At 37.3% G+C, this 144,179-nt stretch overlaps 1 protein-coding gene across 1 annotated transcript; it reads right to left on the minus strand.

Moving 5' to 3' along the window:
• Positions 1-33,838: 33,838 nt before the first annotated feature.
• Positions 33,839-120,421, minus strand: insyn1 (inhibitory synaptic factor 1). Its single transcript, XM_067388913.1, has 2 exons — positions 120,158-120,421; positions 33,839-34,645 (listed from the first exon to the last, which is right to left on the minus strand). Exons 1-2 carry the CDS (start codon positions 120,299-120,301, stop codon positions 33,839-33,841), a joined length of 951 nt encoding a protein of 316 aa, XP_067245014.1. The 5' UTR covers positions 120,302-120,421.
• Between the last annotated feature and the right edge of the window lie 23,758 nt (positions 120,422-144,179).

Below are 144,179 nucleotides of genomic sequence, written 5' to 3' on the forward strand. Positions count from 1 at the left end.
AAACTATACGATTTTAAGAGAAAAAGTGAGCATGAATGTCCACCCCTAAACCTAACCAACAGTGGTGCATAATCAGATCGATACAAAGTTCTGTCACGAAACTCTAGATGGTGCAATCCTTAATTCAATCTGCTTGTATTCACATCATTCTCTACAAGGCACAGCTGATTGGTTTGCTGCTGTATCAGTAGCCAATGAGCTTGCTGCTCAACTTTCAAATACCTGAAAGTACAACCCGATCTCACGGCAATTCGTACGTATTTTACGAGGTGGCTAAATCGTATGAATTCATACGACCTCACTCTTACTAATTCATACGTTTTTTGCTAAATCGTATGTATTTTACGAGTTGACAAATTCGTATGAATTCATACGAATGACCTACCCCAAACCCCGCCCCTAAACCTAACCGTCACTGGGGTTTAGACAAATCGTACGAATTCGCACGAATGAGGTCCTATGAATTTATACGAAATAACCACCTCGTAGAATAAGTACGAATTGGTCGTGAGATAGCGTTGGAAAGTATATAGCAGCAATAACAGCAGTATCAGCAGTGTAACAGATCTATTCTGCCAAGACCAAACATATCAGCAGTGCCATAGCCATTACCATGCCAAACACTCCTAAACTTGTCATGACAAAAATGAGATTGTACAAATTCATTCGAATTGGCCACCAAAAAGTGAAATAGTTGCCACAAGATTGTGTTAAAACTTTAGGTACAAATAAGATCGTCCTCCAATTCCAGCTTCCGTGTTTGGCTTATTTGAAGGCAGTATATTTTTATCTAGCGGCAGCAGACTTTCTATGTTAAATTGATTTGATTAGACCATCTCTGTTCCAGGAAGAGCATTGTTTGCTGTGGCTAATTCTCTCCACTTAATGCCTGTCTCTTTTGCCGGCATCAGATCTCTAGCTCTCTAATACGTGAGTTTCCCTGTTGGGTTTTCTCATCATATTTGGTAGAGCACTCAATATGTTGTATTGACCTTCTGCTCAGCACAAATGGATCAGATCGCGCTGGCTAAAAGCAAGCTAATTCCAAACACCATTGCATGCGTTAAAGTTTAATGAACCTACTGAACCGTACAATGAGAGAATAATATGAAGCTCTCAGTGAATGGAGCGCTTTTGACACGCAACGATAGCGTGGAGTGTGACGCAAAAGTTTGAGCGCACTGTTTGGATAAGCGTCTTGGTAAAGGGGGTCTCGGAGTAGACCTGTGTTTGCTAATGAATAAACCATAAACTCCAGTCATACATCATCTTGTAAGACACGATCAATGCTGTCTTTTGCATGGGCCTGGCTTCTGAATATTTTATACCTATCAAAGTAGCCTGGAAAAAAGTGATGACAGTGAGGAAAATCAAAGTATCTGACATCACAGTAATTTACTGTTAGAAATTAATATGTGGTGATGATGAGAATAGCACTGAGACTTTAAAGGATGATCTCATTCACATTTGTAAGGTAAAGTGAACAGCGTTTTTGTAGACAATTAATTGTATAATATCAATATATTTATAAGTGGCTTTACATTTATATTTAAATATTTCTCTATTTGCACGTGAAGTTGCACTTAAAGTTCTACCAGAAAGACTCGGGGAGGTAAGATAACGTGAGGACCATGTTTATTATCAATCAGCAAGCAAAATATTGTAAGAAAGTTCTTTGGTATAGGCTCCGTCTGTAGCTCAGATCCTAAAGGGTTGCGGACTCTGCATTTCCTGCCTGAAGATGAAGGCAGGGGCATAGCCGACCCCTGGGAGGTATGGACAGGGACCATCCTGGTTGTGGTGGGGAGGATGGAGGTGAAGGTTTGCGTCAGCATCTGTGGACTCAAACACGTGTCAGCAATCTTATATACTCCAAGTGCAAGATAATGATTGGTTAGCTCTAAACTAATAAACTAATTGGTGACGTAACATTGAGTCTTCCTGGCAGAACGTATGCTAGAGCTTTCATTTCCTATGCATTTGGATTAAATCGTTTTAACATAAACAAACTAATAAACTTAATGTGATGCAATTTTTTTTCAGTCCTGCATAATTGAAACTGGTAAGAAAAACTCATCATGCACTCATAAAATCATGGCAATTTTATTTAAATTATATTTATAAATGCATTCATTTAAATCGCAATAGCAGAATCAGCAGCAATAATAGCATCATCAGCAATAGCAGCAGAAATAACAGCATCAGCAATAATAGCAGTAGCAGCAGCAATGACAGCAGCATCAGCAATGGCAGCAGAAATAACAGCAGCAGCAATAATGACAGTAACAGCAGCAATAAAAGCAGCAGCAGCAATAAAAGTAGCTGCAATAAAAGCAGCAGCTGCAATAGCAGCAGCAATAATGGCAGTAGCAGCAATAATGGCAGTAGCAGCAGCAGCAGCAGCACCACCACTAGCAATACAAGCAGCAGCAGCAGCAGTAGCATAAATAATAACAGCAGTAGCAGGGGAAAAGCAGCAGCAGCAATAATAACAGCAGCAGCAGCAGCAGCAATAAAAGTTGCTGCAATAAAAGCAGCAGCAATAATGGCAGTAGCAGCAGCAGCACCACCAGCAATAAAAGCAGCAGCAGCAACAGTATCAGTAGCATGAATAATAACAGCAGTAGCAGGGGAAAAAAGCAGCAGCAGCAATAATAACAGCATCAGCAGCAATAATAACCGCAGCAGCAGCAGCAGCACCACCACCAGCAATGAAAGCAGCAGCAGCAGCAGCAGTAGCAGTAGCATAAATAATAACAGCAGTAGCAGGGGAAAAAAGCAGCCGTAGCAATAATAACAGCAGCAGCAGCAGCAGCAATAAAAGCAGCAGCAACAGTAGCATAAATAATAACAGCAGTAGCAGGGGAAAAAAGCAGCAGTAGCAATAATAACAGCATCAGCAGCAATAATAACAGCAGCAGCAGCAGTAGTAGCAATAAAAGCAGCAGCTATAATGGCAGTAGCAGCAGCAATAACAGCAGCAGCAGCAGTAGCAATAAAAGCAGCAGCAATAAAAGCAGCAGCAATAATGGCAGTAGCAGCAGCAATAACAGCAGCAGCAGCAGCAGTAGCAATAAAAGCAGCAGCAGCAGCAATAATAACAGCAGCAGCAGCAGTAGCAATAAAAGCAGCAGCAATAATGGCAGTAGCAGCAGCAATAACAGCAGCAGCAGCAGTAGCAATAAAAGCAGCAGCAGCAGCAGCAGCAATAATAACAGCAGCAGCAGCAGCAATAATAACAGCAGCAGCAGCAGCAATAATAACAGCAGCAGCAGCAGTAGCAATAAAAGCAGCAGCAGCAGCAGCAGCAGCAATAAAAGCAGCAGCAGCAGCAGCAATAATAACAGCAGCAGCAGCAGCAATAATAACAGCAGCAGCAGCAGCAGCAATAAAAGCAGCAGCAATAATAGCAGTAGCAGCAGCAATGACAGCCGCATCAGCAATAGCAGCAGAAATAACAGCAGCAGCAATAATGACAGCAGCAACAACAATAACATCAGCAGCAGCAATAATGACAGTAACAGCAGCAAGGGGAAAAAGCAGCAGCAGCAATAATAACAGCAGCAACAGCAGCAGCAATAAAAGCAGCAGCAATAAAATCAGCAGCAATAATGGCAGTAGCAATAGCAGCAGCAGCAGCAGCAGCAATAACAGCAGCAGCAGTAGCATAAATAATAACAGCAGTAGCAGGGGAAAGCAGCAGCAGCAATAAAAGCAGCAGCAACAGCAATAAAAGCAGCAGCAGCAGTAGCATAAATAATAACAGCAGTAGCAGGGAAAAAAAAAACAGCAGTAGAAATAATAACAGCAGCAGCAGCAATAAAAGCAGCAGCAATAATGGCAGTAGCAGCAACAGTAGCAATAAAAGCAGCAGCAACAGTAGCATAAATAATAACAGCAGTAGCAGGGGAAAAAAGCAGCAGCAGCAATAATAACAGCATCAGCAGCAATAATAACAGCAGCAGCAGCAGCACCACCAGCAGCAATAAAAGCAGCAGCAGCAGTAGCAGTAGCATAAATAATAACAGCAGTAGCAGGGGAAAAAAACAGCAGTAGAAATAATAACAGCAGCAGTAGCAATAAAAGCAGCAGCAACAGTAGCATAAATAATAACAGCAGTAGCAAGGGAAAAAAGCAGCAGCAGCAATAATAACAGCATCAGCAGCAGCAATAAAAGCAGCAGCAATAATGGCAGTAGCAGCAGCAGTAGCAATAAAAGCAGCAGTAGCATAAATAATAACAGCAGTAGCAGGGGGAAAAGCAGCAGCAGCAATAATGGCAGTAGCAGCAGCAATAACAGCAGCAGCAGCAGCAGCAGCAATAATGGCAGTAGCAGCAGCAATAACAGCAGCAGCAGCAGCAGCAATAATGGCAGTAGCAGCAGCAATAACAGCAGCAGCAGCAGCAGCAGTAGCAGTAGCAGTAGCAGTAGCATAAATAATAACAGCAGTAGCAGTAGCAATAAAAGCAGCAGCAGCAATAAAAGCAGCAGCAATAACGGCAGTGGCAGTAGCAGCAGTAGCATCAATAACAGCAGTAGAAGCAATAGCAGCACTAGTAGCAATAACCTTTGTAAGTGAAGGATTAGAAATTGAATAGTCTCATTTGTCAAAAAAATTATGGACCTTTTTAAAATCCAGATGGGACTAATCAAAAAAGTAATTTGCATCGCATGTCTGGATATAATTATCATCAAATAAATGAAATATATTTAATTATTCTCTTGTATTATAAATATGATCAAATCAACCTATGAATTTCAATGAATATATGAGCCTCAAAGGATTTGTAGACATATCTATCTCTAAAGTTGTACATATGCAGTATGCTTTAGAAGCTGTCAATCATATTGTACACATCAGTGTCTAATCTAATGTACAAAGTGTATGCGTGCTCGAACCCCACTTTACATATGAATACATATGATTATTAATGAGATCCTGTTGACATGGCAGTGGATTCAAATAGTTTAGGCTATTTATTTATTCTGTAATTATACGTTTCCAAAGCTTTCTATTTTCTTTTAAATCATGCTTTTATTCCAAATTGTCATCTGGAAACTAAATTTTCCATCTCTTTTGGAACGGTTTCATGTGACCGTTCAAAGTGACATAATGTTTGATCCTGCTTGTTTCCTTGCAGCAAAACACAGTAAATGACACGAAAGCTCTCGTCAATTATGAATGAATGACACTGTTTGATTGGCAACATCGTCACGAGAGGGTGTGATGAATTCTGTGTGCTGAGCCTTTTAAAAACGTGTCATAAAATCCTCCATTAGGAACATAGTTACTGTCCACAGGGAAATCACTTACGGAGCGACGATGCTTTTAACCATATTGATGCACCAGTGGAGGCACAATTAACATGATATCGTGTTACCAGATTAATGCTGCATTTTAGACCCCGATGCAAAGCCACTTCTGGTCACAGCATGCCAATATCATTACCATAAACAGATCAGAGAACGGAGACCTCACTTGGTTGGCGTGGGACGCGACTCTTGAATGCTTGTATGATATAAGCATCCTCTTTCATGACAGTCTGTCTCAAGGTCATTGCAGCATTGTGTACAGTCCTGTCTCTTTCCAAGGCTGAGGGAAATTGAAAGCATTAGGAAACCATTCCTCACTCTGGAGGAAATAGGCTTAGGCTGCCGGCTGTCATCGCAGGCAAGCGCAGATTGACATTTGGGTTTATTTTGGAATGGAGCGAGTCTGAGGTTATCACAGAGAATCCATTTAGTGCTTCTACAGCTCACTCCGGTCTAAAACGGCAGCGCCGAGCAATATACTTCAGAGTAAAGAGAAGCAAAACAGCCTGCAATTGTCTCAGATTTATTCTGGCCTGCTAGTAAAAATTTCAAATGAGCAGTGTTGATGTTTTTTCTTTTCTTTTTTTTTTTCTTCTTCTCTGAATGGTATACCTACACAATGTATGTGCATATACTGTAAACACTGAAAGAAAAAAAAAAATTCTGAGGTTGTAAATGAAACATTGGAGTATGTTTTACCTGAAAAAAAGATTGACCTCTATGGCCTTTTTCACCTTAAAGTAGTTTGAGTACACTTTTAAGTACACTAAAGTGTAAAAGTAGTATACTTTGAGTACACAACTAGTTTACAACTGTTTCCCTGAAAAGTACATAATGTATAGACTGAATGTATATGTTCTTAGTTTTGGTTTAAAAGAAGTGTACAAACAGCACACTTGAATATTTTTTTTTAAGGGAATTATAAGAAATTTTTATTTGCAAGTTATAAAGTCACATTGTGACATATGATGACACAGTTGAAAGAAAAAAAGAGATATAAAGTGACACTTCAGACTTCAGATGATAGACTTTACACTAAGAAAAAAGTTTACTGAAATACAATTCAGCTTAAAGCATGTGCTATTTACTGTTCAAACAATTAGGATTAGTAACATTTATTTTATAGGAATTAATACTTTTGTTCTGCAGGGATGCATTAAATCTATTTCTATTTCAAATAAACGTTGTTCTTTTGAACTTTCTGTCCATCAAATAATAATCCTGATAATAATCAAATAAAATGCATCACGGTTTCCACAAAAATACTGGGTAACACTTTAGATTACAGCCCGGAAAGTACTGCGTAATTACAACAAATTTACAGCGTAACTTTCAATAATTATAGTTTAACTATACGGTAAGTATGTGTAAGTATAGGGGAACAATATGTGAAGTATTGGGAATAAAGGGGTAACAACCAGGAAAATAACAAATTATTCATACTTTTAATATTTTATAACTAAGGGGTATGTATGACATAACTAAGGGGTAAATATGACATCACGGGCCGTAAATTAAAGTGGAGCTTGTTACCCTCTTATTTCATGTAGTTATAGGGTAAGTAATTAATAAAAATAAATAAATAAATATATAAATAAAAATGCAAACAGTCATATCACTTGGAAAACTTTATTTGAAAAACAGCTTATTTCAAAACAGATTTAAAGTTGCAACACTTCTTATTCGTTTCTCTTGCTTGGCTTCCTCCTCCTCTTGTTCCTCTTCTTCTTTTTTTTCCACTGATGAATCTTAAGAGGGAATCCCATTTGCTATTCTGTATTTAAAAAATACAGAACACCCGGAAAAGTGCTCACCGTTTACTCATCTTTTACCCTCATGCCATCTGAGATGTATACGACTTTCCTTCTTAAGATGAACACAAAAAGGATTTTAGGAAAAAAAAAAAAAATCATCTGGGAACGCTTTATAATGCAAACTCACGTGTTCCTAAAAGTCGAAGCATCAAACAGCACAAACAGCAATAACTACAGTAATCCATACGACCCCAATGGATGAATCGATGTCTTCTGAAGTGAAACGATACGTATTTGTAAGAAAAATACCAAATATTTGAATATTTTTAAAACTTTCGACCAGCTGTCTTCTGCGCGTGCATGCGAGGGTTGAGAGTTCATGCTTGACGTAACTTGAAGCGTGACGTATGCGTGCCGAGAAACTCACACAGATGTTGGATGCCGTCAGTTTTTTTTATTATTATTATTTTAGTAATGCTCACAACAAAATACACAGAATAACAGATAATGAGAATGAGAAACAAACAAGACAGAACAACAGAGACGGCAGTTCTCGCGCGAGTTTCACACGAATCTCCCGCGAGAACGTGATGAAAGCTTCACGTTGCTCATTTCAATGTGCTTCGTCGAACGCGAAGTCGACTCACATGCAGGCGCTGGTGACAGCTGGTCGGAAGCGAAAAGATGAATAGCCTAAACCATGAGAACATTTTGGGGTGTACTGTATTTTCTTATAATACAGAATAGCAACGGGATTCATTCTTAAGATTCATCAGCTGAGAAACAAGAGGAGGTGGAAGCCAAGCGAGAAACAACAACAACCAAAAAACTGACAAAACTTGTTACTTTCTGTCAGGACTTTAGAGTTTGAAATGAAAAGTTGATTTAAAAAAATGAATAATAAGTGTTGTAGACCTGTTTTTAATAAAGTTGTTTTTCAAATAAAGGTTTCGAAGTCAGTGATATCAGATTGATTGCATTTTATTAATTACTTACCCTGTAACTACATGAAATAAGAGGGTAACAAGCTCCACTTTAATTTACGGCCCGTAATGTCATACTTACCCCTTAGTTATATGTCATAAGTACCCTTTAGATATAAAATATTTACAGTATAAATCATTTGTTATTTTCCTGGTTGTTACCACTTTATTCCCAATACTTTACATATTGTTCCCCTATACTTACACATACTTACTGTATAGTTACACTATAATTATTGAAAGTTACGCTGTAAATTTGTTGTAATTACGCAGTACTTTCCGGGCTGTAATCTAAAGCGTTACCAAATACTGTTTTCAACATTGATAATAATCATAAATGTTTCATATCAGAATGATTTCTGAAGGATCATGGGACACTGAAGACTGGAGTAATGATGCTGAAAATTCAGCTTTGATCACAGAAATAAATTATATTTTACTATATATTCACATAGAAAACAGCTATTTTAAATTGTAAAAATATTTCACTGTTTTTACTGTATTTTTGATCAAATAAATGCAGACTTAGTGAGCAGAAGAGACTTCAACCCCAAACTTTTGAACGGCAGTGTAATGTTGCAAGTAACTTGCCAGTAGCAGTTTTATATATTCGTCAAATCCATTTCTTACTCACATTTACACGTGTGAAAGACCCATGGTATCAGTATTGTGTCTCGGTGTGAGTTATAGTAAGCTCCAACTCTATTAACCGCTCCTCTTTTAGTTAATGAATTCCATTAGTATGCACTAAGGAAGAAAACAACAAGGCAATGTTTAATCAATTATAATCGCTTCATCACGTCAGCCTTGGCGGCGGCTCTTGTTTGTGCGGGTGCGCGTCCGTTTGTGCTACGAACCCATTTAGCTCTTAACACACTCCATAGTTTCTCAGATGCACCGTTTGCAACTTTCTGTGCTCATACTGAAAAAAAAATGAGGCCATGCATCAGCAGCTGTGATGAATAGACTTGTGAAATTACAGCACAGCAATAAACTGGATTATCTTCACAATATGCACATGTTGTGTGACTGTATGCATGGGAAAATATACAGCACTAAAGGGGTCATATCATGAGGAACCTCATTTTCCTTTTCAGTTAAAAGAGTATCAGCTCTAAACATACTGTAACTTGATGGTTTTGATGTAAGCCCGGCTGGAAGATGTTGTAACTAAACTGCATTCAGCTTTCTCCATCGACGTCCATTCAAAAGTAGCCATGTTTATTTATTTATTTTTTTCTATTTTATCATATTATTGCAGGTGTTTTAACAACGACAGACTATTTTTGGAGGACTCTTTTGATGACATTGTGATTAGTCTCATGACATGGACACTTAGAGATCATATTTAGCCCCAAATTTAAGATTAGGCATAACTAAATTTAGTTGACTCTTTTCGATTGTCTCAGAATCGAGCATAGATAGCAGATTTGTAACTTTCACAAATTTTCAGCAATAAACTCTCATGCCAAAGCAAACACAAAAAATAACTTCTTACAGTACATAGCCGTGTAATGACTGTAATTGTTTCTCTCTTGAGATCGTCATCTTCATGCTAAATGCTGTTTGCACACATTTCTTTATTTTGCGGTTGTATTTCCTTAATTTGTTGACAAGATTTCCCCTTGTGCTCATATTCTGTGACTTGTGTAATGTACCAACAGGCCACCGTACCCCTACTGACTTTAATTATTTGCTTATTTAGCTGCAGCTGATGTAGAACAAAAGCGAGATGACACCAAACATCACAACCCATTTCCTTAAAATTATACACGCTTCTCTGCAACTAAAGGGATTTGCCTCACAATGGCAGAGATAAAAAGGACCTATTAATGATTTTTTTGCTAAGTTAATTAAAATCAAGAGGATTAAGCACAAGAAACACTTGTTGAGCTATAAACAGCAATCATTTTCCAAAAGGCTGACTTATGGAGAGGCTTTACGATGAGCGTGCATATAGAACACTCTTAAAAATAAAGCTTCCAAAAGAGAGGGGTTTTCGTAGTGATGCAACAGAAGAACTACTTTTGGTTCCCTACAGTGAACAGATCTTAAAAGAATCGTTTTGTTCTTAGGCCATGTGTCCACCAAAGATGTCCACCATGTTTTTAAAATGAATGTTCAACTTTTGGTTAAACGCTGCACTCATCACCAGCCATCCAATCACAGTGGAGGAGGGGCGGGACAAACACCACACCGACCAACCGCCACATTCTGCTTGTACAAAGAAAACAAACAACAAAAACAAGCACATCTTTTCATCCAAAACTAGTGCCAGAGCAAGTGTGTTACAAACTATTTGCATGATGATACACTCTAAAAAATGCTGGGTTAAAAACAACCCAAGTTGGGTTGAAAATGGACAAACCCAGCGATTGGGTTGTTTTAACCCAGCGGTAGGGTTAAATGTTTGACCCAACCTGCTGGGTAGTTTTATTTAACTCAGCTATTGTTTAAAAATTACTGTATTGCTTAATTAAAATTAACCCAAAAGTATGTTGGAAATGAACATTTATTAATGTTCAATGAATAATTATTAAACAGTAAAGATTTATTAAATTGCTTATTAATACATTTATATTAATAAACTATTAAACTATTAAATTTATATTAATAAAATATTAAAGCTTATTAATAAACATTCACCTTTTGTCTATTATTGTTGCCTCTAATTGCATCTGGTTTTTAATTTCCCAACTATTTTGGGTTCATTTTAAGCTAGCCATATAGCAATTTTTAAACAATAATTGGTTTAAATAAAACTACCCAGCAGGTTGGGCAAACAATTAACCCAACCGCTGAGTTAAAACAACCCAATCGCTGGGTTTGTCCATTTTCAACCCAACTTGGGTTGTTTTTAACCCAGCATTTTTTAGAGTGTAGTTCCATGAATATTCCATATCAGCACATAAAGCGTCTCAACTGAAAAAAGCTGTTTTCAGAACAGCGCAGGCACTTTTAACTGGCTAAAAACACTTTGGTTGACACTTGACCTTAGTGTGATGAAATGTTCAGAACCTTTTTTTTGATAAGAACTTCCTGATAAACTGGTGCTAAATATCACTAAGAAAAATGGAAGTTGCTGCAGCAGAAGCCATTGATATGATAATTTTCGTACATAATAAATTACATATATAAACGCTGTCATGTTATCTTGCTTCTGGGAGGGAATTATACCGAACCACTTTGATAACAGACGTTGCTCAGGCATTACAGAATGACCAAAACAGCATTTCAGATGCTGGTCCGCCGGTTGGTCCAGTTATGTCTTTCTTGATGTGCATCAAGGAATTTATTCTGTAAAAGTGTTTCCATCGTAGTTTATGCGTATGTTTTCGTATCGCATAAAACGACTCATTTGAGCACATACGTTTTTTTATGCGCATTTTTAGAATATATGCACATCTTGGCATTTCCATCTATCATTTTTTTATGAAGTTCCAAACGTACGTTCGGGAGGAGCCTGAACATTCAGTCCTGTCAATCATCATTACGTGTATAAACTGCAAACACTGCGTCATCTCATTGACAAATTTTAAGAGCTGTGCATGTAAACCTCGCTCCCCTGAACTCAAGAGGGGATAGAAACTGCGTTCTTTAGGATCCTTGTTAGAGCGCCCGACTCCCATGCAGCGGACCTGGATTCGAGTCCTGCTTAGGACAAACACAGAAAAATGGACTTAAACGCAGACCACGTTTTATCGCCATGATTAAATCATATAGGCCTGGTTTCACAGACAGGGCTTAGACTAAGCCAGGATTAGGCCTTAATTCAATAAGGGTATTTAAGTAGCTTTTATAAACATACACTAGAGAAAACATTACAAGAGACAAAAGTGACATATTTTAAGATATGTCAGTACAAGTTGCTTTCAGTTAAAACAGCTCAAATATTTTACCCCTAAACCTAACCATATATAAAATAAAACAACAGGCAGATACAACCACAGTCACAATTTATTACAAAAGTAGAAATATTCCAAGTGTTCTGGGGTCAAACAATTGATTTGTATGTGGAACAGACCCAAAAACTTTCCATCCGCCATGAGGCTCGGATTCTGTTACATCAGCTTTGATTGTGAAATTCTATTGGCTCTCGTGTGTCTCATGACCATTTCCATCATGCTAATGTTTGTGTGTATCTTTTAAATTAGTTATGACTGTGTGTGTTCACGAAGCGGGATCATTTTCAGCGATTAAAATCTTCAGTTTCTTCTCACAAGGATATCGTATGGCTTCAGAAGACTTGGAATGCAACACGAGTAATACTTTTTTAACACCATTTTTTGGTCCGTTTTTGCAAAAAATACTTTTATGCATTTTATATTGCTCAGAATTGGGTAGGTTTAGGGTAGGGGTGGCGTTAAGTGTTCCAAAATATCTAAGGAAGTATGAATATTTATAAAATAATTTCTACTTTTACAAATGCATGCAAAAAAAAAATAAATGCGTTTTGATGTAATGCATTGTGTAAACCCTGCATGTTAAAAAGTGGCACCAAGTAGTCCAAGCGTCCATATGTGTCGAAATGGGAGTGAGAACATGCTGGATGTGAACATGTGGTTTTCTTATCATTGTGAGGTATTGTAGTGCAAGTGACTGGGCTGCAGTGGAAGATGTTCACATCGATCTGCTCTTTTCTCAAAGACGAGGGCAGTACGCTGACGTGGCTGTGCATCATCATCCTCCGTGACTCCACAGTTTGACTCAGAGTCTACAGCCCGTCAGGAGAAAGCGTGTGGGTGCGCGGCTGTGCGTCACTGCCAGGGTGTGAGGAATGCCTCGAAAATGCTGTGCATTAATAACAACATATGTAAGCAGGAGGAGACAGGGAGAAAGAATTTGCCAGGGATAGATAGGGAAGCTCGTACCTGCAAAGGTTAGATAAGGTCTGAAGGATGCTGAATGGAAATTGCTGTGTGTGTTTCATGGGAACTCATCTATTCCGGTCGAAGAAAACAGATATCTACTTTATCACATTCTAGCATATGTCAAGTCAAGTCATATTTATTTATATAGTGCTGTATACAGATTGTTTCAAAGCAGCTTCACAGTAATGAAGAGGAAAATAACAGAATCACACAAATATGAGACAAATTCAGCTGTAAAGCAGCTCTAGTGTGATTCACCTCAATTTAGTTCAATGCTGATTCAGTTCAGTTCAATAAAGGTCATCAATTATGACATTTTGTACAAAATCTAACAACTTTCCTTAAGATAAGGTGGACAAAACATGAATAATTACATTTATCCTTTTTACTAATTATTATGCATGTTTATTCTTGATATGTGAAAGCCATTTTTCTCAACTGTTTTTGATATATTTAAATATTTTATTTGACATAGTTTAAGCATAATTTTGTAAATTATAATAATGTATTTATAAATTGAATGCACATTTCTAATTGGCATTTCAAATATTAATTGGTAATATCAAATGTTTTCTTTTGGAGATACTTCATATGTTGTGTGTATGATAAAATGTTTCTGACTAATTTGTGCTAAAATGAAATGGTTTAAAACTAGGACTTTCTATGCACTATGTACTTTAATTTACATTGTACTGACTCAAATTCATTCCTGAATGGCACACAGTCTTCAATCGGAGGAGCAAAGCAAACTTGCTCACTTATTCTTCCTATAAACATTCTGAGTGTTTTGAATTTGATTGATGGCTATTGTTTCTCAGATTACTTTATTATTTTGTCCACTTGTCAAGGCACATTTTACATTTCTCTAACGGTAGAACATCATTCAGATGTCATATCCCATCTGGTGCATGAAAGCAAAGCCAAGGGTTAAAAGCATCATGTGTGACGGTGCCGTTGGGGACGAACCAGCTCCTGCTGAATGACACACTCAAATGATTCTGCATTTGTTAACACAATGAGACAGACCCATGATGATCACTGCCTTTACTGGCATTCGTGCGACGGCACAGAGAGACTTCAAACACTTTGATCTTTCTATTTATAGCTCTATCTGTCCTTCCTTCCCTCCATCCCTCATCCATCCATCTATCTATCTATCTATCTATCTATCTATCTATCTATCTATCTATCTATCTATCTATCTATCTATCTATCTATCTATCTATCTATCTATCTATCTATCTATCTATCTATCTATCTATCTATCTATCTATCTATCTATCTATCTATCTATCTATCTATCTATCTATCTATCTATCTATCTATCTATCTATCTATCTATCTATCTATCATCTATCTATCTATCTAATCTTGTTCACTCTGTCCAATCCATCCATCTTTCTACCATTCTATCCATCCATCCATTCATCAATCCATTGTTATTTGTATTGTTCTATTGTTCTCTCTGTCCAATCCATCCATTCATCCATCCATGCATCCATCCATTGTTCTTTCTATCATTCTCTGTCCAATCCATCCATCCATCCATCCATCCACCCATCCATCCATCCATTGTTCTCTCTATTGTTCTCTCTGTCCAAACATCCATCCATCCATCCATCCATCCATCCATCCATCCATCATCCATTGATCCATCCATCCATTGCTCTCTCTATTGTTCTATTGTTCTCTCTGTCCAATCCATCCATCCATCCATCCATCCATCCATCCATCCATCCATCCATCCATCCATCCATCCATCCATCCATCCATCCATCCATCCATCCATTGATCCATCCATCCATCCATTGATCCTTCCATACATTGCTCTCTCTGTTGTTCTATTGTTTTCTCTCTCCAATCCATCCATCCATCCATTGTTCTCTCTATTGTTCTCTCTGTCCAAACATCCATCCATCCATCCATCCATCCATCCATCCATTGTTCTTTCTATCGTTCTCTGTCCAATCCATCCATCCATCCATCCATCCATCCATCCATCCATCCATCCATCCATCCATCCATCCATCCATCCATCCATCCATCCATCCATTGTTCTTTCTATCGTTCTCTGTCCAATCCATCCATCCATGCATCCATCCATCCATCCATCCATCCATCCATCATCTATCTATCTAATCTTGTTCTCTCTCTCCAATCCATCCACCTTTCTATCATTCTCTCTGTCCAATCAATCCATCCATCCATCCATCCATCCATCCATCCATCCATCGTTCTTTCTATTGTTCTATTGTTCTCTCTGTCCAAACATCCATCCATCCATCCATCCATTGTTCTTTCTATCGTTCTCTGTCCAATCCATCCATCCATCCATCCATCCATCCATCCATCCATCCATCCATCCATCCATCCATCCATCCATCCATCCATCCATCCATCCATCCATCCATCCATCCATCCATCCATCCATCCATCCATTGTTCTATCTGGTCTCTCATTCTATCAATCCACCAATCCATATCTTTGAAAGAAAAAAAGGTTTAAAAGAATAGAAACGTACATGTGAAAGGATGTCAGGTCAAGCCAGTGAGAAGAGTCGGTCATGAGATGAGTACATGGGGAATTAGAGTCACCCATTCAAACTAATTGCAAGTTAGCGAAGGACAAAAGAGGCATCTGTAAAACTTTTGGCAAATGCTGGAGTTTTAGATTAGACAAAGGAACGAACAAAACAGCACATTATACCAGCAAAGATTATTAATGGTGTTTTGCATGGGTGCCTCTGAATACAGGATATTTAGCAGATTGTTATTTCACAGATGGATTTTACAATTGCCTCTATAAGACTTGCAGTTGTGTTAAATTTATACTATTTGTAGTCTCCGCTCTACGGGTAGGTGCTGGAATATATTAGCGCCACAACAAAGTTCATCATTATGTGCGTTATACTCCATTACTTTCAAGTCAACGCTAGTTGCCATGTGGGCCAGGAAAACACAGCTAGTAATCTGACACTGGGGTCTTATGAGTAATTCAGGGCTTGTGTTTGATCTGTAGGATGTGATTCAGAACAAACAGCAGCATGCATGTTCGTATCCATCCAGTCCTGGCCAAAGCTGCTAAAATAAACAGCATGTTAATAAAATTCAAATCACACTTGTGTAGTAGGTGTTGCTCTCCACCAAAGTGGGCTTCATTTTCTGCCTATTTGAATACAAAGCAGAAGTTTTTTGTTCTCAGGCTCTCAAACTGTCTGCAAACAGACACTAATAAATAGTTATTTTGTGTTGACCAGTCCTCTCCTCGCTCCTCAGCGCGTCCACATCACATCACAATAACAGACGAACCTCATCAGAGAAAGCTGTTGTGCAACACTCGAGACTATCATGAGCGAATGAAACACTCTTCAGCAACACTACTCTTGACAATACTTCTCAAAACTTTTAATTAATATCCTGACCACACACTTTGATGCATGTGTCTCTTAGTGATAGAAAGCAGGGGCCTCATTTATAAAGCGTGCATATGCACAGATTTGATCTTAGAGTGTGTGTACGCTTAAATCCACACCAATGCTCATATTTATAAAAAAAAAAAATGTCTTTGACGTGGAAAAGTGCTTAGAGCCATGTCAGGGTCTGAGCAGACGTACACACCTCTCCTGGTCAGATTACTGCAGGTTTTTGGAAATCTAAGCTATTCTTGCAGCTCACTAACGATTTAAACAATGACTGGTGATCTTAATGGCATTGATTAGGTGTCGTTTACAACGCGGAGAACTGAAACCATTCAGCTGTGTGCAAGTTCAAGATCATTTGCGATTTATAGATTTCACAGCTGAAAGAGAGGCGTACGCTCGTTTTCTATGTGTGTACGTTCATTCTATGAATCACAGATACGCACATCTGAGAAATGATCGTAAGATCAAATTTAGGACGGTTTCTGCGCAACATTTTATAAATGAGGCCCCGGGTCACTCACACAGGCCACAATGACAAAGTCTGGGTTAATCGAATCAAGCAGAATGATAGTTTCTTTAATCTCTGCAGCTTGTTTCCCAAAACACCACAAACTCTTGTATTTAACAAGAGCCTCTGAACACTTGCAAACCCATTGCGTGAAACATAAACAGATCTTTGTCCTTGCTTTCAGTTTAATACAGACAAAAGACACTTAATAAAAGTATATTAATGCATTTTCATCATTGCAAACCTTTGTGAAAAGGAAGTGTGCTACTGAATTTTTTTTAAACTTGAAAAAATAATCTTTAAAAAAATGTACAAAAAAATATATTAATGAAATAAAAGGCCACTTAAAGAGAATAGACTTTCTTTCTTAAAATACTTTTAAAAAGTGCACTTATTTATAAAAATGTCAAATTAAATGTATTACTTTTAAAGTACATTTTACAAATCCTTGTAATCATGAATGTGTGTCAGTAAATTTGGCAGTAACATTCTGAATATAGAATATTAGCATATTCTAACATATTCCGAAGACAATAGAAGTAATTATGAAATTACATATAAAGATGTACTTGAGTCCTATTTAAGTGGGTAAAACAGCACACCTAAATGGTTAGTTCACCCAAAAATGAAAATTCTGTCATTAATTACTCACCCTCATGTTGTTCCACACCCGTAAGACCTTCATTCATCTTCAGAACACAAATTAAGATATTTTGATGATTTTATCCTCTATTGAAAGCAACAAAATTACCACATTCATTGTCCAGAAAAGTAGTAAATAAATCGTTAAAATAGTCAACGTGACGAGAATACTTTTTGTGCGCAAAAACAAAACAAAAATAATGATTTTACGTTGACTGTTTTAACAATGTTTTTACTACTTTTCTTGACATTGAATGTGGTACTTTTGTTGCTTTCAATAGAGGTTAAAATCATCAAAATATCTTAATTAGTGTTCTGGAGATGTACTAAGGTCTTACGTGTGTGACACGAGGGTGAGTAATTAATGACAGAAATTTAATTTTTTTGGGGAACTAACACTTTAAATTATTGCATTTAATATAAATTTAAACTAAAACATTTTCATTTTGCTCTAAAAAAAAAAAAAAAAAAAAAATATTGAAATTATGTGTCCAAAAACATTAAATCCGGTTTGCACTTAATTATATTCTTTTAAAATTTATATTTTTTCCATAATAATTACTAAAGTGCATGCTAAAGTGTACTTCTTTTTCATAATAAAAGCCATTGTACAGTATATTTGAGAAAAAGTGTTTCTTAAAATAAATCTGTCAAAACATGATGAGGAAACATTTTTGTAAGACTGTTTTTCAGTTAAATTCAATTCACATTTATTTGTACAGCTTTTCACAATCTGTTTCATGTCAAGTAACTGTCAAGTTTCCAACCAAAAAAGTTTCCAACCTTCCATCGCGTGCACGTGTTAATCTTTCATCATTTTCATTAATCTCTATGAAGGTGAGTATCGGGATTTCTGAATCCATATCTTATCAAAACCATCATTTCTTTTATTAAATTCAGAATGTTTAATAACTTTCAGCACCTCAAGATGAGTATTTTCCATTACCGACTGCATTTTTATGGGGAGACAAACCTTTAGACATATTGGAGAAGGTTCTGGCCTGTAGTTGCGGTCACACTCACCTTTGAGCATACAGAATTACTTCACACCCTGTAACACTGCAAACCAGGCAGCTTTTTTTAAAGACAGCTTTATTTAAACTCTGCCAAGAGGTCAAACGTGTTGCAGGTCAGAGTTCCACATGAGCTTGCGTTTCTGGTCTCCAGCGTTCATTTGTGTGCATAACAATAACAATGCATGTGCTTCATAACAAGTGATATCATGTGCTGATTTGTGAAACGAACGGTACTCTGATGTAAAATAGCATACGAGGTGAAGTTAAGATGGTCATACAGTAAGAGCATGGATTGCAACATTATCACATCTCTTTGAAGCGACTGATAGCATCTCTCAGGCTTGTTTCTCACACCTAGAGAATGTTAATGATGAGGAATGGCGTAATACCATGGGGAGACGGGCCGGCGGGTGGGCTGCTGTAAAAATGGACCCCTTGAGAGCTCTAGTGCGTTCTGGACATATCCATAAAACGTATGAAAAATGATTTGGCTGTGACTAATTGCCTGTTTAGTGTCGTAGAAAGTTGTGAAACAGACCATTGGCTTTTAAAACCTAAGTGAGGAACGGGATTAATTATGCAGAAATATATTCCATAGCCAAGTTCCATACATTCTGTTATAAAATAAGAAGAATACTATGGGACAAAAGACAGCGGGATGGATGGAGGTTTATAGAAAGATTATGCACCACCTTTGTGAAAAGATACTTTAAAAAGAATACTTAGTGTTTTCAGACCCATAACTGCATACTATTTACAATGAAAATGTACTATAGTTTACATTTACATAATTAGTTAAACTTTAGAGTGCTTTTTGACTCACTTAAGTAGGACTTCAGTACATCTTTATGTCGGTTTCATAATTCTGTTGTCACTGAAATATGGTTAAAGTGTATTGATGAATATTTATGGTAAACCAGGATATACTTTGACGTCATCTCTAATGAATATTGTATGTCATGTACTTGGATAATTACACATTTGTAATGATGACATTGCAATTTAGAAGATTTAAAATATATTAACTTTAATAATGTACTACAGTTAAAATTATAATCAAGTACTTTACATGTGTTTTAGTATGTTAGTCGACACATCAAAATAAGTGTACTTCTTTAAAACATGACAAAAGAGTATTAAAATGATTATTTAATATGTGCTAAGAAATAGTTGTGAAAATAAGCTTAAGTGGCCTTTTATTTCATTAATATTATATTATCTGCAAGTACAGTATTTTATACAAATATTAAGATTAAATAAATAAGATACTATAAGTGCACATTCAATTCATTTTTTCATTTCACTGCATATTTATGTGTATTTTTCTACAAAGCATTTACACAATATTGGTTTATAATATTTAGATATTGATACAAAAAGCTCATATAAAAGCTATATAGCTCAAGGAATAAGCAGCACTGGGCCATTGTGAGCGATCAATTGAATAAAACAGTCCCTCCTCTCTATTAAGAGCGGACAGATTTGTGGACCTGTGGACTTTTTTAAAGGACTGCTAGTAGTCCTGCACTAAAGTTCATTTTTAGCTCTCCACTTCTTCACGATGACAGGATCTTGGCACGTCCTTTTATGAATAGAACTGAAGTACTTTCGAACCGGCCAATAAACCAAGATCCCAAGCATGGCATTAGAGAAAAACTCAGCAGCAATTCCACAGACACTCGAATGGATGCTCTCGAGCGCCTTAGGAGTGATTGAACAACAGGAAGTCCAGAGAATCATTATTGCCTGATTTTTGAGAGAAATAATATTGATTGAGTCTACTCAAAATGTGGCCTTGATACAGACAGTGAGAGGACTTGCCTTGCTGTGATGGTGGGAGGCTGGCGACTCTCGAGTCGAGTTATCAGGACTCAGTCGGGCGGTGATGAGTCTTCATACTGACACTTCCACCTTCAGTTTTCAGCTCATCGTAAATATAAACCAACAAAACATGACGAAAAATGCCATTCTGGTTACATTATTGGTGCCAATGAAATCTGTTTAGTTTGTTCCCAAATTCCATTTTATTTTTCCCAGACTTTGTTTAATTTTTTTAAAAAGCAAAAAAAAGCATGTCTAATTAATTGAATTCATTAAGCCTTAACAATTTAATGCATAATTTTAAATTTTAACAATAATAGGAAATGTGTTTCTCTGTTTAATTTTTTTTGTGGATCCTGTGCTTTATGGTTTAATACTTTTTTTAATACTGCTTTTATGGTTTTAAGTTTATTATCAAAAACGGTGGTGATCAAATAAATACATAAGTTGTATTATTATTAGTATCACTTTGAGTACATTCTACTTTATGATACTGTAATATATTTCTGTAATAATTTCTTCAAGTTAAACCAAACTTTTATTTTGGCCTTTTTTATAACTATATTCTGTGATTCCATCCACATTTTCTGCACTGTGGAAATCATAAGGCCCTACATTATTCAGAAAATAAACCTCTGCTGTCCATAAAGGTTTAACCCCTGTGAAGACTGAACTGCATACTGGATGACAGAGTGCTAGTATGCTATTAGACAGCATGCACAATAACAGTTATCAACAACATTTTACAATATACTACATAGGCAAAACTAATTTGTTCGCATGCAAAACAAGAGAATGGTGCACTAGAATAAAATAAAAACTGCAAAAGGATTTCAGCAAATAAAACATTAAAGTAATGTGAACTAGATCAGCTTCAAAATGATTTGCTCCTGTGGTCCTGAAAATTCACCTCAGGAAACATGTGGGTGGATTTTGCTGATTAAACAAATTCATAGTATGGTCCACCACATACTTTCTAGCTCATAATTAACCTGTGCTAGCGTTCACCGCCCTTCATTATCCCAGCTTTTTCTTTTAGTCAGATACCAGAAGAAAAAATAAATAAATTACACAAAATTTCTCACAGCCCCATTGACATACCCTAGACATACTATACACCAATCAGGCATAATATTATAACCACCTTCCTAATGTTGTTTTAGTCCCAATTTTCTGCCAAAACAGTCCTGACCCGTGGAGGCATGGACTCCTCTAGACCCCTGAAGGTGTGCTGTGGTATCTGGACCAAGATGCTAGCAGCAGATCCTTTAAGTCCTGTAAGTTGTGAGGTGGTTCCTCCATGGATCGGACTTGTTTGTTCAGCACATCCCACAAATGCTCGATTGGATTGAGATCTGGGGAATCAAACTTGTTGTTGTGCTCTTCAAACCATTCCTGAACCATTTTTGCTTTGTGTCAGGAGCATTATCCTGCTGAAAGAGGCCACAGCCACCAGGGAATACCATTTCCATGAAAGGTTGTACATGGTCTGCAACAATGCTTAGGTGTCAAATTAACATCCACATGGATGTCAAGACACAAGGTTTCCCAGCAGAACATTGCCCAAAGCATCACACTGCCTCTGCCGGCTTGCCTTCTTCCCATAGTGCATCCTGATGCAACGCGCACGCACCTACCTACCTACCTACCTACCTACCTACCTACCTACCTACCTACCTACCTACCTACCTACCTATCTATCTATCTATCTATCTATCTATCTATCTATCTATCTATCTATCTATCTATCTATCTATCTATCTATCTATCTATCTATCTATCTATCTATCTATCTATCTATCTATCTATCTATCTATCTATCTATCTATCTATCTATCTATCTATCTATCTATCGTCTGTCTTTGTGTGCAGTACATTAACCAATAAATATCAATATACTTTATATATATATATATATATATATATACACACACACACACACATCTTTGTCCAATCCACCCATCCATCCATAAAATATGTTTCTGGCTCTTTTCTGCATCAACTTTTTATATTGCAGACATTTTGATCTGTTTAGCTTTCATTTACATGCTGAACTCACTGTCAGCAGATTTGTGCCCTGCTGACCCTAACCTGTGATTGCCACTGAAGTGCTGACAAGCTGACAATGTTGTATACACTTAAAAGGAAAATAATAACGTTGTGTTTTCTTTCAACCTTATTGTGTTCTGTCAGAAAAGTGGTTGCAAGACACATCAAGCATTAGATTTTTCCCAAACCAACATCTTTCCAAGCAAAAAGTGTTTCTGTTCAGACGCTGTGCTTCAAGTGACCTCAATTCCCAGAAGCGAAGAGCATGAAATGACTCGGCCATTGTGTTTGGAGTCTTATTTTTTATCTTTGCAGCTAAATTTAGGTAGAGATTTAAGATAGGTATGGAGATTAACTTACCTGAGCTCATCTTCCACATGTTCTGACAGTCTTATTAGACATTTATCTACTTATCATCAGTCACACAAAATCATGCTAGTGTTTGAGTGAAGCTGTATTTGACCTTGTGTCCCTCTGTAAGTGTTGGCAGTCATACTGTATACATCAAACCAAGCACACAGAGGAGTACCTTGAATCTTGTTACCTCTTTGTCTGGTTCAGGACCTCAAATGCTTTGCTGCAAATCAATCACTTTCTCCAGAGAATCACATCCCACATCTCAGTTTTCTAGCAGGTGCACAATTAAAACGTTTAGTGAATGTTATCACAAACTGTATCATAATTGCCTTGGTCTCAACACACACTGGTCTCAGTCTTGTCTTGGTCTAAACACATGCTGGTCTTGATCTTGTTTTGGCCTAAACAAACACTGATCTCTGTCTTGTCTTGGTCTAAACACATGCTGGTGTTGGTTTTGTCTTGGTCTAAACACATGCTGGTGTTGGTTTTGTCTTGGTCTCAACACGCGCTGGTCTCAGTCTTGTCTTGGTCTAAACACATGCTGGTGTTGGTCTTGTCTTGGTCTCAACACGCGCTGGTCTCAGTCTTGTCTTGGTCTAAACACATGCTGGTGTTGGTCTTGTCTTGGTCTCAACACATGTTGGTCTCAGTCTTGTCTTGGTCTAAACACATGCTGGTGTTGGTCTTGTCTTGGTCTCAACACATGTTGGTCTCAGTCTTGTCTTGGTCTAAACACATGCTGGTGTTGGTCTTGTCTTGGTCTCAACACGCGCTGGTCTCAGTCTTGTCTTGGTCTAAACACATGCTGGTGTTGGTCTTGTCTTGGTCTCAACACATGTTGGTCTCAGTCTTGTCTTGGTCTAAACACATGCTGGTCTTGATCTTGTTTTGGCCTAAACAAACACTGATCTCAGTCTTGTCTTGGTCTAAACACATGCTGGTGTTGGTCTTGTCTTGGTCTCAACACATGTTGGTCTTGATCTTGTTTTGGCCTAAACAAACACTGATCTCTGTCTTGTCTTGGTCTAAACACATGCTGGTCTTGATCTTGTTTTGGCCTAAACAAACACTGATCTCAGTCTTGTCTTGGTCTAAACACATGCTGGTGTTGGTCTTGTCTTGGTCTCAACACATGTTGGTCTCAGTCTTGTCTTGGTCTAAACACATGCTGGTCTTGATCTTGTTTTGGCCTAAACAAACACTGATCTCAGTCTTGTCTTGGTCTAAACACATGCTGGTGTTGGTCTTGTCTTGGTCTCAACACATGTTGGTCTTGATCTTGTTTTGGCCTAAACAAACACTGATCTCTGTCTTGTCTTGGTCTAAACACATGCTGGTCTTGATCTTGTTTTGGCCTAAACAAACACTGATCTCAGTCTTGTCTTGGTCTAAACACATGCTGGTGTTGGTCTTGTCTTGGTCTAAACACATGTTGGTCTTGATCTTGTTTTGGCCTAAACAAACACTGATCTCTGTCTTGTCTTGGTCTAAACACATGCTGGTGTTGGTCTTGTCTTGGTCTCAACACATGTTGGTCTTGATCTTGTTTTGGCCTAAACAAACACTGATCTCAGTCTTGTCTTGGTCTAAACACATGCTGGTGTTGGTCTTGTCTTGGTCTCAACACATGTTGGTCTTGATCTTGTTTTGGCCTAAACAAACACTGATCTCAGTCTTGTCTTGGTCTAAACACATGCTGGTGTTGGTCTTGTCTTGGTCTCAACACATGTTGGTCTTGATCTTGTTTTGGCCTAAACAAACACTGATCTCAGTCTTGTCTTGGTCTAAACACATGCTGGTGTTGGTCTTGTCTTGGTCTAAACACATGCTGGTCTTGATCTTGTCTTGGACTAAACACATGCTGGCCTTGTCTTGGTCTTGTCTTCGTCTCAATACACGCTGGTCTTGGATTCAACTTGATCTCTACACATGCTAGACTTGGTCATGTTTTGGTCTCAACACACACTGGTTTCAGTCTTGACTTTTCGGTATCGGTTTAGGTGGTCTTGACTACAAAACTAATGTGCACATAAGCTCTCAGAATACATTCTTAGTATTAAATTATTTAAACATTTCATGAAAAACCTCTACTTTAATACATATTTTCTAATCATAATGATTGCATATGGTACTGTAATATAGATTTAGTATAAAATACAAATTTAAATAGTGTTTGCCAAAGCCATGTTTTACATGTTGGTAGACCTAATTATAATACATCAATGTATCTCAGGTTTTTGTAGATATGATTACTGATATGATATGCCACAGATGAAATCCCCCCTTGGTTTGATGAAATCCCCCTTGGTTATTTCTTATCATATAATCTTTTTTTCCCTGTTTAAATGTGATGTTTAATGCACCTGCAGTAGGCATAGTAACTACTTTTACAAATAGGAGCGACAAGATGTTAGTCAGGGGTCAGTGCTACATTGTCTATTTAGTCGCCTTCACTGGAACATCAAAGATGTTTCCACAGACAAAAATCACACATGAATAAAAATCACACCAACCACTTTGGAGAGAGAAAATATTAGAAAGGTTTAGGGAAGAGAAATAGTTTGTTCTGGTTGCGGCTGGAAGTAAATGACAGAGATGAAACAAATCAAGTCTGAGTAGCTTCCCCGAGTGAGCCAATTCTTAGTAATCAGTGTGACTGTATTGAGCTTTCTTCCTTATGGACCCTTATTTGCCACCAGAATATACATCTGTCTCCATTCACTAAAACACTGTGGAGGAGTGAGCGCCCTTGTTTTGTCATATTTCTTGCATTTAAAAACAGAGAGTATAAAAATAAGCACAAAAGAGTGAAGTGATTTTGGGTAACGAGATGATGAGCGAATATTAGATTGTCAAAATGCAAGGTCTGGCCGCCTTTAATATGTACATCTACACAAGTAATATATACCACAGAGGTTGTGCTACAAGCAATTATCCATCACATAGATGAGGTGTAATTTTTCCATCTTTAATCATGCTTTATTTTTTTTTTTTGTATCATTATTAATGTGACATCCATACAGTATCATACGAAGTTCTGTGGCAAGAGCTCTTTTAGTCTCCCAAAGTGCTGTGCATTTTCTGCGTATTTATTTTAATGAAATGAAAAATGAACAGATAGTGTGGTTTAGCAATCTGGTCACCCTATTTTTTAATTAATATTCCATGAATTTTCCCGCTTAACAGCTTTTAAAATATGTACTTCCTCGATCATATCGCTCACATTTTATTTCATCCCTTTTACAATCCTTTACTGTTTCTTAACCTATAAAGCTACTGTATTATGTTTGATAGATGCAATTATAAGGCCTCTGAATTATCAACATGATCAAAACTTTGCTGATAAACCTGTTGCACACATGCCTTCTGTTGTCTAATTGATAGTTTAGACATTTTTAGCAAGTATACCTTTTAGGATAATTGTACAAACGCTCACCTTCAGCTCATGCTTCTTAAGTCTTTTTGCTGTGAAATCTTTACTGATTTAAATGTTAGAATATCTTTTATATTGTTAGTAACATTTCAAGATGAACACTTACTGGACTGAAGGAACTAAGGTTTACTTGATAATAAAAAAAAATCATGTTAAAATGTGAATATCAAATATGATCATCAGGCTTTTGAGAAAAGTTTATTTGTTCATCTCTTAATCATCATTGTATTGCATTGCATTATAAACATTTTAAAACTACAGGCAATCAGAATTTTTTTGGCCATATAAATATCAGCATCATTTTTTTTTATAAAATGAGCTTCTTGTTCATATAGTTCTTCTAAAGGTTCAGTAAACTGTTCCATTAAAAAAAAAGAAGAACGACTTTTCTGACTATTAGTTTATATGTCAGGCTGTACAGGGTTAAGTAGGGATGACTTATTTTATTTTTTATCTGTGCAAATGACAGAAACCATGTTAAATTATTCATCAAAGCTTTTAAAATCCAGTAAATGACCAAAAATGTTTAATTATCGCTAACCTCTGACTATACAGAGACCGTCCAGAGCGCATGTAGACGTCGGGTGCAGGAGTGTTTTCCCCTGACGCACCCAGAAATAAACATTTAACAAAAGTCTTAAACTAATGAAATGTCCCTGTTCAGTTTAGGGACAATGTAATGATGGCCTGGAGGCAGTACAATGCTCAAGTTTGAGATGCTGTCTTCTAGTAGTTAAAAATGTTCTCCACTCTTCTTCCTCCCTCTCAGATTGAAGGCTTATTAGTTCCCGTCTCTTGGACTGCAGTCTCCAATAAGACTGTATCAGCAAATCCACTTCATTATCCTCTTTAATTGGCTAAATAATCCCCCTAGCTCCCCACTGAACTTGTTTGTTGGTGGGCAGACTGGCGCTCTACTGGAGAAGATCTAGTCAGTTTTTACACACACATGCACACACAATAATTGAAAAAATCATACAGCCCAGTTTAAAACAAACTCATCCATGTGCTTCACTTCAGGGAGCAAAAGCTCCATAGTCAGATCGGCTCTGTACTGGATCGCTTCAATTACCAACATGAGCTTGTTCATTAAAAGACAAAGCTGTCGATGCCGATCTGATCAGCTAATGGCATGTTAGTAAAAACCGAGAGGAAGCTTCACTCGCAGCGTTTCAGCCCTTTGAGTGCCATACAAGAGAACAAGACTAGGCAGAAAAAAGGAAAGAGAGATCAGCTGTAAAGGTTTGTTTTTCTCCTGATAGATAGCTTTTTCTCGCAGCCGTGCTTTGCTTGTTTATGTTAATGTGTCTGATGACCTGTTGGTCTTCAATCTAACTGGAGGAAATGGCAGATGGAGCAGCGGGGTGTGATCCTTTGATTGTTATTCAATGCGTCCTTCACCACAAAGCCTCACCAACATTAAACACACAAGATGAATGAAAATGTGCACAAAATGTCGAGCTCAGTTTGCCAGCATGAGCCCAGACGTGAGCCGTGTCTGTTTACTGCCATTGCTTGAAGATTATTTCATGATTGTCTTCAGTTTCTCCACTGCAATACAAAAAAAAAAAAAAAAAAACTATACTGATTCCTTCATAATAATGTTTTACAATAATTGAAATCCAAAATTCACCAAAATACCATAGTTAATACAAATTAAACACAGCTATATATATATATATATAATGATCAAAGTTTTTTTTTTTTTTTTAAGAAGTCTGTTCTGCTCACCAAGGATACATTTATTTGATCAAAATACAGTAAAAACTTTAACAATATTGTGAAAAATAGCTGTTTTCTATTGTAATATATTTTAAAATTAAACATTAATAATTTGTGATTTTTTTTTTCATGATTATTTAATGATTAGATTCAAGATCAAAAGAACGGCATTTACTTGAAAGAAATCTATTTAAAACTTATAAATGTCTACTGTAACTTTTGATCAAATATCATATTTATATATATGTGTGTGTGCGTGTGCGCGTGTGTGTGTGTGTGTGTGTGTGTGTGTGTGTGTGTGTCAGTGGTGGCAAATGCCAAGTTACTGAATTTTTTGTTAACACTTTACTTAAAGTCTTTATATATGATACATAATAAAAGTATATTTAATGCATTAATAATGCCTTGTAATGCACCTTATAATGCATTGTATGATCTCACAAATAATTGTAACCACAGTTATAATATTTATCTATTCATTATTACACCTTTATAAAGTTTAATGCAAAAAAATTACATGACAAACAACCGATTTCAGGTGTCACGAGGAATCTGCAAATGTTATAATGCATTTTAACTTTGGTTACAATTATTTATGAAAAGACATAATAACTTATTATAACATAATAATAACCTTTCGTTCTCTTTAGCTCTCGGCAGAAACTTTCCTCTGGACACAGTTCATCTGCCTCTGTAACATTAAAGAAGAAGTTTTTGAGTGACACAGAATGACATTTGAGCATAACAGCCTATAGCAGTGGTTCCCAAACATTTTAGAGTGACTTCTGTTAGTAAATATTTTTTTGGTTAGTTTTTTTACCTTTATAAAGGCAATTTTTTTTTTAACCCTATTACATGTGTCACCCTATTATATGAGTTTTATGTCATTTTTAAAAAAATACATTAATTTAATTATTCATATAATGAATAAAGTAAAAAAATTAACTAAATCGATAATGTAATGGCATAAATAATGAGATAATGTTTTAAATAAGAAAACAAAAGATCAGTAGGGAAATATGAAATGATGCTAATAATTAAGTGACATTTTTAAATATTAAACAAAAACCGCCAATATGTGGTGGCAAGTAACGAGTAATGAGTCATCGAGTCATTCATTCATTCATTCATTCATTCATTCATTCATTCATTCATTCATTCATTCATTCATTCATTCATTCATTCAATAAGGAATCAAGTGGCTGTATTAATGAGTCATTGGATAATTGACTCTCCCGATACTTTCAAAGCCACAGATTCGTTTATTAACGAAACACCGCTGTGTGTTGCAGTTCTGCTGTGGCTTTCATTGGAACTAGTGTTGAAGTACTCGAGGCCAGACAAGACCACAACTGCTGGGATATCACTAAATAATCAGTGCATTGTCTGATTTATTGATTAATATCACTAATGTGATTGGATGTAAAACTTAATGCTTCAGTTGCAATCAATAACTTATTTCAAATTTGATTTATTCATTGTGCCGGTTCAGAAATTAATGAGAAATTGTGTCAAAAATGTCACCAAAATTAATAGAAATGCTCACAAAATTCAGGGTATTGTTGCAAAAAAAGTACTGGATTTTTATATGATATCATGTGATATAATTAAGCAATATCACAACATCGAGCATGATTGCAAACATGATAATGCTTTTATACAAACAAGATGAATTTTGTTTGAATTTTGTCTAAATTGGTAACAGATATAGTGTCTTATCCTAATTATATGTATTTATTAAAACTAAGGAATTTCTCAGGCGGTTATGTGGATTTTTATGAATTTAAGGAGGGCTGGTCTCGGTCTTGATTTGGTCTCAGATTAGGTGGTCTTGACTACAACACTATTTGAAACTATTATTTAGTTGCAAAATAGAGCAAAAAATACTGTTTAAGATGTACATCACTTAATATTACCTTTTTGTTTGTTGAACTGTTGTGTAAAATCAATGTCACATTTGCAATCGTGTGGCTATTCGGTAAAAAAATTGCATTCTTGCTTGCATAATATATTATCAACATTAAAACAAGAACTCACACAGGGTATGTTTCTGTATTGATGAGAGTTTGAGTTTTAATCTCTATGCACAGTCTGCATTTGTTCTTCATGCTGTTAAGTGCTAAAACCCCACTTTTACAAAGGTTTGTCGTTGAGAACGGCAGTAATGTATCGTGAGGCTCTACACAACCTGTCATATGCAATCAGTTTTGACCGCAAAAAGATGAGGTAATTTGATTGGATGTCATGCATTTGACCTTTTACGGCACTACCATTTTCCTGTTTTTACACTAGAAGTGGCATTTTGCCTGTTAGAAATACATGCTCAGTTTTAATGCTATTTTAAGGTGGGGTAGAATTAAATGAACAGCAAAACTCAGCATTTTGCTCACGTTCCCCAGTTTGGGAACCACTAGCTTATAGAATCCTCTCTGATTTACACCAATTGTCATCAGTCAGTGTGCTTGATTTTATTCCACAATCTGACCTCATGACCCACCTTCAGGTTTCACAAGATGAACGTCTTGTCTTGAAAATGGAAGAAGTGTGTTTGGAAGGCCATTAGACGGAAGTTTGCAGAGCGAGCCGGTCGTTCGGTATCTATCGGTCTGACCGTCTCTACTCCCACGGGAGATGAATCCGAGTAAATGATTACGCTGAGGGGGTAATTAAGAACAATCTGTCTTCAAACACTCATTTTGCTGGGCTACTTTGCCCTTCATTTGCCTTTCCATTTTCTCTAATGTATAATTTCTCTCTCTCTCTCTCTCTGTTCCTCCCACTCACACATTTTTTCCCACCACAGGATTGTTTTTGCACTGTAGAGTAAATACCAAAAGCTCTAACAGAGAGGCAGGTTTTTGTTAAAGACCCTCAAAGCCGGGAGACGAGGACTGAGCACGGACGCCCTCCTCGCCGAGGATCGATCAGCTGTGCTATTGGCAACATCTCTTTGAATAAAACACAGCACTATTGAGTTCACAATCCCCACTGGGCACAAGAATGGGGAGACATAACCTTTCGCATCTCGGCTTTGTGCGCCGAGTTTCAAGTCGTCACCCCCAACGACCCCGACCTCCCCGCCGAGAGGAAAGAGGCAAGAGAAGCAGTGTAAATGTCAGAGAGGAAAGCAGGCACTTCAAAATATGGCTGTTTTTATCGCTTCCCTCATCCGTCCAAACCAAAGGCTCTGAACTGTGGGTATGATCCTCAAATACAGGTTTAGCTGACTACCATCTGTAGAGACAAACGCACCTACACTTCCATTCAAATAATTAAGATTAAGATTTTTTTTTTTTTTTTTTTAATAAATGTAAGAAATCTCTTCTGCTCACCAAGACTGCATTTATTTGATCAAAAATCATTCCTGTTTTGAATTAAGGGTGGTTTGGGGAACTTCCATTCAAAAAGAGTGAAACTACTAATAAAGCCTATAGGTCAGTTTGACTGACTGAGCCGTCGGTTTTCCTTCATGTTTTATTTTTAGACATCATGAGAATAACACATGTTATAACAAGAATATCTATGGCAAGAGCTCTTTTCAGTCGCTGCGTTCTTTTCCTCGTGATTATTTTCTTTTGCATTTTTCTGTAATAGTAGGAAAAAGGACAACATATGCTGCATATTTGTGGTCTGTTCTCCTGATTTAATTTACAATATATCCTATTAATAATTCACTGGAATGCATGAAGAATCTTTTGTTTTTCTCCTCAAATCCTCACGTCTCTTTCCAGGTTTGTTTTCACAGTAAATACAATTTATTACCTGTCAAAATGACGGAAATCACTTTGAAATAGTATCACGCAATGCTGAAGTTAATGAACATTTTTGATTAAGGCAACGTATAACACATATTTTTGTGGAAACCGTGATACATTGTTTACAGGATTCTTTGATGAATAGAAAGTTCAAAAGAACAGCGTTTATTTGAAATAGAAATCTTCACATTGTAACATTATAAATGTCTTTACTTTTGATCAATTTAATGCATCCTTGCTGAATAAAAGAATAAAATCATTTTTTATTGCTATTTTCTTATTTCCTAACCTAAGAATAAAGTTAAGAATATTTTGTATTCCCAAAACGTTTTTTTAAAAAAATGTTTTAATCTTTTTTCTTTCTAAAGAGAAAAGCTGGATCATTCCATGTCAAATTAACCAAATTTTGGAAAATTCTATTTTTTTCTGTAGAAAGACAAACATGAATAGTGATGAAAGACAAAATATTAAATGTCATAGATGTATATTTATAGAGGTAAACAAGATACATTTCTAGTTTAAATCCAATAAGTATCAGCTGTGTGCAAAGTGAACTAAATTTGGTTTTCGGTCACTGGAAATGGGTAGAATTCAACGATTTGAACATGGAGCTGCTTTCTACTGAACTATATAGGGTATTGAAAATAAAAATTACAAAAATAAACTTTATCAAGAAGGAGAATCTAGAAGAATATTAAGATATCTTGAATACTTCTTGAGTGACAGGGATGGAAACTTTGGAAAAGGAATATTTATGCACTCAATTGAAATGATAGAAAAAATTACAGTTATAGTTTTATAGTTTACATTATTTGTTCTTCAGATATTCCTCTTTAAAAGAAAAAGTATCAGCTGTATGCAAAGTGACCCACATTTGGTTTTTGACCAATGAAAAAGTGCACAATTTACCAATTTACTCATAGAGCCACATTGAGATCTCCATATCTCTGGGATTGAACAATTGAGGGCCTTTAAAATGAAGATACCAAATGGAAAGTTTGTTAAGAACCAGAATCTAAAAGAATATTAAGATATCCTTAATACTTCTTGAGTTACAGGCATGCAAACTTGATGCAAAAAACACAAGAAGTGCTTTTTGCCCATTTTTGAACTGCCACCGTTGGCATATAATGAAACAAAGATACCAAAAGACAACAGATTTTACTAATAGACCTATCAATCTCTGTGTAAAAATAAAATAATGATGCTGCCATCTTTCTGGAGGCATTTTTACACCCCTGTAAATTGGCTCCAAATCTCAGGTGAAAATGGTCATTTTGACCCCCTCTACAAAACAGTGGATTACTAAGAAAATATACATCTGTGACATTTAATATTTTGGCTTTCATCACTATTTACGTTTGTCTTTCTACAGAAACAAATTGAACAAAATCAAAAATTTGAGCAGGGGACCTCTGGTTGATTTGACACAGAATGACCCAGCTGTCCTTTTCTTCTTAAGGACAAAATAAGATGTTTTTTTTTTTTTTTTTTTTTTTTTTAAAGAAACTATTTGAGAACTTTTTATGAACTTTATAGATTTTCATGAGTCCGGCCCCAGATCAGGATGTGCTTTAATTATATTAAACAAAACATCTCATTTTGTGTTACACAAAAGTCAGTCATTTATTTTTGGAAATACTCGATGGTGTTTTTTGTTGTTGTTGCTGTTTTAAATCCTACTCACCCCAATCATTTGAATAGTAATGTATGATGGTTTCAACAATATGAAAAAAAAATATTCAACTTTGCCTCACGGGAATAAACTTTGGATGTATTTTTGATCAAATAAATGCAGCTTTGATGAGCAGAAGAGACTTTAGAAAAAAGAGATTTCAAAAACATTAAAAAAAATCACTAATGCTTAAAACTTTCCTAACTACTATAGTTGTCGTATGAACTCTTGATGTTAATAAATCGTATTAATAAACAAAGCTCTGATAATGTATGAAGGGACGAGAGTGATTCATGCATGACAAACCTCTTTGAATATGAGCAATAGTCATAAAATGACTTTAGCAAGTCTTGAAATTTTCCCATATATAATTTATTTAGTAATTCATTTATTTTTTTTTTTTTTTTTTTTTTTTTTTTTAATCTATTATCTATGTATTTAATATTAAATAGTATATAGTTCTTTGTAATCCTGTCTCAGTTCTTGTTTTGTATATGCAAAGTCGTCCGTTCTCTCAGAGGTCCTTGCTTTTCTGTTTGGCGGAGACGTATGGCAGGACAGTCTGAGTGCTCTTATCCGAAACCGTTTGTGTGCTGCTATTCCGTAACAGTTTTTTCCGGCAGCCCGGGTTGAGAAGACCTTTCCTGGGTAGTGTGTGAGAGCCCGTTACCGGCACCTTCACGGGCGAGGGGTCCGCAGACGCCGTTTCCCGACAGTTGTAGAGTCCCGGCGGGTGATCGGAGGAGGACAGCGGCGGGATCGGCGAACAAGCCAGCGGACTGGGCTCACTATCCGTGTCCGGGGTCCCGCAGTCGCCTTTATCGTCCTCCTCGCCGCCGTCGTCCACCTCGTCTTCGTCGTCATCGCAGCACAAGGCGTGGTAGAGGATCTTGTCGCTGAAGCGGACCCGCTCTCTGGTCCCGGACGTGCGGGAGGTTTTCTGGCTGTGCGTGGAGCTGGACGCCTCTTCGCTGGAGGAGTCTGGCGTGATGATTAAAGGTCCGTTGGGGACGGGGAGACCCCCGTTCATCTGCGAGTAGACGCTGGCGGTGGCGGGTGTAGGCGTGGACGATGACGGCCTCCCCTGGCCCTCGTCCGTCTCCTCCCTGTGTGCTTTCCGGTTCGCTGCGTTGGACGCCTCCAAGAAGTTGCAGAAGTCCCAGCTGTCTGAGAGCATGTCCTGGCCGAGGAAGTCCAATCTGAAGGCCTCACCCAGGCCACGCTCGCTGCTCGAAGTGCTGCTCGCCGTCGCCACCGTCCAGTCGTCCGGCTCCAGGTCGAAGTCGAAATCAGATGTGAGTTTGTCGATCTGACCCACCACCTGCAAGAGAGAGACAGACGATGATGAAATAATGGGTTTGTGTTCCTTGATCATCAAAGATGCATTAGCATCACCTTGAAGGTCAGTCTAATTTAACTTTGGTCAACTTCAGTTCCTCTTTGAGAGCGCTGAAGTGATCCTAGGATTATAATTCATTTCATTAAACTGTTTGAACAAAAATGGAATTGAGTTGACTCACAGGGCCCTCGTTGTCCAACACAATATTCGATGGAAGTGTCAGTATATGAAATTAATCTCCACAATTATTTTGTGATTCCCAGCGGGGGCTCGCTCTATCTATCTATCTATCTATCTATCTATCTATCTATCTATCTATCTATCTATCTATCTATCTATCTATCTATCTATCTATCTATCTATCTATCTATCTATCTATCTATCTATCTATCTATCTATCTATCTATCATTCCATCCATCCATCCATCCATCCATCCATCCATCCATCCATCCATCCATCCATCCATCCATCCATCCATCGTTCTCTCATTCTATCATTCTATTGATCAATCAATCAATTATCTATCTATCTATTGTTCTATCATTCTATTGTTCTATTTATCTATCATTCTATCATTTTGTCTATCACTCTGTCATTCCATCCATCCATCCATCCATCCATCCATCCATCCATCCATCCATCCATCCATCCATCCATCCATCCATCCATCCATCCATCCATCCATCATCCATCGTTCTATCATTCTATCATTCTATTGATCAATCTGTCTGTCTATCTGTCTATCTTTCATTCTATCTTTCTGTCTATCACTCTATCATTCCATCCATCCATCCATCATCCATCGTTCTCTCATTCTATCATTCTATTGATCAATCAATCATCTATCTATCTATTGTTCTATCATTCTGTCTATCACTCTATCATTCCATCCATCCATCCATCCATCCATCCATCCATCCATCCATCCATCCATCCATCCATCCATCCATCCATCATCCATCCATCCATCCATCCATCCATCCATCCATCCATCCATCCATCCATCCATCCATCCATCCATCCATCCATCCATCCATCCATCCATCCATCCATCATCCATCCATCATTGTCTTTATTAAAAAACACTGCTCGACTAAAAAAAATAAAAAAGGTTTTTAAATTGACCTGAGATAAAATTATTGCCGATACCAACAAGGCAATAATTATTGTTATGTCATGGCAGATAACCAATAATTGTTTTTTTAGACCACAAAATAAAATAAAATAATGAAATAAAATACAATAAAATAAAATACAAGTGATTTCAGGCATCACATAAGTATTTAGACATGCTCAGTATGAAACATGGATATTCATTTTGAGATTTGCAAAAGATTCTAATATTATGAAATCGTTAACTTAAGGTAAGCACGCACAATGAAATTGGGATGTTTTATATATATATATATATATATATATATATATATATATATATATATATATATATATATATATATATATATATATATATATTAATTTAAAGAAAAAAAACTAAATAAACTTTACATTTCTTTCCCAGCATGAGACCAATGTTATTTTCCTCAGCTGTTAGTCTAGTTAACATCTAAATAAGCGCTACTCCTGTGGCCTTAAGAATAAGCATTCTTCTGTGTTCTTCAGTAACATGGTTTCTTGGTTGAGGTGTGTTTTCTTGTCACTTTGTGGCATAAACACAGAAGGATCAGATGAAAATGCCCTGCTGGCATGAGGGATTAAAAATCTAATTCATTTATCCGGCACAATGACTCCAAAGGAGCAATTAGGAGCTCTAAATCCCTGATTACACCGCAGTGAAAGCCAGAGGAGGGCCTGTGTTTCCGTGATCCGCTCACTGATTTAACAGATGAGTTGCCTGAGACACTTTTTCTCATCTCTATCTGTAATCACTGACTGAACGGCTGATACTATATTTAAGCATGTGCTGCAAAAGCCGGTTGTTGAGTTTGCTCAGACGCTTATGGGATATGACTGCTTGACTCCGTGTAATTGCCTGTATGTTATTTGTATTATATATGTTATATGTCAGATAGAGTTAATTTATGACATCGTTTGAAGATATTTTTCCACCCACATTGTGGATGAGTGGCACTACTTCATCAAATAACAGGAGGTTGAGAAACATGAATGAAACCCCTCACAGAACCTCTGTAGTGAGAGATGGCAAATGTATTAGGCCAATCAAATGATAAATTAGCTCAGAAATAACTTATAATAGGTAAAGGGCATTGAGTATTGAGTGACAGGTTATTAATAATGTTCCCATCATCCTACCCTGTCTGTCTTTGTCCACTTAAATTATAGAACATACATATACAGTTTATATAAAGCCACAGCTGTTTTCAGCATTGATAATAATCAGAAATGTTTCAGCATATCATGTGACATTAATGACTGCTAGGCTTTCTACCTCTTTTATTATACCTCCTTGTTTTTCAGTCTATGCATCTAATTTCTGGTTCGTAATAATCATGTGATTGCCTGAGCAGTGTGACTTATGTTATGGTGTCTCTGGATGAAGGGTAGGAATCTTAATAACACACGCTGAGGCGCTGAGGATGTGAGATGAATTGCTGGCCCAAGGCTGAATGAGATAGCTTTGTTTACTAGATTACTCGTCCCGCAAAAGCAGGATTTAATTCAATCAATGTTTTCCGGATAGTCTGGCACTGTTAGACACATTTCACGAACCCCTGTCATCCAAGAGAGGAGCATAATTTTATCAATATTAGGTCCGTTATGACTCATGCCATTTTTAATATTAATTGGAACTGCAGCACATCCTCACAGGAACAAGCGCGCTGTCAGTAAAAGTTATTTCCAATTCCAATTGAAAGGTGAAGTGTGTAATTTCTGAGCCACTAGAGGCACCAGACGTACGCTCTTAAAATATAAAGTTTCTAAAAGAGAGTTTTTGTTTTTTTTCGCAGTGATGCAATAGAAGAACTCATTTGGTTCCAGAAAGAACCTTTTACTTTTCTTTAGTGTGTAATGTTGCTGTTTGAGCATGAAAAAGGCATATATATCAGTTTCAGTGTTTCTGAAACGCCTCCATCTTCCTCATTTAAATAATTCATATGCAGAATAAAGGGGTGAGGCCTGGTTGTGTTGCGGTTCCTGGCAGTTAAGGGGCGGGACATTTCCCAAACACCAATCACAACACACTGCTCCAGCCGACCAATGAGAGCACATTGTGCTTTTCAGAAGGAGGGGCTTCATAGAGACAAGAACTAAACAGAGACGTAATTCGCTGCTTCACCACCATAGTACGATGCATCGTTGATCAAATCAACTATGTTTCCCGAAACCGTATTGTCGCAAACGTGTCGTTCCATTTAAGATCAAATTAATTCAAGATTTGTTGCTATAAATTACAGACATGGCATCTGAGGACTAATTCTCATTTTCCTCAGTTATTTTCCTTTATTTCCAGATTCAATCATAGACTCGTTCTTACGTACCAGGGCTCGTACACACATGCACACTCTTCAAAAACAGTGCTTAAAATCTGACTAAAATATGTAAATGACATTTGTATATATATGAAATAAAAGATATACATTGTACTTGATGTCAGCTTTCTTATTTTGCTCACGATAAGGATTTATTAAGTCCACATGTCACAAAAACAAGAAACTCTTCTTCTAACTACAGCTCGTTTCAACCACACAAGTTTGCAATGCAGTTTGCGAATGTTTATTTGAACAGTGGTTTTGGGGAAACGGTGGATTATGTTGGTAAAGATGGAGATTGCGTTGTTAGTTGGCTAATGATGCTTTTGGGAAACCACCGAAGTGCAGGGAAGAGAGGATCCGCAATAATGGAGAATATATAATATGAGATATGAGAAAAATAATCAACATTCAGTAGAGCACTAAAACAACATCAAGACTTTTAATAATCTTAAGCACCTTTTTTTCCCCACTATTAAGCATCTTTTGTTCATTAAAAAAGGTTCCATAGATGTTGCAGGTTCTTCATAGAAGCGTAATGCCAATAAAGAACTTTTATTTTTTTATTTTTTTAAGTGTACATGTAAACATAAAAAGGGTTCTTGAACACTCCCCATCTGCTATTGGTCATCAAACAGATAAAACAAACAAGCAGTGATTCTTGTGATAACTTCTAAATTAACTGCTTTAAAAATGGAGCCTAAGTCATTAGAACTGATCTGGTAAAAATCAAATCTTAATTCATTGGTCCCATGCTGGGAAATGAACAGTTTATTTTAGTAGTAGTTTTCTGCATGCATGTCAACACTGTATTAGTTATTGGCCGATATTACAGATTGTTTTGGCTCATATTTGATTTATATGCATGCATATTGTTATGTGTGCTTATTTCACTTTTTTTTACAGCTTTAATTTCAATGTATTTTTGTCTTTCATGAGTTTTTAACTCTCCTGCCAGACTGTTGTTGAACATAAGAACTTGTTCGTAAGTGACTTGTGTGGTTAAATAAAGGTTAATAATAATAATAATACAGCATAGTCCCATTTTTAAATCATCTAAATCCATTGTTTGAGCCCACTTGCTGTCAGGCCGTCTATCCACATATAACACAGGCAGAAGAAAGTATTTTTACGTTGCACAAATTACACACTTCACCTTTCCACCTTCCCCCTCCAAGTACAACACAAACTGCTAACAGAAACAGAAAACGGCTAATTTCGCTGATAATGTCCGTTGTGCGGCGTAATCATCGAAGCAGCCGCCTCCGTTCCCGCGGCTCGCTCTTACAACGGCGCAGGCATTCCTTGGGGTAAACAAAATCATTCAAATGAGCTTGCCTAGGCGATGCCCTCACCCCACAACAGCTCCTGAAGCAATTTAACTAGATAGCAGCGCAAGCTTAAAGGGTCTGCAGAACCTTTCTAGGTCACAGATGGGCTCGACGCAGCTACAATGAACAGTAATCCCTGTGCCTTTCTCAGAGATGCAGAGAGAGTGAGTGGGCTATGGAGTAAATTATTGGGTAAACAGATTGCCTAAGTGTAAAGGATGAATGAACACATCAGGAAGAAGTCATTAGCGTTGGGACACATTGCGTTTTAACTGGAAGGAGCACAATGAGAACCTGCAATAGTAATTACAGTCTATAGGGTAAAAATCACATCCTTTTGTCGGCCTCGGCCCTCATAATGGCAGAGATTGCAGCTGGATTATTCAACTCAGAAAAGATTCCTCTTCCCACTCCGGTGCTTTCAGCTGACGCTCGTCTCACTGTAGCTAAATTATACACCAGCACCGGCTCCAGAAAAACAGCACATTGTAGGTTGAAAGACCTGCATTTTGGAACAATTATATCTGGTAGCAAATGACACCAAACTGGCCTTTGGAATCTACATTTCTGAAAATGTGTGAAAACAATTAGTTTCTAATAAGCAAGTTAATATTGAGTTACATTTTAGATATAGTACAGACAGTAACAAAAATAAGCTGTTTCTGCAGTTACATTGTAACTGTCTTTACAAGTGAATCATGGAATCATTCATTCATCCGATTCCTTTTGATTCAATTCACTCAGGATCAAAACAAGTGACCGTCTTTATGAGTGAGTCATTGAATCATCCATTCATCCGATTCCTCTTGATCAAGTTAAGCACACAGATTCACTCAGGAACATAACAAGTGGCTCTCTTTATGAGTGAGTCATTGAATCATTCATTCATACGATTCCTTTTGATTCAGTTCACTCAGGATCATAACAAGTGACCCTTTTTATGAGTGAGTCATTGAATCATTCATTCATCCGATTCATTTTGATCCAGTTAAGCACACAGATTCACTCAGGATCATAACAAGTGACCGTCTTTATGAGTGAGTCATTGAATCATTCATTCATCCGATTCCTTTTGATTCAGTTCACTCATGAACATAACAAGTGGCTCTCTTTATGAGTGAGTCATTGAATCATTCATTCATCCGATACCTTTTGATCCAGTTAAGCACACAGATTCACTCAGGATCATAACAAGTGACCGTCTTTATGAGTGAGTCATTGAATCATTCATTCATCCGATTCCTTTTGATCCAGTTCAGCACACAGATTCACTCAGGATCATAACAAGTGACCGTCTTTATGAGTGATTCATTGAATCATCCATTCATCCGATTCCTCTTGATCAAGTTAAGCACACAGATTCACTCAGGAACATAACAAGTGGCTCTCTTTATGAGTGAGTCATTGAATCATTCATTCATCCGATTCATTTTGATTCAGTTCACTCAGGATCATAACAAGTGACCCTTCTTATGAGTGAGTCATTGAATCATTCATTCATCCGATACCTTTTGATCCAGTTAAGCACACAGATTCACTCAGGATCATAACAAGTGACCCTTTTTATGAGTGAGTAATTGAATCATTCATTCATACGATTCCTTTTGATTCAGTTCACTCAGGATCATAACAAGTGACCGTCTTTATGAGTGAGTCATTGAATCATCCATTCATCCGATTCCTTTTGATCAAGTTAAGCACACAGATTCACTCAGGATCATAAAAAGTGACTCTCTTTATGAGTGAGTCATTGAATCATTCATTCATACGATTCCTTTTGATTCAGTTCACTCAGGATCATAACAAGTGACCCTTTTTATGAGTGAGTCATTGAATCATTCATTCATCCGATTCATTTTGATCCAGTTAAGCACACAGATTCACTCAGGATCATAACAAGTGACCGTCTTTATGAGTGAGTCATTGAATCATTCATTCATCCGATTCCTTTTGATTCAGTTAAGCACACAGATTCACTCAGGATCATAACAAGTGACCATCTTTATAAGTGAGTCATTGAATCATTCATTCATCCGATTCCTTTTGATCTAGTTAAACACACAGATTCACTCAGGATCATAACAAGTGACCGTCTTTATGAGTGAGTCATTGAATCATCCATTCATCCGATTCCTTTTGATCCAGTTAAGCACACAGATACACTCAGGATCATAACAAGTGACCGTCTTTATGAGTGAGTCATTGAGTCATTCATTCATCCGATTCCTTTTGATCCAGTTAAGCACACAGATTCACTCATGATCATAACAAGTGACCGTCTTTATGAGTGAGTCATTGAATCATCCATTCATCCGATTCCTTTTGATCAAGTTAAGCACACAGATACACTCAGGATCATAACAAGTGACCGTCTTTATGAGTGAGTCATTGAGTCATTCATTCATCCGATTCCTTTTGATCCAGTTAAGCACACAGATACACTCAGGATCATAACAAGTGACCGTCTTTATGAGTGAGTCATTGAGTCATTCATTCATCCGATTCCTTTTGATCCAGTTAAGCACACAGATTCACTCAGGATCATAACAAGTGACCGTCTTTATGAGTGAGTCATTGAGTCATTCATTCATCCGATTCCTTTTGATCCAGTTAAGCACACAGATACACTCAGGATCATAACAAGTGACCGTCTTTATGAGTGAGTCATTGAGTCATTCATTCATCCGATTCCTTTTGATCCAGTTAAGCACACAGATACACTCAGGATCATAACAAGTGACCGTCTTTATGAGTGAGTCATTGAATCATTCATTCATCCGATTCCTTTTGATCAAGTTAAGCACACAGATACACTCAGGATCATAACAAGTGACCGTCTTTATGAGTGAGTCATTGAGTCATTCATTCATCCGATTCCTTTTGATCCAGTTAAGCACACAGATACACTCAGGATCATAACAAGTGACCGTCTTTATGAGTGAGTCATTGAATCATTCATTCATTCGATTCCTTTTGATCCAGTTAAGCACACAGATACACTCAGGATCATAACAAGTGACCCTCTTTAAGAGTGATTCATTGAATCATTCATTCATCCGATTCCTTTTGATTCAATACACTCAGGATCATAACAAGTGACCGTCTTTACAAGTGAGTCATTGAATCATTTATTTATCCGATTCCTTTTGATCAAGTTAAGCACACAGATTCACTCAGAATCATAACAAGTGACTCTCTTTATGAGTGAGTCATTGAATCATTCATTCATCCGATTCCTTTTGATCAAGTTAAGCACACAGATTCACTCAGAATCATAACAAGTGACTCTCTTTATGAGTGAGTCATTGAATCATTCATTCATCTGATTCCTTTTGATCAAGTTAAGCACACAGATTCACTCAGAATCATAACAAGTGACTCTCTTTATGAGTGAGTCATTGAATCATTCATTCATCCGATTCCTTTTGATCCACTTAAACACAGATTCACTCAGGATCATAACAAGTGACCGTCTTTATGAGTGAGTCATTGAATCATTCATTCATCCGATTCCTTTTGATCCACTTAAGCACACAGATTCACTCAGAATCAAAACAAGTGACCCGTCTTTATGAGTGAGTCATTGAATCATTCATTCATCCGATTCATTTTGATTCAATACACTCAGGATCATAACAAGTGACCGTCTTTATGAGTGAGTCATTGAATCATTCATTCATCCGATTCCTTTTGATCCAGTTAAGCAGACAGATTCACTCAGGATCATAACAAGTGACCGTCTTTATGAGTGAGTCATTGAATCATTCATTCATCCGATTCCTTTTGATCCATTTAAGCACACAGATTCACTCAGGATCAAAACAAGTGACCGTCTTTATGAGTGAGTCATTGAATCATTCATTCATCCGATTCCTTTTGATCCATTTAAGCACACAGATACACTCAGGATCATAACAAGTGACTCTCTTTATGAGTGAGTCATTGAATCATTCATTCATCCGATTCCTTTTGATTCAATACACTCAGGATCATAACAAGTGACCGTCTTTATGAGTGAGTCATTGAATCTTTCATTCATCTGATTCCTTTTGATCCAGTTTAGAACAAAGATTCACTCAGGATCATAACAAGTGACTCTCTTTATGAGTGAGTCATTGAATCATTCATTCATCCGATTTCCTTTTGATCCAGTTAAGCACACAGATTCACTCAGGATCATAACAAGTGACCCTCTTTATGAGTGAGTCATTGAATCATTCATTCATCCGATTCCTTTTGATTCAATTCACTCAGGATCATAACAAGTGACCGTCTTTATGAGTGAGTCATTGAATCATTCACTCATCCAATTCCATTTGATCCAGTTAAGCACACAGATTCACTCAGGATCATAACAAGTGACCGTCTTTATGAGTGAGTCATTGAATCATTCATTCAAGCATCTATTATAAAGTGTTTCTAATAGATTATACCAAAACATATTGGCATACAAAAAAAAAAAATTAAATAATGGCACAATCACAAATGGATCATTGAAAACAAATCACAGAAAAAATAATCTAGATGTTCTGTTTCTTATAAACAGTGTGTGTTTACTGCAAAATTGTACACTATACAAAAATGTTGGTTTAAAAACAAGTTAGGTTGAAAATGGACAAACCCAGCGATTGGGTTAAACGTAAAAAAAAAAAAAAAAAAACAAAAAAAAAAAAACAACTATATGGCTGGCTTAAAATTAACCCAAAATAGGTTGAAACAACCCAATCAATGGGTTTGTCCATTTTCAACCCAACTTGGGTTGTTTTTAACCTAGTATTTTTAATTTTTTTTTTAGATTGTAACATATATCTAGAAACTCTGTTCTACAAATTCTATCTTTTTAAATTAACTGTTGAGTGATGACAAATGTTGATGTGAACATTAAAGGCATTCAGAAGAGCATAATAAAATGTTGAACAAATTGTTGAGATGGGATTTAGTGACCTCTATGGTGAGGAGAAAAATTAAATGTTCCTTGTATATAAACACACCTGCTGATATTCATAACACATATTGCTTAAATATCTTGTCTAAAAATAACACATTCAGCATGACATCCTTTGGATGTGTTTAGCATAGATTAAAGCTTGGAACGTTATTTCTATTCAAGCACTCATGTTCTAGACATCTTTTGTTCGGTTTCCTCTGAGAGAGCTGTGAGGTATAAGCGATTGACTGCATGAGCAGGGTTAGCAGAGCTCCATCTGCAGTGATTTGGACGGGTAACTGCAGGTCACTTCTCTCTCCTGTATGTGAGGAAGTGCAGTGCAGGTACAGCGGGCAGACGGAGAGGTCAGCATTCCTAAGAGTGACAGCTGACTCTCTGCCAGAGCCTCCTGCAAAATGTCATCTGTGGCACTGGTCCGTGAATAACACACACTGGAAAGGCGATGCAAAGGCAACTCCTTGCGGAGTACACGCATAAAAACACGTGCTGCTGTTGTTTTGTGTGTTTTAGCTGAACTCTGTCCTGCTTTGGGGTCACTTTCATTTGTATTGAATATTTTCACTGCGGCAAATTCCCTTGCTGCATTCATACAAAACTAAATAGATCAATTTAATTGTAAATAACAAACATCTGAATTAAATCATATATAATAAATATATAATGTAACAAACTGTTTAGCATTTAAATTATCATTAAAGGTGCCCAAGAATGCTTTTTCACAAGATGTAATATAAGTCTAAGGTGTCTCCTGAATGTGTCTGTGAAGTTTCAGCTCAAAATTCAGCTTTTTTTTAATTAATTTTTTTAACTGCCTATTTTGGGGCATCATTAACTATGCATTGATTTTTTCAGCGCGCCGCCCCTTTAATTCACGTGCTCCCTGCCACACGAGCTCTCGACTATATTACAGCACATTTGCAAAGTTCACACAGCTAATATAACCCTCAAATGGATCTTTACAAGATGTTTGTCATGCATACTGTATGCATGCTTCAAATTATGTGAGTAAAGTATTTATTTTGATGTTTATATTTGATTCTGAATGAGTTTGAGGCTGTGCTCCGTGGCTAAAGCTAACATTACACACTGTTGGAGAGATTTATAAAGAATGAAGTTGTGTTTATGAATTATACAGACTGCAAGTGTTTAATAATGAAAATAGCGACGGCTCTTGTCTCCGTGAATACAGTAATAAACTATGGTAACTTTAACCACATTTAACAGTACATTAGCAACATGCTAACGAAACATTTAGAAAGACAATTTACAAATATCACTAAAAATATCATGATATCATGGATCATGTCAGTTATTATTGCTCCATCTGCCATTTTTCGCTGTTGTTCTTGCTTGCTTACCTAGTCTGATGATTCAGCTGTGCACAGATCCAGACGTTAATACTGGCTGCCCTTGTGTAATGCCTTGAACATGGGCTGGCATATGCAAATATTGGGGCGTACACCCCGACTGTTACGTAACAGTCGGTGTTATGTTGAGATCCGCGTGTTTTCTGGAAGTCTTTTAAACAAATGAGATTTACATAAGAAAGAGAAAGCAATGGAGTTTGAAACTCAATGTATGTCTTTTCCATATACTGAACTCTTATTATTCAACTATGCCAAAGTAAATTTTGAATCTAGGGCACCTTTAACTTAAATTCACAATTGATCAGGTTGAAGTGAAACAAAATTGATTGACTACATAGTACGACTGATCTGAACAGCCTCTGAACATTTACACAGTCACTGTCATAACTTGTTTTCATGACAAATTTATTTAAACATATTAAATAATTAAGACATAACAGGTAAAGTAAATATAATGAATATATAAGCTAATATAGTGCATATATTTAGTGAAATACTCCCTGTGGAGTTCATTTCTCTAGTGAATTAACATGCTGTGGACACTAAATGACTTGCCTGAGGTGAATGTAATGCTACGTCAGATATTACTCTCAAGCTGTTTTATTGATGTCTTGCCGCGGTCGAAACACTGATTGAGAGATTACACGTAAACATTCTATGCATAGATCGCCTGTTCTCTTTCTTCTGCGTATTTTACTGTTGTGGTGGTTGCATTGCTGCACGCGCCCCCTTCTGGAGTCTGAATTGCCTGCCATTGACTCAATTCATCATCTGACTTTGTGCACTGTGCTGCGATGTCTGTACCGTGACCGTTCGGGACGTATACATGCACAACCCTAATATATATATATATATATATATATATATATATATATATATATATATATATATATATATATATATATATATATATATATATATATACACACACACACACACAAACAAAATATTTACTTCATATTTTTAAATGTTATATCGAACTTGTAGGGTCATTAAAAACAAATATCCCCTCCGGGCTACTTTTGGCCACTACTGTATATATAAAATATAAAAATACATTTTTAAATGCATATGATTTTGATTGACTTGATCTCAAAACTGTTCACAGATTAATTTTTCACAAATGTTGATGTGTAGTACAATCCCCTATGGTGATTATATTAGTATTTCACCTGCAAAGCCTCTGAAATAAAGCCAAATGTCGGTTGTGTTTGCTATCACTGAATGTGTTTTTCCAATAATGGCCTGCTGAGAGATGCAGTGTTTACCTCCACAGTAATACTGCTGTCCTATTTAAACTTGCTGAATCCTGAAATCCTGCACATTGATAATTGTGTGCATTTATAAACTTCTTCAATACAAAGACTAAACAAGTATTTGCGTGTTGTTTTCATGCTGTCTTTGTATCAAACAACCAGCACAATCAGTGCACTTTATGTAACAGTATACAGACCAAAAAAAGGAATCTTTTCCATCAGCTCCAAATAGCTACTGGAAAAAAAGTTTGTCAGGCAAAACTTTTCAGGCCTCTGAATGATCCGTTATATAATATTAAGCCTCTGGCATGAATTTCCCCAAGAATCTGATTGAAATGTGAGCACTAGGGTAACAGAGAGCTATTAAAACCGCCTCTCCATAGTTAGAGGCCGAATGTGATGATTAGGAACTGCAAACAATTACTGCAACAGCGTCACATGCTGATTTCAAAGTGAACCGTTGGTAAATATTTCCTTAATGTATTTCGCTCATGCAGCGATTCAGATTTTCAAGCATAGAGAAATCTATTCTTCCTCCTCTCCGTTTAGTTCACTTTGGTCTGCATGCGGGATGTGTTATCCTGCCCCGTCCTTTTTATTACATTCTGCTGGCGGATTCATCATCATCCTTATCATTATGAAATTTGCTTAAGAAAAAAAATTCATTTCAGCAAAAGCTTCAGATACTCAGTTCAGCTGATACTTTGAATGAATATTCAAGGTGATGTCACAGAACAAGAAAAGGTAGTGTCAAGGAGGAAATAATCACAGCTGTCCTGCTGTGCTCGCTCCGAGACATTGGTTTTACAGGTTATCTGGAGTCTCGTGTAGTCAGAATCTCTACTTGCTACAAAAAGTGGCAAAGTCCGCATTGCAGCTTTTATCTAATAAATATATATATATATATATATCATATAAAAAATGAAAAAAAAAAAAAAAAATCAATAAGACCATAAGAACATAACCAAAGCATGAATGGTTCATCAAAATAAAAAATAAAAAAACGCAGCAATTATCGGTGTTCAAGTGCTTTAAAGCACTAATTTTTGTGTGTTGTAAATATAATTTATTCTGAAACAAGCACCATTCTCATCAGTGTTTTATCAGCAGTGACATATTTAAATCTGCATATTTATGTTATTTACCCTGGGGGTAGGTTTTATTAACCTCTATAAAGGGCATTCCCCCCCAATGTATTTAAATTCATGTTTAATCTTTTATTTCAAATTCTTACATTTGATAAATTAAAATAGTAAGACACTATAGGGCTGTTTCAAAATTAATTAATTTACACTGCAAAAAAGTACAACTGCATTCAATAATGTTATGAGATTCTTTAAATATTTTTTTTAATATACAAATAAGGGACAGAAAGTTGATGTGAAATTTATACTTTTAAACACGAAATTAAACCGCCAGTAGATGGCGGCAAGTGACCGTCTTATTGAGTGAACCACTGAGTCATTTATTCAAATGATTCATTCATTTAAAAGGCTGAATCAAGAATGAAGCAGTTGTTTATGATTAGGCCATTGAATCTTCACTCAACCGATTCGTTCAAAACGCTGAATCATTGGAAACGGCTGAGCGATATGCGCTGGTTCTGCTTTGTTTGGAACTATTTACGCTGCTACAATAGAACAAAAAACAGGCAATATTGCACATAAAATGTAAGTGATTAATATTAACTACTTGTTTATTGAACTGTTGTATGAAATTAGTGTCAATTTCAATCGAGGTGATATTCATGAATCAGCACTTTCGGTCATGTGATTCATAACTTTATTATATGTCGTAAATAGCTAGCTATAAAAACCCCACATATCGAATTTTTATTGCAACATGATAACTGAGTTTCTTTGTGTGAGCAGAGCTCATTTGTTTTGAATTCTCCTCAAGAGGTTACATGTGCCTCAACAGCGCAATAGCTATCACAGCCAAATACATTAACGTTACTGGTATCCACTATCAATCGCCACTTAAGCTAAATTAATCATTTTCGCGTTTTGGTTGTTATTGACATTTTAATCAAGCTACTTATCTGGTCAGCCAAGTAAAATTCTCTTTCACATCAAAAAATCCACTTGTCCCGCAGTCCCGGACAAGCGTATGTCGAGCCCTGGTAAGCCTATGTGCCGGGACTCAGCCCCGGACGGCCCTGGCCCAATTTAACGCAAAACGCAAAGGCGCCCCCCGGTGTCCGATTTCTTTCGACTTTCTCACAGGCCTCTAGGGCCTCAAGATCTTCAACGTCTTCATCATTTTTTCTTACACACCGCTTGCCAATTTTCAAGTCAATCCAACTAATAGTTATAGACGTTTTCATGTTATAGCGCCACCAAGTGGCCAGTTGCCGCATTCTTTTTCACACGACCACAGAATGAGCTCTTACATAGGTGTGCTGAGTTTGGTCAAAATTCCGTTCACGAGTTACAGCGATTTTAGTAAAAGTAGCTCTACTTAGAGACCGTGAATCGAAATTTCAACTTTTTTTGATAATTATTGACAATCAGACTCCAGAGAATCTCGCTGCACTGGTTTGATTCCGATCGAGCCAAAAACCTAGAACTAGATTGCAAAAGTAGGTTTTGAGTCTACGCCTAACGGTTAAGGAGTTATAAGCGATTTCATACTTTTCACTGTTTTAGCGCCCCCGTCAGGCCGATTGTGGCATATTCATATATAACATTTACAAGAGGATAACCAATCAATAAATTGTTAAGATAAGATTTTGTGACCTCTATGGACAATAAAAAAGTAGAACTTTTGTACAAAGAAGATGAAAATGAAGTCAAATATACAGTTCTTTTCTCTCTTTTTTTGCATCAAATGAAGCTGTGCAACACAAACCTGTGTGCTTTTACTCTTGAAAGGTGTACAGTGTCCCACAATCAGACTGGAACTGGGTATTTCAGTCAGAGCTTGTCTGAGGCCAGAGTACATTATCTGCAGTACTGTATATGTGTGAAAAAAAAATGAACCCTTTATCATGCAGTGAGATTTCAAATGCAAGCATGTTTTTTGCATGGATCTGCATGAGAGCTTTAACGAATGATCTGGGTCACGCAGACCTGATTGGTTAGATGTGTCACTCATCCCATGCTGAGGGTATGAAGTGTGTCTTTGAAGTGCTCCCCCCGACCGTTAGCGGCTAATTATCCTGTCATACATGGGAGCATGGGCTCCGGCGTTCATTAAGTACACAACACCCTCCTTTTTATCTAGACTCTGAAATAACACTTCAAGCAGACCTTAGCACATGCTGCATATTCACAAACACCATGAGTGGGGCGATGAGGCTCTCAGCAGCTGGATAATCAGAAGCAGCCTAAAAACACAGCTGTATAATGGGTGTCAGTCAGTGGCAGAGAGCTCCTGTGATCAGCCGCATACATTCCTCTGCTCCTAATTGCAGTGGAATTGTCAAAAGTGGTCATTATTTTTCCTCTCTTCTAACAGAAGCTTGGCTGGCTGGCTGCAGTCATTTCAAACTCTCACGGTAAGGCTGTGCTGAAGAATTATGTGGGCCACAGCTATAGATATGCTAAGGCTATCTTTAGATATAGGCTTGGCTAACTTCGGATGTGGGTTTGCTGGCTATTAATGGCACTGTGAGCAGTGCTGAGAATCAGACTTGGCCGCTCAGTGGAGCCCCTTTACATAACTCGCTGACTGCGTTACCTGAGGCGTGCGGCCGGTCGGAAGTCAGATCCTGATATAAGCAAGTATTCATCACTGTTTGAAATAGGGTTAATTTAGTTTAATTGATGTCATTTTCGCTGTGTTATTACCAGGTGGCTTGCACAGGTTCTTTAGGCTATACATGAATTATTCATCGCAAACAAGTCACACGTTAATTGTTGAACATAAGAATTACTTACAGTATATCAATGTCCCCGAGTGCTGCCAGTAATTCGAAAGGAAATAACTATGCACTTTTGCAATTCTGACAGCATAATGTTGTTCATGTGTTATAAATGTGTTATAAGCAGCACATTTCTTATATAGCAATAAAACACCTAAAGTGAAGATAACTTTTTTTGTCCCTATGAGTCATTCACAATGGGAAATGCACTTTTGCATTAGACAGTGTAATAATGTTATACATGCATCATTAATGTGTTATAAATGACTCATATAGAGATAAAACATTTACTATTAAGATTATGTAACAACTCTTTCTGTCCCTGAGTACTGCCAGTCATTCAAAATTAAATCATGCACTTTTGCATTTCTTACAGTATAATAGTGTTATAATATGTGATATAAATGTATTATATGTCGTAAAATTGCTTATATAAAGATAAAACATCTACTTTGAAGATTATCTCTTTGTCCCTATGAGTCATTCACAATGGAAAAAATTATGCACTTTTTCATTTTTGTGAAAGTAATATGTTATACATGTGTTATAAATGTGTTACAAGCAATAAAAAACTAGAGCAAACTTAATGTTTATGTAACATAACGGTTTGCTACTGATTACTTATAGTTATTCATGAAATAATCATGCAGATTTGCATATTTGACATTGTAATATACATATTTTATAAATATATTATAAATGTGTTTGTGTTATGTAGAGATGAAACTTCTATGGAGATTATGTAACAACTCTTTCTGTCCCTGCCAGTCATTTTAAATTAAATCATGCACTTTTGGATTTCTGACCATATAATAGTGTAATACATGTGTTGTAAATATATTATGTTGTAAAATTGCTTCTATAGAGATAAAACGTCAACTTTGAAGATTATCTCTTTGTCCCTATGAGTCATTCACAATGGAAAAAATTATGCACTTTTTCATTTTTGTGAAAGTAATATGTTATACATGTGTTATAAATGTGTTACAAGCAATAAAAAACTAGAGAAAACTTAATGTTTATGTAACATAACGGTTTGCTACTGATTACTTATAGTTATTCATGAAATAATCATGCAGATTTGCATATTTGACATTCTAATATACATATTTTATTAATATATTATAAATGTGTTTGTGTTATGATGAAACGTCTATGAAGATTATGTAACAACTCTTTCTGTCCCTGATTACTGCCAGTCATTTCAAATTAAATCATGCACTTTTGGATTTCTGACCATATAATAGTGTAATACATGTGTTGTAAATATATTATGTTGTAAAAATGCTTATATAGAGATAAAACGTCAACAAAATGAAGATTATGCAACATAACTCTTGTTTTGTCCTTATAAGTCATTCACAATATTGTCTATATTATATATTGTTTTTTTGCACTTTGTCTATCTTGTATATTTGTATATTATTCTTTTTATTATCTGTGTCTTGTCTTATTGCTGTCACTCTTTTGCAGCTTCTGTCACTAAAACAAATTCCTAGTATGTGTAAACATACCTGGCAATAAAGCTCTTTCTGATTCTGATTTCTGACAATGGAAAAAACAACAAACAACAACAACAACAACAAAAAACATGCATTTGACAGTCTAATAATGTTATGCATGCATTATAAATGTGTTATAAGCAATAAAATATCTTACATAGAGATAACTAGATGTTTAACAGCTTGCCCTAGATTACTTTTACATTAGAATATTATACATATGTTATACATGTATTATAATGTCTTTTGTATGTGTTATGTAGAGATAAAACATCTATGAAGATTATGTAAGAACTATTTTTTCTGTCCTAGAGTGCTGCCAGTCATTTGCAATGAAATAATCATTTGATTTCTGACAGTATAACAATGTTATACATGTATTCTAAATGTGTTATAAACAATAAATGTGCTTATGCAAATATAAAACATCTACTATGAAGATTATGTAACATAACTCTCTTTCTTTCTCTATAAATGGCTTGTTTAGGTGTGTAGGATGATATTCATGGTGCTCGAGTCATGTGTTGTGGGTAATTTAGCAAAGTCTCTGAGAAGCATCTCTCAACGAGGACCGGAAGCAGGATAGAGCTGTGTTTTTGCAATAGACTAAATGTTTGCGGTTCCTCTGCCCAGAACCTTGGTTTTACAGACCACTAGTTCAGTTCTGATGTTCAACATAAAGACTGAGACAATATGCAGCATTATTCATAAATGAATCAGAATGAATCAGCTCTGCCCAATAAAACAACCATTTTAGACCCATTTGCCTTGATTGATGATGACAAAGGGCTCACCAAAGAAAAAAATAATAAAATAAACTAAGAGAGCCACAGTAAATCCATGGCATGTTGAAAGTCAGCCTTACTCTACAATCAACGGTTTTCTTGCCTATACTGCCTGTATGTCAGTGGTTCAAGACATCTTATTACTGTCATCATGTGCTGTAGTTTATTTCCTTGCATTGAACCTCATGATTGTATAATGGAGTCATTTCATCAGTGAAATAAGCATGCATTCTATTGGTCGATGCATTTGCTTATGGCAGTCTTTAGAGAAAGTGTAGAGTAATCCAAATTGCACTTGCATCACATAACTGATGTTCTCTGTAGATATTTTCTAATACTTAAATTTGAATATTTTTCACATTGACTTCACGACACAGCCTGCAATATACTACATCCTCCGTAACTACCACTTTTCATAACTGACTTTTTCGTCTGTTTGAAGAAACAGTTGGGAGTTTATTTAGACTACCTGATGGTGGCTTAAAGAGAGTAATTTGTACATTATAATGATGAAACCTACTGCCTGCTCTCTGTGGCTGACAGTATAATTGGAAGTAAGACAGGCAAGCACATTTGAAAAGACATAATAGAAGTATATTAGTCACTAATTAAGTCACATGCATTTTTCTCTTCCCCTGACACATTCATCATCCTTTAAATCCCTTCATGTGTTACTCAGTGAATAAGTGTGAAGCTGTGTTTATACGTGCATGTGTATTACAGGAAGAGAAAACGCACACAAAGGGCACATGGGTAGTAATTATCTCTCAGCAGATATAACCTGGATGACACACTGAAAATGGCCAACAAATTGCAAACTGTTTTGCCAACTGAACGACAGAAAGTCGGATTTCCACAGTTTCTGGAGGTAATGCAATTAAAGGTGCTTAAAGAAATTTCAGTTATTTTCTCTAAACTTCCTACATTGAAATAGACAATTCCTTCAAAGATGTCACCAAATGGCTGGGTAGTTTTCTTACTGGCTCAGAAAAATCTTTACAAAATAAATGCTTGGATTATTTGAATTGCATTTTTGCATAGTTACATATCGACTATTATATCGACATTTGAAGGCTTTCAGCAGTGACTGCATGATGTCGAGTTCCATCTTTTTAAAATGAGAGCAACTGTATGAGGGATTCATAGCCAACTACAACAAAAGCTGAAAACATTCTTTGATGCTCAAGAAGGAAACACGATGCAACAAGAGTGAACATGTTTTGCATACAATGATCAAGGTGAATGTACTGACTTTGTCCTTGAATAAACATTATCAACTTATTTAGCTTCTGTACTAAATGAAAAAAAAATGTAAACATCTTCATCAAAAGTTTACACCCCTAGCTCTTAATACATTGCATTGCTTTCTTGAGCATTAATTAATGCTTGCACCTGTACAAACCTATGCAAAGACCCACGCTTTATGCATGAATAGGTGTGATAACTAATGAAATCACATTGCAGATACAGGTGTGAAATCTTTCAGTAGTGCGTAACATGATAACATGAGCATCATCCAGAAATCATATTCAAAGTTTGTTCTTCCATCAGTGGATAGAATAGGGAAATCATCAGTCTCTTAAATTTGTCTGCAGTGCTTGTCGTTGTCTTTACAGGAAATATTTGGATGCGTCTTGCTGCGGTTTTCTGCCAGACGTCGTATTTTCCCAGACTGCCCTTCGTCACTCGTAGAGCAAAATCAGGGCTTAAAATAGCATTGGGCAGCAGAATGTGAGGAAGACTCTCTTAGCTCTCTTTCTCTGTCTTATTCATAGACTCTCATTCTCTCTCTGATACAGGCCATCAGATCGATGTATCTCTGGCATTGCGCTCTGTTTCTCTGGCCCACACTGCATCTGTTTAAATATCTTCCGCTTTCTCATTTTGCAAATCCCATATATCATTACCCAACAAATGTAACCTGCTCTACCATACTGAAGTGAAAATTCCAGCATTCTGAATACATAAGGAAAGAAAGAAAGCCAGTGATTTTTTTTTTTTTTTTTTTCCTGCTCTCAGAGCTGTTTTATACTGCATGAAGCAAAGCAAATCTTTTTTGGACTTTTTCAAGCTAAGGCCTCAATCGTCATAATTACCTTGACACAGTCAGGAACGGTTTACAATCAGTGATGCAGTGATTTGATGTAGGGCATGGCAGGACCTGCCGTGGAACCAGGAGGGCGTCCAGATGAGACAAAAACATTGACTCAATTGCCTGAATTGAGAAACATGAGTCACGCTGTTCAGTTTGCTTAATCAAGAGAACAAAGCTTTTTGATTTCTTGTGTATTATTATTCAGATAAATCACAGGGGGTGTTGCGATTTAAAATCAGCTGGGTTGCGGAACAATATTCACAGTTTATGTTATGAATTTGTATGCATGTTTGAAAGGATGTTAAACGAGGGAGATTAAAGGATTCTTCACCCTCAGAAACCCCAGCCTTGATATTGATGATGTATTTTCTTTTTAGAAAGTCATCGGTTATTAAAATCATATGCATATTTTGTTTTCGGGTGCATGTTCAAAAAATGCAATATTGCTACGTTGACTTTTCAAGGCTGCAACATTTCAAAATGGTGGATGCAACTTAAAATGCTTGGACTTTCTGGGTTTGACTTTCATGAGAAACATGAAGGCTACAAGGCTGGAATTTGAATATGTTTATGCAAGTTCATTTACAGATAAATAAATTCATATATGTACTATTTATCTGTACATGAACTTTTAGTTGGCAGTGAAAACACTACTTCATAATAAATAATAATAAATAATCAAGTAATAAGGATTAAAAAAAAAGATCAAATAAACATGTCCCTGCCAAAACCGTTGTGAGTTGCTGCTAAGTGTAGTTTCAACACATATTTAGTGAAAGATATGTATTATTTAAACTTGCAATTTTGCTACAGTGTGTCTCTGGAGGTTAAACAAATCAGATTTAACAGTTTAGACTAGCAGTGCCTCAAAGTTATTTCTTTGAAGAAGAAATTAACCAAAAATAAGAACTGTGCACAACAAAAAGTTGCATCTAAAAGCCTTAGGTCCGATAATACAGCTGTTGAACACTGAGACAACGTACTCTTCACCCATCACAACAGTTTGTCAGTGCTTGTCACACTCACTCTTACACGCACATAAATATTCTCACTCTTTTCCCTCCATCACCCTCTCCCTTTCAATGTCTGTCTTTCGATCCATTCCTTCCCTTTCCTCTTTAGCAAGACCTCCGAGAGGCTGTGACACCTTTATCAGACTTGTTACTTTGCTGAATCAATGGTTGCGGTGTAATCTGAATGGAGGAGCGGAAGCAAAGGTGAGTCTATTTGCAAACACAATCACAACAATATATCCAGCAGTCCCCCGAAGAACCATCTGCCCGCTTAACCTCCTAAAACACACTCTAAATCTACAATGAGGGTCTATTCAGCAGCTACAAATGGCAGTTGTTGACAGGTTATTAGCATCATAGGATTTATTCAGTCATTAACTGTCAGGAGTTTCCGATGGTTCAACGATTAATTTTCGTCATGGTTTCAAACGAAGGAATCACTCATCGCACTGGCATGTTTTCAACTGGGCTCAGATCCACTAAAGCAACTGGAGTAGTTCGGCTTGTGTGTAAATTTGTGATTTATAATTATACTTCTGCAAATAGGTTTGGGTCAGTGTCACCAGGAACACTTCCATGTAAAATACTGGGGACACTCTCTAATATTAATCGTTTAACATGATACGACTTAATTTGAAACCCAACGGGGACAATATATGTTGTACATGTGCTATCTACTTATTTATTTATTTTGAATTTTTAGAATGCTTTAGTGGGCGATTATGTCTGGCTCCACTGCAATACTAGAAAGTCAGATTCTGTTCCTTATAATGTACAGGGCCAATAAATGTTGCTGATAGAGCTGGATTCATAGCAGCTTGGCTCAGTACAATAACAGAAAATCATTCTGACTCTAGTAGGCCTTAGTGTGACAGTACAAACAGTGCAGCAATTATATCAACAGCATTAATTATTAGCCTTGTCCACTCTTTTTCAGGCAGAGGTGTCAAGTCAGATGAAGTCTAAATGAATTTTTCATTGGTTAGGAGTGAGCTATTGGTTTAGAAAGTGGGCTGGTTACAGATGGTGATAAACTAATAATGATTTGTGATGAATTATGAAGAGCACACATTCAGATTCGTTGACATGCATTTTACTGTCTGTCCTGCAAGCGCCACCCATCTTGATTACAGAACATCACATATGCATGGCTATTTCCAGGAACAACACTAATTTCGGTAAAATGTGCTTGCAACATAAATATTTAATGTTTATTATTCATATATATTGCCCTCTTTTCGGTTGCACTTTATTTAGACATTCTACTAACTTTGCAACTACATTTCAACTAACTCTCATTGATTTGCTACTACTCTCATTAGAGCTTTAGTACACTGTTAGGTTAGGGTTAGTAGAATAAGCTGACTTGCAAAGTTACTTATAGTCAGTAGAATGTCTGTTGGGGAGCATCAAAATAAAGACGGGAAGCTGTAACAGAATTGGGGGCTCGTCCGGGATGTGAAACCAGGACCTTTCGCACCACAAGCAGGAATCAAACCCACTTCTCTGATATTTTTCAGTAAAATACACAGTAGAATGATTTAAAACTGCAGTGACTATGAATCTGAATTTAGAAAAATATTTTTAACAGTCAATTGAAAAAAACAGAAAAGCCTAATTTGAAAAAGATAACATTAATATAAGTAAATAGAGCCATTTCTAATGTATATATGAACGCATTCACAAAAACACAGTGAACTCTTTTAGTTAAAATACAAACTACACTGACCTGAATACTAGGGATGTCATGAGCTGATACATAACTATGTAACTAAAATAGTAATTTAGTAAAATAAATATAAAACAGAACAAATGTAAGTGTTCATACTGATGCTCTACAAACTCATTTGGGAATGAGTGTTGACACCATGTTGAATTTGTTATTTCAGTATACTATATACTGTATATAGATATAGTCTTCTCAGATGTGTATAGATCACTCAAGCCATGATCCAGGGCACATCTGCATTCAAACCTTCAGCGGTCAGGGGCCTCATTATTTATAAAGCGTGCATATGCACAGATTTGGTCTTAGAGTGTGCGTATGCGTAAATCCATTCCAACCCTCATATTTATAAAAACGCTGTTTGACGTGGAAAAGTGCTTAGTGCCACGTCAGGGTCTGAGCAGATGTACACACTTTTATTGGTCACATTACTGCAGGTTTTTGGAAATCTAAGCTATTCTTGCAGCTTGCTAAGGATGTGGACGATGACTGGTGATCTTTTATATGTAAATGGCATTAATTAGGTGTTGTTTAGAAATGAAACCATTCAGCTGCGCACAAGTTCAAGATCATTTGCGATTTATAGATTTCACATCTGAAAGAGAGGCGTACGCTCGTTCTCAGTGTATATGTTCATTCTATGAATCACCCATACGTACATCGGAGAAATGATCGTAAGATCCAATTTAGGACGGTTTCTGCGCAACGTTTTATAAATGAGGCCCCGGGAGAGAAAGATTAGTTTAATTCCTTCCATCTCAGTGGGAAAGGTTGAGATTTGCTTCAAAAACAACAAAGCAGCACTAATATAAGATTGGTTTTATGAAGCTCAACAGCTGCTTCCTGCTTTACCACCACCGAAAATCTTCAATGGCATCGGCATTCTGCCAAACATGCTTTCAGTGCCGTTATTAGAGTGACTTCAGCTGAAAGATGTGAAATATGACACATCTATACGATAGATCTGCATCTCACATCTCACAATGCCTCTGGAACATGGACAACTTACAATTCATGTACATTTAATAGTCATATTTTCTGGGTAATTGCTTTAATTATCTGTATCCCTGAATCATGGTAGAAAAAGAAACTCACACGTCACACTCGAGTCTGTGTCGAACCCATTTTAAAAGCTCAACCGGAAATGTACTGTATTCGCTTCAACCTTGCAGTAGAAACTAACAGTATATCCTGTTATAACGGCACAGCGGACGTCTTCTCATGAATGTTTAGTTAAAGATTTACATAACTTAAACAAGACTTAAGAGGATAGATAGTAATGATTTCTCATTAAAGGCATAGTATGTAAGTGTCGAGTTTTTGGCATATCTTGATGATGCCGTGAATGAGCGTGGAATCACGGGAGTTGTCGTCTACACCTCCACAGCCGATGGAAAGCAACCTGACGGGATCATATTCATGGATGAGCTAATGTATTAAAGTTTTATTAATGTTACTGTGGTATGAAGCAGTCTAAGAGCGTAGGACTTTTTACCTTGTTGTTTTTATTAGGCTTATATGCTGCTCCCCTCGTTTTGTTGTTTATGCATATTTTACAATTAAACTTACGATGAAAGTTACGTCTGCCGTTCACTTCCTTCTTCCTTGAACTGGAACTTTGTTACAGCTACATTTGACAACTTAAATTCATATTATTTTATTTCATTCTAATGAAAGTGCTGAATTACTACTCATACAGGTCACTTTATCTGACGAATTAAAATTGTGGGGAAATATACTTTCAAAATGCAGGGTACCGAAATCTTGTTTGAATGCGCGCTCGCGTTTTACTTTCTCTTTCAATTTCGCAATTGAGCTTACTCTGTGAATAGGGAGCAGCAGTGCTGAGCATGAATTGTACAAGATAAGCATTTATCAGACAGGATCTGTTGTGCAACGAATCCTCCGCCATGGTCTTGTCAGTCATCTCGTCATGTGATCAGTGAAATCTGATTCCTGCCGCACTACCTATGGCTCTGTTGATCGTGTTGGATGGAATTGAAGCGGCCGTTATCCAACTGAATTAAAAGTTTTGTATTTTTATAAAAAGGAAAACAACAGTGGAGGAGTGATGTGAATATAGCAGTGGTGGCATTTCTATCCTTATATTACCCTCATGCTCCGTCATGGCAATTTCACGAGACAGTTTTTCACCTCTATGAGAAATCTTGCGAGATCTCGTGGCACAAGATCTCATCACACCCCTAATAGATAGACAGATAGCAGTCATTAAGTTAAACATCTAATCAGCAGTTAACACTGCTAAGATAAAGTTTCATTAATGATTCCCTATATAACGCTATCTTCAATAATAAAGTTGTTTTTGGCGGCCGACCCTGGCGTGTCGTCCTGGACACGGTGTGAAATCCACCCAGGCAGCGGGTGAATGGTTCTGCGTGTCTGTGAACATGCACGGGATGAGCTCCTGCATGACGCGGGTCCTCACCGCTCTTAGAAATGGCTTTATGAATAATGAATAGCTCTGTGTCTGGGTCTGAGCTCGGTGTCTCTGCCTGCCGCTGCCATACTCTGACACCTCGCGCCATGCGTCTGCTCTGGCAATTTCTGCCCCAGATGGAGAGAAACAAAGGGAAGAGAAGAGAGATCTATCCTTCCGGGAAAGGGATGGAGAGAAGGAGATAAGTGACTAGCTGCTGATGAGTCAATGGATGGGATGGGCCTGTGCCTGACAAACGAAAAACGAGGGAGAGAGAAACAGAGGGCAGACAAGGAGAGAAAAGGAGGGAGAATGAGAGCAGGGAATCGGAGGGAGGAAGGGAGAGACTGTGGATGAGTCAAAGAGAAAGCCAGGCCTGACAGAGGGAAAGAAAGTGTCATGGGCAAAAGATATGAGACAGACCGTGTATAGAGGGATTTCTACTCACTAATTAAAGGGGCAGTTCACCCAAAAATGAAAATGCTCTCATCAAAAAGGATGCAAAAGCACCATCAAGTCCATAAGAGTTGTGCACTGTTCAAGGTTTTTTGAAGTGAGTAACAGACCAAAATATAATATTCATCTCTAGTGTGTGTCTGTTAACCACTGCAACTGGATTGAAATAGTGAGCTAAACTGATCAGTGATAAGTTACGGTGACTGGGAGGGGACATGTTCAGTTCATTTAGTTTTGTTGTGGCCACGACATATAAACTCGTGGGAACGGGATAATAACTTGTGGCCAAGGTCATTTTGTCGAGGTAACGACATCCTTATGTCATGGCTCCGCGATGTAAAGTCGTGGCCTCGAGATCATGTTGTGAGGGAACGATATTTTTTTCTCGTGGCCATAGCAACCTGGAATTATCAGAAATGGATAAGATAATAATAATATTTATTTTTAATTTAGAAAAAGAACGAAATTAAGAGATTATTATATTAGCACATGCATATGGATATTATATTGTTGCCTGTTGCGCGCAATGTTGCTTAGACAGCATTCGAATGAAGTTTATCAATGTTTAAATGTTGTACATTTTAATCCCATCCAACAGTCTTTTGAAGACTGATCATTTTTTTTTAATAGTTTTATATTATTATTAGTTACATTTTTAAATTTATTTGCTTTATTTTCCCCTTCATTGTCCATATCTCTTTATCTAATTAACATTCTGTACTTTACTGAAAGTTTGTTTTCTGTAAATACTGTAAATGCCCGATCATGCCAATAAAGTTTTGACTTTATAACTGTATTTTTGTAGCTTATTTCTGACTACAGTAGCTAAAATGAGCGTCTGTTTTCACTTGTAGCCCCTTGTGCCTGTGACAGCATTCGAATTAAGTTAAAAAAAATGTGTTACTATTAATAGGCTATAGCCTATGTTAAAATAATATTTTGTTTATTATTTGTATATAACCTATGAAAGCTTTATTTATGATTTTATTTTATTTCTGTAGGCACACAGGAATTTTAGAGAAAGTTCATTTACGGGAATTTAACACACACACACACACACACACACACACACACACACACACACACACACACACACACACACACACACACACACATATATATATATATATATATATATATATATATTAATTAAGAATGAAAAATAAGGGTGGAATTAAGGAATGAATATATATATTATAGTCTTATCCATTTCTGATAATTCCAGGTTGCTATGGTCGCACAGGTTGTTTACACATTTAACTCGTGGCCACGATAATAATATAATATATCTTCCCTCACCATATGATCCCAAGGCCACGACTTTACATCGCGGAGCCACAAAATAAAGATGTCGTTAGCTCAACAAAATGATCTCGTGGCCATGAGTTATTATCAAGTTCCCACAAATTAATATCTCATGGCCACGACAAAACTGAACACCGGTCACTGTAATAAGTGAATGAATCATTCTGACTGGTTTTGTGAACTGAATCAACAGATTCATTGAACAGATCCAGCTTAATTGAATGATTCATTAATTGCTATTCTTATGAACGGCATGAACAATCACTCTACATTAAGACAGTTGTGTTTAAATATGCAAATGAGACATGGTGTAATTAAATACGCACACATTTGCATATATATCCAAGACATAAATCTGAACATTGGATAGCTGGATAAACTGTGAATTTTAGTGTATGTGAGATTTCTGACTAAAAATTCTCAAAAATATTTTTAAACCAGTAACCGCTGTGATGCCTTGTTACTGGATTAAACTTGGCTCAGGTTTGTAAACGATTTTTGGGTCAGCACACCTTAATAGCTTCAACAATTGATTGCCAATTAAGTTTAGAATACAATGAACCAATCAGAACCTAGTTTAGATCAGATAGCTGCTAATGCCGGATATTTTGATGCATCAAAAATTTAAGTTTTCTATGTATAAACGGTTTATGTAATAAAATATGTTTTCGTAGCTTGTGTTGTCCCTCATCAGTGCAAAATTATCACAAATTAAAAAGGATTCATGCCAATATTGTCCAAAACCCCACTTTTCTAATAAAAATAAAATAAAATAAACACTTAAATTTTGTATTTTTTCATTCATTTGGAATGTTTTCTTTCCACTAGTCTGAAAGAAGATGGAAGCAAAATCTCAAAATTCACCAGTGCATGAAAAACATTGTTTTTTGTTTTTGTTTTTTCTTTAGAGTCTTGCCTTAAACGCTGGACTGAACCCCCTAAATGACTTTAAACAATAGTTCTGTTCATGTACAGAATACCTGAGTTGTTTTTGAAATTGTTGAAAAACATTTTTTTTTTGTTTATGCAATTTAAGCTGCAGCTTTCAAAAAGATTGCTCCTAAACCAACTCTAGCAACAAACGTGTAAGCATTAAAAGCAGCATTAAAAACTGCAGAGATGGGACACAACACAAAGAGCTCAAAAGAATATCACTGGAATAAAGGTTTATGCCTTGGCAAAACGCTTTAGGACCCGCGTTTATATTACGTCAGCTGTGATAAACAGACATCCACTCGCATTGCATGTGTAACAGTGGCCAGATAGTGAGAGTTTTGCTGTTAAACCACTGCACACTGACGACCGCTAGAGAATAGGGTGTTTAGCGTCATCGTTAGAGCACTCACCTCACCTGCCAGCAACAGACGGGCCGCGGTTCGAGACCGACTTGGAGCAGGGTGGGTAGTATTGGAGTGAGTTTTGGAGGCGGAGCAATGAAGAGAGGGGTGGGTTTGTTTGGGTTGATTTCAAATATCAACATGTCAAACAGCGTTGTTCAAAATCTACTTACCGCACCTTTAATGTAAAAGTGGTCTTCACTTACATTAATACTGTGGAGTAAGCACTCAGAAGTGGAGTGAAAACTGTATTCACGTGCAGTGTGTATGCAGCCATTGTGATGCTGATTATGCCGTCATCTAACCAATCAGTGTTTGAGCAGAACAGCGACATCATGCAGCAGATTTGTGACAACACAATAAGACTGAGCTGTCTTACATGCACACACTATATCCATCTAATGTTGTTCATATAAGAACGTCCATGCATTTATGGCTTTCACAGTAACATGCATTATTTCATGCCGACAAGATTTACAGACAACACAACCAAGCACTTCCTAGTGCTAACCAGGCAGCTGATAGGAAATTACTGCCTTAACTCATATTTGCTAAGGTAATTTATTTGTCTAAGGTAATTTAATTGTGTATGAGATTGAAGTTAAGTGAGGTATAGTGATGCTATTTTACGGTACATGCTTTTTGCACAAGGTAAGAAGGATGATCTCATGCATGTCATTCGACACTCTGGGATTCCCATGGAAACATGATCTATCTTTCAACTTATCACAGAAACAACACTTAACAAGAATCGAGTCAACTTGAAATCAAAATTCACCATATTTTGCATGTTGCTGGTCTTATTGTGAACAATCATCAGTGCATGTTATTCCAAAGTTTCTTCGCAAATCTTCATAAAAAAACAAAAATCTGTTTGGTTTTTCCTTTTCAGCTAACATCAAGTCAGCATGGATGAGGAAAATATCGTTAACCATTAGCCAAATAACTGTTCAGCTATTGTTTTTTGGCTGCTGTTGCAATGCAGCCTTTTTAAAAATCTTGCCAATAGTTAATGCATTATTTTAATGCAGGTTAACAATAATGCAATAAAGGTTACAGCAATAATGGCAAATAATGATAGATTGGAAAAATAAGTGTTAACCTTGGATACGTCAAGACACTTTAAGGGTAAACTTGATGTTCAGCCTCCACGTCCCTTAGAAGAAAAAAGGCCAGTCCATCCCTGAGGAAAAGGTTATTGCTCAGAGGTTTCTCTTTCACAGCTCTTTAATGGAGATCACAACTATATTTCCGTGAAGTATCGGCTTTGTTATGTTGTCATTAGTTATATGTTACATTGTATGTTTATTATGTAATGTTAAGTTATGTTACATTTATTTTATGTTACATTATAGATTAAGTCATGTTTATGTTATTGTAGCCCCTCTAGTTCGCACCTGCCCGCTCTAAGCGGGACACGAACCCGGGCCCGTCCGCATGGGAGTCGGATGCTCTAACAAGGAGGCTAAAGGCTGCAACCTCAGTAACTAGAGCATCTCTTGAGATCAGAGTTATTGTTGTGTTAAATGTTATGTTACAGTAAGTTATGTTATAGTGTTACATATTCATATTATGTTACATTTTTATGTTTTTTTGTTAAGTTTATGTTCTATTGTTATGTTACAGTATGCTATGTTTATGTTGTTACATTGTTATTTTAATGTTATGTTAATGTTATAGTTTATGTGTTACATTATGTTAATGTTATGTTTATATTATGTTACATTATAGGTTAAGTCATGTTTGTTTTGCTGTTATATTGTTGTGCTAAGTGTTGTGTTACAGTAAGTTCTGTTATGATTATGTTACAGTGTTACATATTTATGCTGTTACATTGTAATGTTTATATTATGTTACAGAATGTTTGTTGTGTTATAGCCGTTATATGTTTGTTATGTTTATGTTGTTATGTTAACTTTAGGTTCTATTGTTATATGTTTGTTATGTTACATTATCTTATTTCAATGTTATGTGCATTTTGTTACAGCATGTTTTATGTTAATGTTATGTTACAGCATGTTCTGTTGTGTTGATGTTATAGTTTGTTATGTGTTACATTATGTTATTTTTGTCTATATTATGTTACATTACAGGTTACGTCATGTTTATGTCATGTTGTTATATTGTTGTTTTATATGTTGTGTTACAGTAAGTTCTGTTATGATAATGTTAGTGTTACATATTTGTTGTTACATTGTAACGTTTATATTATGTTACAGTATGTTTGTTGTGTTACATTTGTTATATGCTTATGTTTATGTTGTTATGTTATGTTAAGTTTAAGTTCTATTGTTATGTTTGTTATGTTACACTATCTTAATTTAATTGTATGTGCATGTTGTTACAGTATGTATTATGTTAAGGTTATGTTACAGTGTGTTCTGTTGTGTTAATGTTATAGTTTGTTATGTGTTACATTGTTATTTTGTCTATATTATGTAACATTATAGGTTAAGTAATGTTGATGCTATGTTGTTATATTGTTGTTTTATGTTGTTACAGTGTTGTTACGATGTTACAGTGTTACATATTTGTTGTTACATTGTTGTTTATGTTATGTTACAGTATGTTTGTTGTGTTACAGTTGTTATATGCTTATGTTTATGTTGTTATGTTAACTTTAAGTTCTATTGTTATATCTTTATGTTACACTGTCTTATTTTAATGTTATGTGCATGTTGTTACAGTATGTTTTATGTTCATTTTATGTTACAGTATGTTCTGTTGTGTTAATGTTATAGTTTGTTATGTGTTACATTGTTATTTTGTCTACATTATGTTACATTATAGGTTAAGTAATGTTTATGTTATGTTGTTATATTGTTGTTTTATGTTATTACAGTGTTATGTTACGATGTTACAGTGTTACATATGTGTTGTTACATTGTTGTTTATGTTATGTTACAGTATGTTTGTTGTGTTACAGTTGTTATATGCTTATGTTTATGTTGTTATGTTAACTTTAAGTTCTATTGTTATATGTTTATGTTACACTGTCTTATTTTAATGTTATGTGCATGTTGTTACAGTATGTTTTATGTTCATTTTATGTTACAGTATGTTCTGTTGTGTTAACGTTATAGTTTGTTATGTGTTACATTGTTATTTTGTCTACATTATGTTACATTATAGGTTAAGTAATGTTTATGTTATGTTGTTATATTGTTGTTTTATGTTATTACAGTGTTATGTTACGATGTTACAGTGTTACATATTTGTTGTTACATTGTTGTTTATATTATGTTACAGTATGTTTGTTGTGTTACAGTTGTTATATGCTTATGTTTATGTTGTTATGTTAACTTTAAGTTCTATTGTTATATGTTTATGTTACACTGTCTTATTTTAATGTTATGTGCATGTTGTTACAGTATGTTTTATGTTCATTTTTTGTTACAGTATGTTCTGTTGTGTTAATGTTATAGTTTGTTATGTGTTACATTGTTATTTTGTCTACATTATGTTACATTATAGGTTAAGTAATGTTTATGTTAAGTTATATTGTTGTTTTATGTTGTTACAGTGTTATGTTATGATGTTACAGTGTTACATATTTGTTGTTACATTGTTGTTTATGTTATGTTACAGTATGTTTGTTGTGTTATAGCTGTTGTATGGTAATGTTTATGTTGTTATTTTGAATTTTTGTTATATTGTTGTTACAATATGCTATGTTTATGTCATGTTACATTATGCAATTTTTATGTTATGTAAATGTTGTTACAGTATGTTCTGTTATGTAAATGTTATAGTTTGTTATGTTACATTATGTTAATTTTACGTTTATACTGTATCATTTTACATTATACGTTAAGTCATGTGTATGTTATTTTGTTATATTATTGTTATTATTATGTTACGGTATGTTTGTTGTGTTATAACTGTTAAATGTGTGTTATGTTTATGTTGATATGCTATGTTTGTTATGTTACATTATGTGTTATTTTAATTTTATGTACATTGTGTTACTGTCACGGTTCCCTTGTTCCCCTGAACTCCATTTCCCATCATCCTCCTGTTCTCCACACCTGCACGCACTTCCCTCGTCAGCTCCTCATCATCACGGATCACCTGCACCTGGACTCTATTGTCAGCACTCCCCATATATTGCACTCACTCCCTGCACTCCTTGTCCGTTCTCTGTTTATGTTAAGTGTATGTTTGGTTACTCCTTGCTCGTGTTGATTAAAGTATTGTCTATAATTGTGGAAATCCGTATCTGCCTCATCCTTCCACCAGCGACACGTAACAGTTACAGTATGTTCTGTTATATTAATGATATAGTTTGTTATGTTACATTATGTTAACTTTATGTTTATGTTATCTTGTTAGGTTACACTTTATTGTAAGGTGTCCGTGTTACAGTGTAATTATGCAAATTTAAGTGCTGTGTAATAATAATTAACTGCATGTACTTACTATAGGGTTAGGGTTAGGATGATGGTTTGGTTTAGGGTTAGTTGCATGTAATTATGCATAATTTATGTTACGTTACAATATGTTTGTTGTGTTATAGCTGTTATATGATTATGTTATGTTAAGTTTATGTTCTATTGTTATGTTACAGTATGTTATGTTACATTATATGTTATTTTAATGTTATGTAAATGTTTCAGTGTTATATGTGTAACCCCTCTACCCAGGTCCTACTCGTCCCGCTCTGCGCGGTCCTCGGGTGTGGGCGTCGGATGCTCTAACAAGGAGGCTAAAGGCTGCAACCTCTAGCGTCAGTCGCTAGAGCATCTCTTGAGATCAGAGGAGTGAGGTTTACTCGCACAGCAACTATTAGCTGGCCTTCGTTACATATGCTTATGTTGTTTTTGTTACAGTTGTTTTATATTTATGCTGTTTTGTTAATGCTATAAGTTTACATTATGTTATGTTACACTGTGTTATATGTTGTAATGTGTAATGTTTGTCTTGTACACTTGTGAGACTACTGTTCTCTTTCTCAAGAGAGAATTATCTGAGGAACATTAGGCTTCAGTAAACATCTCATTTTAATCTCAGTTTTCTGTCTAATAACTTAAAATAATTGAGACATTAGAAAGATCTCATTTGTGAATTTTTCTTCACTACGTGAGCCCACGGATAAAATCAATTACTCATCGACTAGCATGAACACTCAGGAATGTGTCACAGAAGAAAAATGAATTGCATTTGCTGTTTTGTGTTGACTGTCAAATCAGTGTCAGCATATTTTGATATCCTTTGTATGTTGATGCAGGAAAATATTCAAGCGTCTATATGTGAGTTTATCTGTTTTAAGCCGACTCTTGCTGAAGATGTCTGAGTGTTCATTCCGTATGTGCGTATGTTTATTTGTATGTATGAGGGGGAATGCATGTTTTGCATGCTGGTCTTCTTTAAATAGCCCCTGATTTTAATCTCCAGACAGCACATTCTTGACAGCTCCAGCCTGTTTGCCTCCTCTGCCACCTTCTTTATTTAACTCTCTCTCTCTTTCTCCCTCTCTCTATCTCTCGCTTTCTTATAGTCTACCTCTATTTTCCCCGCTCTCTGGTATTCTGACCATTGCTCTCTGGCCCCTAAAGCCGCTGTCTCTTCTGCTCTGCGTCTGCATCTGAAAAGCCCAGTGGATTTACAGGGTTTACTGTCAGCTCCTCTCTTTCTCTCTCTCTCTATTCCCGCATGCTTCCTGCTCACGCTCATCTTTTTCTTGCTCTCTCTCCCTTTGCCACATGCTATTCCATTTTTCACGCCATTCCTTTCCGTCTGGTGACACTGTCGTTATTCTCATTATGATCTCCGTGCTTCCGTTGTCTTAGTTCACTGGAGCGAAAGGCTCAGATGGGTCGTTTTCTTTCTATTTTATTTATTTATTTATTTATGGTATAAATGTAAAAGTCTGTGTGCATGTGATCTGGATGTATTCAGGGCTGTTTACTCAAGTAAATGGATTGCCTCCTTAAAAACAAAAGATTAATAAAATGATGAGCCTAACGTACATGATGTACAATTAACTAAAATTAAAATTTTAATGTTTACGTTATGTTTGTTCTATTGTTATGTTACAGTATGTTATGTTTATGTTATTTTACATTATATGTTATTTTAAGGTTATACACGTTGTTACAATATGGTTTGTTAATGTTATGTTACAGTCAGTTCTATTATGATAATGTTACAGTGTTACATATTTATGTTATGTTACATTGTTATGTTTATGCTATGTTACAGTATATTTGTTGTGTTATATGTTTATGTTCTATTGTTGTTACAGTATGTTTATGTTATGTTACATTATATGATATTTTAATGTTATGCACGTTACAGTATGTAATGTTACAATGTTTCATAAATAAAAAATATTTAAAGCTAAATAGAAATAAAAACATGAAATAAAAATGAAAAACTGTAAATATGAAAATAATAGATGAATTTATAAAATAATAGTACATAATTAATATTGAAATAACAATGATCAGACATACACACACACATATAAATATATAAATAGTGCAATAATGCAAGCAATGAAATAATGAAATATGCTTTTTACTGTATTATTGTAGTTCATATATTTAAATCAATGTAAAAAAAAAAATTGCATATATCTAATGAAACTCTGATTTGAATTTTGAAAAAGTAAAATTTTAACAAACTTTAACATTATACTATTGGTTTCTTGATAAAGTCATATGGTTTTCCTTATGCCTCCAATCCGGAACCAAAGAGAACATGTAAAGAACTGGAAGATGAATTTACATTAAATGCAAAAGCAGAGACGAGACCGAGCACGACTGACACTGTTTACTCCTATGATGTGTTTAGAAAGAAGGCCAAGGGTGAAATCGTTACACTCAGCATGTGCTCGCACAAAATCAACATGTCTTTTAAGTGTGCTTAGACGAATATGTCTGCTTTGTGTGTGTGTGTGTGTGTGTGTGTGTGTGTGTGTGTGTCTATGATTTTGCGTCATCCTGCAGCGCCCCGAGAGCAGAGATCAGAGGTGAGCATCTTTCACACGCCGCGTGCGTACAAACAGTGTCAACAGTAGGTGCTGAGCAAAATGCAAAACGCAAGACATGAAACTGAGGAACGCTCTTGAACACACAGCTGTGCTCTCACCTCAGACGCAGAGGAAAGCATGACTGAGACACCGTGAGTCAGACTCACCTGCCTCGGGCCTAATTTAGCTCATATTAGCTAAGCACCACACAAACAAGATATTTACATAGGGATAAACGTCTTTCATGCACAGGAAGTCCTTCATCGCCACTGCAAAATACAGAATGAACCAGCGGGGTAGAGCAAAAGTCTCTAAAGAATCATCTCTATATGCTGCCTCACTAGCTAGTGTCTGATGTATATAACTGTCATTACTAAAATATACAATATGATGACATATTAAAGGATTAGTTGACTTCAGAATTAAAATTTCCTGATAATTTACTCTCCTCCATGTCATCCAAGATGTTCATGTCTTTCTTTCTTCAGAAATTAAGGAAAACATTCCAGGATTTTTCTCCATATAGTGGACTTCACTGGGGTTCAACGGGTTGAAATGTCAGTTTCAGTGCAGCTTCAAAGAGCTCTACATGATCACAGACGAGGAATAAGAATCTAATCTAGAGAAACCATTGGATGTTTTCTAAAAAAATGAATCAAAATTATATAGTTTTTAACCACAAATGCTCGTCTTGCACTGCTCTGTGATGCTCCACACATTACATAATCACGTTGGAAAGGTGACGCGTGACGTAGGCGGAAGTACCGCGGTAGAGTGAAAAACTCCATCTCATTTTTTCCTCCAACTTCAAAATCGTTTGACATTGTTGTTTTACCTTTTTTTGTAAAGTCCGTTTGATTTAGTCTTTGAACGTTCGCTTTGTAAACACTGGATCGGTACTTCCACCTACATCACGCGTGACCTTTCCAACATGATTACGTCATGCGTGGAGCATCACACAGCAGTGCAAGATGAGCATTTGTGGTTGAAAAGTGCATAATTTTTTTATTTTTTCAGTAAATGTCCGATGGTTTCTCTAGATTAGTCTCTTATTCCTCGTCTGGGATCATGTAGAGCTCTTTGAAGCTGCACTGAAACTGACATTTGGACCTTCAACCTGTTTTCCTCAAAAACCTTCATTTCTTTTTTTAACTGAAGAAAGAAAGACATAAACACCTTGGATGACATGGAGGAGAGTACATTTTAAAGTCAACTAATCCTTTAATATATATTATACATAACACCATATAATAATGCATTAAACTGATCAAAAGTGACAGTAAAGACATTTATAATGTTACAGATTCTATATGAATAAATGTTGTTCTTTTCAACTTTTTATTCATCAAAGAATCCTGTAAAATAAAATGTATCAGTTTCCACTGTTTTCAACACTGATAATAATCATAAATGTTTCTTGAGCAGCAAATCATCAAATCAGAATGATTTCTGAAGGATCATGTGACACTGAAGACTGGAGTAATTCAGCTTTGATCACAAAAATAGATTACAGTTTAAAATATATTCACATACAAAACAGCTATTCTACATTTTTATTTTTAAATTTTACTGTAATTTTCATGAAATGCAGCCTTGGTGAGCAAAAGAGTCTTCTTTCAAAAAAAGTCAAAAATCTTACCATGTTCTGCCCGAAAATGAAATAAAAATCATTATTTACACCATTTTTAGGTGAAATATTCTGTTAAATGTGCTTCGCGGTTGTTGAATATGCGAATAAAAATATATTTTTATTTGTTTCACTGCTTTTGTATGTTGTGAGTAATAGAATCTAATGGGAGAAACTGTGTCTTACTAAACTATCCATTTCGGAGACATCGAGGGCAGGGAATATATGTGCTTACTGTGCAAGCGTGAGATACTTTTAGTCGTTGTATAGAAGAGAAAGCTCGGCACGGATGTTAAAGAACCTGACCTTTCCTCGACACTCGAAGGTGTGTGAGGCTGTGAAGCGACTCGGAGCACAATCCCCATCCTTACTCAATGGCCTATTCAAAATGACATGCACTCTCACACCGCCAACAGTTCTTCCCTTTTTGCTGTCATATCTTCTTGAATCATGTAATTCTTTACTCTTAGAGCCCACAATTTGCCCACCCTGACCATATGCCAGCCATTTCTATCCTGAACAGGTCAGCTAAGTGCACACACAACATTCCTGTGTCTCCAAACAGCCCTCGTTTTTTCCAACACAATGACAGTGAAGAGAGCGGCTACATCGGATTTAGTAATGGACAAGGTACATAATGACAGACCACTCTCTCTCGCTCTCTCTCTCTCTCTCTCTCTCTCTCTCTCTCTCTCTCACACACACACACACACACATACACACATTTTGACATAATTCAGCTGCTCAGCTCTTTTGAATATTACCATTTGGTGTTTGCAAACACATAAGCCCACATAAACCAAACACATTTCAATTACATGAGTGCAAAAAGACAAAAACAATGTATAAAATCATTCATTTGCTTCTTTCCGTACAACAGAGTTTGTTAGATTGTCTCCCGTCAGGCATATTTCATTATCTTGTAGCTCACACATGATTTTTGTGGGTTTAGTCTTCTGTCAACATTGACAAACAAGCTCTACTCCAGCTAACAGGGAACGTTCTGGCAAGGTTCTCTCAAAGTTATGAACAAACATTATTCCATTAACATTAATAAAATATTTGTTCAGCTTTATCTGGTCTTTAATAATGTTCCTAAAACATCAGCTCAAAAATTTTATTTATACATTTTATTTTTCTGAAACATTTTAGTTTGACGTTCATCTAACTTTTTTTTTTTTTTTTTTTTTTTTTAATGTTACAACTTGCTTTAGAACATTCCTAGAACATTCAAAAGTAACGTTTGCAGAATGATAAAATTAAATGTTTCCTTTACAAGATAAAGACTTTTTGAATGTTTAGAGAACATTCAGAAATAACGTTTTCACAACTTAATCAGAACGTTAGCAAAATGTTCTTAGAACATATTCTTGTTGCTTTATGGACAAAATTCTAATTTTGTTGCTGAAAATGAGAAATGAAACAGAAACAAAAACAGGGATTACTCAATGTTAATATAAAGTATAAAAACTTTTAAAGAGGGGAAAGGTGGGTCAATCTGAGTTTCCAGCCACCAAGTAAAAATCCCATTTAATTGATTTGAACACTAAACCACTGAAGACAGACTGTGAGCTGCGAGGTTCCCAGACAGCAACATAGTGTCGGCCCAGATCTGGATCCCACATGTGGATTCCACGCGGTCCAGATGTGGGCCGGATCTGGGCCGACACTATGTTGCTGTCTGGGTTGTTAATCAGTGGTGTATGTTTTAGTTGAAGCCATCAGACCACATTATTAGGGCCCGAGCACCCTATTGGAATTGCTCAATCAATTATTCTTCTCCGAAAATTAATCACATTTTTGAGGGCCTAAAAATGCTCGAAAACTCATGAAACTGTGGTGGTGAAAATTGCATTGATTTCACATAGACTCAATGGAGTCAATCTCCCTATGCCCTCAAACTAGTCAATTATTTGCATGCCGTGGGCGTGGCCGCATTAGCGGATAATGAGCTGAATCACGGATTTCTGACATGGCTCTCTTTTCATACAGATTACATAAACACAAAATGTTTGTTTTCGATTTGACTTACATGATTTAAAACCTGACAACGTTTTTTTAGACATAAGTCTATTTTTTTTGTGATTAGTATTCACTAAGTTACAGTTCATTTTCTGAGAGCTATCAGATTGGACTTCCTTCAGAGGGAGACGAGAGATCACGCATCATGTTAGTTTTCTGTATTTTACAAAAAGTACAACATTTTGTTGTTACTCTGAGTGTACACAAATAAAAGAATATATTCAACAGATTAAAATGGTGTATAACTCTTAATTGTATGTGCAACATTAACAGAGTATTTTGAGTCTCTTTCACACTGGTAAGAAAAAAACCGCAGTGGTATCGCCGGCGATACCTCAGACCTCAGAGTGTTAATATGCATATTTTGTATTAAACGTAAAATATGTTGTTTCTATATATATATTCTATCAGTATCGTTGAATCAATAGTTTTATATTTATACATTTTACATCATTTATACAATACTTCATGGCATTGTAGTTCTCCCCTCATTGCTTGTTATTTTGTCACTTTTTTAGCTTTAAATCAAATTTTGTAATGTTGTGATTCGCCTCATTTGGTTTGGTTCATGACTCCTAAATGAAGACTTTTCCAAAATCCCTATATAGGAAAAATACTTCTGAAACCAAGGCCACTAAAAAAGTGGATGGCAGTCTCACAACCTCCTCTAGCATTTCAGCATTCAAGCAGCACATCTAGCTGTATTTCTTAATTTGCTTAAAGTTTTGTCACTGATAGCCCAGGGCAAGACATCTGAAACTTTTCTATTAACATCCTGCGGAGTGGTTTCCTTCTCTTTGACAAGCAACAATCATTTATTCCTAATGAAAATAGATTGAAGCTCCCCTTAGTTTCTTACCAAAAGCGTCTCTAAAGAGCTGTTCTACTGTAGCTGCTGCATTTACAGAGCCTTCAAAAACTTGGATCTGTTCAGATTTTATTGCTTTGCACAGAATTACTGTGCAATTAAGTGAATACTTTTGTAAGATTTCAAATGACAATCCATCTATCTTTGTGTGTTTCTGTCAGAGAGACGACGCCACCATCACAATGTGTTAGCTTTGCACTAAACAAAGCACTTAGCACTGAGGCTTGAAGTTCAATTTCGGTCTCATCCAGCCTTAGACTCTTCTTACAAATTGGCGAGTCTCACGCGCCTTGGGCAGACTAGATGCGATATGAGATTTTTCAGCAAAGGGTCCCTTCATGCTACCCTTTCCCAGCAAGATTCATGAAGTGTACAGTATGTGCTGCAGTTGGACTGTTTCTCTGTTTTCTGTAGGGTTTATGGTGGCGTCTTCTCATCGTTCTATGAAACTGTGATACTGGATATTCTTTACATTCAGGCCTCATTTTCACAAACATCTGCTAGAAAAATCCCTAATGATTCCTAATGTTGTCTAAAATCACAGACTTGTAAAGTATGTAGTATTTCTGCCTGAAATCAGAAATTTTACTCAAGTCACCTTTATTTATAGAGTGACTTTTAATGAAATTTTGAAAATGCTAAACTCACGTCAGACTGGCAATTTTTCACTAAAATCACCCGGTTATACAGTATCTTCATTGATGCTTTTTGAGTATCGTACGCTCTCACTGAAAAAAAATACTGAGCAATATTTATATATCATAACAAAACAATACTGTACTGACCAACACTTATATCTCTTAATGGAACATAACTGATCAGCATTTGAATCTCTTAATTTAGGGCCCAGCCCTAAATCTTGCTCTATGGTACAGCACTACAGCACTGAACATCTTGTAAAGAGACGCAGTGAGAAATTAGCCATGAACAGGCATGAGAACGGTTATTTTTGCGGCTGACCTTATTGCATATGCATTTTTAGGAGTTTCCCTTTCAGACGCAATATTTATGGGAAGAGAGTATTGAAATAAATCATGCACATAATTTACTAAGATTTGCGTTAGTCAATTTATTGGTATCAGCGCCTTTATTTAAAGCATAAAAACATGTCTTAACACATTTCACCCTTGACATGGCTGCGATAGTTGCTTTGCTCTTGGTAAATTGCATTGGTCATAATGGAGATGAGCTGCATTTTTAACTAAACACAGAAAACTTTGTATATGTTTTGGCCATTCATTTACACGACAACAGCATTTTGTCGGCCTGAAAATGCAATCTTTTGAAATCAGGTTTCAAAGTTCAAGTTTTTGAAAACGAACAATAAAAATGCAAATTTGTGAAAACGGCGATGTCATACGCATGCGTGTTACGCGTTCAGTCTATAGGCATGTAATGTTATTTTACAAAGTGACATCATCGCCAACTACTGGCCTGACAGCAGAATGCAGTCGTTTTTGTGGATCCGTGTGAATGGGGATCGTTTTTACAATGTTGTCATCTGTGCAAGAAAAAGCAAAGGAAAAAAAAAATAAAATCTTTTTTGCTCTTCGTTTAGGGGTAACACGAAGTTCGAAAATATGTGAGCAGCGATATACTGTTATTGAACATCTCAAACTGCTGATAGTGATGTTTATTATAGTGACTCCTATTATTATTATTATTATTATCATGGACCAATGGTAGTACGAAGGTGTTTTGCAGCTGGAGCAAACTTTTCCTGAGATTTTGCTTTGACAAGCCATTTCAAACTCCAAAAACGAACACAAAACGAACTTAGTTTTGGCCTGATTTAATTAAAAATGATGTCACATCAGTTTATTCTTCGATTTTGTTTGAAGTATATCAGGCCTTTAACTCTCAGGGGTCGACGGTCGCGCAGGCGCTACCACCTTGGCTTTTTCTTACCAATTCTTATTGAAATACTCCGTCAATTTTGAACATACAAATAAGAGTTATACATCATTCAAAACTGTGAAATGTCTTCTCTTATTTATGTACACTGATAGTAAAAACAATGTTGTGCTTTTTGTAAAATAAAGAAAACTAACATGATGCGCAGTCTGCTGTCAGTAGATTGTCAGTAGATCAACCACAGAATTTTCCACTCCCATCGGCACTTTTATGGGATTGCGGTCACACACTAATTTACCCTGATTAGTACATTTGGCCCATAGTGTCTAAAGCAAAGCCAACATTCTTCAAATCACATTCTTCAGTCTGGTTCTGCAAGAAAACTCTACATCTCTTTCCGTGATTTTGAATTTGAATGAATTCCAGGCTGAACGTGATTGGCTGTGTGGCCGAGACAGTTGTGTTGACCTCTTCAGCAGTTCCCATGGTGACAGAGTTTTGGATTTGAGAGATTTATAGTGTCAGTCACATCCAGATGGCTGGTGTACCTACAGTGACACGGATGAGGGCTGGAGAAGGGTTCGTGAGGATGAATGTGGATGAATACCTCTAGGCTAAATGAAGGTCACAGGTTAGAAGAAAAGAATGGCTTTAGTTCTCAGGGTGGCGTCGTCTACTTTTACACCTTCTTCAGGTCAATGCAGGAGCCAGACAGTGGGAATAGATTGGGTACAGAGACGAAGCCTGGACGGACTCCAAATGCTGGGGGGAATATGGGTCTTGGCCAGACAGCGGTGAGGTGACCGGCGGACATGTTGCTCCAACACACACATACACACACGACCGCTGCGCACTTGTCACTCGAATGATGAAGCACCTGGATGCTCCTCTTGTCTCTCATTTTCTCTCTCTCCTTCATGAAATCCTGTTCAACTGCAATCTTATATGCCAGTTCTACTATCTGAATCAGAACTCTCTTTCTTTCGCCTGCCTTTTGCTGTCTCTCTAAGAATAAATGATTTTTCTGTTGTTTTAGCACCTAATTCCCTAAATGCATGAGCTGAATCAATCACAAAATCTGCACTCAATGCAGTTTGTGAGTTAGTTTTAGGTTGCATAGAGCTGCAAGATTAATCGTTAAAAGATTGCAATCTCGATTTCAACACCCATGCAATCTTATTCCTAAATGACAACGATTCGGCTCAGTCTATTAAATCTTTGACGAGTACCATCACAGCGAACATTCCGATCTGCAGTTGTCATGTATAGATATGAAACAGCTTCACAGTCCACTTTTCAACTACGCAATGTCATTATTTCTGTCTTACAGTAATTCAAATGATCACAGAAGTACTATAAACGTTTATAGTTCGGATATAAACACTGATGTCTACAGTAAAGATCAAAATAAAGAAAATCATCTATTGAAAGTAACATGGTGCTTAAAGTCCCCCTGTGGTGAAAATCAAGTTTTTAATGTTGTTTATATGTATATGTGGTGTTTTTAATGTGCTTTAAGACAAACCAATCACGTCAACATGTGAACGAGTGGCTCTGTGAGCTGGTGTGAGTGGAGGCGGAGCTCATTTGCATATTCATAGAACCGCATATACTAAATGAGGCAAGGATGTAGAGTTACATTTAAACAATTTTAAGCCATGAAGATCTTTTTTTTCAAGGAAACAAACATTTAAATATGTCATTTTGGTGACTTTTAAGCGATAAAATTATTGACTACAGGGGGACTTTAAGATAACGATTGTATCATTACATCATTACACCAGTAGGTGGCAATAAGTGACTGTTAACAAATGTATTTGTCATTGAATCATTCACTCACTCGAGAGATTCGTTCAAAAATACTGATTCATCCAGTGAAGTTTTTATGAGTGAGTCATTGAATCATTCTTTTTTAAATAATTCATCCAAATAAATTAAACATTTTATAAACAGACTGCAGCAAATATGTTATTTTGTTTAGGTGCTAATTCAGAATCGTGATGTCTGTTTTAAACAAAAAAGTAATTATTCTCAGTTTATCCAGCTCTACTGCACAGGATGCCGCATTCTACTGCAATCTGACATACTTCACTGCGACTTCACAATCTCACTGCAGCACTTTAATTCAGGTACCTGAATCTTTAAAACGCCTGGAAGTGTTCCCAGTTATGATGCTGTTCTCCATCATCTGAGGAATAACTGCTGTCACGATCAATAGAACATGTAAAAATAAGATCCTTTTTAAATGAAATTCTGATTTTGATTAAATAACGGCATCATTATTTGCCCCAGGCATCAGGAGTTTTGTAAATAATGCACAATTTGAATAATGAGTCTAATTTACGTAGAAACAATAGAAACTAAATTATGTATACAATAACTTTTTTGGTTACAATTTTTTTTTTTTTCAGTGGTCCACTTTAGACATTTTACTACTAACTGTTTACAACGACATGTCAGCTAACTCTCAGTAAAGTATTACTGTTAGGTTATAGACTATATTTATAGTGTTATAGACTGTTAGTTTAGGGTTCAGGTTAGTAGAATAAGTTTACATGTTGTTGCAAAGTTACTTATAGAATGTCTGTTGAGGAGCACCAAAATAAAGTGTTAAAATAAAGCAGAAATTAAGCGGACAGTCTACTAATACTCTAATGACTGCTGTTGACATGTAGTTGCAAAGTAACTTATAGTTAGCAGGCAGCATTCTTTTAGTATTATTTACACATTATTATAGTATTTATTAATATCTAAAATTGGCTTTTTTAATTTAATTTTTAGTAATTTTGTTACATGCTTTTGTCATTTTTCTTATTTTTTGTACTTCTACTTAGATTTAATTTATTTTTATTTCACTTTTAATAATTTTAGTCCTTCAGCTTAAATGAAAATGAGAAATGTTATAAATGTTTTAAAATAATAAAGTTTAAATGAATGAAGTTAAATGAATTAAGTTTTTTTTTTGAGTTTTTCATCTCATATAAATATATTTTTTTTACTATTTTTAATACTTTTAGTTGTTTCAGTTCCCATTCAGTCGGTCACGTTCGACGTACGTCGGACAGACCGACGAATAGGAATCTCGCTAGAGAGGCCAATCTACTTCGAGTGTAACTAAACGAGCCAATGCACATTGGCATGCAATCATATGCATCAGCTGCTCGCCTCGCAGCGCGGGTATATAATGAGCAGCAGGTGCGTTGCATCTTCAGCTTTTCGCTTCGGAGCCGAACGGTGTTTGTTCCTGTTCTCTGCAAGCGAGTGTCTGCTAGAAGACGAGTCAAGCTTTTGGTTGAACTTCTCTTTTTTTCCGAGTGCGGGCGAACAGCACAGCAGCGGGGTCGACGTCCTCTCTTTTTCTGTTTCGTTTGCCGTTTTTGAGCAAATAGCTGTTTGACAGCGTCAGAAGGCTGTTCTCACGGCCGGTACGGTGCGCTTTTGAGCGCTGAAAAGCCGTTTTTACGGCTGGTAAGAGTGAGCGCCTTCAAAGAGAGAGAAAGCACATGACAGGCTGCACACAATCCCTGTCTGTGTTGCGGTGGCCGTTCCCCTGCGTGCTTCAGCACTTCTAAAAGAGTAAAGTCCCTGAAAGAGCTTACACAAGTAGATTCGCGTCTTTTTAAAGACGACATCCTACTTGTGTTTCTGGATGCGATCGTTCCTGTCCTTACTGACGGCCACGATCACCGTTTCGCATGTCTGGGCGCGTGCTGAAATGATGTTCGTGGGTGTTCATGTTTTCATATGAGAACATGATCACGTCGACACGCCGGTCGTGACTCTTCTTTCTCCGGGAAGCTTGAGTCCCCTCTGTTGTTGGCCAGCTGCCGCTTGTGTGTAAAAGCACAGCCGCGGCTCTGCCCGACACTCTGGGAGACCGCGGAGATCAGCGAGAGCAAACCTCTCGCTCCTCTGCGTGTCGTGTGCCGTCGAGCTGCCGGGCTGCAGCGCGGGTTGTCATGGCAACCCAGCGCTCGCTCGGCGCTCTAGATGCGCGGTTCCCTTGCGTAATCTCCATTGTAGCGCCCTCTCTGGTGCACCAGAAGAGGTCTACTTTGCTGATATGGCTTGGGTGACATGAGGTTGAGGGGTTCCTTCGGGGAACCAACCCCCTAGGGCCCCTCCCTCTCTAGCGCATTGCAAGCTGTGCAGTTTCTGGATTGGATTGCTGGTCCTTTTCATAGGGGAACCTAGCATTTCATTCAGAGCTCCAGCTGAGGGACAGACGTCGATTGCAGCATCGGAGAGAGTGCTGTTATGCTCTGGAAATGAGGGTGACGCTGCCCACTGTAATGGTGTGTGCTTATGCTGACTCAGATTCAGAGTTTACAGCCATGCTTTCCTGGGTCTTCCAGATGTGCATGGAAAACTTGGCAGTATGGGGGTATATTGGTGCCATAAATATGGAATGCCAAAGGTGCCAATCTGCATAAGTTTTTCCTCTCTCACTACCCTCTTGGATGGGGTGGCTGTACACAGACCACACCCACCCTGCATGTGAGGCCAAGGCACTCTTTTTGCATGAGGGTAGTTCTGTGCTGGGGTTGAGCTGCGCTTGTTGACTAACCGTGATCAAAGTCACGGCGCAGGCCCTCAGCCAGACGATGTCCACCTCCGTGGTCCAGAAGTGCCCCCTGGCTTACCTTGTGAGGTGTGAGAGGTTGTCAAGCTAAATGCTTTCTCAATGCTCCCATCTTACGAGGTGGCCTTTCGGTGACACTGTCGAGGACTGAGCCCAGCGGTTCTCCTCAGTTAGTAGCGGATAGGGGAGCTTCCCATGACAAACCATTGAGTTCCTCTTGGGCCGCCCCTCAGTCTGCTCGTCGCCAAGGGTGTCGTCCCCTGCAAGAAACTCCGGCCCAGCAGGCTCTGCTGTATCCATTGCGGGGAGATGACGCCTCCCGTCTCTGCAGCTGTTTAACTGGTTGGTGAGAATCACCCCTGAGACGGGCGACCCAGAGATGGGTGGGGCTGCTCTTCCACCCCTGGAGGAGGGCCAGGTGGTAAATCCTTTATTGGGTTTGTTTCTGTTCCGCCACTGACCCAAGAGGCAGCGGTACCCAAATTTTAAAGAGCAGTTCCTCCATTTCCAGGTCTGAACAGGGTTTGGAGAGCAGTGGGAGGAGAAAAACCTCACCACTCTCATCCCCCTCTTCTGTCGCCAGTGGACAGCAGCGAGCAGCGGGCAGCCAAAGCCTCGACTGCTCCCTCTGTCCATCCGTGGAGCCAGGTAAGTGTTGCCTAGCACACTGTGACGCCGCTTCGGGCCGCCTCACAAAGAGAGCCCCCCGAGCCGCGTCCCTGTGTTCCACCTCGCTGCCCTGCTGCGGGTACACCGGTGGTCCCTTTGGTCCTGCTTGTACGGTCTCTGCGAGCCGGGTTAGCGCTCCCCAGTCCGTCTCGCTGGCTCCTTCGGACCATCATGGTCGGCTTTGCGATTCAGTTCGCCCGGCTCCCCCCAAGTTCAGGGACGTCCTCTTCACTACAGTGAAAGATGCCGATGCCCCTGTCCTGCGTGCGGAGATCGCAGTCCTACTGGCGAAGGACGCGATAGAGCCGGTCCCTCCAGCCGATTTGAGGTCGGGGTTCTACAGCCCCTACTTCATTGTACCCAGGAAAAGCGGCGGGTTACGACCGATCTTGGACCTGCGAGTTTTGAATCGGAGCCTCCACAAGCTACCATTCAAAATGCTCACGCAGAAACGCATTTTCGAGTGCATCCGTCCCCGAGATTGGTTTGCAGCGATTGACCTGAAGGACGCGTACTTCCATGTTTCAATTCTTCCGCGACACAGGCCATTCCTGAGATTCGCGTTCGAAGGTTGAGCATATCAGTACAGAGTCCTACCCTTCGGGCTGGCCCTGTCTCCCCGCGTCTTCACGAAAGTCGTGGAGGGAGCCCTTGTTCCCATGAGAGAACGGGGTGTTCGCATTCTCAACTATCTCGACGACTGGCTCATTCTAGCACAGTCCCGGGATCAGTTGTGCAAACACAGGGATTTGGTGCTCAGACACCTCAGCCAGTTGGGGCTTCAGGTCAACTGGGAAAAGAGCAAACTCGCCCCGGTGCAGAGGATCTCTTTTCTCGGTATGGAGTTGGATTCGGTCGAGCAGATAGCACGCCTCACAGAGGAACGTGCTCGGTCAGTGTTGAACTGCCTGAATACATTCAATGGCAGGACAGCGGTCCCACTGAAGTTCTTTCAGAGGCTCCTGGGGCATATGGCGGCTGCTGCGGCTGTAACACCGCTCGGTCTGCTTCATATGAGACCGCTTCAGCACTGGCTTCACGGCCGAGTCCCGAGATGGGCGTGGCAGCGCGGCACATTCCGGGTGCCAATCACTCAGGAGTGCCGCCGAACCTTCAGTCCGTGGTCGGACCCCTTGTTTCTTCGGGCAGGAGTGCCCCTAGAACAGGTGTCCCGGCATGCTGTGGTGTTCACAGATGCTTCTGCCACCGGCTGGGGTGCCACGTAATACGGGCATGCAGTCTCAGGGGTTTGGACGGGACCCCATCTGCATTGGCACATCAATTGCCTCGAGTTGCTGGCAGTACGCCTTGCTCTGAGCCGCCTCAAAGGCCTGCTTCAGGGCAAGCATGTACTGGTCCGTATGGACAACACTGCGACCGTTGCGTACATCAACCGTCAAGGTGGTCTACGCTCCCGTCGCATGTCACAACTCGCCCGCCATCTCCTCCTGTGGAGTCGGAAGCATCTGAGGTCGCTTCGCGCCATTCATGTCTCCGGTGTGCTCAACCGTGTGGCCGACGAGCTATCACGAGCTGCGCTGCCAGGAGAGTGGCGACTCCACCCCCAGGTGGTTCAGCTGATCTGGAGAGAATTCGGAAAGGCTCAGGTAGACCTGTTTGCCTCACCAGAAACCTCCCACTGCCAGTTGTTTTACTCTCTGACCGAGGGGACACTCGGGACAGATGCACTGGCTCTCAGCTGGCCCCGGGGCCTGCGCAAATATGCGTTTCCCCCAGTGAGCCTACTTGCACAGACCCTGTGCAAAGTCAGGGAGGACGAGGAGCAGGTCTTGTTAGTTGCGCCTTACTGGCCCAACCGGACCTGGTTCCCAGAACTCTCACTCCTCGCGACAGCCCCTCCCTGGCCCATCCCTCTGAGGAAAGACCTTCTTTCTCAGAGACGGGGCACTCTTTGGCACCCGTGTCCAGACCTCTGGAAACTCCATGTCTGGTCCCTTGGACGGGATGCGGAGGTTCTAGGTGACTTACCCCCTGAGGTACTTAACACCATCACTTCGGCATGTGCACGGTCTACGAGACGTGCTTACGCCTCCAAAGTGGAACCTGTTCGTCGAGTGGTGCTCTTCTCGCCGGGAAGACCCCCGAAGATGCTCGATCAGAGTCGTGCTTTCCTTCTTGCAGTAGGGTTGGAGCGTAGGCTGTCCCCCCTCCACCCTCAAAAGTCCATACTGCTGCTATATCCGCTTACCACGACCACTTAGATGGCAAATCTGTTGGTCAGCACGACCTGGTCATCAGGTTCCTTAGGGGGGCGAGACGGTTAAATCCTTCTCGTCCCCTCTCCATACCCTCTTGGGACCTCACTCTGGTGCTGAGAGCACTTCAGATTGCTCCCTTTGAGCCTTTGCTGTCAGTAGACTTAAAGATTCTGTCTATGAAGACTTTGCTGCTGGTGGCATTGGCCTCCATCAAGAGGGTAGGGGACCTGCAGTCATTTTCGGTCGACGAATCGTGCCTGGAGTTCGGGCCGGGTGATAGCCACGTGGTACTAAGACCCCGGCCTGGCTATGTGCCCAAGGTTCCTACCAGTCCCTTCAGGGACCAGGTGGTGAGCCTGCAAGCGCTGCCCTCGGAGGAGGCAGACCCAGCCCTGGCTTTACTCTGTCCAGTCCGCGCTTTGCGACTGTACATAGACAGAACCTAAAGCCTCAGGACCTCAGACCAGCTCTTGTCTGTTATGGAGGCCAGCAGAAGGGAAAGGCTGTCTCCAAGCAGAGGATGGCCCACTGGATAGTGGATGCCATCGCCCTGGCTTACCAAGCTCAGGGTGTGCCCTGCCCGCTCAGGTTGCATGCTCACTCCACGAGAGGTGTCGCATCCTCCTGGGCGCTGGCTCGTGGCGCCTCGCTGACAGACATTTGTAGAGCTGCGGGCTGGGCGACACCTAACACGTTCGCTAGATACTATAGCCTTCGTGTCGAGCCGGTCTCCTCCCATGTTCTCGCCACAGGTCAGAGGCACGGAGAGGCCCCGGCTTAGTGTCGGCTTGCTGCGCTACATGCGCTTCTTTTCTCCAGAGAGTCCCTACAAGGCAGACCCTGTCGAGTCCTCCGATATCCCTTCGGCAGCCGACGTGGCGGAGCGTCTGGCGCCAGGCCTATACTCCGTTGTATCCTTGAGAACCGGGTTTAGGCTGGGTTCCATATGTGTGACCCTACGGGGATCCCATATGGTTGGTTCCACGGTTGCTCCTAAACGAAGCCCGTGTCTTTCCCTCTGGGAGAACCTACCCTTCATCGGGTTGGAGTCACCCCAGCTCTTCCATATGTAGCACAGCCCTACAGGGTTAGTCCATATGTACTTCTCCACATAACTCCTTCGGGGAAGGATGTGGCTTCCGCAGCGTTCCTTTCCCAGCGAAGGGTACGCTTTCCCAGCGTTATCCAATAGTCTCACTGAATGGGTTTTGGGGAACAGCAGTGATCGACTCTCTCTGTGTTAGCCCTGTCCCACCATCCTCAGGCAAGGGGGTTCAGGTGGCTTGCAACAGAGCGCTGGAAGGGGGCAGCTCCTGTGGCGCTTTGGTAGGGATTCCTATTCGTCGGTCTGTCCGACGTACGTCGAACGTGACCGACTGAATGGGAACGTCTCGGTTACAAAGGTAACCCTCGTTCCCTGAAGGAGGGAACGGAGACGTACGTCCCGTCGCCACAGTCGCTGTACCCCGCTGATGCTGCCGCCTATCCGGTTCGGCTCCTCAGCGAAAACCTGAAGATGCAACGCACCTGCTGCTCATTATATACCCGCGCTGCGAGGCGAGCAGCTGATGCATATGATTGCATGCCAATGTGCATTGGCTCGTTTAGTTACACTCGAAGTAGATTGGCCTCTCTAGCGAGATTCCTATTCGTCGGTCTGTCCGACGTACGTCTCCGTTCCCTCCTTCAGGGAACGAGGGTTACCTTTGTAACCGAGACGTTAACAATAACAACACTAATAGCATGTGTTTAGCAATTAAGATGCAGTTTTTTGAGCTGAATTTCTACATGCAAAAGTGCCCAATCTACCGGTATTTAATAAATTTGCCCTAATGACTACAATTCAAGGGATTAAAACAAAATAAATAAATCCTTCCAGTTGCAGCAAATTGTTCACATAAGTGTGTGTGTGTGTGTGTGTGTGTGTGTGTGTGTGTGTGTGTGTGTGTGTGTGCAGGCGTTTAATTGTGTGTATGGGGGATTCGAGGTCTCATAGAGTGCCAGTACCATAGCAATAGATGGATTCCCAAGCGCCCAGATCCGTACTGATATCAAAGGCCACTGTACTCACCATCCATACAACCTGTCACCACTTTCCCTCAATCTCGCCCCGTGCACCACACTCCTCACCCCTCCATCCCTCAACCAAACTCCTATTAAAGTGCACAACACTGACGGACAGATGCAGTGATCCAACTGCAACATGCAGATCGATCTCTACTTTGAAGTTATGCCATATTACCCCATCCATTTAACTGAATCACTTTGTTTGGATGGTTCATTTATATCAAAAGTTTCCAAAATGATTCACTGATTCAGTCCCAGCACAGCATTTCAAGACAATATTCAGTGGCTATTTCATGCTGTTATGTTTTCAAAAATCTAATTTAGGGTGCTTATAGTTTTATTATTTGATTTGGTATTATTTGATTAGTTAATGTTGCTTGTCGCATTAACTAATGGATCCATACAGAAAAGTGTTTGTTTTTTTTGTTTTTTTTTGTGTGAAAGTATCTGTAGGTTTTATGTTGTCATTCTAATTAAGATAAAATGCTCAAAATATTCTAAATTGTTAATGCAAAAAACATTTTGCTGCAAACAGCATTACAAAACAAAAAATAAAGTTACGCTTTATTTCAATGGTCCATTCTACTGACTATAAGTAACTTTGCATGTACGTCAAACCCTAACCTAACAGTCTACTAATACTCTACTGAGAGTTAGTTGACATGTAGTAGCAAAGATACTTAAGTTACTTATATATAACTACAGTTAACAGAATGTCTAAAGTGGACCATTAAAATAAAGTGTAACCACAAATAATAAAAATAAATATAGCTGCGATCAGCAATTATCTACATTCAAGCGCTTTAAGGCCTTTAAGCACATGTGTGAAAAGGTGTTATGTTTATTTAGCAAGCATGTAACCACTTATAGATGGAATAGACCATTTACAGCCAATACAGGCAATTTGTCATAGGAAATATATGGTTCATAAAGCTTTTTAACAGTTATCAAGATTGAGCCAAAAATATAGGACTAGTTCGCCAAAGTTGTTTTTTTTAAATAATCTCCAATATTTAACGACTGATTTGATGGACAGCAGCGGTCCTAGAGGCAAAGTTGCTCAGAATTTGGAGTTCAACCATGTGGTACGAATGTTGTGGCTGTGTGCCAAAATAAAAATAAAAAATCCCACAATACATGATACTTTACGCACGTGAAAAACACGAAGGCGCCCACCGGTGGCCGATTTCTTTTGAATTTCTTACAGGTCTCTAGGTCCGTAAGTCAAACAGGCGCAGTGAGTTTCATTCCGATCAGCCTACGTTAACCTTCTCTGATAGCTGATCAAAATTAATTTCACCTATGGTGGAGATGTTTTTTGAGATACATCAGTGTCATCAGAGACATTCATGGCACCTTGGACAAAGACACTGCATGCCCATTTTCAAGTCATTCGGACTAATGGAAAACTAGTTATACCAGTTTTCAGGTTTTTTTTCCTGTTATAGCGCCACCAAGTGGCCAGTCACCGCGTCCTTTTTCACGTGACCACAGAATGAGCTCTTACATAGGTTTGCCAAGTTTGGTGAAAATATCTCATTCCATTCACAAGTTTTAGCCATTTTAATAAAAGTGGCTCCACCCACTTCGAACATTTTGGCGGCCCTTAGAGACCGTGAATCGAAATTCAAACCTTTTATTGATAATTATTGACAATCAGACTCCACAGAATCTTGCCGGACTGATTTGATTCTGATCGGGTCAAAAACTTAGGACTAGATTGAAAGTTTTTCAAAAAAAATCCTAAATACCCAATCATTTTTGTCTTTCATGAGCCAAGGATTCCACTTGAGTCTACGCCTAACGGTTCAGGAGTTATGAACCATTACAAACGTTTGACAGCTGTAGCGCCCCTTCAGGCCGATCAGGGCGAGCCTTGATGACGTTGTAGATGGTGTGAAACCACCAGCCCTCAAATTGGTCCGCCCGATCACTTTTAGGGGAGAATGCTGATCCTTGGAAAATTTAACAATTACAGTAGGGTTTCAGAGCTACACACTTGAACCTCTATAAAGTATGCCAATATCAAGGCTTTCAACAACAGGATCCAGATGCATTGCAAGCCAGACTCTAGAAATGTGTCAAATGTGCCAACCACAAGACACAGTTCGGATATAAATCTCTTTTTTTTCCCAATTTAATCAGTTACTACACACATCAAGCATGGCTGTGCTCGAACCCGCCAGGATACAGGAACAGATGTGCATGTACATTCATCTTTAGGCCTGTGAATAATTCTGCAATTTGGCATCTGCTACAGTCGTCCACCAGAGAAGAGGAGGAATAAGAGAGGCACGGGGGTGTAAAGATGGACAGAGAAGAAGGGAGGAAGCCGAAGGGAATGAGAGACAGTGGAGGATGGATGTAAATAAGGAAGGGGAGAACACATTTCAAAGAAAATATGTGTTCATATATGTCCATTAAACGTCTCAGCGCCATTTTTATTCAGAGTCTTGTGGAAAATGATATTTCTAGGCAATTATTTCCTCCAAATCAGACTGTTTGATAGTGAACATGACCAGATTAAGTGTTAGAGCTCAAGTGTCTGCGTGAGATTTACTGTGCAGAGAGATTCTACCTCTTGCCATCCTCGCTCAACCCTTTGCAGTGTCCTGATTAGTATTCTGCAGAGGAGCAGGCCATGGTCTAAATATAGCCAATGAAAACAAGACCAGTAGCATCACACTGCCTGCACTGGAACACTGACTGCTCACCAGTCAGACACCGGTCAAATCAACACCACCGCGACACGTCAGGGAGAAAGAACAGATATCAGCTCAAAAGACGCTGTCGTTTCAGTATTTAAAGGTGATGCATTTTTTGTCTGTGCAAAAACACCTTCTCTTATCCCACATTAATATGCAGAGACGACTATAAATAGCCATTCGTAGGCTGATTCACCTGAAACGTGTGAAACTGTGGGGCTTTCAAAACATCGCTTTGCTCTGACAGGACAACTGGCTCAACCAGTGGTGTGAGTTTGGGGGCGGGGCTATATGTTTGCCCGACCAATGGCTGGAAATGGCTGGAGGGTTCTTTTCTGCTTTTGCAATTTCAATGCAAGTGCCACAGTAATTACACACTTCACCATTTTAAAGTTCAAGTCTCTTAAACTGCATGCAAATAATTAATAGGATAAACAAACATGCTATGTTGCAGAACATTTCATCCTATCATCCGTTTGAGATTCATGGGAAGATGCATATATATTTCATGCATGCGCTTCATCTCCCCTTTGGCCTTTTACATGTCCATTAATGCTACCTGAATCTTTAATGTATGTCCTGTGTTACTGTGCAACAAAGACAACAGAACAAACTGCAAACCTTGTCTGGGTTGTCTGAACGTTTAGTCGGCTACTCGTCTTAAGGAAGCTTAAGAGGCTGGTTTAAGGTCACGTCTACTAAAAACCACTCAGACGTTTCTTAGGGATTGTTCAGCCGGAGCTCAACTGGATGGAACTGAACGCACAGGTCTGGAGACATTAAAATTTTAACTTCTGAAAAATCATGGCAAAGAGTTACTTTTCTACTATTGTTTTGGGAAGCCACTTATTGTAAAATAAACATTTATTTTTATTTTAAAATAATATTTTGGGGGGGATTTTAAAATAATAAAATTAGATAAAAAATAAATGAAAAATAAAATTGTAATCTATTAACTGAATGAAGTCTCTCTAAATAAAATAAATTAAAATAAAATAATAATATAATATAATATAATATAATATAATATAATATAATATAATATAATATAATATAATATAATATAATATAATATAATATAATATAATATAATATAATATAATATAATAATACAATTAAATTAAAATAAATTAAATATTAAATGAAATGAAATTAAATTAAATAATTTAAATTAAATTGAATTTTAAATAAAACAAAATAATAAAATAAAATAAAATAAAATAAAATAAAATAAAATAAAATAAAATAAAATAAAATAAAATAAAATAAAATAATAAAAAATAAAATAAAATATTTCAGCTGGCTGTTGTATATGGCCATTTTGAAATTTTCATTTTCATCTTGGTGTAAATAATTGGTTTATAAAAAATAATAATAAATAAAATAAAATAAAATAAAATAAAATAAAATAAAATAAAATAAAATAAAATAAAATAAAATAAAATAAAATAAAATAAAATAAAATAAAATAAAATAAAATAAAATAAAATAAATAATAATTGATTTAAAAAAAAAATGAATAAAAAAATCCTCAATATAAAAGTTTGTGGCCATTTTGAAAATTTTCATCATGATTATTTTCATCATGATGTAAATAATTGGTTACAAATAATAATAATAATAATAATAATAATAATAATAATAATATAAATCCTCAAACAAGTATACAAGTTGGGCAGGTGAGTAGCTAAACTCACAAAATCATCATGACCCATCCTGAGACTAAACCCAGTGATCGTATTTTAACTAACCCAGTAATGAAGAAGAAAATGTTTGCGAGATGAGCTATGGTGCTCCTGAAGGTGTGAGCAGCGCCCAGTCAAACTATAAACGCACCATAAATGAGGATGGAGGATTCGGATGCGTCACTGGATGAGGCTATTAGCAATTTGTAAGGTGACCTGAAAGTGGATAAAGCCTCCCTCTCTTTCCAGACCACCATCATTTGTCTCCCTCATACACAGAGGACGCATCAGTAACGTCCTCGCATGGCACGGACAGATGCTAGCGTGCCGTGCAAACACACACACACACACACACACACACACACACTCTCTCTCTCTCTCTAAATTACAGCCCCAAAACTCAATGTTCCCGTCAGCCGCTGCACACAGCACAAACTAGGGCACAGTTAATCTGTTGAAGAGATGGTAGAGGTGTCCTAGTTTATTTGACACACTGCAGTTACTACACACCAGGCTTTGGATGTTGAAGGTTTACAGGAGGTGCAGTGTACATAAAGAAAGGTACACAAATACAACGAGAGGTAGATTTGTGTTTTTGGTTATTCAAGATACTAACAGAAAGTTGCCCTAAGATTAAAGAAAGCACTCATGTGGCTTGAACAAATATGAAATCTTTTTTAACCAAATCTCTCAGTTTTGTGGATTTTCCTGCTCTCAAACTAGCATGAATGTTTTATTGGTTGGATCTACTGAAAGAATCCACCATTTTCACTGAATGTGTCTGTGCTTTGAATCAAGATTCCAACATGTTCTCCAACCAATATGACCATATAGGTCGTTTGTCACTTCCCTGAAATACGACTCATAGGAGCGTCTACTAAAGTGGCGCCCCTATCGACAACAGGACACTTTCATTTTAATTCATGAAATACGACCCACAGGAGCATTTGCTTTCATTTTAATGCATTGTTCCCTTTTATCTGCGTTGAATTTTGGATTTCGTGTAGCTCAGCTGGTAGAGCATTGCAATAACAATATGCAATCATGTGATCATGCGATTGTGGGTTCGATCCCAGGGAACACATGTGCTCATAAAGTGTAAATGCACTATAAATCACTAAGGTTAGGTTTAGGGGTGTTGTGGGTGTAGTCATTAATACAATTTAATTTTTGTAAATGGAAATAGGAGAAATGGTGTAAAAAGTCCACACATTGCATTTAAATGAACACGCATTTTGATTGGTAATGACAGTCATACGTCATTTCATGACGACAGACGTAACACGACATTGTCATTATTTTTACGCCCACTAGAGGGCGCATGACTTCAAAACGTAAATATAGGTCGTAATATGGTGCTTAAAAAACGACCTATAGGGTTTTTGGAGGACAGTCTCCAAGATTCAGAGTGACACTGAATGAGATCTTTAGTTTGTGAATAAAAACCAAAACGAACGAAAAAGGCATTGAATTGAACAAACTGTTTTAACACTGAACGAGACAATTAGTTCATTCATGACTAAACTTAAAAAAAAAGTGACTTTTCGTTCATTAATGGACAAGGAATCTTGTTCATACACTAAAAAAAAAAAAAAAAAAAAAAACTTAAAAAAAACCCCAAAACAAATTTACACAGTAAAATACCATTTCCCACTGAAACAGTAAAATACACAATTTTTTTTTTTTTTTTATATTGTTAGTTGTTTTCAAGAAAGCAGCCTATAGGCCTCTTTTCTTAAAATGGCAAATATTACCCAGAATGCATTGTTTTTTTAATGGTATATCACTGTTGCAATGGAAAACAGTCATTTTTTAGAGTGTAGATGAAGTGTATCAACTAGGATATCTCTTTCATGATGTAACTAGGCATCTTGTTTATATATTAAAATAAAATAAAATCCTCATTTGGTTTTTCAGTCCAGCAATTTTCATTCCAAAATTTGAATAAAATATTTTGACTCAAACCCTGTTACTGTCATCACAATAAAGCACAGCATGGAAAAGTCTCTCTCTCATGAATGTTTCTGTGTTTTTTAAAATAATAAAATAATATAATAAAGTATAATACAATTCAAGCTACAAACAGAAAATTGCCATAAAAGCCTCATATTAGGCATAAGCCTTTTGTCTCTCTCGTGACTGTTTTGGTGAATTTTAATAAAATAAAATTAATAAAATAAATTATAAAATAAAATAAAATAAAGCACAGCCTGCAAAAATCCTAGGTATCTTGTGTATATATGAATGAACAGACTGAGCTGTGACATATATGATTTTGAATGAATCGGTCAAGTAAATGATTCAATGACTCACTCATAACACACTGACTTCTGTATCGATGTGAGCGCCAATGAAAGAATCTTTCTGGTGAACATTTATTCAAATGTTTTGAGTCACAGGGATGGAAAATCCCCACCTCTAGCATGTGAATGAGTTTACTCTCATGCATCCTCAGAATTCGTGTTACTTTTCTCTGTTCGGTCTGTTGAAGCAGCTGTTCACAGTCAGACGTATGAGTCGTTGTGATTCAGCAGTCTCAGTAGCCAGGTCTCTTTTCATCTGCTCTTAAAGCAACGCCCCATTACCCAGTCCACCGTATCCGCTCCTTTTGAACTCTTAGCTTCCCATTAGGCATTTTCTCAGCACTGTGTCAGTCATCCTCGAGCAGGAGACATTACTGACAGATATTTTGACAATCTCACAAAACGCTGCCAAACAAATGTTTGGCTTGTCCTTTCAAGCCGTTTTTGTGCCATTTCTCTAAAACCTTTTCTCTGTGTTTAATAGCTTAATGCCTCTTACTGAGATGATGCCTTGGGCAGAAGCCTTCTCTCTTTTCCAGCTTTGCCCAGTATTTTATTTCCCCCCTCTTTTTCCATCCCAGAATGTTTGTCTCTCCAAGCGAACCGCTGAGAGGAACCAAACTGGCTTCTGTTGAATTACAAACAATATAAAAGGGAGTCACAATGCAGAAAGCCACACGGATTAAAGCGTTCCACAGCAAACGCACTGAAAGCGCATTAAAAATGTTAAATATAAAAAAGCATGGGCTCAGACTCAGCATGGTCCACGTCCAAAGGCTGTGTCTCACATATTGGCTGAGCTGGCATTGATCATTTTACAGTTGGCTGCCGAAGGTTTGCGGCCAGCAGACGTGCAAAACAAATTCACTCAGTAGGAGCCGCTCGCCTCGCTGCCCTTTATAGCAGTGCTAAAACACTGGCCGCGGTCTCTAGGTCGAGTAATAGCACGACTGCTGTCAGAAAATACTGCCAAAAGTAACCGTTCACGCAACTTGTTTCCTCTTGTGAGCATGAGTTGTCAGTGTTTGTGACAGATACACCATAAACAGAAAAGGTTCTATATGGAACCTTAAAGGGTTCCGTCAGACACTTCATAGAACCTTTTTTGGGGTTCCTGTCATGTGATCATGTTATGGATTTAGCTTTAATTAATCAATTTTGTTTTAATTCATTTTTAATTTTAATTACATTTTATTTAACAACCTGAGTGATCGTCCAAGGGGGCTTCAAAACTGACTTAAAATGAGAAAAAAAAAACAATAAAGAATTTTTATTTTAAATCACCACCTTTTTTTTTTTTTTTTTTTTTTTTTTACCCTTCAAAGAACCAAGATTCCAACGGAGTCGTTATAGGGCCTTCAAATATTGTTATGGATAATGGGAGGACTTGGAATTGACAGGTTGAGAACCACTGTAGTAAAATTGACTGGTCCCACTTTATATTAGGTGGCCTTAACTACTATGTACTAACATTTTAATTTAAAGGGGAAATGACATGAGAAATCATGAGAAATCATTTCTTGTTTTTTTGGCATATAAGAGGTCTTTGTATCATTATTACATACTCCAAGTTCCAAAACTCAAAACGTCCTTGTCATCAGTAAAAAAGAGCATTTATATAACCAGGCTGTAAAAAAGCTTTGTTTGGAACAGAGGTGTCATGTGACATCACAGGGGCACAATCATTTGCATACGACCGCCTCTGGAACAAGACAACAACGCCTACTTTTACATCATCGCATCATTGTCCCCGCCCACTGATGTTCAGTTGATGAGCAGCGAGTGGAGTATAGGTCTAGTTTACGATAAGATAACAAGATTGCAAGATGTTGTGTTGTTCCTGGCTGTGGAAAAACATTGTCTTTGCATAAGCTGGCAAAGGATCCTGATGTCAGAGAAAAAAGGATTCAGTTTATTTTTAACAAACGTCCTAGTCACGTCACTGCTGACTTGAGTGTTTGTACTGGACCTTTTCCAGCGACTGTTTAGAGAACAAGTCGAAATACGATACTAGCTTTGTCCAAAAACTTTTGCTCAAAGATCATGTACCAACTGTTCTGGAATCAGCAAGGACCCCACAAACTGTAAGTAATGTATTTCATTTTTAAACCTGTAAATTCAGAATGAACAATCCTAGAATTTTGTCTTCAAAGAAAGCTGTCAATCACACGGTGCAAGTTTATCTGGACTCTTGCCAAAAAACTCCCGTTATAGTGACGCTCTTACACTACACAATGAATCTCTTACTGATTTACATCGTGTTTGCATTGTTAGTTATGGTGAAAGCATTTCGTGAGAGTGCAGAAGATCACTGTCATCCGCTCAATGTTCATCACTGCAACCTTCCATGTGATAGGAACAGATCTAAATATAAAGCAATCAACACTTTTCAGGATTCGACAGCTGTAATAGTAAATATGTAGTAAAAGCATTCAAGAGGGTTCCACATGTAATACTTATTTCAATTGCAAAGATGTCAGCCAATCACAGCAGCGGGCGTTTACACTGAAGTCTCACAGCAGACACGCCCCTTAAAACAGAGCGTTCAAATCAGAGCACTAAAATCAGGGTAGAAAATAGCCATTTGTTTCTAAATTATGACAGCTTTTATGTAAAAATCATATTAACATTATAAGAGCACCTCATGAAACATTATGAAATAATAATAATAAAACACATTTCATGACCCCTTTAATCATTTGATGCAATGCACCTATTGTGTTTTTACATTGTATTTATATTTTAAAAATACCTGCATGTAATTACATCTGTACTTAATTACTGTAATTAAATGTATAATTACACTGTTGACCTTTCCCTTACACCTTAACCCACCCTTAAAACGATCCTGTCCCTAACTTTACCCGTATCCACCTCGATAGAGGCACAGGTGTTTTGCAATACAATATGAACACGGTGAGTACATTGTACTTATTTTTTGATGTAAGTACATAGTAGGCCACCTAATATAAATTGGAACCAATTTACTTTATTACAAGAGAAGAAAAAATGAAATAACCCATAAACCATAAAAGTACTATTCAATCATGTTGCCGTATATAGAACCTTTTTGGCATAAAGCGTTCTTTAATACTGAGTCGAGAACCCTATGGTTCTATACAGAACCCCACTGAGTGTATTCGGGTCACTGTTTAACGTATGCAGGCAAGGCTTGAACCCGGTTTAATTGGCTCCCGTTGCAATGCTCGTAGTCTATATTTGTCAGATTTCAGACAGGAACTCCAGTTGCGTTCTTTAACAAAGGGTTCAGCGGGATCTAAAGTATCGTAATGTTTTTTAACAACAGAGATCGTTGAGCAGCTCTCGACATCCCTAGAATTTTTTTATTTTTTTTCCCCTCTCAAGGTTATTCAGCAGTGTTGTTTAGTCAAAGATCAATACTATAGCCTTTGCTTGCCCAAGGTTTCCATAAAAGAGGTTCTTTGTGAATGGGATAGCAGCTCATATTGATTTGCTTAGCTTGTTTTATATGTGTGAAAAAAAAATTATTTACAAAAAGCTATAGCTTCAGTGACAAGTCCGACTGTCGCTCAAAAAATGTTTTCTCTCTGGGTGCAATGACACATCCGTAACGGAACAACAACATTGTTTTGCGGCAGGAATATGACTTTCAGTGTAGAAGTGGGTGATGTTTTCCAACAAGCCATATATATTCATTAAACTCGGACACAGGTTTTGGTAGAAAAATTAGTGGTATAGGTTGTGTATGGCGCTGTGTTTACCTAATTGCATGACTTCTAGTTATTGCATCATACAGATGCAGTTCCCTCCAGCGACACCTCAATCTTCCCCCCTGCCATTGCTAAACAAATATCCACATCACCACAAACTCAAAGTCAAAGCAACCTTGAGGACGCTGCTGGCCGATATTGCCACCTGTCAATCAAATCTTGCAGCATTAGTGGTGAGGTGTCACTGCGCTCGAGGAGCCAATCAGCTCCTTTGATTGGCCAACAATGACAAATGTAGGTGTGTGGCCATATCTGATTGTTTTTATTTCAATTTTGGGGCTTTAGCTACTTTTTTATTAGCAGAGACAGCAGATATGAGGGCCTCCTTCCTCATGTAATGACATCTGTATGTTTTTACACTCATTTATACTGTGTGAGAAAAAAAAAAATTAAATATGTGACACTTTAAAGAAGACCTGTTGTTTCTAAAATTAAATAATTGTTTATATATATTATATATAGGGTTCAATATAGGTATATATATATATATATAGGTATTAAAGCCATTAAATAAATTATCAAAAAAATATTTAGTGTAAGATGTCTGAATGTAAAAAAGTAAAAAGACGTTAACTACAGTATATCAATACAGTATTAACTAAAGATATGCATATTATTACTACTCTTTATTTATAATATTTGTGTTTATGCATATTAATGAATAATAAAAATAAATAGTAGTAATATATATATATATATATTTATATACACATACAAAAAGCTGACAGGAAAAAAAAAAAAGCATTGACCAAAACATTTCATTAATATTTTGCTGGTTCTCTCATTTTTGCATGTTTTTTCCCCCTTTTTTTAATTTGTATGAAAAAAATAAGTTGCACAATTTGTCATGTTTCATTGTGTTATAATGTACAAATAAACAAATAAATGTGTACAAATGTACAAATAAAACAATCAACTCAAAGCACAACTGTGCAATATGCATACAAAATGTTTAACAAAGTTTTAATCATATTTGAATAAAGGGTGAAGATCTCAATTTTCCTATGCTGGACATCACTTTTGGCCACTACTGTATGCATAGAAAAATAATATAATATTTATTTATATTATTTGTGAGTGTATTTGCGTGTGTATACATGAATAATATAAATAAACACTAGTAATAATATACATTATTGAGTTAATGTCTTTATTTAATACTGCAACTTTGACATTTCCAGTACAAAGTTTTTTTTTACTTTTTGTCTCGAAACATCTTGTTGCTTTAACAGTGCGGCTACGGATCCAACACCATATTGCTAACACACTGGTCATTTTGTGTATTTATAGTCTGCTGTCCTGCTATAGGGAACATGTATTTGCTCTCATACAGTTACAGTAAACAAGACCATTATACTCCAGCAGTTTAATTTAGTGAGTGTTTCTCCTGTGCTGCTTCAGGTGCCTTACTGTCCCTGGCCTGTCCGGTTTGGCTAAATCATCTGTCCGTGTGAAATTCCCTGCAGGTGCATCTTTAAGAGCACGAGGCCTCTTACTGAGCTGTCAGAGAGAGAGACACATTCTGTTTTCCTCTGCCGGAGGCATCAATTAGTGCTGCTGCAGAAAAGTGTTGGAGACACATCCACAACACGGAGGTGTTCAGGCCGGCCGGCAAGCGAGTTTATGTCAAGGTAAAGCACTGTATGAAAGACTTTCTCTAACAGACTCATTATGGTGCTCGCTAATTCCCATTTTAGTGAATGAGCACAGCTACAACATCCATCTGGACCATTATGATTTCCTAGAGAGATTCCATGATCATGTGACATGTATCTCTATAATTTAACATGTTTCATGTGTAATTTAATTATTGCTGAACTCAATTTTCATTTGACTTTTTTGCTTTTGTATATTAGTTGAGTTAAATCCTTTTTAGGGCTGCCAAAGTTAAGGAGTTCTGAAATGAAAGAAATGTCTGGTTTGTAATGCCCTCTTTTTCACAATCCAATCCATTCCAGATCAATAAAATCAAGTCCCACCTTACATTTGATTATGGAATATTTTTTTTACAGAAACACTGAAACCAAAATTAAAGTTTTCATTTAGACAGAAACCAAAACCGAAAATAATTGTTATTAAAAGGGGCTACGTGTAGTATTCAGAAACCCTTGTTATTAGTGACACCGGTGGCAGTTAAGTGAACTGCAGCAGGAGTTTAACGCTCATGCACTCGTAATGTACAAGAGACTGAACGTGATTCAAGGCCCTGATATTCATAGAGAAGTTCTTTTTAAGTTTGTTAAAGTCCCCCTGTGGTGAAAAACAAGTTTTAATGATGTTTATGTGGTGTTTTAAATATGCTTTAAGACAGACCATATGCAAATTTAGTATTTTCTACTTAAAACTGCAATGAACCAAAGTGCGGTTTGCACAAATGCGGTTTGAAATCGCTAGTGTTTCTGACGTCACAAACTTCCTTGTATTAACCAATCACATCAGCTGTGAATCTCTGAGCTGGAATATGCTAATTTACATATTCATAGATCTGCTTATACAAAATGAGGCAACGGTGTAGAGTTACATTCAAGCTATTTTAAGGCATGAAGATTTATTTTTATTTTTTTTCAAGGAAAGTTAAAAAACAATTAAATTTGGCGTTTTGTTGATCAAAGATGAATTTTAAGGGATAAAATGATTGTCTACTGAGGGACTATAAAGCTGTTCACACATTGGCAATACAAAAAGTGATTTATACATGAATATTATTACATATAACCCCTTTAATAACCAATTAATCAAATTTATATAATATAATCATGCAATTTATTTACATTATTAGCATTTTAATTGCACATAAGGTGGTTTATACATCAACTTTTTTTAATAATATATTTATGCTTCTACTCCAATTTGTTGAAATGTATACATTTAAATATGAATATGTGATATAATGCATATATCTCCTGAGATACATGCATTTTCTCTAGTCTCACTACATCTTTCAACACGTTCTGATGTTCATTCACGTTTATTTGGTGCTGCAACTACTCTAAAAAAATGCTGGGTTAAAAACAACCCAAGTTGGGTTGAAAATGGAAAAACCCAGTGGTTGGGTTAAATGTTTGCCCAACGTGCCTGGGTAGTTTTATTTAAACTGTTGTATAAAAATGACTGTATTGCTTGCTTAAAATGAACTCAAAATATGCTGGAAATTAACATTTATTAATATGTTTAATAAATGAGCATTTAATAATATAATGAATAATAAACAATAAACATTTATTAAATTGCTTATTAATAAATGTACACCTTTTGATTATTATTGTTGCCTGTAGTAGTTATGTGTCTGATTTTTAATTTCTCACCTATTTTGGATTCATTTTAAGCCAGACATATAGTCGTTTTAAATCAGTAGTTGGGTTAAATAAAACTACCCAGCAGGTTGGGCAAACATTTAACCCAACCACTGGGTTAAAACAACCCAATTGCTGGGTTTGTCCATTTTCAACCCAACTTGGGTTGTTTTTAACCAAACATTTTTTAGAGTGTAGTAGTAAAGCAGAAGAGATGATTGGTTCACGTTTATTGCGTGAATTTCCTTATAAAATTGACGGAATTTGAAAGTTGAGATTTTGTTTCATATCAAAAGTAAGAAAGCACAAAGATTATTGTGATTATTGGATGTGAGGAGCTAAACTAAGTAAACCAAGTTTTTACTTAGCCCAAAACAATGATATTAAATCAGAACAAAAACAAGGTTTACCGACAACCCTAATCATTTTGCATGCAGTGAACAATTTCATAAGATTTCTACAAGGAATCTACTGGAAAGAGCAGCACGTAATGATCGGATCTGCGGTTTCGGTGGCGTTTATCTGGAACTCTGTGTTCTTTCAGTGAGGTGATGCTTTCTCATCGCATCTGCTTTCTAAACTACCAGCAGCCCGAGTGAAATATGAGCAGAACACTGACTAAAGCCTCGAGCTCTGAGAAACAGGAAGATCAAAAGAAATATCAGCACCAGTGTTGCAACGGTTTGTCAGGAACGTAAACAAATACGCTGTTCATAACCTTCTTCTAATGCTCAGCGCATCTCGTCGATCAATAAGCCAGCAATCACAAGCCACTAATGAGGCTGTAGTGTGTGCATATTTCTTGAAACAAATGAAAAACTGAAGAAAAAGACAATAGGCAGTACTGACATTTCTAGACCATATCTGCACTAAACCGAGAGCTGTGCTGTTTTTATTTCAACAGAGCGAGTAGAGAGCAGACTTGGAGACATTGATCTTTTTGGACTGATATGTTAAGTAGCAAGACGTTTCTGTAATTTACATAGCAATTGGGAGAGATAATGTTGTGGCATACATCAAAGCTTATTAAGGCAGACTTTAATTAATTGGCAAATGTAAGCACATCACAAGATGCATAATTCTCCATAGGAGAGAGAGTGTTTTTGCAGCACAAAATCATGTTCTAGCTGAAACAAACCATGCTTTTGTTGTAAGCGCCGCGTGATGATTCATTTTTTTCACAAACCATTATACTGACAAACAGCAATAAAGCTCATGTTTTTTAATAGGGTTGAAATTTAGTGATAATAACAGACTGTACAGCAGTTTACACACCCAAGCTCTTGATGACAAATCATTTTTGTGTTGTGATAATGGTACAAAAGAATAAATATAATAATCATTCAGCTTCCTAATACTGCATATATACAGTTTAACGGTATAAAAATGGTATTTAATATTAAGACGTTTAAACCGATCAACCTTGGATTTTCAGCTGAAGGTCGCAGTCATCCGCCATTTCATTTATTGTTACAGCCCAGGCTTTTAGTCAAACGAGCGCAGGAATTAGTGGCTTTGCCCATTAGTCGTTTAATTGCCTCTGGACGAGTGACATGCATGCAGAATTACAGACTGACTGAGGGTCAGAGGGGATGAATTTATAGCAATTAATGAGACTGTGGCTTGTTCACTGGTTCAAATACCAATGGTTTTAGCAATATTATAAAGCATTTGAATCACAGCAGCTGAAGAAGATGTATTTACGCATTTGGCTCTTTTAGCCAATGCATCGCTGCATTCAGTTCATTTCCTGTGAGTCGAACCCATGACCTTGCTCTACTGGTCAAGCATTCCAGCTGCTTCAGATCCATATATATATATATATAATTTTTAAGCAATGCAGCAATATTTTTTAAGCAATGCAATGATATTTCAATCTAAATATTATTGCATAAATTAAATATTAAAGGGGACCTATAACGCCCCTTTCACAAGATGTAATATAAGTCTCTGGTGTCTCCAGAATGAGTCTGTGAAGTTTCAGCTCAAAATCCCCCACAGATCATTTATTATAGCTTGTCAAATTATTTGGGTGTGAGCAAAAACACACAGTTTTTGTGTGTGTCCCTTTAAATGCAAATGAGCTGCTGCTCCAGAAGAGGGCGGAGCTTTAACAGCTCAACAACAACAAAGCTGGAGAATCTCACGCAGCCAACATGAGGATTGTCAGTAACGGTGTTCAGCCTTACATTGTGTTGTTTATTGATGTTGTTTATGATCAAACAGCAACATTACACACTAATTAAAGTTTAAAAAGTGAAATCATAATTAAGGACCCCTTTAAATATTTAATGCATATATTAAAGTAATCCTCCAGTAAAAAAGTTATTCATGGGTATTTATAATCGAATGAAAAGTAAAATATTGAAACTATTGTATTGTGTAACAAACACCAAAACAACAAATGACCCAAACGTCACCTACAATATAGGTTACAGTTATGGCCACTGAAGAAGCCGATGATTATACATTGTCCAAGCTCTACTTACTGCTAATTCACAGAATGTCTTCCTGAAAAAGCTCCATCTTTCCTCTCTATCCTGAACATTACAGTAGTTTTTGTAACAGATGCACACCAATATTTCTGCTGTGGTTGTTTTGACTGTGAATATTCAGACTGGGCTTGTCAAAGTGAGATTTAGAAATGCAGTATTGACTATTGAAGATTTTTATTTTTTTATTTTTTTTCACATTCGTGCAATTTTTAGCCTCACAGGACGTTTCGCAGTCAAGTTCAGAAATGAATCTGTCTCATTTTCACTGAATTAGCATGCTGTCAGAGACGGAGGCCACCGATGACTGGTCTGCGCATGATGACTCACAGTTGAGTCGAGGACAGGAGCCGTTTCCTCACGTCACGCCTGAACCGTAAAGCATCCAGAGAGCAAAGTGTTGCTCGCATCAGCTGTCGATCCCTAAGGAGTGGTGAAAACGCCTGCCACATCACCTGAAGTTAAATCTGTGCGCTGGCAGAGCGTGGAGAGTAACGCAGCTCTGCACGTATGAAACGCTGCAGTTAAACACAGATGTCAGCGCTCGTCAGAACAGGTGGTGATATTTAGAAATATTTACTGTTGACATATTTTAAAGTCAATATATTTTATTTAATTCCAGGACTGAGTGTTGCTCAGTTCACGGAGGCAGGGAATCTGTCATAATATTACCATGGTGCCATGTCTAAAAAACCTGCAACTTTTTGCTAAATGTTTAAGTAGAAAGTCAAACATCATCAAGCCCCTCCTCTGCCTGCCATGATGCAGCTTGAATAATTAATCTTCGCTCTGGTCAGCATCTCTTTCATCACGGTCTGCCTGGAGCTGACACCTGTGATGAGAAGGACAGGACAGTCATGCGTACAGGGCCAGCTGGTCACTCAAACTACAGCCTGCACAAGGTGACGCTGACATCCATTTGTTACAGGTAAGAGCATCTGAGACGTCTGAGACTCATTACTCAAGAAAACTGAAGACCGTTTCTTACAGAACTCATGATATAATACTGTATTATTTTATAACAAATATAATTATAATAAATGTTATGTTATGTTGTTGTTATTATTTACTTTTAATAATAACAATAATAGGACCAAATTCATAATAATGTCATAATAATGTTAAAATGAGTAAATGTTATTAAATTTACTTAGTGTTATGACATTGAGCATAATTAATAATAATTATATTAATAATATTAATAATAATATAATTATTAATACTATTATATAAGATATTATTTAAATAATAATATGTTTAATAACAACAACATTTACTATTGTCATGTACTTAATAATAACAATAACAATAGTAATATTTTGATAATGCTGTAACAACAACAAAACAACAATAATAGTATTTATTATTGTCATGTACTTAATAATAATAATAGTAATAATAATAATAATAATTATTATTATTATTATTATTATTATTATTATTATTGGTGTTGTTGTTGTTGTTGTCATGCACTTTATAATAGTGATAATAATAACAATAATGGTGGTGGTGTTATTATTGCTCAATATTAATGCTCAATGTCATAACAAAGTCATGACAATAAGTAAATATTATTAGATTATTATTTATTTTATTAGTTATTGTTATGACACCAATGATGATAATAGTATAATAATAATAATAATAATAATAATAATAAGAAGAAGAAGAAGAAGAAGAAGAAGAAGAAGAAGAAGAAGAAGAAGAAGAAGAAGAAGAAGAAATGATAACATCATTATGCATAATAAGTACATAACATTGATGATGATGATAAAAAGAATAGTTATTATTGTTATGCAAATAATAATAATAATAATAATAATAATAATAATAACAACAACAATAATTATAATCAAAGTACACTGTTATTATTGTTATGACACTGATGATGATAATAATAATAATAAATGATAACATAATTATGTATAAATACAAAATACATAACATTGATGATGATGATAATAAAATAATAAGTTATTATTATGTACTTTATAATAATAAGAAAAACATACTAATAATAACATGATTATTGTTATTGACTTATATTATATTATTGTTATTGTTGCTTATATATAATAATTATGTTATCAATTTATTATTATTATTATTATGCTTGATTTCATAATAAGAATATCGTATAATATTAGCTTATGACATTGATAATAATAATAATAATTATTATTATTAATATTATTATTATTTATTTTTATTTACGTCCAGGTAAATTATCTGGTGAAAAAACGACACACAACTACCTTTGCGCTTGGAAAACAGAATATCAGACCTTTTGTTTACATGCTCAATGTCACATTACCGAGAAAAAAAAAGAGCAGAATCTGAAATATTTATTGTTCATTTTGCGTTGTAATGTCTTTTTGATTTAAATTTTTTACATTTCACATTCAATTAAATGTGTTCCAGTGCACAATACAGTGGAGGACCCTAATATGTTACCATGCTTTTTCAAACCAATGTTCATTTCAAAAAGATCTGTCCTATATTGATATGAAACTGATTCATAATTCAACCTCACATGACCACAAACTGGTCCAAAACATCCGAGTCTAGTGCATTAATCTCGTCCACCTCTTTCCATTCACACAGATGTAATAAAAGACTCAAACAGCCGATTGAGAAGCTTTAAAGGTTAAAGGCTGCCTCTGCCCTGCTGCTTAAGCTCTGGCTATTACAGTTCATTCTATCAGCAGCTACATTATGAGATCATTGCAAACTGGGTCACACTGTAATATTGCAGTCCTGAGATGCTGTTCAGCTGCGGTCGCTTCAAGAATGCACGTTATTTTCAAGGACATCACATAGAGTCGTAGGACATGCGTAGTCATCGTTTGTGATGGACGCTCAGAGATTACGGTCTGAAAAATGTGTTTGTTCTCCGCATCCCATTACGCATTCAGTCCCTGTTGTAGTTAAGGCTGATAAAAGCATTTGTGCCTCTCCGTGTGCTAAGCATGCTTGAAAAACAATTAGCCCATGTAAAGAGTCAGTCTGCCATTTCTCACCCCATTAAGTTCAGCCCAGTGGTTTAATTCATAGCGTAAAGATGCGCCAGGACCCGTCCCATGCATGCCCATCAGAGCAGCTGCTGCAAATGATCAGAGCTGTTTTCACATGCCGTCATCAGCTAAAGAGAGAAAGAGCGATGACGGGGAAACGAGGACAGAGAGGCGAGAGGCCGCTAGCTCGAGAGACGAGGTGTTTTCGCTCATGCTTCCTGCAGGAGAAAATACTGTGCAATGAACACACTAAGGGATGCTGTGTGCTTGAAAAACTGATGCCGACATATTTTGCTAGCATATTTTTATAAGCACTAAGGTGAAACAAGGCTTTCAGAAAATGAACCCTGAAATCTCTGCAAAAGGATTGCATCATATCACAACAAACTTCACCGTGAATATAATATAAGGGTGATATATTACATCAGGCACAGTTCACCCCCCAAAAATATGAGAATTATGCTATTATTTATTCAGCTTCATGTTGTTTCAAAGCCACAGTTCAATGATTGGCGGCTCTGAAGCACCAAAAATGATAGAAAACACAATAAACGCGCCATAAAACTAGTCCATACTTTAATACAAGTTATACTTAATCGAAAGAATTTGTGGCCACAAACAAGAAGGTTTGGCGGTTCATCGAGGTCATGGTGAGGCGCTTACATAAAAGCAGAAATGTGAACATTTACAATTGCATTTACACCTTTACTGTTAAAGGTTCAGGACAGGAGCCGTTTCCCTTGAGCTTTTGACATATAAGAGGTCATTGTACTATACGAATATCCTGTAAGTGTCAGAACTGAAAACTTCCTTGTTAGTCCAAAAACAGCTTTTATTGAAACCAAGGTCAGAAAACAAATGTGTGATTAAGATGTCATAGTAATCCGAAGATTAACGACTACTTATACATCATCGTGTCTTTGGCTCCGCCCACTGGCACGTTAGTGAATAGTGACATGAGAAGATCGATACAAAATCACTGGAATAGAAATGGCATTACTTTCCAAAGGATACTAATGTTAGGAATGTTTTTTTTTTTGTTTTTTTTTTACACTCTAAAAAATCCTGGGTTAAAAACAAAACTCAATTGCTGGGTTTGTCCATTTTCAACCCAACTTGGGTTGTTTTTAACCCAGCATTTTATGTAGATCTATTCCCATCACATGAAAGGTTGCAGCGATGAGCATTGATCAGCAATGCAGTTTCTGCACTAATGTTTTCACCATAACTAAAATGCAAACATGATGTAAATACAGTATTTAGAATGAACACTGTTACTATGATGTGGCGCTGCTGTCGGATCCATATCATAAAAGTCCGTTTGCAAAGCCTGCGCCGAAATTGCGGCTGAATTACCAAATAATCCACAGTGAAATGTACTGAATACAAACAAATAATGCTCTGCTACCCTCTTAAAAAATGTTGGGTTAAAAACAACCCAAGTTGGGTTGAAAATGGACAAACCCAGCGGTTGGGTTAAATGTTTGTCCAGCATGCTGGACAGTTTTATTTAACCCAGCTATTGTTTAAAAATTACTAAATGTCTGGCTTAAAATTAACCCATAATAGGTTGGAAATTAAAAATCGGACACATAATTACTAGAGGAAACAATAATAATCAAAAGGTAAACATTTATTAATAAGCAATTTCAATATTATTCATTAAACTTATTAATAAATGTTCATTTCCAACATATTTTGGGTTCATTTTAAGCAAGTAATACAGTAATATTTAAACAATAGTTAAGTTAAATAAAATTGCCCAGCATGCTGGACAAACATTTAACCTAACCGCTGGGTTTGTCAATTTTCAACCCAACTTGGGTTGTTTTTAACCCAAAATTTTTTAGAGGGTAGCAGAGCATTATTCGTTTGTATTCAGTACATTTCACTGTGGATTATTTGGTTGTGTTTTTTATGTTTGCATTTTAGTTGTAATGGTGAAAACATTAGTGCAGAATCTGCATTGCTGATCAATGCTCATCGCTGCAACCTTTCATGTGATGGGAGAAGATATACATACACTCTAAAAAATGCTGGGTTAAAAAACAACCCAAGATGGGTTGAAAATGGACAAACCCAGCGATTGGGTTGTTTTAACCCAGTGTTTGGGTACTGTACCTCTTGTATGAACCCAAAATTGGATGGAAATTAACATTTATTGATAAGTTTAACAAAAAATAATTAAACAATAAACATTTATTAAATTGCTTATAAATAAATGTTCACCTTTTGATTATTATTGTTGCCTCTAGTGATTATGTGTCTGATTTTTAATTTCCAAAATATTTGGGTTCATTTTAATATTTTTAAACAATAGTTGAGTTTAATAAAACTCCCTTGCATGTTGGACAAACATTTAACCCAACTGCTGGGTCAAAACAACCCAGTCACAGGGTTTGTCCATTTTCAACCCAACTTGGGTTGTTTTTAACACAGCATTTTTTTAAGGGTATAATGCAATAATCAACACTTTTCAAGATTTGTTAATCTCGACACCTGTAATAGTAAAAACATAGTTAATGTATTCAAGATGTAATACTTATTTCATATGTAAATATGTCAGCCAATCACAGCAGTGGGCATTTACACTGAAGTCTCACAGCAGACACGCCCCTTCAAACAGAACGTTCAAATCAGAGCACTAAAATCAGGGTAGAAAATGGTCATTTATTTTTAATCTATCTATCTATCTATCTATCTATCTATCTATCTATCTATCTATCTATCTATCTATCTATCTATCTATCTATCTATCTATCTATCTATCTATCTATCTATCTATCTATCTATCTATCTATCTATCTATCTATCTATCTATCTATCTATCTATCTATCTATCTATCTATCTATCTATCTATCTATAAAAGGAGGGACAAGTTTTTTTGTACTCCTCAACACTGACAAATACTCTCAATTGTGGTTAATTTGTACTAAAGTTAAAGCTACTGAACATTTAGAATATAGTGCATGATTCATATGGACCACTTTTGCTTTTGCTGTTTTTAGAGCTGTTTTTGTTTCTTTAAAATGTGTTTTATTGAAGAATGAAAAGTGCATAGGGGCTTGGAATCGACATGAGAGTGAGTAAATGATGGCACAATTTTCATTTTTAGGTGAACTATTCCTTTTAAGTCAAGTGAAAATCTTTGCCTCGGCATCCAGGATGCCTCTAATGGCCACTAGAGATTGAGGACCCAGTGTGAGCCGAAGTGGGAGCTAATCCATGCCTTTTACCAGCATGATGAGGCGGTCAATACCACCTTGAACAAGTCTGGAGAAGGTGTAATGAAGCTGGAAGCTCACAGTGTTTCGTAGCTGCGGGCTTGTTTGCTGTTGGCCTTCAGTTATCACACCAAAAAAGCCTTTTGAAGGGGGTTTTTGAAGTCAAGGGGTTGTTATCTTATAATCGTTATGAAATCACACAGGGCTGACGCCAACGTTATCAAGCGCAACGTCGTCAGACCTCTCTGAAGACGTTCTCATTCCTGAGGTGACACTCATTAATTTAAGAAATTAATTTGAGCAAAGGAAATGAGGTCAGGAGAAAATGGAAATGGGTCTTTGAAAGAGGGTAAAGTAAGCCAGGGTTTGGCTGCTGGTTTCTCTTCTGCCCTGACCACGAGGCTGATTCCTCCTGCCCGGTTTGGCCGAGCTGCAGCGAGAGAGGGGCGGTTAACAGGCCTCTGGCTTCACCAAAGCCTTCCCATAATCTCCAGCAAATTGAGTCTCCTGCTGCGGGACGGGATGGAGGAGGCAGCTTTGGATCAAAGTGGGACTGGCCAGCCAACGAGAAAGAGCAGACAGGTCCATCTCTTTTAGAGCAAGTAACAGAGTTTGTGTTTTTTGTTGAGCATCATATTTGATACAGCAAGTTTGTAGTATGATATAGAGAGAATATGGAGGAAACATCAGCTCAGTTTTATTCAGAGGCCTAATCTGAGCAAACTTGGTGCAGATGCTGATATTTTATGCAATGCAATACAATTAAGATTGGGAGACGAACAAATAAACCTTCCTCAAAAGATGATGATCATATCTGATACTTTACTAAAGAATGATGTATGGATATTGAAGTAAACAGAAGTTGCTTCAGTCCAGTAGGTGTTGAAATATTACAAAATATATAAGCTATACAGTAAATCAATAAAGATTTCACAGCATAAAGCTTTGTGAAGCACAAGCTGAAGGTGGTCGTTAGTACAATTATACTAAAAGACCCTAATAAAGGTTTATCAGCAAAGTTTTGATCACTTAGAGGCCTTAGAAATATATGTATCAATTGATACAGTAGGCTTTACAGGGTTAAAATCTCTTTAATATCTCAAAATATATAAATATACATGAATATACAGGGCTGGCAATGTGAGGAGACTGAGTCAGGGCAGTGAATGTCGAGGGTTTTTAGGGAAATTACTAATATTTCTGTCTTTTATCCACTTAAATATGAAAATGGATGTTTTAGGTTGATGTAGATAGCAGCAAATACACTGTTACTTCGAATTAGTTTGTGCATCTTGAGTATGTCAACAAGACGATGAGTCAGAGCACAAGTCACCCGCAGCTGCTGCCGACAATTTAAAATGTGAAAGATGCATGTTGGTTTTGGTTATCAATTATATTTAAATATATTTGACCTGTTATTTGAGCACAGATCTGAACTTAAATGGCTATAATTGATGAATGCTTTGAAGGTTGGTCTCTTTTTCATAACTATTATTGCTGAAGAGAAACCACTCCACAAAAAAATGAACATGTAAAAAGGTATAGAAGTTTAGGTTTACTGTAAAGCAAATGCACTCAACTAATTTTTTTTTTTTTGTATTTTTATACAAAATATATATTTTACAATTTAATTGGACTCTAAATTGCTGTGTTGTTCCAAATTTGAAGTTGATATCACAAAAAAATTAAGCTGCTTAAAGGTTTTAAAGAATCATTTCCAATGTAACACAATGTCCGATTTCAAAGCAGTTTTCATATGAATTTTGAGTGTTTAAGCTCTTGAATGATACCTGATTTATGATGATTATTAAAAGACGTGATGGGAGAAAAGGCAGTAAAAAATGTGCTAAGTTAACAGGCTATAAACTGAAAACTACACAGTTAAAGCATCATTGCATTATTTAAGTTATCACAGTTTTCTTCAATTTTCGTGCACTGAAAAAATCGATGTAGAAACAATTTTCCCTTCAAAACTCATGAAATTTTTAATAGTGTACTAGCCATTTTTTTAAGCAATTACAATTAATGATGACTGGAGCATTCAAGTTTCAAAAAGAACAAATAAGTACAATAATATACCATTCAAAAGTTTGGGGTTGGTACTTTATTGGATCTAAAATACAGTAATATTGTGAAATATTATTACAGTTTAAAAAACGATCAGGCATAACATTATGACCACCTGTGCCAAGTTAACAGGCTATAAACTACACAGTTAAAGCATCATTGCATTATTTAAGTCACAGTTTTCTTCAATTTCATGCACTGAAAAAAAAAAACATTTTTCCCTTCAAATTTCACAATTTCAATTGCTAGTAAATTTCACAAAGAAATGGCAAGTAGCACATTGAATAAAATGTGACATTTTTTGGGTTACACTTTATTTTACGGTGTCTTTGTTACACTGAAATTATACATTTAAGTACTGAGTAATACTAACTACATGTACTTACTATAGGGTTTAGGGTTAGTTGCATGTAATTATGCATAATTTGCATGCAACATAGTAACACTTTATTTTACAAACAATTTTTTTTTTTAAAAGCACACTTCAATAATCTTATTTATTTCCAACTTTTTATGGTTTAGTGTGGGCTATGATTAGTGGTCGACCAGGTTTTGAATCAATCTAGGTTTGTCTTCTGAACAAAGCACAGTTGGATCTGCTGAAGGAATCGCAGCGCCTCTAGTGAATGACGTGCAGTTAGCAGTTGACGGCCAGTTGACGGCCACGCGGTTCCTTCAGTGGAGGAAGCTGTGCAGGGGTGGATGGAGTAAACAGTCCCAGCGAGAGCGCGACAGCCTTTGATTCGGGGTTTAAGCCCCCCTCTGTCTCTCTCCACGCCGTGAGCCGATTGGCCCGTGCTGAGAGAGGCTCCGGTCACACTCGCTCTGTCTGTCGCGGGACTGAGACGCCGTCTCATTGCACACTTTATCCTCATCACTTGCTACTATCTCTCCTCCTATCACTCATCTCTCTCTTTCCCACTCTCTCCCTCTCCATCTATCTAATGCTGTGAGTGTGTGTGTGTGTGTGTGTGTGTGTGTCTGTTTTCAGATGTTTGGCCCCACTGGAATAGAATAAAACATGACAAAAAATGTGCTTCATGAGGTCACATTTAAATAAACAGCTTTTATTGAAGTCAAAAATATATTTAATATGACTAAATTTACTGTTCTACTATTTTTATGGTTTATTGCAGTGTTTATTGAGAATCAGAATATCTTCCTCTTGCAGCATCTCTTCTCTTCTCTGATGATGAGGGCGGGGCAACCTGTCACTCACATGAGATCCACCAATAGCAAACCACAACCATCCAATCAATTCCCTACAGACAGAATCAAGCCCTGCCCTACATTTGTTCTTGTAAGCTGTTTTAATCAAATATACAGCACAATAGAAGAGAAAATATAAGCACAACTTTAAGAGTCAGGTCAGGAAGAAAAAGCTCCTTAGGCAAGTTAGTTAAAAATCAACTAATAGACATCACCATACTTCCCCAGGTAATTGATTACATTTGGAGTTGCAAATATTTTTTTTGTATTCCAAGTTTTCTGAAATGTTATGTTTGAATATGCAAATTAGGCAATATCTAATTAAATATTTACTAATTTGCAGAACATAAATCTGAAGCTTGGATAATGACAGGTTTAAAATTCTCATTTCATTTTATTGACATATTAGAGTTAAAGATTTTTACAGAGGGGATTTTGGATTTCTCTTTTTTTAATAACCTCATAAATCAGAAAATACTCTCAACAACTACAAAACAAACACATTTTCACCATGTTTTTGGAAAAAAAATGTGCAGGTGATGATAAATGAACAAACCTTTAGAATATAGATAGAAAACTGTACAGTTTGGTGTGTGTAAAGCTGCTGAAGTCAGTCAAACTCTCCGCCTTTAATATATATATATATATATATATATATATATATATATATATATATATATATATATATATATATATATATATATATATATATATATATATATATATATATTTACAATATAGTAATTGAAATTTACAGATGCAAATGGGTTAAGTGGGTTAAGTGCAATAAAACAAAAACTTAAAATCAGGAATTTGGGATGCTTTAGTTCCACTACTCTGAAACAACACCATATGAAAAGCCAAATAAGCCGCAAAAATTCACCAGTGCATGAAACACAACCACATTTTCACTTTTTGCAGAGTTTTGTTCTGCTGCGACTTTACCGTTATCTATGTATTATATTTAAAGTCAACATAAAATCAAAACTCGATTTACCTTATCTTTATCAAAACACACTATCTTCACCATCAGAAAAAATAATAACCTGCGATGTCTCTCATCTGACTTTCCTTTCCAGCTGACATCAGAAATCCTGCTTGTTACGTCAGCTTTTCAAAATCCAATCAATTCCAGATGGATGAAATCAAATCCTGTTCTAAATCTTTTCTCGTTAAATATCCTGTTTAATATAAGTAAAATGGGTTGCGAACAGCGTTTGGTTTTGACTTTAACCGCTGACATGCTGTTACTGTAGAAAGCCACTCTTCAACGGTACATGCTTTGTGTGGCATTGAAAAGAAATTAGCCTGCGGCACAGTCTGATGTTATTTGATCAGAGGTGCTTCAGTGAAGTCATTCTCTGACTCCTTTAGCTTGATTGTGCCTTAAAAGTGCTATAGATCTCTAAAGCATCCAACTGTTGCATCTATAGGAACAGATATATGAAGGATATATGCAACATGTTGGAAATATAGTACATTCTTGAAAATCTCTGCTTTTGTGTTTCAAAGACTGACCTGACTGACTCAAGTGTGAATGGATGATGACAGAATGTCCATTTTTGGCCAAACGATTCCTTTAATGAGTTGTCTCGTTATTATTTTAGTGAGGACATTAAAACAGACCCAGCAGTTTGGTCTGAAATCTCAGCTGTCAGGAAGCCATGTTTGCTGTTGCATCACACCCTCTGCTTCTGTGTGATAAACCAGTCTCTCAAATTACTGAGCTCAGGAAGAGACACTTAACCAAGCTGCAGACACTGCACTGTAGCAAAGATAAGTACTCTTTGTCCAAATGACACTCGTCCCTCTCATTACATGCTGTGAGACACAGTCTCCTCTCCGTATTGTGTCTTTCTGTCTCTGTCTACTTCCTCTCTCTCTTTTGCTCTTTCCTGGAAAGAATTTTCACTCTCTTCTGACACTTAATTTCAAGCACTTGTATTTTATGACAATCCATAGACAGCCTGTTATGCATCAGGGCGTTTAACCGTAATGGCAGTGTTTATGTTATCGATGGTTTTTTGCATGTTGTGCTCCGTACCACAGAGAATTCAGATGGGAATCGGATAGCTGAGGACAGAGCCAGTGAATCGACTCATTAATGAAATATATTGATCATCAAATTCAGCACAACTACTAGCTGACTCCAGGGGGAGCGTTGTCTGTTTCAACCAGCGTGATAATGCAAGGCTTAAACTCTTGCATGTAGCGTGTGATCTTAGAACAATATAATGTGCTTAATACATATAGATGTTTAATTCAAATCAATTTACAGTAGGGCAATTGCAATGAGTCGCTTTAGAGCAGCTATGGGTTAAGTGGTTTGCTCGAGCCCACAACGGCGGTAGGACAGACACAGGGTCTATAGTTAATGGATCACCTCTAAGTGGGATCAAATCTGCTGCTTTACAGTTAAAAGCCTACAACAAACTGAATGAGGATAGTCACAGTGATTGCCAAACATTTACCAAGGTAAGCACCAGAAGTGGCATGACTATTCAAAGTGAGTGTCCATGAGTGGGAACCAAGTGGATTTTGAATGCAAATTGCCAAATGCAAAAAAAATAAAATAAAATAAATAAATAATAAAAAAATGCATTTTATATATATATATATATATATATATATATATATATATATATATATATACATATATATATATATATATATATAAGGTTCAGTTTGTTAACATAACACTTTACAACTTGGGTTAAAAACTGGACAAACCAGCAATTTGGGTTGTTTTGGGTTAAATGTTTGTCGAATGTGCTGGGTAGTTTTATTTAACCCAAATATTGTATAAAAATTACTATATGGCTGGCTTAAAATTAAGCCAAAAAGGGTTAGAAATTAATAATCAGACACATAATTACTTCAACATACTTTGGGTTCATTTTAAGGAAGCAATATAGTAATTTTTAAACAATAGTTGAGTTAAATAAAACATTCAACCCACCCACTGGGTTAAAACAACCCAATCGCTGGGTTTAGAACAACTGACCATTTTTTAAAACGTTTTGAAAGAAGTCTCAAAAAGGCTGGATCGAATACAGTAAAAACAGTAAAATTGTGAAATATTATTACAGTTTTAAACAGCTGTTTTCTATGTGAATATCTAGTAAAGTGTAATTTATTCCTGTGATCAAAGCTGAATTTTCAGCATCATTACTCCAGTTTATTCAACTTGAAATGTAAAGCATTAGTACACTCTAAAAAATATGCTGGGTTAAAAACAACCCAAGCTGGGTTGAACATGGACATACCCATCGATTGGGTTATTTTAACCCAGCGGTTGGGTTAAATGTTTGACCAATGTGCTGGGCTATTGTTTAAAAAATATTAAAATGAACCCAAAACAATTAAAGCTCAGACACATAAATACAGCGTAAGCGTCAGTTCTGGCAGGTCACGTCAGTCAAGCTCGCATCAGGTGACTCACGTCTACCTATAGAAATATTGTCAGTATTATCAGCAGCTATTGCATTCTCAGGAGCTAATTACCTTCCTCCATCCACAGCTCCTCCTCTCTTCAGTCAGGATTGGCCTTATGATTCAAACTAATTCTTGGAATATGTGTACATGTTAAATTATTGACAGTAATTATATCTGCATATATTGGTTCTGTTCTGTTTACCCTAGGGGGGTTATTGCTGCTCTCCCTGCTCTTATCAGGAAGTTCTTGCCCAGAACAGAACCATACCGCCAATACAAACTTTTTGACGATAGTGGTCCTGACAGAATTACTAGAGACAACTATAATAATCAAAAGGTGAACATTTATTAATAAGCAATGTAATAAATGTTTATTGTTTAATTATTATTCATTAAACGTATTAACAAATGTTGAATCAAATGTCTAAATTTAGTCAGTCCAGTTCAGTCATCATCTGTCACTCCAAACTCGCATGACCTTTTTATCAAAATTATTAGCTATTATGAAAATGTCAAAGAGTGATCACTAGCTGTTAGTTAGTTTCTAATTTAAGTTCAGTTGTAATTTAACAATATTTTTTTCTTCAGTCATGAATGGGGGGAAAAAATGTAGTATGATTTCTCAAAGAGTTGCCCAAACCAATCTTTTTGTTTGCACCACGTCTCCTCCTTGAACATCGGAGGAAAAAGAATGACAGCATTTCCCTCAGCGTTTGTTTGCAAGGATGATCTTAGCCTGAGGCGGTTAGCATTAATTAAAAAGTGCGGCAGCAAAAGCTTGGGGGGTTGAATTCGAGTTTGAGTGGATGGGAGGAGATGCGAAAGGCTCGTGTGAGATGCTAAATTCCTGCAGAATGACAGAACTGATGACTAATTCAGAGCTGTTTGTGCTGTTTTATGTAAGTTACTGGTAGAGTTACATAAGTCTTTTCCATCTCAGCACAAACTTGCAGCACTTTGAAGTCAAACAGGGTTAAAGGGTATAAACACACATATACTGGAGCACACACAGACACAGCATCAGTTCTCTGTGGCCCATGAGGGGTAGAGATGGTTTAACTGTAACGGTTTTGATCTAACGCTCCCAAACGGGAAGAAAAGCAAATGTTTCTACAAGCAAAACTACTTGCTGATGTGTCAATACAGCAAACACACATTCCCATTGACTTCTACTGTTTTTGCACAGAGCTAATGATGTTTTATATCACCTGACCCTCACAGAATTACATTTTAATAATTCAACTAAGACATTATTTTGTGTTTACCAAGCCATTAAAATGTATGTGACTTTACTGTCCTTATGGGGACATTCGGTCCTTACAATATACACTCTAAAAAATGTTTGGTTAAAAACAACCCAAGTTGGCTTGAAAATGGACAAACCCATCAATTGGGTTGTTTTAACCCAGTGGTTGGGTTAAATGTTTGCCCAATGTGCTGGGTAGTTTTATTTAACCCAACTACTGATTAAAAATGACTATATGTCTGGCTTAAAATGAATCCAAAATAGGTGAGAAATTAAAAATCAGACACATAATTACTAGAGGCAACAATAATAATCAAAAGGTGTACATTTATTTATAAGCAATTTAATAAATGTTTATTGTTTATTATTCATTATCTTATTAATAAATGCTCATTTATTAAACATAATAATAAATGTGAATTTCCAGCATATTTTGGGTTCATTTTAAGCAAGCAATACAGTAATTTTTATACAACAGTTGAGTTAAATAAAACTACCCAGCACGTTTGGCAAACATTTAACCCAACCACTGGGTTAAAACAACCCAATTGCTGGGTTTGTCCATTTTCAACCCAACTTGGGTTGTTTTTAACCCAGCATTTTTTAGAGTGAAATTGGGTTGTTCTAACTCAGCGGATGGGTTAAATGTTTTATTTAACTCAACTATTGCTTTAAAATGACTGTATTGCTTGCTTAAAATGAACCCAAAGCATGTTTGAAAATACACACTTATTAACAAAAATTAAACAGTTATTGCATTGCTTATTAATAAATGTTCACCTTTTGATTATTATTGTTGCCTCTAGTAATTATGTGTCTGATTTTGTGTTCACTTTAAGCCAGACATATAGTAATTTTTAAACAATAGTTGGGTTATATACTCAGTACGTTGGGCAAACATTTAATTGCTGAGTTTGTCCATTTTCAACCCAACTTGGGTTGTTTTTAACCCAGCATTTTCTAGAGTGTAGGCAAAACCTCTCTCTCTCTCTCACACACACACACACACACACTCAGGCGGAGTCTGCAGTCTCATTACGTGCGATGTGACCCCATTATTGCGCATCCCTGAAGTATCATTCAGCACTGAGTGTCATCCATCAGGCAGTCCTCTAAAACAGCCAAAAGAATTAAAGATTTTATCCAACATTTGCCATCTACACATCTTCCCCCGGACTGATCATCAATACTCCTTAACGTAAAGCTCTACAGCCATCCCATATACTCAAACACACACTTTCCCGTCAGCTTTTAAACATTTGACTTTATTTTTAGCCTGATCCATATGTAGTGTGGGCGTAGAGCCGTTTACCGGGCTACGCCGAGTCCTGGTGTTTATAAATAGCCGGAGCGAGCATTATTCCCACATCATCAATCACGTTCGGGCACGAGGGAGAGACTCGAGGGTGTAGTTCTGCTGCCTCCCCCGGCTCTACACCACACGGTCTGGAGGTACGAGCTGGATTGGCTAATCTGGAGGGGAACAGATGCTGGAGCTCGAAGGATGAGGGATGGTTCGGAAAGGGTGAATTTTAGCTGGTGTACAAGCTAGTGTGAGCTGAAATATTCAACGTCCATATGGAGAGAGAGAAACGAGTCTTGTGACTGTAGCAAAAAGCATAATTCTGTCATAAAAAGCCAAACATACTCATCGCTTTCATTTCTAAACAAATTTCTGTTCCAAGTACCTTTCTTAGACACACAAATCTATTCAGCTGAAATGTGACATTGACGCAGACACACACTTGTCTTTTTTCTATGCTGTCAGCTCACTCCTAAACACAGAGAGAGGAACACACACACACACACACACACACACAGAGGAATCTTTTCATCTTGTAACCATGGCAGTTGGTAGAATACAGTAGGAATTCAGCTGATAACAAAGTGCTTACATAACTATTGCATTGCCAAGCCCGACTCCTACCTTGCACACCTCTTTCCCTTTCTCCTCTGCCTCTCACTTATCTGTTCCCTTTCTATTTTTCCAGCGAAATCACTTTGTAACCATTCCATCATTTGGCATCGCAACAGATTCCGGACATGTATCACGTCATTTGTCACGGGAAAAGTGCACCTTCTGTACGCACTCTAAAAGATGCTGGGTTAAAAACAACCCAAATTGGGTTGAAAATGGACAAACCCAGTGATTGGGTTGTTTAAACCCAGCGGTTGGGTTGTTTTAACCCAGCGATTGGGGTATTTTATCCCACCGAATGGGCTGTTTTAACCCAGTGATTGGGTTGTTTTAACCCAGCGATTGGGTTGTTTTTAACCCAGTGATTGGGATGTTTTAGCCCAGCAAATGGGATGTTTAAACCCAGTGATTGGGTTGTTTTAACCCAGCGATTGGGTTGTTTTAACCCAGTGGTTAGGTTGTTTTAACCCAGCGATTGGGATGTTTTAGCCCAGCAAATGGGATGTTTTAACCCAGCGATTGGGTTGTTTTAGCCCAGAAAATGGGTTGTTTTAACCCAGCGATTGGGGTATTTTAGCCCAGCAAATGGGATGTTTTAACCCAGCAATTGGGTTGTTTTTTAACTCAGCGATTGGGTTGTTTTTTAACCCAGCGATTGGGTTGTTTTAGCCCAGCAAATGGGTTGTTTTAACCCAGCGATTGGGGTATTTTAGCCCAGCAAATGGGATGTTTTAACCCAGCAATTGGGTTGTTTTTTAACTCAGCGATTGGGTTGTTTTAACCCAGAGAATGGGTTAAATGTTTGCCCAACTTGCTGGGTAGTTCTTATTTAACTCAACTATTGCTTGCTTAAAATGAACCAAAAATATGTTGGAAATAAACATTTATTAATACGTTTAATGAATAATAATTAAACATTTTTAGTAAATTGCTTAATAAATGTTCACCCTTTGATTATAATTGTGTCTCATTTTTAATTCCCACCGTCTTTTGGCTTCATTTTAAGACAGACATATTTAAACAATAGTTGAGTTAAATAAAACTACTCAGCAGGTTGGGCAAACATTTAACCCAACCGCTGGGTTAAAACAACCCAATCACTGGGTTTGTCCATTTTCAACCTTCAACTTGGGTTGTTTTTAACCCAGCCTTTTTTTGAGAGAGTATCTTCAGGATAAAATCACCTCTCTTTAGTTCCCAAGTCAGATAAATTCCCAGGTTAAGGCCGCTCGTTTGGTTTTCAGTGGAACGAGGCCACATTTACTCCATACAACAGTTCAGACGGGAAAGCTTTGATTATTTATCTCCTGCTGCTTCTCTTCAGAGAGAAACCAGTCACCTAAAGTCAATACAGAATCCACCAAACAGTACAACCAAAATGATTTGCGATCCTTACCTCCCGCAGTTCATGTGCCACATCTTTCAACTCCTTGAGGATTCCTTCCAGCTGCTCGATCACCATCTTCATGTGGCTGCGGATCTGTTCTCTCTGACTGGGGGTCTCAGAGGGTTCCCGGGCTGGAGCTCCGCTCTGGGACATCCTTCACAGGCTGCTCACGGGCCGGGGTGCGGAGCGCTGAGGGCAGGGGCGAGCCGAGCCACGATCCATGTCTGGGGCCTCCGGGAGCCGCAGTGCTACTGATCCGATCTGGGGCTCGGGCCACACGGGAAGGGTTCAACATCTTAAATACGCCTGGGCAGCCGAGAGACCTCGCTGGGTCTGGGGTCAAGCCTCGTCTTGCTGTGTACCGCGGGGCATCTCGGGGCTCTGGGGACAGACGCGGATGGAACGGAAGGCGCTGGAATCATTGAAGGTCGTTATATCCGAGAAATACACACTCCAGGATGAAGAAACAAAGAGTGGTTCATTTCACCGTAGCTTGTGTTTAGTGTGCATGTGCGAGTCCTTGGATGGAAAGCTGCTGTCTATGATGCAGAATTCTTCTTTTCCATGAAGACATGGCTTGCGTTCAGCGATTGATCCTCATGTTGCCCACTGCGAACTCTTATAAAATCCAATCTAGGAAGAAAAAGGAAACTCCCAAAGTTGCATTTCTTTCAGAGAATGACTAAAAAAAAGAGTCTTTTTGCTTGTGTTTGAAGTATCAAAACCAAATATTCCAACTTTCCTTTCCCTTCAACTGGATCTGGAAGAAAAGCAGAGAGAGAAAGAGGATGTTAGTTCAGCTAAAAAGAGACATATGTATGTTTCTGTGTGTCCGAAACGAAAAACCAGGGCAACCGACTTAATGCTGTCAGAGCGGTCGGGAAAATTATAACTACACTTACAATAAGTGTTGTGATGATGCTTCACACGTAATCTCCCACGGGGTGTCAGACGAAATGGTGCATCCTTTCCTCCGGGTCAGAGAAACATTTCTCACCCGTTTGGTAGATGGATAGAGATCTAGTTCCCTTTGATGGCCTTTTTGAATAGCGCTGTGTTCTTCAAAAAATCATCAGAGGAGGTAAATTCCATGTCTTTTGCCCTCCAGGAGGATGGGAAGAGAATGAAACAGGAGAGCTTGACCCTTCAAACCTCTGCTGCTGCTGCCGAAATTGGCAGGAGACAATTTGTCACAACACCTGGAAAGACAGGAAGGAGAGCAATTTCTCTGTGTATCTGGTAACGTCTCCTGTCATTTTTTCTCTCCCTCACTTTCTGTTCTCTCAAAAAACACACATCTTGATTTTCTCGTGTTCAAGCTTCAGTTTACTACATAAAATCAATTAAACACAGCAAAGAGAGAGCAAGGAGAGCAGATACAAATGAACACGCTCACCAAATTCAATCTCACCGGCCCCCGTGGAAATACTCTTCATCTCTCGCACTCTTTCTCGCTCTCACCTCTCCCCTGGTCAGTGGTAGGAAGTGCGTGCAGGTTTGCCTTTCCTCCCTCCCGAGGAGCAGCGGGAATACAGTTTTCGGCTCGGCTGAGCTCGGATCATCCTGTCCGTTTTGTCATCACGTCAGTCACCATCAGTTGACTGTCACGCGGCGTCTTCCTCTCTCCCTTTCCCACACACGATCCCACTCTTTTATGTCTTTCCTTTCACTTGTCCGTCCACCACACTCGCCCACCGTCAGAAGGAGGGTTCATTCAGAGCTGTCCTTCAGCGGAGGAGGAGTGAGGGTGGATGAAAGATTGGCCCCCGGTTCCCCTTTCTTTTGGAGCCCCCAGCAGCCTTGGCTTCTCCGCTCCTGCGTGGAACTCCTCGGATGCTCTTGTTTCTGCGGCGACCGCTAGCTTCCAATTCTGCTTCGCATTCCGTCTCTCCGGTGATGCTGCTGTGGAACAGACACCTCCTGTCGCCGTGACGACAGTCTCTGACTGAGGGAGGGATGCTGCCTTTGCCTCCGATTTGAAACCCTGTGGATACACGCGCACTCTGGTCCCCCCTCTCCCTCTCTCTCTCTCTGTGTCCCTCCTGCCAGATGGAGGGAGGAAGAGGCTGGAGTTTATGGACAGGCTTTGGCTGCTCGTGGAGACGGCTCTCTCACTGCCTCTGGAGGGGGAGGGAGGAGGGACCAGGAGGTTTAAAGAGACAGTAGCGAGCTTCACACTGTAATTCTATCTCTTCGTCTGTATATTCATAGCCCTCCATTTTATTTATGGGTGCCTATAACCCTTTACTCTCTCAATATATATTATATATCCTTTTCCACACAGGAAAAATGTTCTAGCTTGTTATAAAAAAATCATTATCATCAAACATCTTTACAAATGTACTTGAGACAAATTATTGCACGATATAGTAAGAATATTTTTTCTAGTTTTCTTTTTCTTGTATTAAGCACAAATCTAACAAATATGGTTTATGATTGATAAATAACGATATATATATATATATATATATATATATATATATATATATATATATATATATATATATATATATATATATATATATATATATATATATATATATATATATATATATATATATATATATATATATATATATATATACACAGCTATGGAAAAAATTGAAAGACCACTTAACATTGATTTCTGAACTTGGAGTGGTCTCTTAATTTTTTCCATAGCTGTATATATATATATATATATATATATATAGAGAGAGAGAGAGAGAGAGAGAGAGAGATAGATATAGATATAGATAAATATGACCCTGAACCACAAAACCAGTCATAATGGTCAATTTTTTTTTAAAATTTCTGAATAAATAAGCTTTCCATTGATGTATGGTTTGTTAGGATAGGACAATATCTGGACGAATTACAACTATTTGGAAATCAATCTGGAATCTGAGGATGCAAAAAAATCAGAAAATCACTTTTAAAGTTGTCTAAATGGAGTCCTTAGCAATGCATATCCACTCACAAAAATAAATGTTTGATATAGTTAAAGTAGGAAAATTACAAAATATCTTCATGGAACATGATGTTTACTTAATATCCTAATGATTTTTGGCATAAAAGAAAAATCGATAATTTTGACCCATATAATGTATTGTTTACGATTGCTACAAATATACCTGTGCGACTTATGACTGGTTTTGTGGACCAGGGTCATATATATATATATATATATATATATATACACAAACACACACACACAAATATTTCAGCTTTTTAATTAAAAACACAGATGAGAGGGTTTTTTGTTCTTTCACCACTCACAGGCTCCAACAAATTGAGAAAATTATGCCGAGTAAAATATTCCCTTTTGTATCTTCCGCTTTGATCAATAAAACATTTTCCCCTTCATAAACTCCGCACATTAATACAATGTGCACATTTGGCTTCAAACATATGTTTAGAGTCGACACACTGTGTTTTTAGAGCACTCCATATTGACTTTCCTCTGTATTTGTTCTTCTCCATACATTTCTGCAATTAATTCAACCGAAACCACTTCATGCAATGACTCAATTCAAACTGTTTTGTTGATCATTTCAGTGTAAACTTTCTAGTTTTAGAAATGTGAAATCAAAGTTTGAAAATCTCCCATTTATTATTATTATTTTTTTTTTATAATGTAACTGTCAGTCATCATATTTGCATATGCATAAGCTTGAATCCTATACTTACCTTTACAAACGTACCTAACACCACTCGTTTTCTGCCTTGAAGCGTTGATAGTCCCTTCAGGAAATTCAAATCTAGTTATGACGAGTTTATTATGTGTTTAGATGTGGGTTAATTAAGGGCCTATTGATCTACAGCTGTGAAGAGTGTGATGGGTGAATTCTCCGTTTACAAAAGCAAATGTGTCCCAAAGGCAGTGTGCTCTGCGAATCTGTGAAATAAGATTATCTATAATGCTTCGGGTGCTTGAATTCGCTTATACGTAAAGCCAATGTGTGTAGCGGTGTGTGTGTGTGTTCACATGTAGGGTCAGAGTGAATGTGTGTGTGTGTGTGTGTAGGTGGAGGATGATGTGGCATTATTCTCTCAGATCTATATAGAAGTGAGTAGGCTTGGAGGAGCAGTTGCACTGCTGATGTCCTTGCGATCGCCTTTAAAAGTCACAGATCATTTCAAATTCTCTTAAACACCTTTACAGCACTCCATAATCCTGTTTAGCGTAATTTGGCGTCTAATGAACATTGATAACGGAGTCGGCTGAAGCACATTTGTAATTGGCGAAGAATCATCGACACACACGAGTAGCGGGCGTTTGACTGCCATCGCCGTCCTCCTCCTTGATATTTCTTTAACGCTAAGGTCATTCTGACTGCTGGTTTTTACTAGCGGAGCTGGAGAGAGGCCAAGGAAATATCAGCCCCACTTAATATTTCCGTCCTGGATTTATTGCACCTGGCCCGATTATGGAGAAGTTTTATAGAACGCAATATTTTTCTAGCAGGGCCACACGCTCGTGCTTTCACAGGTGTTCCTCCAGAGGAAATCACTCGGGTAATGTGGTACTACAGAGAGAGGGCGAGGGAATAAAGAGAGAGAGAGAGGAATAAAGATAGTGTTGGAGAAGAAGAAAGCGAGAGTCTGCAGCCCGTGGGGGTTTATTTGACCACTTCTGTTTACACAGCATTGAGCAATCATACCCCCGTTATTTGATACTTCAAGATCAAGTATCTTTTTATTAGACAAGTCAGTATTTGGCTGGCTCGAGATACAGCCGAAGTGTCTCTGTTTGTGTGTGAGGGTATGAGAAGGATTTATTTTTTCTCATAAACTAAAACTTGAGGGACCCAGCCGGTCGATAGAGGTGTTCTAACCCTCTCCTGTTTCTTTGTCAGAAAGACATCACAGCCAGAGCTTGCTATAGGTCAGCAGCTGCATGCTTCACGCCGCTATTTTAAAACACATGTATGTGTCATATAAAGCCAACTTCTTCTAGCACACGTCATTTTTTCTTATTGCAAACATGTGATTCTCCTCTCCACAAGGTGGCACAGTGGTGTAGTGAAGTCCCTGGAAACTCACAGAAGAGCAACACAGAGGGCCATGTGTGGAAGAAGCTTCTGTTCATTCATAAGAATACTTTGAAAATAATTTTGCACATTTATCACTGGATATGTATGCATTTGTTTGCTTGTTATTTATGTTAAGACATGAGAACTCTTCCAGTACTTGAGAAGAATCCTATTTGCAATTTTCTTTTCTTTTAATTTCACACATGAGGTTTATAAAAATAAAGCAGGTTCTTAGAGTTAAAAAAAAAAAAAAAAACGTTTATTACTTGAAATAAAAAAATAAATTTGCTTTTTTCATTTAGTTTAACTCAATGTACACAAATAAAAATTAAAAATTAATAAAACTATATAAATATTTGAAAAAAAAAAAATGTGATAACACAAAACTAAATTGCAAAAGCTTTAAGTAAAGGTTTCCGACAGAAACGAACGGCAGAGGCCGGTAAAACGTCAATGAGCGCTTTGGCTCGTTTTCACACACGGTTTTGATGAAGGCCGGGGTTGGATTGTGGATTCAACTCTGTTGTTTTGGTGCTACTGGACCTAACCGCTGCATTTGACACAGTAGATCATGCCATCCTCATTTCTCGTCTTCGACATGCTGTTGGTCTGCAGGGTGCGTCGCTAAATTGGTTCTCATCATACCTCACTAACAGAACTTTCTCAGTAATGCTCAATGATTATTCTTCCTCGGCTGCTTCACTGCCATCAGGTGTGCCTCAAGGATCTATTCTTGGGCCTACTCTGTTCTCACTCTATATGCTGCCACTTGGTCAAATCATCTCCAATCACAATGTTCAATTTCATTTCTATGCTGACGACCTCCAGATCTATCTTCCTGTGATTCTGAGTAATTGTCCTGCAATGGACCCGCTCTATAATTGCCTTCAGGATATCAAACAGTGGCTTTCCCAGAATTTCCTTCATTTGAATGAAGATAAGACTGAGTATATTCCAGATTCACCTAGCATTTCTCCTAGTTTTGGTCCTCTAACACCTCAGTTTTCACCTATCATGCGTAACCTGGGTGTTATCTTTGACAAAAGTATGCACTTCGATAAGCAGGTCAGTGCAGTAGTGAAGGCAAGTTTTTACCAGCTAAGACTACTCAGCAAGGTCAAATCATTTTTGTCCCAAGCTGACCTTGAAAAAGCTATACATGCCTTCATCAGCTCGTAGATTGACTACTGTAATGCTCTCTAAACTGGACTAAATCAATCACTTTTCAATAGGCTCCAAATGGTACAGAACGCTGCAGCACGACTTCTCTCTAATACCTCCAAACGCTCACTCATCACCCCTGCACTCCACTCACTTCACTGGCTTCCGGTGCAGTTTAGGGTGGAGTATAAGGTCCTTCTTTTTGTGTTTAAAGCCATCAACGGTCTGGCCCCGGCCTACCTTGCCGAATTAATAAAGGTCTACCAACCAGCCAGAGCTCTCCGCTCCTCTGGACATACCTCTCTGGTCATTCCCAATTACAATTACAAGAAGTTCGGAGGCCGGTCATTTTCCATCCAGGGACCGAAGCTGTGGAACGCACTTCTAGCACACTTACGTTCCATCACTGTGCTGAGTGTTTTTAAAGCGAAATTAAAAACTTATTTATTCATACAAGCTTTTAATACATAGTCCCTGTTTTCAATTCCTATTTGATGTTCATTTTGTTCTTATATTTTATTTATTTATTGTCTTCCTCAATATATATATATATATATATATATATATATATTTATTATTGTCTTGTTTTTACTGGAAAGCACCTATTGCTCCTTATGGCTGTTGTAAGGTGCTCTATAAATTAAAATTGATTGATTGATTGATTAATTGATTGATTGATTGATTGATTGATTGATTGATTGATTGATTGATTGATTGATTGATTGATTGATTGATTGATTGATTGATTGATTGATTGATTGATTGATTGATTCATTCATTCATTCATAAAGACTCATTTTGACGTCTCCTCGCGCAATATCATAACACGACTTCAAAACGCTTCTTACTGGAGCGCCCGATTTGTAAACGAACGTACTTTGGACTTTCCGGCTCTATGTGTTTCGCTTTTGTTGGCCGCAACCAAGCTTGCTCGCTAGCTCAGCCGATACGGAGTTATGACGAGGAGTCGATTCCCCCCTGCCTGGGTACGAATCCCGTGAAAGGCGACCGACTGGAGCAAAAAAAAAAAAAAAAAAAAGAGATTGAAACAAGCTGAAAAACGGTACACGATCGTGGTCGCTTCTTACGTCACGTTTTCTTTTGTTAACGCCATCGGGTAGGTTTAGGCGTAGCGTCGTTGGGACGTTATTTTAAAACGAAACGGAGTGCAAATGTCAAATCAAAAACCGCGGCAATTCGTCTAAAAAGCAATGTCATAAAAACGTAACGCATTCACCCTATTATCTGCTTCAGAAAAAAAAAAAAAGGAACACGCTTTTAGCGCCGCTCAGTGGACATTTCGCATCGAAACTGCAGTGATATGTACTCACTGCTACATATTTCGCAAATCGCGGCATGTTTTTCCAATGAGCGTGTGTTGAGAAAGTCCAGCTAAAAATATAATACTAAAATAACACTGATTTAAAGTAAAATACAACAATAAGATTTTATTTTACATTCATAAAATCACATGGTATACTGCACATTTTAGCAGGTCTCTCTCTTTTTTTTTTACTTTATAAAATTAAATAGCAATAAAACCATTACCAATTCATTATTCAATAATAGTAAAGTTAACAGCCCGCAGTTAGGCTAATTATTATTATTTTTAAATATTAGGTGGTTTTATTTTTTATTATTTATGCGTATACATCAACAACAACAACAAATGTTAGGTACAATGTACTTATTCATGAACTTGTTGATGTATTGAAAAACATTATTGAGGTGGATACGGTTAAGGTTAGGCACAGGTTTGGGATGAGTAGGTTTAATCAGAAATTAAAGGTTCAGAAATTAATTAATTACACCTGTAATTACATGCAGGTATTTTTAAATATAAGCACAATATAAAACTTATATGTGCACAATAAGTGCATTGTATCAAAGACACAATATAACATTTAACCTGAGAGACCGAGACCATGCATTACAGTGACTCTACCACGATGAAGGGTTTTTTACAGAAATAGGAGCAACCCATACGATGATAAAATCACTATAACACACATCCTCGAGTGGCTTATTGCTTTACTTTACCTCCCCACATTTATAGACCTGAACTTCACAGTTTACATTTTTTCAGCTCCCTTTCTTTCCTCATTTGTCAGATGTATAAATGTGCGTGTGAGCGAGTATCTCAGTTATTTCTTGTTTATCTGTACAGCTAAAAATGTAGGTGATGCTTTGCAAACAGAGCATTCATACTGCCCAGGAACAGCAGACAGAACAATGGAGAGAGAGAGAGAGAGAGAGAGAGAGAGAGAGGTCACCCAGCCCATCATTTCATTTACCAGCTCACTTTTCTTCTTCATGAATGATCATTGTGTCCTCCTGTCTCTCTCAAACACATCTTCTCATTGTCCTTGCAGGCAGCACAGCCTCCCTGAGCTCAAGTCGGTTTGGTTTGCCGTTTGCCGACGGCTATGTGTGGTTGCCGTGGAGCTCGCTGACGGACTGCGCATCACCAATCAGCCTCGGCTTCCCCACCGGAGCGCTAACGAGCCGAAGCACCTTATTCGTCATTCAGCAGGAGTCCCACCAATACGGATCGTCTCATTTCTCTCCCTGCCTCGCCTCGTTTAGAGCCGCGCACCTTTCAGGAAACGCAACTTTACGCCAGTTATGTAATGCTTAAGAAATCGGACTGCATTCGAAATGTCAGAGCACAGCACAACCATGATGCATCTGATGTGATGTGGAGATTGACATGCAGGGTGTTTGACTGAGAAGTGCAGATTACTGGTGTTGTGGCTGTGCCAGTTCTTTTGATTCACTCGCAGCTCGCGCAAACATAATCAAGGCCGAGATGTCACTCAATATCATCGCTATGGAGACAAGTGCGGATGCAGTGCCATTCTAGCACTTTCCTCTTAGATGACATCTCATTTTACCATGCTTGGCCTCAGTAAATAAAGGAAACTTGGGATTTTGCTTTTTACTGATGCAGTTGGTGTTAGAACTTAACACAGATTTCTGGAAATGAAGGCAGTGGGCAGATTGTTAGATTGTTTAATGCTATATATATATATATATATAATTTGCTATTAAAGGAATAGGTCCCAAAAATAATATTACATGATGTGATATTATGGTTCCACACGAAAGAAGAGATTCTGAAGAATGTCCTGGCTGCTCTTTTCCACATAATATAATGTAAGGGTGTGTTTGCACGGTCAAGCTCTAAAATGACAAATAAAAGCATGATATATGTGTTATAAGGGTGCTTTGTGCACTATATTCCACTATGTATTCCACTAAAATGAGTGATTAACATATCAATATTGAAGTCATGATCACTGGAAATCTTGTCCTCCAATGTAGCTCTTAAATTAAACATGCCGCCTTTAGATGTCACATAGCAGTAAAGATAATTAAAGTATTTTATTGCATCTAAACGCTCCTTCAAACTTTCTGTTTTTCTGTTCATCGGTAAAAAACAGCAATAACAACAACAACAAAAACATTATCGTTATTTGAAATAAAGTACAGTTTAACTGAAATAAAATAAAATAATATATTATAAAATACAATTAAATAAAATTAGAATTAATAAAAACTATATAGACATTAAAAAAACAATGATCAAAAACACTACAAAATTACTAAAATTTGAACTGAAATTAAAATGAAAACAAAAATGGAAATATAAACATTCAAAATAATAATACAGACTACAATGATAATTATAAATATAGCTGCAAGCAGCAATTATCGGAGTTCAAGCTCTTTAAGGCCTTAAAGCGCTTGCGTAAAAAGGTGTTATGCTTTAATTAGCAAGACTCTAACCATCTCTATCATAGATGGAATAGACCATTTACAGCCAATAAAGGCACTTTACCATTGGAAATATATGGTTTATAAAGCTTTTTAACTCCCTCGGGTTGGTGGTCACGCCGGCTATGCCACCTCGGTTTTTTTCTTACCAGTTGTGAAAGAGACTCAAAATACTCTGTCAATGTTGCACATACAATTAAGAGCTATACACCATTTTAATCTGTTGAATATCTTCTTTTATTTGTGTACACTCAGAGTAAAAACAAAATGATGTGCTTTTTGCAAAATAAAGAAAACTAACATGATGTGTGATCTCTCGTCTCCCTCTGAACGAAGTCCAATCTGATAGTTCTCAGAAAATGAACTGTAACTTAGTGAATACTAATCACAAAAAAAATAGACTTATGTCTAAAAAAACTTTGACATGTCAGATTTTAAATCGTGTAAGTCAAATCAAAAACAAAAATTCGGTGTTTATGTAATCTTTATGAAAAGAGAGCCATGTCAGAAGTCCGTGATTCAGCTCATTATCTGCTAATGCAGCCCCGACCACAGAGCCAGCGCTATTCAGACACAAATTCTGAGGCAATACATGCATTCATCGTCTCAATCGTGTATTTATTGTCTTCAAAAGTGTTTTGAATAGCCATAGTTAGCGATCTCTGGAAGCCTGTTAGTTCCTGGAATGTCACATGGTGTCTGTTCTTCTTTATACGAATTTGTGGCCTAAAGGTGTACAGAGCGCCCTCCGGCTGCAAGTATGAATTAAAAACACCATTTCTCAAATGTCCTCTTCTTCTTTAGAATAATTTGTGGACTAAATGTGCACAGAGAGCGCCCTCCGGCTGCAAGTATGAATTAAAAACACAGTATCCAGCACTCATAGTGATGACAATAAATATTACTTCTCAGTATAGAAAATTGACATAAATATATAAGAATCCATCAATATTTCTCCAAATGTGCATGCTTTTAAGCTAAAAGCCTATATGAAATGCCATAGAGGTAACCTAATTGTTCAGACACTTTGCATCACAGAAATACATTATATTTTAAAGTATATAATAGAATACCATTATTTTAAATTGTAATAATATTTCACAGTATTGCTGTTTATGATTAACTGAGACATGATCACAGAGGGTTTTTTCACAGCCTACCTGACTGAAAGGCCTCATTAATATGCAAGTCATTACAACTCATTATGCGATTCTTTTGTCTTCTCAGGTGTAAATGACCCATTATTCATGATGATTCACGCTTCCACGCATACTGTGTTTCTTGACAAAAAGTGTCTTACAAAAACTAAATCAATATTATTATGTTATTATCAATAGCATAATTTTGACATAATTTTGAAGCAAAAACTGTAGTCTACAACCTCCAATACCCAGATGTCTTGTGAACACAGATTTAATATTTTTTTGGCTTTATTTCAGTGACTTAAGTTTTTTGTTTTTCCAATAACCATGCATACATTATTCTTTCAAAAACACAAACATGTACATACATGTTCCTTAAATATTATTGTAGCCTAGTTTGTGCTGAATACAGTGTAATGACACTTTAATATGTTTATGAAGAACTGAAAAAAGCACAAATATCAGGGCATGTCAAAACTTCTCCAGGGCCCCAAAAATCCTCAGACCACAGAGGGTTAACAGTTATCGAGGTTGAGCCAGAAACATAAGACTAGTTCACCAAAGTTGGTTTTTGAAATAATTTCCTATATTTAACGAATGATTCGATGGACAGCGGCGGTCCTAGAGGCAAAGTTGCTCAGAATGAGGAGTTCTACCATGTGGTACACCTCTTTTGGGGGTTAGTGGCTGATTTCTTTTGAATATCTCCCAGGTCTCTAAGGCCGTCAGTCAAACAGGTCCAGCAAGTTTCACACAGATCGGCCTCCGTTAACCTTGTCTGATAGCTGCTCAAAATTCATTGGCCAATGGCAGATGTTTTTTGAGATACGTCACTGTCCTCAGAGAGTCAATGGGACTAACGGTGAAGTAGTTATAATCTTTTTCATAATTTTTTCATGTTATAGCACCACCAAATGGCCAGTTGCTGCGTCCTTTTTCATGTGATCACAGAATAAGCTGTGCCGAGTTTAGTAAAATATGTGTGTCTGTTCATGAGTTATAGACATTTTAGTAAAAGTGGCTCCACCCACCTCGAACGTTTTGGCAGCCCTTAGAGACTGTGAATAGAAATTTCAATTTTTTTTTCTTTGATAATTATTGACAATCAGACTCCAGAGAATATTACTGCACTGGTTTGGTTACAATCGGGCCAAAAACGTATGGTTGCATGCATTTTGTCCGTCTTGAGCCAACGATTCCACTGACATAAAACACTTGAGTACTACCAGCCCTCAGAGTTTCAAGTCTCTGCCACTCATGGTTCGGTCTGCCTGATCACTTTTAGGGAAGAATGCTGATCCTTGGAAAATTTGACAATTACAATAGGGTTTCAGCGCTACACACTTGAACCCCTAATAATAATGTCAATGATACTAAAATAATATTGTTATCATATGGGTTAGAAAAAAACATTTTTTGGGGGAACTATGTCTAAGATTTTGACCTTTCACACTTTTTTTTCTTTCTCATTTTCTTTATACTCATGTTTTCTTTCTAGAAATGAAATGAAATAAATGCATGTTGGCCTTGGAGTCTGCCTCAGTGAATCAATATAGAATAAAATAAATGCTAAACAGAAATGTATACTTAATATCTAGAAATCAAATAAATGCATGCAGGTTGCCCATAGAGTCTGTCTTAGCGGATCAATATAAATAACAAATGCAAAACTTACACCTAATATTTGGTGGACAATATCTTGTGAAAAGTTTTAGAAAGTTTTAATTTCATCTTGGAACTGGAAATCCAATAGCAGTTCTCTAAAACAAATCAGATACCAAATTATAGAGGCTCACAATGGCGAGATGTTACAGAGAAAATCCTGTGTGTCAAATATCAGTGGTCGCGCATAACAATAGTGGTTCAGGAGGTTTATTCTGCAGTGTTGCCCCTAGGATATTCTTGGTAATGCAGGTCTGTGTGCCAGGCTGAAGGAAGGAGAAGTCGTCCCACTTATCACAGAGCAAAGTGCTCAGTAGGCGGCCCTTCAGCCCTTCTCAAAGCCTGTCATCGCTGCTACAGGCAGGCATCTGTTCGCTTGCAGTCAGCCAGCTCTGTCCATAGCCTTGAGCATCAGCTTATAGGTGCACACAAACACACACACACACAGGAAAATCCTTCCTCGTAACAAAGCACATAATGCCCTGCTGTCGTTCCTCTTTGAAACTGAGTGCTCTATTTAGGGTGCAGAGGGTTGTGCGAGCTGAGGTGAAAAACACAGAGAAATACAACCACTGATCCTCACGAGAAGAACTCATTTATCTTACTGACCTCTGCACACAGAAAACGCCACGTGGACACACGACAGAGGACAGAAACCTGAAATGGGGAATAATAAGAAGTAGTAACCAACCAACATGGCCTTCACTATCACCAAAGACACCGTAAGGGGAAGAAGGGCTTGTCATAGGAAGAACAACAAAATCTTTCTCTACTGTAGACATATACATACAGGTCCTAAAATCTGCCAATGGCTGGTGACTTAAGAAATTAACATTAAAAACACAGAGATGAGCAGGTATATTAGGCTGCTGTCACTTTAAGAGCTGATGCACGGATCCAATATATTGTTACACATGCATTTTATTTCACAACTGTTTATGTTTAGTTAAGACATAACCGACCATGTTTACAAGCATACTTGCCAAGATGGCATTTTGACATAATTTTGTTTGAATATGTCTGTTCAGGTGCAATAAGATGTGAAAGAGAACTAATTTTAGGAGCCTGATCACACAAAAATGCGTATAAATAGTACGAGTTTGTAATCTTGTAGAATATATACGCCAAAATGAGTTTTGGCGTGCTTATGGTACACAGTTTTTCGCGTGCATTTGATACGCACTTTATGGCGTATTATATCTACAAAACTCATTTTGGCGTATATATTCTACGAGATTACACACTTGTACTATTTATACGCATTTTCATGTGATTGTGTTGAATTTTAGTATGCACGCATTGTCTCAGACACGGCTTTCTGGGCGCGCACTTCAGATGTTTGCGTAACATATTGGGTTCCCTTTCGCACCTTCTTGTGCTTATTTAAATTGGCAAGGTTTAAACTTTTGTGACGTTTTTCTTGTGAGAACATGAAAGTTTTTTCACGTTCATGTTCTCAAAACATTGCGTTGCTAGAATTCACAGAAATGTTACCAACCAATATTCTCATATACTCGCCATTTGGCGAGTGTAAATTTTATGCCGTGTGTACATATATAGCAGATTAATATAACAAATGCAAAACAGAGACTTAAATTACAAATATAATACATAATCATGTAATTGCAAATAACACGTTATATATATCCGAACATTAAACAATACAAACATTATTTTAAGCTCTATTACTTTTGACTATCAATATTTTCGGTTTGAAATGGCGAGTGCAAACATCTTTAAAATCAAAGGTCAAACATGAGTCAACTCTTCTCCATTTATATTATATATACACTTTACAATAACGTTCAGTACTTAACATTAGTTAATTAACATTAGTTAAAATGAACTAATAATGAACTGCACTTATACAGCATTTATTAATCTTTGTTAATGTTAATTTCAGCATTTACTAATACATTATTAAAATCTTCTCAACATTAGTTAATGCACATGAACAACATGAACAAACAATGAACAACTGTATTTCGCATTCACTAACATTAATGTGTCTTAGTAAATACAGTAACAAATGTAAATGCTCATGGTTAGTTAATAAATTAACTAATGTTTAACTAATGAACCTTAATGTAAAGTGTTACCGTTTTACTTCTTTATTTTGCTAGTTTAATTTATTTTTTAATTGTGTGGAACTTTGCAGTCAAAAAGAGGTGTTTCTGTCATCACTGGATATTCTGATTAGCAGTTTTTTTTGTTTTTTTCTTCATTTATCACTGTAAAGGTCTTGGGGAGAATGGGAGAATGCACACTAGTGATATTTACTGTGGAAATACTCTCTGAACGTTTTTAGCCATCACACTCACAGCTGAATCCCTCACTAAGGTCCAGATGGGTGCGGGATTCCCAATTAATGCAATAAATGTTTTAAAATAAAATAGATTCATCCAATATACATTATTTCACTGTATGGAGAGAGAGAGAGAGAGAGAGAGAGAGAGAGAGAGAGAGAGAGAGAGCTGAAGGCTGCTGAAGATGACAGACATTTGTCCATGAACAATCAATGCATCAAGGCCAGAGCAGTAGGAATGGAGATGGAAGGAAGCGAGAGAAAGAGATTGAGAGAATGTTACTGTTGCTGGGTTCACAGTCACTCCTCTCTTCATAATCACACATATCTGGAGTTTCTCGCTTTGTCTTTAATCTGTAAAAGAGGCCCTGCAGTGGCATATATGACTTTTATATACCATAGGTAACTGTACTTGCAGATAATAAAATATTAATGAGAAACAATATTCTTAAACAGTGTACACTTTCATGAATGTTTCTTAAGTAAAAGCTAAGAAGTTTATTTAATTTGATGTGTTGACTTGTAAAGCAATTTGTTATAATTTTAACTAATAATAATTTTAATATTACATTTAAAGGTAATATATTTTAAATGTACTGAATTGCAACTTCATTATTACAAATACATGACATACAACTGTCAATAGAAATTACATTAAAGTATATTTTATTTACCATAAATGCTTGTCAATACATTCCGCAGTACCTTTAACCAAGATGTATTTAGGTCCTAAAAAGTGGTCAAAAAAAGCACCCTCAAGATCCAATAATTGCATTTAAAATAAATGTAAACCTTGATAAAATTTTACAGGTCATACTTAAGTATATTTAAGGTACATTATATCCATAACAAGTATTCTTTTTAAAAGTATATTAAAGTGTAATTCTTTTTCACAAAAAATCATCCATTCATAAACACTGTATGTTTTGCAGATGCATAACAGCCCAAGCGAAGCAAATGTCAAGTCAAGTCACCTTTATTTATATAGCACTTTTTACAATGCAGATTGTGTCAAAGCAGCTTTACATTGATAACTGGTACATAATTTTTGCTGCACAGCAGCTCTTCAAGAATAGTGTCAATGCAGGCAGATCAAAGCACTGTTGAATAAATGTCAAGAATACTGTTGAATATCAAATGTCAAGTCAAACATCAAGTGTCCCCAACTAAGCAAGCCAAAGGCGACAGCAGCAAGGAACCCAAACTCCATCAGGTGACATCAGGTGGCAAACAAGTGGCAAATAGGTGTTAAAATGGAGAAAAAAAAACCTTGCGAGAAACCAGGCTTAGTCGGGGGGGCAGTTCTCCTCTGGCGAACAGTGCTTAGTTACGATTCAGGTTTCTATCATAAGTCTGATAGGATCGCAACAATCAAAGCATTTATTCCAGTTCCATCCAGTTGAGGATCGTATTCATCATGCCGGTATGGACGGTTTGTTGAGGAACTGTGGCACTGGCTGTCGTGTTGATGATGTCTTCACAATGGATGTCTTCACAAACATCTTTGATAAAGATTTACTGTAACTACAACCTCGTACACGATGTGCAAATCAGAGTTCAGACTAAACACATGTAAGTTCATTTGCAAAAAAAGGAAAACAAAGTTAGCTCAGCTTCATGAAAACAATAAAAGCTTGATTTAGTATATTTATGCAAAAAAAGGCCACATATAACAGTTACGTCAAATCCCATGTACTTTATCATTGTTTCTATTTCTGCAGTGATTTGTGACTGGAATGCACACATTAAGAAATGTTCTGAAATCATGTATTTTGCACTTGGAAACAGTTGTACCATGGTATTTGTTTAAACATCATTTACAAAAATGTACTTAACGTTTCGTTTTGAGTCAAATTTGACTAAAATATGACATATTGGCCCGGTTTCACAGACAGGGCTTAGACTAAGCCAAGATTATTAGTTCAATCAGGGCATTTAAGTAGCTTTTATAAACACACCCTAGAAAATAACATCACTGGACAACAAGAGCAACCCGATCAGTTACCAGGGGAGAATGCTGTATTCCTAAACGCAGGACTTCTTTTGGTAAATCATCTTTCACTTTTATTGCCATAAATCAATGGAACGCACTTCCAACAGAGCTGATTACATGTACGGATTTTAAAACATTCTCATGTCGCACAAAACATTGGATGCTGTCACAGCAAACTTGTAGACATTTGTGAATGTATGTGTGAGTGTGTGTGATGGGGACTTATTCACAAAAGATGGAGGGAGGGGGGTAATTTGTTTTTAATGATGTGGAAATGTGTGTATTCATAATTTTTGAAATTGATGTTTTGTATAACTGTGATTTTAGTAACTGTTCATTTAATTATGTTTTATTTACCTGCCCAGGGACTACGGGTGGAAAATAGCAAGTTGCTAGAACCTGGTGCAATGCATTTCTCCCTGTTATATACAGGGTTAATGTTTTATTGTACATTGTCCCTGTTCAAATAAAATAATAATAATAATAATAACTGGTGTGCATCTTCAGACAAAACAATGACACTGATATGTTATATGATGTTCTTTTCAGTTAAAAGCAAGCATGCATTTTTTTTTTTTTTTAGGAATAGCTTAATCCTCATCTGCAAAACCAGGGGATTGACTAAATTTAAGACAAAAAAAAAAAAAAAAATTGAAAAAAAAATGGCACTGCACCTGATGCTACCACTGTACCATGGTACCGCCACAGTACTTTTATGTAACGCTCCAAATGGCTTGACTAAAACAATATGATTTTAACAAAATGAGCATGCTCTAATCAGCTTAAATGGGCCGAATCTCATGGTCCGCCATCGCCCGTCCTGCTTTGACCTGAGCCCTGGATGCATCTCCCATTCACCTGCCTGGAAACTAAAGAGGGATTTTCTTTCTGAGCTGCACCCCGTGGGCTGATTTGTGAGTGTGAGAGTGTCCCATTTCAGTCGACAGCGCGGGTGACAGAAATTCCCTCCGATTCGACGCGGCTTTTCAGATGAACCTGCCACATCGGTGCGAGCCGGCGGATGCAGAGCTGCCTTCGTGGCAGGTAGAGGGAACGCCAGGAATCCTCGCTCGGCAGGAACAATTTATCTCCTCACGCTACTCAGTCTACTCTCTTTACTTCGCTTGTCCTCTCCAGTCACTTGTTTTTTCCCTATTTTTCCATTATCTCCCACCTCCTTGGTTAACTTCAATCAGATTCCCCGTAAGAGGGATTTCATTTGCATCTCACGCCTCACTAGTGCACTCACCTGTCTTATCGGTGCGTTCTTCTGCGTCTGCGACACGCCACGCCACATGGGGTGAAATATAGTCATTTTGAGGCGAAAAGCAAAATCGCTTTCGATCTCTCAGCACCTCTCGCTGCTCTATTGTGATGAGGAGAAGTTTGCACAGAGGCAGACAAAGAGATAGGATCGCTCAACTATTTGGAAGCATGCAGACACTTAAACGTATCTATTTTACAGAGCTCGGGATCTCCATTAAAGAGTTGTCGTCCCTCGCTTCTCTCTTTTTCTCGCTCTCTCGTGTGGGGCAGTCACCGCGGTCTTCTCTAACTCAGTCTGACATGAGAGCGCATTAGGCCAGGAGCTGTTGATGGAGTGGTTGATTGGACCTGTCACCTTTTATTGTGGCAGCGCAGCTGAGCCACGGCAGAGCCAAGCTGTCAACGACGCCGTACGCTTTCCCGCGCCAGCCCTCTGCGCCCTCACACCGCGTGCGCGCTTTCACCTTCGACCTCGGCCTTGCACAACCAGTCCTTGAAGCTCACGGTCAGTATGGATGACAATCAGTCAGCAGCTGAGGGATAAACTTGAGAGGCAAGTGCAGGGAGCAGTTGATGTTTGCTGAATCTGCTGTTGTGAAATCGAAATGTTATGCGTTGCACACAGGCGGTCAAGGTTTAACTGAATAGCATGGGTCAGATAGCCCCTTCTACACCATCTGGATCCAAAAAGCCTATTTCTCCATTTACAGGCATTCAAAAAGAGCTGCATATTCCAACACGATCTTACGAGCTTCCGATTTTGTATGAATTCACACTGTACAGATACAATTTCTATTGCATATTCAAATCGGATCTCTTGGGAAACTATTTTACAAGGTGGAGATTTTGTATGAATTAACATCGTAAAAAAAAAAACATACTAAAAAATTAAGTATTTTATAGGTGGCAATCTTGTATGAATTTGTATGCTGTGAATCATACGAAAACACTGTTTTTAGAAAAAAGTAAGCATGAAAAGTATGTGTAATTCAACCCAATTTCTTTGGAGATTTTAACTATTTTATTAAGTGGTGATCTCTTAAGAATTTGTGAATTGAACAAAAACATACAATTTTTAGAAAAAAAGTAAGAATGAAAAGTAGCTGTATATTCCAACCCAATCTCATGGGAAATGCAACATTTCTTACGAGGAGGTGATTTTGCATGAATTTGTATGATGTGAATCATAACATACAGTACGATTTTTAGAAGAAAAGGTCTAACCCTAAACATAACCATCACTGGGGTCTGAGCAAATCATATGTAAACATACAAATAAACAGCCACCATTTTGCCAAAATGTAAAATAATAATAATAATAATAATAATAATAATAATAATAATAATAATAAAATATAAACGCAAATCACAAACAAAGTGTAAATATTTAATTTTATTATAGTAGGTGCTTTACGACAGCCTGATTCTTTTTGGAGGTTCTTAAAGGGATAGTTCACCCAAAAAGTAAAATTATGTCATCATTTATTCACCCTCAAGTTCTTCCAAACCTGTGTGGGATTCTTTCTTCTGCTGAACATAAAAGAAGATATTGTGAAATATGTTGGCAATCAAACAGTTGACGGTAGCCATTGACTTTCATAGCAGGAAACAAAAATGCGATGGAAGTAAATGGCTACCTTTAACTGGCTGTTTACCAACATTCTTCACAATATATTCTGCTGTGTTCAGCAGAAGAAAGAAACTCATACAGGACTGAAACAACTTGAGGATGAATAAATGATGACAAAATTTAAATTTTTTGAATGAACTAAACCTTTAAAAGCATGAAATGGATTTTTCAGAACTGAATTGATTCCATTTTAGAAAGAATGTACCGTATGTGCAAAAAATCTTAAGAATGTGAACACAAGAACGTTTAAAGGATGCAGACATCTTTTGGTTCCTCTAGCAGTTCTCGTTCGTTTGCTCTTCTGCTGGTATGGACAGAGTACTGAACTAAAATACGCCTTGCAATACTTATTCGGAAGCAACACTACTGAATCTACAGGACATCCAGTGCAGAATGAACATGAAAAACATGAAAGCATGACCAGTGCAGTCTGATTTCTGAACAAATGACTCTTAATACAAAAACTGTAGCAAAAATGATAAAGACATAGCTATAAAAATTGTTCTAAATGTTAAATGATTCTTCCACTTTGAAATAAAATTTTCCTGATAATTTACTCACCCCCATGTCATCCAAGATGTTCATGTCTTTCTTTCTTCAGTTAAAAAAAGAAATTAAGGAAAACATTCCAGGATTTTTCTCCATATAGTGGACTTCACTGGGGTTCAACGGGCTGAAGGTCCAAATGTCAGTTTCAGTGCAGCTTCAAAGAGCTCTACATGATCCCAGACGAGGAATAAGAGTCTCATCTAGAGAAACCATCGGCCATTTTCAAAAAAAATACAACTGCATATGCTTTTTAAAAACAAAATGATCGCCTTGCACGTCCTTCCGCTTTCCGTATTCTTCAAAAAGCTTACGTTGTATGTCCTACACCTTCCCTATTCAACTTAAGGAATGAACGCCAGTTTTGTTTTTTTCCATAAGTTGAATAGGGAAGGCGTAGGACATACAACGTAAGCTTTTTGAAGAGAGTCCACACAACAAATATAATAATAACTGCACAGAGGAACGATATCATTCGAATCACTTTCAGAACAATTATTTTTTTTCCAGCTGATGAACAATAAAAACATTGACAGCCAATCAGAATCTGCTTTAAAGAGCTCAAGCATTTAAAGCGACAGACGACACTGCTGTGGATGCTATAGTTATTGATCTTGGTGGTTTGAACAGCCCTTTATGAGCTGGCTCTTTTTAGTGAATCAAAAACATATAACAAAACCGGTGTAGTACAATCGTGAATGTATAACTTTTAAGTGCCAGTCCAGTTCAGGGAATTAAAAACTTCAATAGTTCCCGTTGCATTTAAAATCAGCTAGTTTTGCATCAATGCCAAAAGAAGGAAGAAAAACATAGCTGATCGATGAGAGGATAATGACCAGTTTGATTTCCAGCACTTGTCAAAGGAGATTCAGCCAGTGCAGGAATGCTAATGATTCGTACAGGTGAGTCATATCTGTGTGAGTAAACCCAGACACGGCTTCGGAATGACATGCTGGTTAATGGAAGTGATGTCTTTGCCGGCTTGAATTTCTCTCTCATACCTCTCAGCGCAAAATAAATGGAGCTGTCCTTTTAGCTCTGGGTCAACTACCCGTCCATCTCAGTCGTTCGCTCGCACTCTCATCCCGTCTCTTCTTCTTTCTATGATCCTGTCCTCCACAGTCCCTGTGTCCTTTTCATTTTAGCCTTATTATATGGCTGGCGATGGGCACTAACGGAGTAGCTTTGCCATTATATGAAAATATGACCCCATCTTGCCAGGGGTCAGTGCCAATAAACAGGAGGCACGGAGGTGGAGATTCGAATCTCCTGTCTGCACTTTGGACGCCGTCCGTCCCTCAGGTCGAAGGTCGCACTCTCGCACCTTCTGCCTCCTAAGGTAATCTCCCTATCTTTGTCTCTCTCTCTTCTCCGTCCCTCTTTCTCACTTTCCCTTCTTCAACTGGATTTATTGATGTTGACCTTTTGCTGAAATTAAGCTTGCCAATCCCCAGGCAGCTAGGGCAAAGTTTAAACCAATTAAAGATAACTTCACCAATCAGCAGCTCGAGAAAGAGTGATTCTGCCCTGTCAGGGGCATTAGGATAATTTGTTCTGTGTCACGGACGGGCGAGAGGAGGTGAAGTGGGTGGATATGTCTGAGCGCTAATGCCACTGTTTTCCAGCATTAGGGCGAACGCGGGCTCAGGTTTATCGCCGACACGTACTGCGAATTACATAATGACAGCACCTAATGTACATCAGGATTTCTGTGACATCTAATGGATCGCACATGATTATGGCCTTAAGAGGGATAGTCTAACAGGCCGTGATTAAAGCTCCATTCAAATGTGCTTTAGTGAAGCATGTGATTATGAAGTTGTCACCCTGGGCTTTCACGGATGAGTTAAACACGGACCCTGAAATGAAATGTTTCCTTAATGCGGTCTGTGTGAACAATTCATTTTGGCCTGATGTAAACATGAATGCCCTGCATCTGCATAGATGTGTAAATAGAGACTACTACTATAGTAAAACCTCTTCACTGGTTCTATTTGTCAATCTTTAATGGATTCATTTTAGTATAAAGCCAGCGTTGACGACAGTAGCAGAATACACCGATCAGGTGAGCACCTTCCTAATATCGTGTTGGTCCCCTTTTGCTGCCAAAACAGCCCTGACCCGTCGAGGCATCCGAAATCGCATACTACATGAGTAGGTACTACATTTGAATTTGAACGTACTTCCCGACCGTTAAAACAGTACGTTCTATATAGTATGAATATGGGTAGTATGAATGGAATTCGGACGTACTACATCCGCCATGTTAATGTTGTCACTTGTCATGCGTCGTCACAACAGCGCGCAAATTTAAATATGTCAAAGTATAATCACCTATTTAGCTAGGAAATTTTACCTCAGAGTAAAAATACATCTGTGAATATCACGACAGAGGCTGATTTGAAGCAACGAAATTAAGCAATTTATTGTTAAAATGAATGCATATAAAAATACACGAGAAACAAAAGACATGAATCAATAAACAAACTTGAATACATTATATATAAATATTGTGTAGATAGACAGAGAGGGCGAGAGAAATGCACAACATGGCCTAAATATTATATACAATATATACAAATAAATACAATGATAATAATATACATATTCTAAAAAAATGTAAGACCTGCCTAAATGAAATTTAAGACCTTGGATGAAAATCTGGCCGTTTTTAAGGCCTTAAATTTAAAGTTCAGAATTTTAGACTTTTTAAGACCCCGCGGAAACCCTGAGTGTTAACAAGCGGATGTAACGTTATCTCGACCTGTTGGTTAGCTTGATGTGCTGTCAGTAATAATGATTAAACATCTTTTTACAGCCATCTTCTCATTACATTGTTTAAACTTTCAATAAGTCAGCCGTTTACTTACATTATGTTAAACAAGTGCAATTTAACCACAATAAACACAGTTTTTCCCTGAGGTACTTAAGGACTTGAATGAGCTGCATATCGCCGCTTTCCGCCTTTTTTGAATTATGAAGAATCCTCTCCTGTGGCATCACGGGATAGCGCAGCGTCCATCGAATGCCTACTACAGAATTCGGGCGGAAGTAGTAGGTCATCCGCGTACTTCTCGCCTACTGTTTTTCGAATACTATGAATTCGGACATACTACTCGCCTCGCATACTGTTTTTCGCATACTATATAGTAGGGAAGTATGCGATTTCGGACGCAGCCATGGACTCCTCTAGACCCCTGAAGGTGTGCTGTGGTATCTGGACCGAGATGTTGTTTAAGTCCTGTAAGTTGCAGTTTTGGAGATGCTCTGATCCAGTCGTCTAGCATCACAATTTGGCACATGTCAAACTCGCTCAAATCCTTACGCTTGCCGAATTCCTGTTTCTAACACATCAACTTTGAGGCAATAATGTTCACTTGCTGCCTAACATATCATGGTCATAATGTTATGTCTGATCTGTGTAAATCGCTTCAAACTCCTACTAGTTCAGAAATCTTAAAGTCTAAAAGTTTTTTTTCAAGTGATTTTGCATGACATAAAATGAGTGCATTGTGCCATTTCATATCTTTCTCT

Source organism: Chanodichthys erythropterus, chromosome 7 (assembly GCF_024489055.1).
Source record: "Chanodichthys erythropterus isolate Z2021 chromosome 7, ASM2448905v1, whole genome shotgun sequence".
Taxonomy (NCBI): Eukaryota; Metazoa; Chordata; class Actinopteri; order Cypriniformes; family Xenocyprididae; genus Chanodichthys; species Chanodichthys erythropterus.

Excerpts from the sequence above, each read along its gene's own strand:
- insyn1 (XM_067388913.1), bottom strand. The coding sequence starts at position 120,301 with ATGTCCCAGAGCGGAGCTCCAGCCCGGGAACCCTCTGAGACCCCCAGT. Across the intron at positions 34,646-120,157 it reads TGGCACATGAACTGCGGGAG|GTGGTGGGTCAGATCGACAA; the intron begins GTAAGGATCGCA and ends TCTCTCTTGCAG.